Genomic DNA, 144179 nt, shown 5'->3' with positions numbered 1-144179 from the left:
TCAATTCATAATGTATAGTCCTCTAAGATTAATATTAGCCCTTTATTTTATCTCCATAAATACAAATAATGATTTCTTTCCCCTTACAAAGTACCTGTGGTTCCTTTACTAAAACCAGCAAATTAATTCTCCCATTGTATTTCTTCTTTCATCTCCTTTAGATTATAAACTCTAATGGAAAAAAGTCCCTCTTCCTTTTTACATGTAAATTCATGTTTGTTTGTTATCTGTCAATTTATATGTTACTGCTTCTTGACTGTACAACGGTGCATCATGTTAAAAGGGTTATTGATGAAGATGAAAGCTAATTGATTCATAGAAAGAACTACAATAATAAACATTAACATAATAACTAAAAATGGCCTTGTATACATATGCAATCCAGAGATATAATAGGCATAATCATACCTGATCATGGTGTTTATGGAATGATAATCCATTAATTAACCCCTTTTTAACCCCAAAGATCAAGATCTGTAAACTAAGCACACTGAGATACTGGTGTGTGCCCCCTCTGGCAGTATCCACAATTCTTTAAGTGTCCTATGCCCTTGTTTTTAAGAAAACAAGGCTTTAAAAATTATGCAAATGAGCCTGGAGGCTCCAGGCTCCATAAACATCTCCATTAACATGGAGCGCTGAGCCCCTCAGGCTCATTTGCATAATTTTTACATATTTTTTTTCAAAAAACTAAGGCATAAGAAGCTAAAAGAAAAGCAGATCCCACCAGAGGGATCACACACCAGAATCTCAGTGTGCCTGGTTTCCAATGCTTCATACTGGTGCTAGATTTCCTTTAAGAATGCAGCCATTTTTTTACTTTAGGCTCAGCCCCGTTTTTTGTAATCTGACACGCGTCTCTTTATGGTTTTAACTTTTGAACACTTTAAATTACCAAAGTGATTTTGAGATTGTTTTTGTCACATGTCGTACTTCACATTAATGGCAGATTTTGGTTGCTAAGTTTTGCATTTATATAAAAAAAAATTAAAATGTCTACATTATCTTGTTTTCAGACAGATAATAACTAATTTGAGTTTTAAAACTAACTAACATTTCGCATATGTCTGCTTTATTTTTTCTTTTTTTTTTAAAGTTTTAATATTTTATTATGATGTCACAGGGCTTACAAATCAAACATCAGTTTTCAAGGAGATTTCAAGGAGATTTCATAATTGACTTTTTTGGGGGTTATTTTTATTTTAAACAAGCTTTGAAATATATATGTAAAATGATTGTAATCCTGGAAGGAAACATGGTTTGATTTCTCATGTCCAAAGAGAAACTCTACTATGTATCTGTCACGGGTGTCCCTGTGACCCATGTCTGTGTACTATCCATGACTATGATTTTGACTGCGGACTCTGTACATCGCCTTGGCCACCACCGCAAGCAAGTCACGCCTGTGAAGCGAACTGGTAGTATCCCGGTAAAAACCGGGTGCCACTTAGACTCTTAGGTGTTGGCTTCGCTTGCGTTGGTTCAGTGGGTCCACTACCCCTGATCCTGACACTACCGTATATAATTGAGTATAAGCCAACTAGAGTATAAGTGGAGGTACCTTATTTTACCTCAAAATATGGAAAAATGTATTGACTTGAGTATAAGTCATTTGTGGGAAATGCAGCAGCATTTAATAAAATGAGTTTCCCCTCATCAATGAAATGTCCACCAGCCTCCCATTTATCAATTAAATGTCCAGCACCAACCTCCCTTAACTAATAAAATGTCCAGCAGCAGGCTCCCCTAATCAATAAAATGCCCAGAAAAGCCCCCTTTATAATTAAATGGCAAGCATGGCCCCCTTAATAAGTAAATGGCCAGCATGGCCCCCTTAAAAATAATAAACTCATATACTTACCACCAGTACACCCTGCAACTCCTTGAGGCTCCTCCAGGAAGAGGAAGAGGGCAACGCTGCCGAATCATAATGGGTGTACTGGCAGAGGTCATTGAAATGCCTTTGCCCACACTAGTGCGAGGGGAAGGAAGGAGTGCCGAAGGATAAGTACTAAATTTATCATTTATATGTACACGTGTATAAGCCAAGTGGGTTCTTTCAACACAAAAATTGTAAAGAAAAACTTGGCTTATAATCGAGTATAAACAGAAATTAGGACAGGAAATGGCACTGTATTAGAGCCAAGCAATTAAGCATAGTTCAAATTTTATGAACACATCACCCAATCTATATTTATAGCTATAAATTTGGTTCTGAATTAGGTCCCTTAAACCTATCTAAAAAAAAAATTAACAAATTTCAAGTATTCAAACTCTTTAGATGTTTTACTGCAGTTAAAGTAGAATAGGGGTGAGTTAAAATTAAAAAGAAGAGTGGAGTAGAGGGGGTTAAGACTCCCCAACCACCATTGCTCTATAGCAAGATGTCCCGAAAAGAGTTTTTTTTTAAAAGGTAGATGATTCATTCTCAAAATCATAAAAGTTAAAGCTCTACATACAAGGCTGTTTTATATTGCAGATTCCCTACCTGTAGACCATGCTAACTAAGATTGTTCTGCAGAGAAACTAGTGTTCCATAACCAAGACATATAATAAAAGGACATCCCTGACAGGTTATTCCATATTGGGAAGACACAATGGGAATTCTATAAAGGAAATATTATACCCTACATGAGGGGGTGAGCAGTTTAATGTGGTAAAATCTGGTGAATGTATCCGTTTAACTGTCAACGATTTGCCTACATTGTGGTTGTCCTAAAATGTCCAAATATTAGTGAGCAGAGCTCTCTCTCCAAACCATTGTTTTATGAGAAACCCCCTGGACTACACTGATTTGGTTTTAATCATATCATTAGGCTTCCAGCAGGTCATGCTTGATGTCAAGCTAGCTAAAAGAGGTATGGTTTTCCTTATCCCATCATAGAAAACTTATTTGCATATTTTCCCAAAACCCACGAGACTACACATTTTATGGCTACCCATTGCATAGGAAGGGCTGTCTGTTTATTAGCCTATGTTGACTCAAATCTTCTATATAGTCCTTCAGCAGATTGTCTTAATGCTTCCAATCCTCTGAGCAGTATAGTAGAAAAGTCAAATGCAAGATATTGGTGCATCATAGGTTGGGAAAATGCAGAATCCACAATTTAGGAGGCCTGAAAGTAGCATCTCAAAGATGTAATCACAGTAGTTGAAGGCTGCACTTTTGGGTCTGAACAGTCTGCCATGGAATTTATAGGAAAATCAAAGCCCAGTTATGTCAACCCTACAAATTTCCATAAGCTAGACAGAATTGTCTGGCTCTCTTGGACCTGATCTCAGTTGGGGAGGTACCAAGAGATCATGGTATAAAGAAGGCCCAAAGTTTAATTTTAAGAAAAACAAATCTTCTTATGATTTGATCTCAATGTCTGTTAGCTCATGTGACAAATGCTTGGGAAAGGCAATGGAGATACCCTTAGGTAAGAACATATATTGGCCATGGATGTGGGGAACATGTCCAGACAAGAAGTGTGTCTCCAGCAAAAAAGGAAACCAGGCCATGCAAACATTTTATTATGTTTCTTGAGGGAGGAAATGTACAAGCATTGGAGGGAAAAAAGGGGACTGAAAGGACAAAACGAGCAAAACAGTGAAAGCACTGACAAGTGAAAAACAAAACATAAGGAGCGAGAGCCCTTTGTATCTGGTCTCTTTCTGCTAAGGGAGCTTTGTCCCCTGTTGGAAGCAAGCTTTTCTCCACAAGCTTCCTACCATACCCATCCATTATTAAAATATGTAAATGACATTGCAACATTATCTCTGAAGGGGCAATAGTATCTACACTGCAACTGGGTGGGTATTGAGATGTTAGAGAATTTTATCTAGGGCTTAACCGCCTTTAGGGTACATCAAAACGCGGTATGCCCGCCGTGCGGGCATACCGCCGTGTGCTGGAGAGGAGGAGAAGGTGACCCCTCCTCCCTCCATAGAAAACATCGGCTCACGCCCGCACACACGCCGATAGATAGAGCATGCTCTATCTTTTTGTGGTGTGCGGCCCGTATCGGTGCCACAGAAGTAATAAGCCCTTACTTCAGTTGTACAGGTGACTTTCAAGTTAAATATTTCATGGCTCCTGGTACCAAGGAGGAGAGAACAAACCCAAGACACACGTCAGTCTCTTAGTGCATGTAAAGATCTTCTCCCAGTTTATTGTCTCAGCTGCATAATATCACAGACAGAAAATCATCAAAGAGGCGTGAATAGAATACTGTAATGCTATTGGCCATAATGAATTTACCAGCACATTCTGTGAAAAAAATTAACAGGCCTTGTTCCTTAGACATGTTTATCTGCAGAATATACAGAGAATGTCTCCAGAACCCAAACATTTATAATAAGAAGGAGAACATACTGAAGGTCAATCATCTCTCACATGTGCCAAAGAAAATCTTTTACAGGCAGGTTATACAAAAATGGCTGAATCATGACATTAACTGGACAGTGCTTGACCCCCGGCATGACCCCTGGCTAATACTTAAAATGGTGGACAGTAGTCAATATAGCGTCCGAAACCAGTGCAATCTCCTTAACAGAGATTAACACAGTATGATTCAAATCCTGGTGCTCCTCCCAATGGCCATGCACCCTCATGATGTTACCCCTACCTCTGTTTTCAGCATCATCAAGAAAGTCTGCCAGGAAGGCATGGGTAGATGGATTTTCTCTTGAGTGCCAATGCCACCTAAACATAAGTGAACTTCCCTAGTCCCCAAATAGCCTTGAGGTAGAGAGACCATTAAATTTACTCTCACAGGTGTACATGATGCCTTTTCCCAGCTGAGCATCGCCAGTAATACAGGCGGGTTGATGTCAGCACATACAGTGAGCTCCTCTGGAAAAGCACACGCTGGACAAGGCAAAGGAGGAGCTGGTGTTTCAGAAGTGTGTATCTCGCTTCTCGGTGAAGGGGGAGCTGCAAGCCTGCTTGGTCACTCCAAAGAGAAAGTATGCTTGCACCTTCTGTATAATCCTGTTGCTGGCGCAGGTTTTTCCCCACAAGAGGCTGGTGGGCTCACTCCCAGGGACGCCTAGTCTCAGGGGTATAGAAGAGACATGCCTGGTTCTGGATGCCCATGCTTAAATTACCACTTGTTAAGTGGGAAAGGCTCTCTTGAGAATAGGATGAATATCTGCTGCTCGTGGAAGGCTACATGAAGTTGCTCTTTTAAAAATTCTATATCAGGTTGCCCATTATAATGCACATTGATACTAGGAGCTAGGGATGTATGGGATGTAAGGGTCAGTCTCTGTAGGTCATAGGAAATATACACGGCCAGTTGAACTAAAAACACTAAAAACTTAAGGTTAAATCTATTAATTTGAATAAATAAAATAGTTTAATAAATATAATTATTAATTAAAGGCTTTAAATCATAAAACAGCAAGGAACAGAATAGGATTTATAACACTACACGATGGTTCAGTTGTTAGCATTGTTTATTTGCAGCTATGTACTTGTGTATGTAAATCTGTCCAAAAGACCAAAATTTACATGTATGTTCCCCCTGTGTTTTCTTGGGTATCCTCCAGGAAGACAAATTGATAGGCAATTTAGAATTTTAACCATTCTACAATGTATTGTGGGATGTGCAGGAGCAGTTGGCAGAGGTGGTTTTCTACAGAGAAGATAAGGAAAGGGTTCCATATGATTTCCTATAAAAGTTATATAGGGTGAGCATAAGGTGAAGATGTTCCCAGGCTTATAATTGTATGGCAGATGTTTCTGCCCCCAAACTTTCCCAGAATTCTACATTCATTATTTTCAGCTCCCAGTCCTGACTGCACAACTGAGAGGGAGGTCACAGGTTAATTCCAGAGCAGGAAAAGGATAGAGGGGGGTGACTGTTAGAGGGCAGAGGTTAGAGTACTGGAGGAGGGTGGGAGGGAATTGTGAGGGAAGAGTGGCAAACTGAAAGGTGGTATTGCTGTCCAAGCCACATTGTTTCTATAATAAAACAGCCATGGCAGAATTAGTATGATGTTTACACCATCCTCAAAGCTGTTCGGGGAAAAACATATGACGCAAGATCTGGCAGTCATCCAGTTCAGATTTCTCAGAAAGCTTTAAATGTAGTCCACGATTGTTATGATCTTCTTATCCTAGTTTTCCTAAATGAAATATAATGCTGAAATATAATATCACCCCTCATTCTTTTAAGAACATTTGTGGTCACAGTGGCCAGTGGTTCAAATATGTTTTTGTATAGGCTTCTCATTATATTTTCATCTTGCTTTGTATCTGCTCCTTTTTTTGGCTTGAACAGAATCTGAGCAAATGAAAACTGTGAGAAGAAGCATTGCATGCTGAGATGTGCTGAAGCCATTTGAAGACATTTATGTATATTCCATTATAGATAAATAGTCTACAGGCAGGTTACGTTCAAGATAGGTTCTGGAGGTTTGTTCTTAGGTTGAATTTGTTTGTAATTGTAACCGCTAGCCAAAATATTTTTGGTCTCTGTGACAATTGGAACTTAAAACTCTCGGGTATCATAAGAACCAGGATTAATAATAAATCTCAATGGCAGACAACTTTTATAACTCTTAGAGCTGATCATTGTAGCCTGTAACTAAAGTACAGTAAATTACCACATCCTGAGGGCCGTGTTGTAACCAGGGGTCGTCTGTAAGTCGGGTGTTCTTAAGGCAGGGACCACCTGTAATTTGTTTTTAACATTTATTTGCTGAAACAGGTTCACCCCTTTAAGGGGTGTTGCATTCCAACATGAATCGCAGCAGGTTAAAGCTGCTTCATAATCTGCAGGTCAGATTGCACTGTAGATTTAAGATGAAGATTTTGTGGGGCATTTATTAAGACTGGTGTTTCAAAAGGCAGATTTAAGATCTTTCTGTGCGCCAGGTCAGAACTGTTTAGACCTGGTCTGGCCTGGGGAAGAATTCCAGTATAGAAGTGGCTTTCCGCTTCTGCCCGACCACTGCCCCTCTAACATGCCCAAAGTGGTATGTGTGGGCGGAAAGGCAGAGAAACTGGCAGATATTAGGAAATTTTTATGTCTTTTTCACCAGAAAACATAAAAAATGTAAATCTTACGTTTAAAATATGGATAGATGTTGCAGTACAAATCCACGTGATATTGAACAATCCACACATGCAAAAAGCATTCATAGTTATCAAATAAAATCACCATACCAGGACCAAATATTGCAACCGTAATATTGTAATGGAGCAAACTACACTATGCAGACTTGGCATCAATGTCTGTAGGTCTCCACACGCTTGGTGGTTAAGGGTTAAAAGTCTTCACCATATCACCTAAAATGATCCACTCAGGCACTGTACCATAATTACAAACAGTTTTGTGATATGCAGATGAGTAGAAATGAGTCAACTTCTGAAGAGAAGATTCAAGTTTTCTCCCAAGCTGCCAGTGAGCAACACCTCCTTCTTTGGACTGACTGCTCTGTTTCTCTTCAAGTCTGTGTCTGAGCAGACTGGAAGTCCTCTCCCTGTCCTTACCAAAATGTTGTCCCTCTCATTGCATGGTGAATTTAGCAGTGAGCTGTGTGGAAAACAATCACAAACCGCACGTTGGCTGGGACTGTGATGGTGGGCGGAGCCATACACCAGTAGGTGGGGCCAACATAGACAAAGGCAGAAAAAGTTTGGGGAATGATTTAAGCTGGGAAGCCTGAGTTGCACTTTTTAACAAAGGCACAGGAGGGTTGAGTTATTCTGCCTGTTCTTGCTGACAGGTTCCCTTATGGGAGTATGCTTCCCTGACCTAATCTCCAGAATTTACTCCGTCTAGGAGAGCAGAGGCCATTGTAACTATTCTTCACTCCAGTGACTCCCTACTGGACAGCTGAATGCAGGGGCAGACTGGGAAAAATGGCCCCATTCTGTGGCCGAGGTCAAAACAAGTAGGCGTGGCCATGTGATGTGGGTGGAGTTGATAAACTCCATATAAACTATTTATAAATGGTATAAATCAACATGTACATCACAGAGAAAGACTCATACTGCCTCCCGTATGCAGGAATAAAGCTCTTTTTTTAAAACAACACAACTTAATACTGCCTTATATATACACTAAAAAAGACTACAATACCTTCTCGAACAAGAACTACTACAAGTCACTACAAGTCACTACAAAGTGACTACTATAATACTGCCCCTAAGTAAAATATATTGTAATACTGCATTTTATGAACAAGAATTTAACTACTATAATACTGCCCCCTATGTACAAACATATAACTACTATAATACTGCCCCCTATGTACAGGAATATAACTACTATAATACTGCCCCTATGTACAGGAATATAACTACTATAATACTGCCCCCTATGTACAAACATATAACTACTATAATACTGCCCCCTAGGTACAGGAATACAACTATTACTAGTTTCCAGCCCTTCCCCCCCCTATCAGTATATAGCCAGACAGCCCCCCTTAGTATATAGCCAGACAGCCCCCCCCCATAATATAGCCAGCCCCCCCCCCCAGAGTATTTAGCCAGCCATCCGCCCAGTATAAAGCCAGCCAGCCCCCTCCCCCAGTATATAGCCAGCCCCCCAGTATATAGCCAGCCCTGGCTGTATGTTAAAAGTTCTTTTACTGAAAATGCAGAATCTCCCAGAATACAGATGGACAACCCTCTTTACTGTGCAAGACGATAAGCTTGTGGTGGTTTGAAGGCCTTAATCCTCATGAAGGGTTCATATATTGTTCTCCTTAATTATAAAATAGAGCATACAGTCTCCCACTACCTTTGTTAGAATATATACAGCACCCCCTAAATATTATTACAAATTGCCCGAACATATTATATACAGAGCCCCCTTGAATTATTTATAATTAATTTAAGGTAAAGGGTAAGGTACAATTAACCCAATGGAATACGCTATATAATATAACTAATTTGGAAAGAACTAAATATTATATATTCAATATAGCTCCTTTATATTATATACAGTGTAAATATATACACATTGGGGGTCATTACTAAGGGCCCGATTTGCGATTTCCTGACGTGTTACCCGAGTATTTCCGATTTGCGACGATTTCCCCTGAATTGCCCTGGGATTTTGGCGCATGCGATCGGATTGTGGCGCATCGGCGCTGGAACTTCAGAGTAGCAGCGCCACCTGGTGGACGTCGGAGGAACTGCCTTAATAAATCACGGCCGGACCCGAATCCAGCGCAGAGAATGCACCGCTGGATCGCGAATGGACCGGGTAAGTAAATCTGCCCCAATATCTCCACTTCTTTAAAATCAACTATACTATATTCAATCTATATGTTACAATTAATTCAGATAGCTATATATAAATATATCTATATACAAGTAGCTAACATACACTCACTGGCCACTTTATTAGGTACACCATGCTAGTAACGGGTTGGACCCCCTTTTGCCTTCAGAACTGCCTCAATTCTTCGTGGCATAGATTCAACAAGGTGCTGGAAGCATTCCTCAGAGATTTTGGTCCATATTGACATGATGGCATCACACAGTTGCCGCAGATTTGTCGGCTGCACATCCATGATGCGAATCTCCCGTTCCACCACATCCCAAAGATGCTCTATTGGATTGAGATCTGGTGACTGTGGAGGCCATTTGAGTACAGTGAACTCATTGTCATGTTCAAGAAACCAGTCTGAGATGATTCCAGCTTTATGACATGGCGCATTATCCTGCTGAAAGTAGCCATCAGATGTTGGGTACATTGTGGTCATAAAGGGATGGACATGGTCAGCAACAATACTCAGGTAGGCTGTGGCGTTGCAACGATGCTCAATTGGTACCAAGGGGCCCAAAGAGTGCCAAGAAATTATTCCCCACACCATGACACCACCACCACCAGCCTGAACCGTTGATACAAGGCAGGATGGATCCATGCTTTCATGTTGTTGACGCCAAATTCTGACCCTACCATCTGAATGTCGCAGCAGAAATCGAGACTCATCAGACCAGGCAACGTTTTTCCAATCTTCTACTGTCCACTTTTGATGAGCTTGTGCAAATTGTAGCCTCAGATTCCTGTTCTTAGCTGAAAGGAGTGGCACCCAGTTCAACGTACTGTGCATTCAGAGATGCTCTTCTGCCTACCTTGGTTGTAACGGGTGGCGATTTGAGTCACTGTTGCCTTTCTTCACCTCGAACCAGTCTGCCCATTCTCTTCTGACCTCTGGCATCAACAAGGCATTTCCGCCCACAGAACTGCCGCTCACTGGATGTTTTTTCTTTTTCGGACCATTCTCTGTAAACCCTAGAGATGGTTGTGCGTGAAAATCCCAGTAGATTAGCAGTTTCTGAAATACTCAGACCAGCCCTTCTGGCACCAACAACCATGCCACGTTCAAAGGCACTCAAATCACCTTTCTTCCCCATACTGATGCTCGGTTTGAACTGCAGGAGATTGTCTTGACCATGTCTACATGCCTAAATGCACTGAGTTGCCGCCATGTGATTGGCTGATTAGAAATTAAGTGTTAACGAGCAGTTGGACAGGTGTACCTAATAAAGTGGCCGGTGAGTGTATATACTTGAGTATAAGCCGACCCAAGTATAAGCCGAGACACCTAATTTTACCTCCAAAAACTGGGAAAACCTATTGACTTGAGTAGTATATTGCCAGCCAGCTCCCAGTAGTATATAGCCAGTCTGCCCCCTGTAGTATACAGCTAGCCTGCCCCCTGTAGTATACAGCTAGTATATTGCCAGCCAGCTCCCAGTAGTATATAGCCAGTCTGCCCCCTGTAGTATACAGCTAGCCTGCCCCCTATGTAATAAACAGCCAGGCAGCCCCATGTAGTATACAGCCAGCCAGCCCCCTGTAGTATACAGCCAGCCCCCATGTAGTATACAGCCAGCCCCCATGTAGTATACAGCCAGCCAGCCCCCATGTAGTATACAGCCAGCCAGCCCCCATGTAGTATACAGCCAGCCAGCCCCCTGTAGTATACAGCCAGCCAGCCCCCTTGTAGTATACAGCCAGCCCCCATGTAGTATACAGTCAGCCTGCCCCCATGTAGTATACAGCCAGCCTGCCCATGTAGTATACAGCCAGCCAGCCCCCATGTAGTATACAGCCAGCTCCCATGTAGTATACAGCCAGCCAGCCCCTGTAGTATACAGCCAGCCTGATCATGTAGTATACAGCCATTCTGCCCCATGTAGTATACAGCCATCCTGCCCCCTGTAGTATACAGCCAGCCTGCCCCTTGTAGTATACTGCCACCCTGCTCTCTGTAGTATACAGCCAGCCTGTCCCCTGTATTATACAGCCAGCCTGCTCCCTGTAGTATACAGCCTTCAAGCCCCCAGTAGTATACAGCTATCGTGCCCCCTGTAGTATACAGCCAGCCTGCCCCCTGTAGTATACATCCAGCCTGCCCCCTGTAGTATACATCCAGCCTTCCCCCTGTAGTATACAGCCAGCTCCCTATAATGTACAGACTGCTATATAAAAATAAACTTATAGCCCTGATGTGGAGCGCGGCACCCCGATGTCAGTGCGGCTCCTCTTCTGTCTTCCCCGCGGCTCCTCTCCTTTTTTCGGTCTAATGTAACAGCCGGCAGAGACGCCGGCAGGCGCATACTATGATTTGGCTCCTGATGACGTCATTGTATGGCCATGTCTCTGTCGGCTGTTACAGAAGACCGAAGAAAGAAAAAGAGCCACAGCGATGACAGAAGAGGAGCCGCGCCAACATCGGGGATCTGCACTGAGCATCGGGGCCACCGGAGGGGAGTATATAAGTTTATTTTTTTTATTGACTTATGTATAAGCCGAGGTGAGGTTTTAAGCACATTTTTTGTGCTGAAAAACTTAGCTTGTACATGAATTTATACGGTACTTATGTAACTACTATTATACTGCTCCTATGTACAAGAATATGACTTCTATAATACTGCCCCTATGTACAAGAAAAATATAAGTACTATAATACTGCCCCCTATTTATACGAATACTACTACTATAATAGTGTTCTTATGTTCAAGAATATAAGTACTATAAAATCGCCCCTATGTAAAAGAATATGACTACTAAAGTAATCAGCAATGGAGGCTCTTTACAGCTTTAGTAAAGATAGGGTAAATAGACTTCTGAAATTTAGTGTAAAATGGAGCTATGCTGCAGCTTTCTGAATAAAGTACCCATTCACTTAAATAGCGCACAATAGCATATCTTTTATATTTAGCATCAATAAACAAAATAAATAAACAAAAAAGAAAAAGGTCATTCAATACAACTTAAGTGAAGCTGAAATTAGACTAAACGAGTGGCGGCATCCCGAGCTCTTTCTGTGGGCACCCGGGCCATCGCCCCAGCACACCAGACAGGACTCAAAGAATTTTCCTGCAGTTCCAAACAACTTAAAAAATGCTGCTTTCAGTGATATTTTAAAGTGATACGTACTTGGCTACATGGGACTGTAGGAAGAGGGGAATGTGTAGACGGGGCCAAATTATCTTTGGAGGACCTCCTGCTGTCCCCATGATTCTCTGTGTACAGAGGAACACTGGAAAGAAGCTACAATTATGCAAATTTTCCATTTTTTCTGCTATGTTGGTGTCCTCAGGAGGCCAGTATGATTGAACGTTGTTGAAGAGCAGGGAGCAATAAGTTACTGTTTTATTTTTGGTTGGCAACTCGCGATAAATGAGGGGGCTTTGGGGTTGCATTTTGGCCACTCTGTCCCTAAAAGGCTCGCCATCACTTGTCTAGACTCATGGTTCTTAGGATAGATCCATGTTGATACAGTACAGGCAGGAACACTAATGAGTATAAGAGCTGATCCAGCTGAAGAACAACTAAAACAAAGTAATACTAGTCTTATTCCATCTCTGGATTCAGTACAAAAGACACAATATAGTTGTAAAAAGGCACTGAGCAGTGCCCTATAACATAGGCGTAGCAACCAGGGGATAGGGGTACCTGAAATAGTGTCAACAATGGGGGAGAGAAGAGTTTATGGCAGTAGTCAGAGGTTTGGTTTGAATGCAAAGGCTAAGTAGTGGGCTAAAGATACTTTAAGAGAGTCTCAAGAATGCAGGAGATCAGCTCCAGGTCTCATAATGGGTGTTCCCCGCTTTCTGGGATTTTGTCAATAGCTCCTCCAATCTAGGCAAGATAGGAGGTGTTATTTCCCCAAACTAATCTGATATTATAGGGGCCCATGTCAACTTCGACAGCCTGGGAATGAGGATATGGGCTACCATCAGCATGAACCCCATCTGAGAGTGTTTGGCTTTGGACTCTGAAGTGGGGAGCAGGGAAAGCAAAAGGGGAACAGGATCATTCTCTATGTGATGACCTTTGAGATCAGTAATACATTTGCGCACTTGTAGCAGAGCAGTTCTAGTATTGGACAACCCCATCAAATATGGGGCATAGTGCTTGGCATGTAACATTTCCTGGGATGTACAGGATATGAACAGCTTGTAACAGTTCAAATGTGGCAGACATACACAGTGAAAGATCTGTCTAGTTCCTGTTCTGAGGCCTTAGTATAGGGAAGGTCTGTATCAATCCATTTGTCAAGAAAGAGCCCATAGACTACAGAGATGGGATGAGTTACTGGTGAGGAAGAGGAGCAAAGAGATTCAAAGGGAGTCGGTCATGGTGAATGTTGAATTGTGTCATGCAAGTGTGGTAAAAGTATAACAATTGGGTATATTCCCATTTTGGGCTGGCTCTGTGGAATCGAAGGCTACTTCATAGGGAGGTAGGTTATTATCCCAAGTAATTGATTGAAAGCACAGGAGGGAAATCGGGGTTATCACTAACTGGCATCATAGGCCCTTCAGGAATGAGCAACTTATGCAGTGTCTGTTATAATTGTGAGATGATGAAAGGGAGTTTTTGTAAGGCCGCACTAGAGGACATGAAGGAAGGTGACCACGGTAGAATTGTGATGGGGACAGGGGAGAATTGACCCTTTAGTCATACCCACAGGTTGTCCGCACTATAGTGAAACCAGTCTAGCATGCAGCGGATCTAGCAACTCTAGGGCGCGATGATAATAATAATAAAAATCTTTATTTATATAGCGCCATCATATTACGTAGCGCTTTACAAATCATAGGGGTCAAATACAAATATAATAAAACAGGACAGAACCCAAACATTCATATGGAACAAAAGGAGTGATGTCCCTGCTCGCAATAGCTTACAGTCTATGATCTAGACAGGATGCTACCAAGCTTGTTAAAGAAGAGTTTAGAGACTGCTAAAGGGATTTTCTGGAATAATTAGGGCAGTTTGGGAATTACCATAATTTTTATACATCTCGTTCTGCCCATTTACAAAATCTATTTAGTAGGGGATTGCTTGCTACTGCCATGTTAATGAGTATTGTTGATAGGTTCTGGGTGAGAACAGGGTCTAGGCCTACAATCATAGCTACACTTTAAGAGATGTTCATTTTATGGTTAATGAAATAAACAAATGTTTGTAAGGTATTCCATTATCAGGGCAGATAGCATGGGGAATAGGGGGCAGCCCTGTATGGTACCGTTAGCAATAAGTAAATAACAGTGCAGATAGGGAACCATTAATTCGGATTTAAGCCTGTTGGGCATTATAAAAAAGCCTATATGCGGGTCAACATGAGAGATCCAATACCTATCTGGGCCAGATTCACCTCAAGGTACCCCCAGCCACCCGATCAAATGCCTTCTTAGCGTCAAGGGTGAGTTAAAGAAAAGGGAGAGATGAGAGAGCGGAATGGTGTATTAACAAGAAGGTCTTTTGTTTGTTATCTATTGTTTCTCTTGAAGGAATGAAACCAACTTGATCCATGTGGACCAGGGGGTCATCAGAGGGGACTGCAATAAAATCAAATCGGAGGGAGCGAGTAATATGTGACAACAGTGCTTTGTTAAAAGCCGCGGTGTATCTGTCAGGGCCAGGGCTCTTACCCAATGGCAAGGATTTAATGACTTTGTGAAGATCCTCCGGAGGGAAAAAAGCTTTCAGGAATTCCCTTTCGTCTTCTGGGAGAGTCAGCAACTCTGTCGCATGTACATATTCGGTGAGGGTTTGTAAGAAGAGAAGAGAAGGAAAGGAGTTTTATGAATCCTCTTACCCTTTCAGTCCATAAGCGCTCAAACAAGTACCTTGCCTGGTTTATTACCCCACCGATAGAAGGAACACAAGTGTGAGAGGCGTAGCCTATGCTGTTTCGATTCTAGAAGGGCAATAATCTCATGTTGTGTGGAAGTGAGCTCAAACAGGGAGACTGTTTGTGCTGTGCCTCTAATACCTGAGCTTGGAATGTTAGTTTGGCGCTTGCTTGCTTTTTAAATGTAGAGCCATGTTTTATCGAAATTAAGAATTTTTTTAGGGTCACCCATTTTGCTATTGGGGTGAGCCGGTAAAGATAGAGCCCTTTAGTGGTCACAGCACTACTGTCAACAGAGGAGGGAGGAAGGCAGCCAGAAGGGTGCTAAAAGGTTTATATGCAATTACCCAACAGTAAACTGCAATGTTTTATCACAGTTCCACCTATTGAGGGAAAGTGGGTGCCAATCAATACCTTAAAGGGCATCTACCACCAGGATGAATGACTTTATGCAAATGAGACCCAGAGGCTCCATGCTCTATATGTGTTAATGGAGCCTGGAGTGCCTGAGGCTCATTTACATACAGTCATTCATCCTGGTGATAGATGTCCTTTAATACAAACAACTTAGTAGAAGAAATGATTCAATTGTCAGAGAAGACAAGCCTGGGTCCTAAACTGGAGCAGGCCAAAATTATCTATCTAAATATCTATGGGGCTAACTTTTTCTAACAGAAACAGATTAGGGGTGAATTCACAGGCAGAGGACACAAAGTGAGCTTGCAGACTCAGTACCTAGTTTCAGACATGAGTCCAAGTACCCAGCAATGGCTAATTGTGTGAAGGTTGGGTTTCTGCGAGGTTGCTTCTTGTTCACCAATCAACACAGAGAGAATAACATATTAGGAAGGGCTTTTAACAAAATCATAGTGATATACCACAATGTGAAGGCACATCAGTTCTCAGAGCTCTCAAAGGGCAGATTCCTGCATGCTCTCTAGCATTGCATACGAGAAAAGTCCACGGTGGCTGCCACCTCAACATTCCAGGATGTTTGGTCGTTTTGGGGAGTCCGGCACCAGGATATTCCAATCAGGAAGTGAGACGATAGGAAAAATGGCAATTTTTTATGGAGGTTGATAGTGAAGGATTTGTTTCCTGCTTAGACATGAAGGGCAAGAGGGAAACCCCATCGGTAAGGAATGTTCCTTTATTGCAGCATAGCAAGCAGTGGTCAGAGAATAGCGTCTAGCGGGAGAGGTCTGGGAAGCGAGAGACCTTTGCTCCATCCAAATCAAGTTCTCTCCTATCTCTTGCCATCTCAATGAGCTGTTCTTTTAGCATGTAGTGGTGAAATGATATGGTACAAATGATATGCTTTGGCTAGGCAGGGCCAGTGCTCTTTGCCTTTAGGGCTCTGTAAGCACAATCCAATTCAATTTGGGTTTCCACTGGACGCCCCTAGAACATATTAGAATTCCCATGAGAGTTGGGATTAGATCCATGAAAGTTATTGCTCCCAGATTTGCCCAGAAGGATGATTTAACAAGCTCCTAGCTCTGGACAGTATTAAAGCTAATCACGCCACCCTTGCGCTATTTCTTTATAGACCGTAGGATCATAATAGATAAGATTGTACAAATATTCAGGTCTCTCAAGTTCAACCTATAAGAAACCTTTCAAGAAAAGTACCCAGGCCTCTCTTTAACTTCATAACAACTTCATGTTGCAATAAACAATCCTTGCCTATGGCTATAGTATAACCACCTTACCTCTAGGTGTGGTGGAGGCCCCCTTGTCCTGAGCCAATGGCCACAGGCCTGGATATAAATACTTTTACTTACATATCTGATATTTGTACATAGTAATGAGGATTCCTCTTAGGCTGCTTTTATCCAAACTGAATAACCCCAAGTTATTTAAGTTGTCATTGTATTCTAGTCTGCCCACTACCCATTCATCCTACACGGATGCTCTGCATCTGTCTCATTTCTACTATTTCCTTTTTATACACTGGTGCCCAAAACTGTATAAAATATACAGTTTGACTAGTGATTTGTAAAAGGGCAAAACTATGTTCTTAACATGCAAATCTATGTTTCTCTTAATACTTCCAATAATTATATTTGCCTCATTAGCAGTTGCCTGGCACTGTACACTAAAAGTTTACCATCCCCAATACCCAAAGTCTTTTTCAGCTGCAGTTTTACCAAGTAATTGACTGTTTAGAACAGAGGCTGCACTAGTAACCAGGACCCTAGACATGCCAAAACCCACAGTGCAGCACAAATGCCACCCCAGAAACCACTACTCCATAATACTACATTTGTACAATAACTAATACAAACTCCAGAACAGACTGTGCACAAACTAGACAATTATAATACTGGAGACCACCCCTACAGCAGACCTATAATAAAGGAGACTTATAATTATTTTATTTTTCCTCCCTCCCTTTTTCCAACCCAACCCTCCTGAGGTTTAGAGTGTTTGTTGCCCCTATACTACCCATCTTATTGAAGGATAAGTCAAAATCAATTATATTTTTGGTAACTATTACCCAAGCGCCCCCCAAACCTTATATTTTGTCATCCTGTAATGTCTGTTGGTATTTATTATGAAAGGAGTATTGACTGTATATGGACCTCAACAAACCTCTTTGGCTGCTAGATTAAATAATGTCCATTTTTACTAAATCGATATGTTGACATCTATCTATCTAGTGTGTCCTTAAAGGGGTATTCCCGTCTGGACATTCACATTTAGTTTCATTAATCTTCCATGTATAAACATTTCTTCAATTGGATGTTATTAAAAAAAATGTTTCTGTGTGAAGATAATTTCTCATAAATGTAGCCATGTTGACCCTTAGAAACGAGATGGCTTCCTCGGTTACAACCACCTCACACTCTGGCTGCGGTGGCCAGACATGCACTATTGAGTCCTAACTGACCTCCTGGATTAAGCGATCATTACCACAGGACGGCTGTGGGACCTGCAGTAACTCCTGGACATTTCATATACAAAAACATTTTGTTTATTTGTGCCATCACTCCAGCAGAGGTGGCCGTATCCGAGGAAGCTATCTCGTTTCTAAGGGACAACATGGCTACATTTAAGGGAAATTATCTTCACACAGGAACATTTTTTTTAATAACATCTAATTGAAGAAATGTTTATATATGGCAGATTAATCAAACTGAATGTGAGTGCCCAGACGAGAATACCCTTTTAAGGCAATTCAATATCTATATTTAACCTGGGTTGTTCTTTTATCTCGTCCATATTCTCGGTCTAAAATATATACACTACCGAGGCTGGCTTCTGGCCCAATATAATCCTGTAATGGACCTGGCTTATATCCAGGGCCGATTCTAGCCTTTTTGCTGCCTGAGGCGAAATTTGAAAATGCTGCCCCCCCCCTCCCGCCGCACGCGTACGCGCGCACATGCGTGCCCCTGGTGATGCTACCTTACACACTAGTAGTCATTAGACACAGATATTAGTGACCTCTAGTACCTTACAGGTGACCATCTACACCATCCGGAAGGGTACTTCTTTATGCTTTCTTCTGGCCTTGGTTTTCCTCTGAATTCACAAAGAAATGTCTTCAACTCCATGCAGCACAACTCCCCATGGCGCCCCTAAAAATACCACAGTCACTTACAGTATAATAGATTGTGATTCCAATATATATTATCCTCACAACATGACTGAACAAACTATTCCCAACATCCTTTAGTCACCCAAATTAGAGCATATAGAGCAATTCAATTAGGTGCCCTAATTTAGGCTCCCCCTATATTGAACAGCCACCCCCCCCACCCCCCGTATACACAGCCTCGTCCCCAGCCCCCCCACCAAGTAATGTCCCTCACACACAGCCCCCCACCAAGTAATGTCCCTCACACACAGCCCCCCACCAAGTAATGTGCCTCACACACAGCCCCCCACCAAGTAATGTCCCTCACACACAGCCCCCCACCAAGTAATGTCCCTCACACACAGCCCCCCACCAAGTAATGTGCCTCACACAGCCCCCCACTAAGTAATGTGCCTCACACAGCCCCCCACCAAGTAATGTGCCTCACACACAGCCCCCCACCAAGTAATGTGCCTCACACACAGCCCCCCACTAAGTAATGTCCCTCACACACAGCCCCCCACCAAGTAATGTCCCTCACACACAGCCCCCCACCAAGTAATGTGCCTCACACAGCCCCCCACTAAGTAATGTGCCTCACACACAGCCCCCCACCAAGTAATGTGCCTCACACACAGCCCCCCACCAAGTAATGTGCCTCACACACAGCCCCCCACTAAGTAATGTGCCTCACACACAGCCCCCCACTAAGTAATGTGCCTCACACAGCCCCCCAGTAAGTAATGTGCCTCACACAGCCCCCCACTAAGTAATGTGCCTCACACAGCCCCCCAGTAAGTAATGTGCCTCACACAGCCCCCCAGTAAGTAATGTGCCTCACACAGCCCCCCAGTAAGTAATGTGCCTCACACAGCCCCCCAGTAAGTAATGTGCCTCACACACAGCCCCCCAGTAAGTAATGTGCCTCACACACAGCCCCCCAGTAAGTAATGTGCCTCACACACAGCCCCCCAGTAAGTAATGTGCCTCACACACAGCCCCCCAGTAAGTAATGTGCCTCACACACAGCCCCCCAGTAAGTAATGTGCCTCACACAGTCCCCCAGTAAGTAATGTGCCTCACACACAGCCCCCCAGTAAGTAATGTGCCTCACACACAGCCCCCCAGTAAGTAATGTGCCTCACACACAGCCCCCCACCAAGTAATGTGCCCCACACAGCCCCCACTAAGTAATGTCCCTCACACACAGCCCCCCAGTAAGTAATGCGCCTCACACAAAGCCCCCCAGTAAGTAATGTGCCTCACACACAGCCCCCCAGTAAGTAATGTGCCTCACACAGTCCCCCCAGTAAGTAATGTGCCTCACACACAGCCCCCCAGTAAGTAATGTGCCTCACACAGCCCCCCAGTAAGTAATGTGCCTCACACACAGCCCCCCAGTAAGTAATGTGCCTCACACAGCCCCCCAGTAAGTAATGTGCCTCACACACAGCCCCCCCAGTAAGTACTGTGCCTCACACACAGCCCCCCCCCAGTAAGTAATGTGCCTCACACAGCCCCCCAGTAAGTAATGTGCCTCACACAGCCCCCCCCCAGTAAGTAATGTGCCTCACACACAGCCCCCAGTAAGTAATGTGCCTCACACACAGCCCCCCCCAGTAAGTAATGTGCCTCACACACAGCCCCCCAGTAAGTAATGTGCCTCACACACAGCCCCCCCAGTAAGTAATGTGCCTCACACAGCCCCCCAGTAAGTAATGTGCCTCACACAGCCCCCCCCAGTAAGTAATGTGCCTCACACAACCCCCCCAGTAAGTAATGTGCCTCACACAACCCCCCCAGTAAGTAATGTGCCTCACACAGCCCCCCCAGTAAGTAATGTGCCTCACACAGCCCCCCCAGTAAGTAATGTGCCTCACACAGCCCCCCCAGTAAGTAATGTGCCTCACACACAGCCCCCCAGTAAGTAATGTGCCTCACACAACCCCCCCAGTAAGTAATGTGCCTCACACAGCCCCCCCAGTAAGTAATGTCCTCACACACAGCCCCCCATGTTCTCCCCCTCCTCTGTCATGTCTCCCCCCTCACCTCACAGATGCAGCTCTCGCTGTGTGGTCACTGCTTTCCCCGGCAGGTCATGTGACCATGACATCACCAAAGGTCCTTCAGCCTTCAGCCTCCGGGGGACTTATACTCCCGGAGGGTGAAGCTACTGCTGGGGAAAGCAGTGACTGTACATGGTCTCATCACGATGTGTGTCCTGAGGATACACATCGTGATGAGAGGATGTTCTAGTGATCCCCCTACTGCACTCACCATTCAGTGCTGTGCTCCCACTCAGCTGCCTCGTCTTCTCCAGCCAGCAGCCGCTCTGTGAAGGGACACGGGTCGGCACGTGGTGACGTCATCACGCCGACCTGTGTCCTGCAGAGCGGTGCGCACAGGCGGGATGTGCTGCACCGCTCTGCCTATAAATTATTGATGTAATTTATTTTACAGGTGGCACGGACCTGCCAGCCATTGGCAAGTCCGTGCTACCAGCGGCAAAATGCCGCTCTTAAATGTGGTCCGCTATCTGCCGCCTGAGGCGGGGACTTCACCCCGCCTCATGGCAGAAGCGGCCCTGCTTATATCTAATGAGAAACATACAAAGATGGCATCTATCACTGCTCATTAAAAAAAATCAATTATCTATTCAACCTACAAAAAATTGGCTTCACGCGATTATAAAAGAAGCAATTTTATTATATACATGAATTTAAAAGAGGTCCTGACGAAGCAACAGGTACAGAATACATGTCAGGGTATATACAATGGACTCCTAGGATTGTCCATCACCCCCACCCATCACAATGCTCACTGGTAAAGTTTATTTATTGTGATTACTTATATAGATAATGGAAGGAACCTCTGGTCTCTATTTTTCACTTATATTATAAACTCATATAAAATGTAACTATAATAACTTGTCTATGCCTAAACGTATTGGTAGGAGATCCATATTTATATATTTTGTCAGACGTCTAAGGGGGATTTTGTATTCTCTGTATCTTGTGAGTGGCTACTTTCAATCCTAGGCCCTCCTTTGTAAAATATTGTCCCAGTATTAAAGGAAACCTACCACTTGTAGTGGCAGGTTTCCGATGGCAATACCGGGCACCAGCTCAGGGTGAGCTGGTGCCGGAGCTTATTTTAGTTAGTGTTTTAAACCGCGGTATCGCGGTTTAAAACACTTTTTAAACTTTATAGCCGGCGCAGGCAGGTACGCGCTCGGCGCTTACCGTGCACGCGGCTACATAGGAAGTGAATGAGAGCCGCGTGCACGCCGCGTGCGCGCCGGCTATAACGTTTAAAAAGTGTTTTAAACCGCGATACCGCGGTTTAAAACACTAACTAAAATAAGCTCCGGCACCAGCTCACCCTGAGCTGGTGCCCGGTATTTCCATCGGAAACCTGCCACTACAAGTGGTAGGTTTCCTTTAATAGAAATAAGGATGTTTGTATATCTGTATATTAAATACAGTGTATATAATAAAACTGATTCTTTTATAAACTTGTGAGGCCAATGTTTAGTAGGTTTATTATATCTAACGAGAGGCTGATGGCAGGTTTAACATGCAGGCCACTATGTCTCACTTCCTGTGTCTCCCTGAACCCATGGTCCAGGGGGTCTTTAAAAAACCATAACTAGTTGACTTTGCTCTTTTCATTGAGAGCCTGTTTGAATTTATTTGCTTGTGTTATTTTTGAATGGTATGATTAAAACATTTTGTTAAGAAGACATAACTGTAATTTGTTTCTTATTGAGTAACAAATACTAAATCAGAGAAATAAAAAGAGAACCTTTTTATTCAAAAGAGGAGAGGAATAATCTTTCTTTGATGTACAAAATGATTGGAACAATCTTAGTTGTTACATAGCTTAGAAATCGGAAACTCTTGATACTGCTAGTCCATGTCATGTTCCTCTCTTCTGGTGATTCTGAATTTCTCAATGCCAACATTCTACTAATCTATCTTTTGCTCAGTGAAGCATATTCTTTTGCCCAGGACACAGGCTGAAATAACTCACAGCTTAAGTGGTTAATGTTCTGCGCCTTACCAACCTGTCTATAAGGTAAATATATTATTGTGTTATTATCCAAATTATAAAAGTCAAAGTCAACATTGATCAAATTAACAGAACGTATAATCTGTAGCTGGTTTCATGAAATTTAATATTGAGAAATATCAAAAATCAAAGTCAGAATTCTTGGCTCTATTAAAGAGCAGGCTTTTGAAGTTCTGCCCACTAGAACCGCCACTAATTATCAAAATGTTGGTCCCTTGTACCCCCAAATTAATGGAGCATTTGGTTGTGATCATATACTGAAAGTGACTAGATCTGCATTCAAAGTACTTCAGAAGAATTCCTGCATCAACGCCCTTAAAATATTTGTAATCATCTGATTTCATTGCAAATATATCGGATGATTAAATATATTACAATTGAGATGACGCAAACACAATCTTCTAAACTAAGTTTGATCTGTGCTCTGGGACTTTTTATCTGCTGCTCCTCCAACCTTAGTTGTGTGATCTTGAGGAAAAAATCTCTATTCCATTTACTAGATCTGTATGGCGCTAATCAGTTTCCCCTGTAAATTTGACCTTTGACTTAATATTAAAATATAACTTCATGTTGTGTCTCAAACGTGAAGGTGGAGGGAGGTATTCACAATAAATAAATGTGCAATAAGTGTGAAAATAAGGCTGCTACATTTACCGTATATATACTCGAGTATAAGCCAACACAAGTAAAAGCCAAGGCCCCTAATTTTACCACCATAAACTGGGAAAACCTTATTAAAGGAAACCTACCACTTTAAAATGACCCTTCTGACCCACAAATACCTTAAGCTAGCTCAGGATGAGCTGATGCCGGACCATATTTTCAATTAAACCAGAAACCGCTGTATTTGTAGAAAAATGATTTTCTTGTGGTAGTAAAATCTCTCTTCGGCGCTTCTATAAGCGTCATACAGCGCGCACCCCGGACCCTGCTCCGCGATCACGCTCTCGTCAGCGCCGCTCCCGTCACTAATTTTGCTGTGCCCGAGAGCCGGTGACGTCACCGAGCTCTCGGGCACACTAGCGCATGCGCACCACCTCCTCCTGGCGCGTCGCGGCCGGATCCCATGGGCGAAGTCCCGAAGCCTCGTAGTGGCAGTGGAGGGAGCCCCCCCTTTCGTTGGTGGGAGCGGCGAGCATAGTGTTTTTTTAATGTTCTCTCACCCCCCACGGTCTTCTCTCCGAAGCCTCGCGATACTACGAGGCTTCGGGACTTCGCGCATGCGCAATGGGATCCGGCCGCGACGCGCCGGGAGGAGGTGGTGCGCATGCGCTAGTGTGCCCGAGAGCTCGGTGACGTCACCGGCTCTCGGGCACAGCAAAATTAGTGACGGGAGCGGCGCTGACGAGATCGTGACCGCGGAGCAGGGTCCGGGGTGCGCGCCGTATCACGCTTACAGAAGCGCCGAAGAGAGATTTTACTACCACAAGAAAATCATTTTTCTACAAATACAGCGGTTTCTGGTTTAATTGAAAATATGGTCCGGCATCAGCTCATCCTGAGCTAGCTTAAGGTATTTGTGGGTCAGAAGGGTCATTTTAAAGTGGTAGGTTTCCTTTAACTCGAGTAAAATCCAAGGTTGGGAAATGCATTGGTCACAGCTCCCCCAGTATATAGCCAGGCATCCCCCAGTAGTATACAGCCAGCCGCCTGTAGGATACAGCCAGCCAGCCCCCTTTAGTATGTAGTCAGCCAGCCCCTTTTAATATACAGCCATACCCCTGTAGTAGCCAGCCAGCCAGCCCTTTTTAGTAGCCATCCAGCCCCCTTTATTAGCCAGCCAGCATCCTGACTAACACCACTACCAAATACACACAAATCATTTGGCCACAGAGACACAGAGGGAAAGTATAGCCACTAACTGGTGAAGTGGGGTTGTACAACTCTAGGGACCTCAGTAGCTTGACCCATTCTATCATAGGTCAGCATCATGGGTGGTCTAGCGTTCCTTGTGGGACGAGTGTGTACTGCAGGAGTCCCCTCCTCGACCCCCAGCTCTTGACATATTGATTCAGGTTCTGTGATGGATAATTCTTCACCTGGTGACTTTATTCCTTCTAAGTTCTCCCCCGACTGGGGACAAAAGAGGATAGCCTCTGGGCTGGGTTCATCTTGGTTGTCCACAGGAAGACACTGCTCTGGACTGTCATGAATGATAGGATATGGATCGCCTTTACATCTATAGTCTAGCCCCCACTCATCACTGAAGTCACTATCACTGTTTTCAGGGGTGACTACCTGATTGACTATTCTTCTATGACGAGGACTTCTTCTAGGACACCTTGTGACTGATGAGGAACATCTCCTTGTGACCCTTGCAATTTGATGTTTTGTCCCACAGGCAACAGATGTGATAATGATACGTCTTTATTATTCCACTTCCATTCTCAGGTTTAACTCTGTAAGATAGAACACCAGGCAGCTTCTCAACTACCACATAGGGCTCTGATCTCCAACGATCAGCAAGCTTGTGTTTTCCCGAAAGACCCAGCTGTTAAATGAGAACCCTATCTCCTGGTTGCAGAATATGTTCTCAAACCCTGAGATCATAGCGGATCTTGTTTCGTGTCCCTGCTCAACCAGAAGCTCGATCAGCCAATCCGTAAGCCCTTTTCAATTCTTCCTTTAACTGGGACACATATTTCATATAAGTCTTTCAAGATGAATGGTCAGACGACACTCCAAAGCTGATATCCACTGGTAGCCTAGCTTCTCTACCAAATATGAGGAATTAGGGGGAATACCCCGTCAACTCTTTCTTTGTACAATGGTAAGCATGGACCAACTGACTTATGTGACAGCTCCAGCGTCCCTTTTTTTTCCCATCAGCCCTCTTTTCAGCAACTCCTCCTATCAGTGTCAGTGGCACAGGAAAGCAGGGATTGCTGGGAGAAGTAGTCCAGTCTGCTCCTGAGGAGTAGGTGCTGCTAACTGCTGGTCTTAACCCCTGCTGCCCAGCAATTACATTGTCCTTTTCACTTGTTGTGCTCTTAGCAGGGGTTACATTAAAAATATGTGTGTGGCTTCTCTTCTGTCTTCTCCACAATGCTCCGGTCCTTGTGGCTCCTCTTCTGTCTGTTATAACAGCATGTATCTCTTAACAGTAAAGAGGGGATAAATGAAACATACCACTTTACGTTTTAATTATTTAAATTTGTATTTTAAATATAACAATATTTGTCCTAAACAACACATAAGATTCATTTATAATACTAACTGTTATTGACGGCCCAGTCTATCCTAGCCTGAAGACTGAAAAGGAATTGGAGTTACATGTAACAGTCAACACAATGCTACATTCCTTAGGTCTTTATATTCTACTGTTTTCTTTATGGTAATCTTCTTTAGCCATACTAAATTATGTAGTACTCTTTCATTGAGATTTTATATTACACAATAACTAATTATTCACTACACACTCTTTGTAATCCCTTTTATCACCTATTATACAGAACCAAGTATAAGAATTTAATAAAAAGGGAATAAAAGAGTTAAGGAGAGGTAAATCCAGGCATTTAAGGGAGAGGTCAAAGATCAAATAGTGTCCAGGGTATTATGATAACAAACTAGCATTTCCATTAAGGGGGATGTGAAGGAAAATGTTAGACTATATCACGTTACAAATGCAAATTGCTTATATTACACAGCAAATACAGCCCAAAAGTATGTGAAGTTTACATTTAAAAGTGTTTCCTGTTGAAAGAAAAAGTGGTTGCTTTCTATGCTTTGCTTTTTGCTGTTGTATGGTAGAGTAATGTAGATTTAAGATGAGCATTTTAACTGTGTTTTTTTACCACAAAATATATATTAACCCATTAATGACCTGGTCCATTTTTATTTTTTTATATTTCTTCACTCCCCACCATCCAAAAGCCATAACTTTCAGTTAAGCAGAAAGCTGGAACAAAAAAGTTGTATCATTTTCTTGTTGGCTTCGTATTCTTGGATTTCACTGTGTGGTCCAATTGACACCTTTGCTTTATTGTTTGGGTCACTATGATCATGTAAAAACTAAATCTATTTAGATTTTTTAATATTTCACCACCTTTATAAAAACTAAAATATTTTGAGTATTTTTTTCACACCCTTCAGACATTTTCATTGTTACTATTTTGAGGACTGTACAATGTTTTGAGTACTCAAATTGTTATGTGTTGTAAAACTGCGAAAAAAAGGCAATTCGGCCAATTGAACTTTTTTCTGTAACAGGGTCCAAAGCAGGAAATAATATTTTTCATATTTTGATAGATTGGGCATTTTGGGATGTTGCAATACCTAAAATGTTTGTGTTTGTTTTATGGAAAGGGGGCAATTCTGAACTTTATAATCTCATTGTATGTCCCCTGGGCGAATTTGTACCCGAAGGGATCTAATGGCTTACACAATTAATTATAATACTTACATTACATTATTACATTTTTATATTGCAGGATATTGAAAATTCAGTGCATCTTTATTAGGATCTGTCACTGATCTCTTCATTACACTCCAAAAGTTGTCATTCAGCTATTAAGATATTATATCAGGTCGTTATGCACAGTTCATAAAACTCATTAATTATTATGTATGTAGTCCACAAGTACATTCCAGCAGATAAATTTTCCCAGATCAAAGCTATTCTTCAGGTCAACAAAAATTTACTTTGCTTTGTTTTACAATGTCACCATGGGCAATGAACCTGATTCTTGACAATAAGAATGTGATGATTATCTTTATTATTGGTACAGCATGACCCATTCACTCTCTAATTAAATTGAAAGAAGTGCCAAATAAGAGTAAAAGTTTCAGAAATGTTCTTCTGCATGGAGTGCCCTTTGTTTAGCATTAATCAATTTAGCCATTCATCTCTTTAGCATCTCTTAGCTTCTAACCAGTGAGTTTAAGTTATAAGGTTAAATATGTGTTTTAATGAGATACCAGAAGTTCACATACCCTTTATTAAAAGACAGACACATTTCTCACTATCTGACATGCAATCAGAATAGGACTACAAAAATTATTTATATTTGCCAACTGACAGAATAATGAGAGAGAGGGGGAAATTTTAAAGGCCTTATTACTACTTTCTGCAAAGTCAAAAGTTTATGTACATTTCATTCATGTCATTGCTCTTAAGTGTGACTTAGCTCAAACGATTTGGATATCTTTCCAAAAGCTTTTCAAAATAGTTGATAGGAATTTGCAGCCATTCCTCCTGACAGAATGGAGCCATACTTTTAGGCCGCCTTGATTTCACCTGCATTTTGAGCTTTCCACATAAATTTTCAATAGGACTGAGATTTGGCCATACCAAAACAATGAGGGAGATTTATTGTGCTCTGGCGTATGATAAAGTCATGCCCCCTGCGCCCATGGTGGATATATCATGAGGCTTAGACTTCATGATGTATCTGTCAGCCATGCTGCTGCTTTAACAGCCGTTCCTGAGATTAAAGAAGACCAGAGTCATTACAAACAAGTTGTCCCAAACTTTCTCGGTACGTCTGTTGGGGGATGACCTTACTTTTTGTATCTCCAGGAATAGACAAATTAATTTAAAAAAGACTCATAAAAATAAATAAAAGATTTATAGAATAAAGAGCTATAAAAATATTCAAATGAGCAGGAGTTCATGGCAGCCTGGTCCTGCCCACCAATAATGACATTAGTGGATCATTAAGAATATCACAATGGAATATTAACAGCAAAAGGTCAAAAGGCAGGGAAAAATGTAACTTATCCATTGCAGAAAATACCACCCTCTTCCCTAATTGTTGAGTCAGCGAGCAGGCCCATATGCCTTGGAGAAAGTCAGTTCCCGGTGTCTTGCATTTCAGGGAAGCAATAATATGGGCAGAGGCATTTGGGTAGGGACCAAAATTAAACCTATATATAGCCCTGTGTATAAACCTAAAATCGCTATCCCATTGTCTTTCACACATGATTGCCTTGAGAATACATAACCAACCATCCAGTATACACGGTGAAATATCTTCCCCCTTTCACATCTCTCTCCGTAGCCCGAAAAATAGATTGTTCAAATAGGTCAGTACCTATCATGTGTAGCTTGGCATAAAAATTGAGTCCCCCATAGCTGTAGCTATTATTATAGAGTCCATGAAATTAGTAGCCAATATCAAAGTACAATCCCAGCCTAGTGGTAAAAAAATACTTAAGTTGACAATAGTCTAGATAACTACCTGAGCTAAGGTCATATTTTGTAGTGAGTTTCATGAAGGTAAGAAGTGGCCTTCCTCCAGAAGCAACTAATCCCTAACTGTTGTTATACTTCTTTCTTTCCAACGAAGAAAGGGGCTAGTCTCAGGGATGTCAGGGTGGTCCCACAGATCCTGAACAGCAGATGTCCTAAGCCCTTGTGGAATGGAAGAGAGGCAAATATGTAATACCGTAATTAGTGACAGGGGTTTGACAAACTAAGCATAATGCTAGAATTATAATATACCTCCTTGTTTCCTGCCCAATCCAGGACATGTCTTAGGATACAAGCCAATTTGGCAACTGCAACTTTTTCATCACAATTCTTTGTCTCAGACAACCAGATAAAGGTTGTAAAAGCAGAATATAGTAAATTAAAATATACATTTTTAAGTAGCCATTGCGAGCCATGAGAGATAGAGGGTCATTGAGGTTAATAGGTAAATAGATTCAGTAGTACGTCCAATCTGAATTCCCAAATATTTAATTGAGGATCTAGTGAACATGACTGGAGTTGTGATTGGGTCCCAGTTTGAGTCCCAGTTTCTAGTCAGTTGTGCTGGAGACGAGTTCACACTAACTTTAACTCCAGAAAAGCAGCCAAAATAACAAAGATGGTCAAACACTTTGGGTAAATCCCTAGCATGCTGGGACAAAAAGAGTAGTAAATCAACAGTAAACCTTGCAGAGCGCAGTTGAGAGTCGCCCACTGAAATGTGACACTGGTCACTATACTGCTAGATAGAAGAGTAAAGGAGATAGAGGACAACCCTATCACTTTTCCCTCTAAAGTGGAAAAAGTGCAGAGACAAAGCCTGGTAGACTTATTCTCTCACATGGTGTAGAATACAAGACTTTAATGTAACCTGGAATCCTAAGTGCTTCAAGACTGTGTCCATCCAACTTCAGCTACCACTATTGAAAGCTTTCTCAGCATCAATTGTCACTATAGCCATGGATGGATGGATGGATGGATGGGTGGATTGAGATGAGGTTGAGCCTTAATTGCATCTAAGGCCAAGATGACTTTCCGAATATTAGTACCCTGATAAAGATGGCCTGTGAATGATGTAAAAGGTGGGGCAGGACACCTGCTTGTTGGTCAGCAAGCAACTTGAATTTTAAGATCTACATTAATGAACAAAATGGGCCTATATGAAAAATTCCCTTGTGTAGCCATCCGGGCTGGGGGATTTAGTCCCCCAATTACTTGATGTAATTTCTGGAGAGTGACGCATTTCTGGAGAGTGAAGCATTTAGAAGCTGACGGTTTTCATCTGTTAAGGAAGGGAGATCCAGAGAGAATGGAAAGAAAGAGGAACGACTAATTTATAGCAATGGTAGCAGAATTAGAAATTCTATTTATTCCACAAAAATGACATAAAATATGACAAACATATAAAATAGATACATAGCACAAAGTGCGGTGGGTCACAGAAAGATTGCAGTCAAGAACCGGGACAGTACAGGAACATAGTAGTATAAAGTGTTAACCCCGGGCAGTGGAACGCTTAAGCCATTTTCTATCTGGTAAGGACTGTGTCTGCATTTGAGTAGACCTCCCTACTATCTATCTACTGTTTAGGCACGGTATTTATTACCAGCATTCATTTAGGAGGCTCCTTCGGGATACACATTGACCCAGTCCTGGTTAACACTTCATACTACTATGTTCCTGTACTGTCCCGGTTCTTGACTGCAATCTTTCTGTGAACCACCGCACTTTGTGCTATGTATCTATTTTATATGTTTGTCATATTTTATGTCATTTTTGTGGTAGAAATAAAATTTCTAATTCTGCTATCATTGCTATAAATTAGTCGTTCCTCTTTTCCTTCCATTCTCTCTGGGGGGGATACCATTGGTTTCATTAATTGTCCGAGGTACTAGACTTTATGCGTATACCATATGAGGGGTGCCACTTGGGCATTGAGTGGGGGATCCAGCATTATCCACTTGTAACTCATTGTCTTTCCCCCTTTCCCCTCCCCTCGATCTGTTCCTTTCTGTTTGGTTCAAAGGATTCTAGACAACCCACAGGGGTTATGGTTTCCCCATCTGGCTTAGAGTACAGCGATTCATAAAAGAATTTTCAGTATAGATGGATAATTTTGGATTTCCCCCGACTTATTTTTTAAGGCCAATACCAGGCTGGAGATCCATGGCAAAACAATCGAAGAGACATCCTGGTTTATCCCCAAAGAAAAGTAGTTTATCCTCCAACTTTGTACTGTAAAAGATTCCTTTCTCTCCAACTACTGTTCATACAAGTGCATAGATGTCAGCCACTCCTCTATAGCAGATGAGGAGGGGAAATTTGCTTGCTGTGTTTATTTCTACACCAGATCATAGCATCTACCCTGGACCAGGAGTTGTGAGCATTAGGAATGTGGGTAAACTCCCCCACCCCCATAAACCCTGAAAAAAAAAATAGCAAAAAGCATAATACAAGATGCATCGAAAGTCTACACCTATGAGAGAGTAAACAAAAAAGAAGTAAAGCTTCACAGGGTCCAATGGAATAAGGACCTCAGCAAAAAAAAAGCTAAGGGAGCTCTTCTTCCCAGGCATGGATGTAAAATCTTTGTCTCCCACACTCCTCAATTCACCATAATGACTGTAAAAGGCTAAAGCATTGGCCACAGTTTCTCCTAACATCTCCACGGCAACCTACATTCATTTTACAAATTGACTGATATGGATAGCCTATAATAGGGTACATTCACCAACAATAAACCAAGGAAACAAGGGCTTTAACCTCCATATGTACAGTACTTACAATCTGTAGGTTAGACCCTACCACATCCGTTATCCATCAATTGTCCGGTACAGACCGAGAGGCTACACCGTTGTTCCTTTGGAGGTAAGTGCTGGGATCTGCCTGGAGAATCTGATGATGGCGGTCAGGAGTCGAGAGTCTCTGACAGGGCAGTCCAAGCTTCTTCCACGATACTCCGATAGGGAACCATCCTAATGGAATATCTGTAGCATAGCTGGATACATTCATAGCAGAAATTGCTCCATACAAACACTGCTGCATGCAGTGAGAACTGAGCCAAGTTTTAGATCAGTAGCAGCTAATAAGGTTGTACAGCAGGCTTTAAAGTGCAACGAGAGTGTTGCTCCACTATCAACCTTCTGTGGTGGCACTGTATGTTCAGAAGTGGCTTGAATTCATTGTGCAATGGGTAAAGAGTAGAGAGATTGGCAGAGAGGAGAGGCAACTGAGAAACATAAAGGGGGATGGACCAAGCAGCAGAGCTAAAGCGTAACTGTAAAGTTAATGAGAAAAAATCTCTCCAGCTGTGCTAAAAATACTTTTTGACAACAATTCCAACAATACATATATCATCCTTATTCCTATCCTATCCTAGCTTATCCCTATCCTGAGATATAGCCTAGTATATCTATCATCCCTACTTATAAAATCCTATTCAGCTATTCCTGAAGTGAGCAGCACTTCCTGGTTGTGACATCAGCTAAGGACACCGGAGGCTAGAGCACTAAGGGCTTTCACACAAACCAGGATAGCATTTTTGTAATTGGACGACCTGAAGCATTTGATGAGTGATGCTTGTGACATGCCCCCAGGGTCTCTCAACAATCCTTCTCTCTTTTCCAGCTGTCCTGTACAGTTTCCCATGGTTACCAGAAAGCATAATAAAAAGTAGTGACAAAGTGAAAATTCTGCTAGCAGCTAAACACCTGCAGATAATTACAAAAGTGCTTATTATTGCTTAGTGTAGAGTTAGGCAAAAGTTTTATATAAGTTGTACTTTAACGATGGACTGAAGGGACTAAAGAGATAGGTGGGAGACCGCAGAGAAGAATGTTGTCCAAGAGAGAAATGATGAGGACATTGACCGGAAACTTTGTAAACTCAGGCTTGAGGACGCAGATATTTTTGAGGTGGAGGTGATAGTTGTAGTGTGAAGCTGGATGTGAGGTTTAAAGGGTAGCATATGTGAATACTATGCAAGCCAAGTGCAAACACATTTTATGCTCAAACTTGTTTATCACTTTTTCACATTGCACACCAATGCCAAAGAATAGAAGAGAATAAAATAGTACATCACTTTAACATCACCAATCTGACAATGTCCTCATAGGTAGCAAATACAAATTCCATACTGTCATCCACGTGTAACTGGCTCACCGAGCTGTCAAACACACTCTGCAATGTTTATGAGACTCCTCCTCCTTCTTTAGGCACGAATGGTTGCCAAGTATATGTACAAACAGACCGAATTATCTCATCAAAAGAAAAATATCCTAGTCTCAGACGATATTATGGTCTCTCAGTAATACAAAATGTAACCAATGCTACAAAGCAACATTCTATCCTATCTCAACAGCTATATAAACAATTAAAAAAAACAGATTCAAATGACATTGTTTGATTCATAATAATAATAATAATAATAATCTTTATTTATATAGCGCCATCAAATTCCGTAGCACTTTACAAATCATATTCATGTGGATATAATGTTTTAAGTACAGTCATCTCGACCAGGTGTATAAGACGAACCCCCTACTTTCCTGTTAAAATATAGAGTTTAAGATATATTCGCCGTATAAGACTACCCCTTTTCCAACGCATACAAAACACCGGTAAAATTAAAAAAAAAAAACAGATTTGAATTTAACATGGTCCTTTTTTTAATTTAAATTCTTATGACATGCAGGTATATAGGAGGAAAACTGTCGCTCATAAACATAAGGCATACAACAACAACATTACCATCGTCCATTTTACTGTAAATGTTACCATACTGTACCTTAAATTTTTATTTTATTAAATATTCCATGCCATGTACTCAGAAGCGGGAAAAAAATTCCAAAATGCCATTTTCTTGTGGGCTTGGATATTACGTCTTTCACTGAGCGCCCCAAATGACATGTCTACTTTATTCTTTGGGTCGGTACGATTAAGGGGATACCAAATTTGTATAGGTTTTAAAATGTTTTCATACATTTACAAAAATGAAAACCTCCTGTACAAAAATTATTTTTTTTGATTTTGTCAACTTCTGGCGCTAATAACTTTTTTATACTTTGGTGTATGGAGAGCGGCAATCCCATGTAAGATGGCGGTGCCCATGCGCCGCTATCTTTTTGAGCAGTGCGTAACTAGAGTCCTCTGGGCCCCAGGGCAAAATTCCCGACAGGGCCCCCCCCCCGGTATGCATAAAAACATTGAACACCATCCACCAATAGCTATAATTAATGTCCCTCCTCACCAGTAGCCATAATTAATGTCCCCCATCTACAAGTAGCCATAATTAATTTCCCCCACCCACCAGTAGCCATAATTAATGTCCCCCCCTCACCAGTATCCATAATTAATGTCCCCCCCACCAGTAGCCATGATTAATGTCCCCCGCTCATCAGTAGCCATGATTAATGCCCCCCCAACCAGTAGCCATGATTAATCTCCCCCCCTCACCAGTAGCCATGATTAATCTCCCCCCACCAGTAGCCATGATTAATCTCCCCCCCTCACCAGTAGCCATAATCAATGTCCACCCCAGCAGTAGCCATGAATAATGTCCCCCCCACCAGTAGCCATAATCAATGTCCCCCCAGCAGTAGCCGTGATTAATGTCCCCCATAGGTAATATCCCCCCCAAATAGCCATTTCCTAACTTTCACCTATGCCTCCCCCCCCCAAATAGAAACAGGGCCCCATATATTTAAGCAAAATGAAAAATAAAACTCTTACCTAGTTATTCTGCTCCTCTTTGCGCTCTCTCTCTGATGGCGCATCTGCCAGGTTAGGTGCCGGGTCATAGACCGCCGCAGACCCGGCGCAGGCAGGTGCGTCATTAAGCCTGTGTCGGCGTCGATGGATGCGGTGTGCGGGGATGACCGATGAGGTGGGTGGGAAGGTGGGCGGATCGGGGGCCCGTTCAAATTTTGAATTGTGACAGCTGCGGGCCCTCCTGATCCAGCGCACGGACCAGATGCAGAACAGTCCGTGCGCTGTAAGGGAAAGGCCCGCGGCTCTCACAATTTAAAACATCTGCCCGCTGTGCTGCGCCGAGTTATCAGCGCAGCGGTCAGGTGCAGGCCTCTGACTGGCAACGGCCCGGTCTCAGTCGCGACCCCTGCGACCGCGACCGGTACGCCACTGTTTGAGGCTGCCGGCAGTGTGTAAAGCACCGATCGGTGTGCTAGCACCGATCGCGGGTGTTACCGGTAAGCCTTTGCTGCAATATGCCCGTGAGCCCTCCCCATGCAGCGCGACCCGACCGCCGCCGTGAATACACGGCGGGCGGTCAATTACCGGCGTATAAGACGACCCCACACCAGACAGAAGATTTTTCTGTCTTATACGCCAGAATATACGGTTATTGCTGTCATTCTGTAGAAAGCTGCTATGTTTACTTCTAGTGGACAGAATTCTGTCCATGGTCAAGTGATGCAACACATTTGCACGAGCTGTTAGGTATTTTTAAATTTTATTCATGACATTTACTCTATCGGTCCAGTATTTATTTTATAATGCAGGTTGTTACGGATGTAACGATACCAAATATGTGTGGAGTGTGTGCTGACTAACTTCTTTATGTTAGATAGGATAATAATAATACCGCATATACTCGAGTATGAGCCGACCCAAATATAAGCCGAGGCCCCTAATTTTACCACAAAAACTTGGTAAAACCTAAATTTCTTTTACTCGAGTATAAGCCGAATTTGGGGTTTCAGCACTTTTGTTGTGCTGAAAAACTAGGCTTATACTCGAATATATATAATTCTTTATTTATATAGCGCACACAGATTACACAGCGCTGCACAGAGCTTGCCAAATCGGTCCCTGTCCCCAAGGGGGATCACAATCTTCTCAACCTACCAATATGTTTTTGCCAGGCGCAGGACCTAGAAGTGCCAGTGTATTGACTGACTTTTCATACAACAGCATTGCAGGGTATTATACTAAACAAGGGATCAGATGATGGCTGGAGGAAACTGGAGGACCCGGAAGAAACCCAAGCAAACACGGAGATTCACACTGAAGGTATCAAAACTATGAATTAACACATGTGGAACTATATACTTAACAAAAAAGTGTGAAACAACTGAAAATATATCTTAAAATCTAGGCTCTTTAAAGCAGCCAGCTTTGATTACTGCTTTGCACACTCTTGGCATTCTCTTGATGATTTTCGAGAGGTTGCCACCTGAACTCATCTTTCAACAGTCTTGAAAGAGATCCCAGAGATGCTTAGCACTTGTTGATCCTTTTGCCTTCCATCTCAAACTATCTCAATTGGGTTCAGGTTTGGGGACTGTGGTGGCCAGGTCATCTGGCGTAGCACCCCATCACTCTCCTTCTTGGTCAAATAGCCCTTACACAGCCTGGGGTCATTGTCCTGTTGAAAAATAAATGATGGTCCAACTAAATGCAAACTGAATGGAATAGCTTGCCGCTGCAAGATTCTGTGGTAACCATTCTGGTTCAGTATACCTTCAGTTTTGGATAAATCCCCAACAGTGTCACCAGCAAAGCACCCACACACCATCACACCTCCTCCTCCATGCTTCACGGTTGGAACCAGGCATGTAAATTCGATTAGTTCATCTTTTGCGCGCCGCACAAAGACAAGGTGGTTGGAACCAAAGATCGCAAATTTGAACTCATCAGAGCAAAGCACGGATTTCCACTGGTCTAATGTCCATTCCTTGTGTTCTTTAGCCCAAACAAGTCTCTTTTGCTTGTTGCCCGTCTTTAGCAGTGCTTTCCTAGCAGCTATTTTACCATGAAGGCCTGCAGCTCACAGTCTCTTAACAGTTGTTGTAGAGATGTGTCTGCTGCTAGAACTCTTTCAGTGACCTGGTCTCTAATCTGAGCTGTTGTTTACCTGTGATTTCTTAGGCTGGTTACTTGGATGAACTTATCCTCTGCAACAGAGGTGACTCTTGGTCTTCCTTTCCTGGGGTGGTCCTCATGTGAGCAAGTTTATTTGTAACGCTTTATGGTTTTTGCAACTGCATGTGGGGACTCTTTCAAAGTTTTCCCAATTTTTCAGACTAACGTCACCGCGCGTCTGTAGCAGGGCGCCGCCATCTTTGTTTACATCCATCCGACACCGCAATGAGGATGAGGACGGCGCGCATCGTGGGAATGATGGACGGTGAGTACAATTTTATTACTTTATGTAGGATTGTATATATTTATTAAGGGGGGGGGTGCAATAATAGGAATGTGTATATAGTTATTATGGGGGGTATATAGAAATAATAGAAATGTGTATATAGTTATTATGGGGGGGTATATAGAAATAATAGGAATGTGTATATAGTTATTATGGGGGGGTATATAGAAATAATAGGAATGTGTATATAGTTATTATGGGGGGTATATAGAAATAATAGGAATGTGTATATAGTTATTATGGGGGGAGTGTATATAGCAATAATAGGAATGTGTATATAATTATTATGGGGGGTGTATATAGAAATAATAGGAATGTGTATATAGTTATTATGGGGGGAGTGTATATAGCAATAATAGGAATGTGTATATAGTTATTATGGGGGGAGTGTATATAGCAATAATAGGAATGTGTATATATTTATTATGGGGGGTGTATATAGTTATCATGGGGGGACTGTATATAGTTATTATGGGGGTGTATATAGTTATTATGGGGGTGTATATAGTTATTATGGGGGGACTGTATAGAGTTATTATGGGGGGGGGACTGTATAGAGTTATTATAGGGGGTGTATATAGTTATTATAGGGGGACTGTATCTAGTTATTATAGGGGGACTGTATATAGTTATTATAGGGGTGTATATAGTTATTATATGGGTCTGTATATAGTGATTGCTGGGGGAGCTGTATATAGTGATTACTGGGGGAGCTGTATACAGCGGTTGCTGGGGGAGCTGTATACAGCGGTTGCTGGGGGAGCTGTATACACCGGTTGCTGGGGGAGCTGTATACACCGGTTGCTGGGGGAGCTGTATACAGCGGTTGCTGGGGGAGCTGTATACAGCGGTTGCTGGGGGAGCTGTATACAGCGGTTGCTGGGGGAGCTGTATACAGCGGTTGCTGGGGGAGCTGTATACAGCGGTTGCTGGGGGAGCTGTATACAGCGGTTGCTGGGGGAGCTGTATACAGCGGTTGCTGGGGGAGCTGTATACAGCGGTTGCTGGGGGAGCTGTATACAGCGGTTGCTGGGGGAGCTGTATACAGCGGTTGCTGGGGGAGCTGTATACAGCGGTTGCTGGGGGAGCTGTATACAGCGGTTGCTGGGGGAGCTGTATATGGTTATTGCTGGGGAGTAGTATATAGCGATTTCTGTTCCCTGTCTGGACTACGTTCAATGGGGGCCTCCACCATATTTTGCGCCCAGGGGCCCCCACCAACCTTAATCCGGCCCTGTGCACAGCTGTAGCGGAAGGTCCCGAAGAACTGTACTGCACACATTTTGTTTCATTTTTGCAGAGGGAGCTGCAAGCAGTAGGACTGGGGCCGCAACCTGAGACTCTGCAGGCCGTGGGTTGTGCACCCCTGACCTAAAGGGTTAACAAACTTCTTAAAGTTGATTTTTCATACATTGAGGGGGTAAAATGGCATAATGTATGGGGTTTTAAGGCCTTTCAAAGTTACTTAAAGCTGAGCAAGTGCCTCTAAATAAAGGTTTTTTCATAAACTTTAGAAAAACTGCCCCCAAAATTGTGAACCTCCTAACTAACTAGAAAAAAGAGAGGATGCATAAAAGGTCATGCTGATATAAAGCAACATTTAGAAAATGTGAATTATGAAGTTGTTTGGATCCAATTACTCTGCCTGATAAGCAATTTGGAACTTTGCAAATGAAGAATTTTTAGAAATTTTTACCTAATTTTAATTTTTTCATAACTAAACACAACAGATGTCATCCAAAATTTTCAACTAATTCGAAGTACAATGTGTGACAAGAAAACAATCTCAAAACGCCCTGGATAGGTTAAAGCGTTACAAAGTTATAACCACTTATAGTGACACAGGACAGATTTCAAAAATCAGACTTGGATCTAAAGCCCTAAAATAGTCCCAAAGGGGTTAATAATTAAACAATCTTTCTCCTCAGACTTTTGAAAAACACTGTATTTGTCTATATCTGAAATGTAGTGATGTATATCTAGAACAACTCTTATGCATTGAGACACCCATTTAATCCCATTCTTTACCCAGAATTCTTTATTCAAAAAATGAAAGAATTCTTTTATATTATAGGTATACCAGAGTGGTGGGAATATAGTTTCCCCATTAATGACCAATGCCACTTTAAAAGTTTACTAATGGGCCATATAATACACGGATGGTGATTCAGCTGCCCCAGCTGATACATTTTTTTTTTTTATAATCGAGCCATTCTGAGCTTCTATCACAAATTGTATCTGTGCAGAGATAAAATATCCCAATTCTTGGTATCACAGCAAACCTTAAAAAAAAGGAAAATACAATTAGTATTATATATTGCAGACAAAACCATTCTTTTCCCCTCAATTCTTGCGTATTGGAACAAAGTAAACCAAACCTGCCATACACATCGATTGATCTCATAACCAACTTGAAATAGATTTTGTGATAAACACTAACACACACTCCTCTCGAAAACGATTTGTTAAACTATGCAACATTCCCTTCTTTTTTATTGAGACAGACCGACTCTGCTGACAGGTAAACTTTCAGTAAAACAATAGCGGGCAAGTGTCTGTTAAAATAAACCATTTGCCTTTTCATGACATTCCCCAAACCTCTGACATTCCATGCCAGAACCGTATATGCCATCTAATCAAGTAAGAGAAACAAATACAAAAAAAAAACAAACAAGTCCTGATCTCTCCACCCAATCTTCCATGGACCAAAATACAAACATTCTTCCTCATAAATAACCATGATTCTCCCTCCCTTTCCCTCCCCAATTCCCATGCAAAAACATCATCACCATCTACATACGTTTTTTGAAGGTATTACAGTCCCTTTCCTCGTTACCAAGCCATAGGTTGATCCAATTTTTTTTTTTTTTTTAAAGTACTTGCTTTTGGAACTCCACCCTCTTTTTTTTCTTTAACATTACCTGGCTCCCTGCCAGCAGCATGTGCTGAGTCCCAAGGGCAGTTCATAGAGCACAATTAGTCTTCTCCTCAATGCCTCCTCCCCTCCTCCTCACTCACTGCCCTCCCCTTCCAGGAGCCTCTCCCTCCTCTGCTTGCTTAACCAGCATTACATAAGCTCACTGCCACAAGCAATTCTCATTTGAACTATCCCCCCTTTCCCGGGACTCACCACACACTACTGGCAGGGAGCCAAGTGATGTTAAAGAAACGATAAAAAAACACTGAAATTATTCAGATGCAGGACAAAGGCATTCTTTAACTCAACATGCCAGAGGCTATTGGAATGGTGGAGATGGCTAAGACAAGGTGACACCAGAGGCACCACTAAGGAGATTGGGAACATGAGACAGCTACTCCTAGGGAGACTAGAGGATACCAGTACTGAAGCCAGAGGTACAGACCACAGGACAAGATCACAGGAACAGCAGTTCACGCCCGGAGGATACGACTATACAGCAAAATGACACAAATCAGGAGAAAGGCAGCAGAGCACTTCAGGCAAAACACAAGGTACTTTGAGCCTCAAGCAGGGCCGTGTACACATCCCCCCTCCTGTATACACACTGCCCCCCTCCTCATGTATACACACTGCCCCCCTCCTCCTGTATACACACTGCCCCCCTCCTCCTGTATACACACTGCCCCCCCTTTTCCTTTATACACACTGCCCCCCACTCCTCCTGTATACACACTGCCCCCCCTCCTGTATACACACTGCCCCCCTCCTGTATACACACTGCCCCCCTCCTGTATACACACTGCCCCCGCTCCTCCTATATACACACTGCCCCCCTCCTGTATACACACTGCCCCCCCTCCTCCTGTATACACACTGCCCCCCCTTATCCTCCTGTATACACACTGCCCCCCCTCCTCCTGTATACACACTGCCCCCCCTCCTCCTGTATACACACTGCCCCCCCTCCTCCTGTATACACACTGCTCCCCCTCCTCCTGTATGCACACTGCCCCCCCTCCTCCTCCTGTATGCACACTGCCCCCCTCCTCCTCCTGTATGCACACTGCCCCCCTCCTCCTGTATACACACTGCCCCCCTCCTCCTCCTGTATACACACTGCCCCCCTCCTCCTCCTGTATACACACTGCCCCCCTTCCTCCTGTATACACACTGCCTCCCCTCCTGTATACACACTGCCCCCTCTTCCTTTATACACACTGCCCCCCTCCTGTATACACACTGCCCCCCCTCTTCCTTTATACACAGTGCCCCCCCTCTTCCTTTATACACAGTGCCCCCCCTCTTCCTCCTGTATACACACTGCCCCCCTCCTCCTCCTGTATACACACTGCCCCCCTCCTCCTCCTGTATACACACTGCCCCCCTCCTCCTCCTGTATACACACTGCCCCCCCTCCTCCTCCTGTATACACACTGCCCCCCCTCCTCCTGTATACACACTGCCCCCCTCCTCCTGTATACACACTGCCCCCTCCTCCTGTATACACTATGCCCCCCCTCCCCCTATATACACACTGCCCCCCCCCCCTCTTCCAGTATATTCCCTGGCCCCTGTAAGTCTCCTCCTCACCTCACTGATGCAGGTCTCTCTGTGTTGTCACTGCTTTCCCTGGCAGGTCATGTGACCATGATGTCATCACAGGTCCTTCAACCTCCAGCCGGGGAAAGCAGTGACTGCACAAGAGAGGGAAGGAATCTCCCGGGCAGCGGGGCAGATGTCCTGCTGACCCGGGGAGATCCGGGGACCCGAGTGGGCCCCTCCAGTACCCCGGCACTTGCCCGGGTTAGCCGGGTGCTAGCGCCGGGCCTTCCCTCAGGCACTATAGAAGAGGGCAGGATCCAATAAATACCTGCTGGAGGACCAGGATTAGTTGGCATTGCATGTCCAGGAAAACACCAATAATACAGGCAAGAAATCCAGGACTGGAGTAAGGCTTGGGAGGCACCTGGTCAACTGGTAAGCGCTGCTTCCTGCACTGCAAAGCAACAGCCCGGAGGCCAAGGTGGAGATGACCAGAAGGGGCAGCGCCCATTCCAAAACAAGATCTGGAGTGGAAGCAGTGTGTATGGGAGAAGCGGCACTCCACAGCCACCATTACAAAACCTTCCCATTGAAAGGTTTCCTTTAATGTTGGCATCAAAAATCTCTTTTTAACATCTAAAATAGAGATGTCTTTTTTATTGTTTACAATAATCAGGATAGATTGCAATTTTAAACCCATTATATATGATCCCTCCTACTTTCCTAACTGCACAGAGAGTTGCATTTCTATCACTTGAGCATAATATTTCTGCTAATATTGGCCTAGGATGGCCACTGGAGGGAGAAGGACACCCAGGGAGCCGGTATGCTCTCTTATTGCAAAATAATTTTGATATGTTCTCAGGGACCACCTGCTCTTAAAGCAACTTTTGAATAAACAGTCCCCCTCTAACCCCGCTATCATAATAATATGCAAATTATTGCGTCAAAAGCGATCCTCAATATCTACAAGTTTATTTTTTAGCATAACCATCTCTTCAGCATTTGTTTTTTCGAAACTTTGGACATTTTTTCCTTATTTCCTTTGGAAATTAAGAAGTTGACACATAATTAAAAAAAAAAAAACAATCATCTCACGTAAACAACAAGATAGCAAATAAGACTACACAACCCCCACCAAATGAACCTTAGTCTACATTCAAGTCTTCCACAAACATACCCAGGGTTGCAATCGAGCCCGCCTCGAATGAACCCAAGCCCACATTCAAGTCTTGAATTGGGACAAAATATAAAAAATGACCACCCGAAAATTCAACCAGGCACAACCCTAGGTTCTGTCCCCACAAAGTGTATTTCCCCACCCCAACTTTTATATCAACACAGGCAAAAAAAAACTACTGCCTTTTAGTGAACTGAATGAACATTTTAGTAAAAAAAATTTTGATTCCCCTAAACAAAACTTTGAATACAGAATTCACTGAACATGAAGAAATCTCTAATATATGAGACGTAAAAAAAAGAAAAAAAACAGACCGATAATTATGAATAGAAGGGTGTAAGACCACCATTAGTGTTCTACCCTGCTGAAAACCATAATCAGACCTTTTATGAACTGGTAGGAAAAGAATTACAAAACTATTCTAATATAAATAACTGCAGAATTATAAGGGGAAATAAAAATGAAAATAAAAATAAAGATAGAAAGAAAAGTAATTTAAAAAAAGCAATACTTTTTAGATGATATAAATAATGCATATAAGATATTCTTAGATGATAACTATTATACAAAATTTGACAAAGATCAATTTCCACACCAAATAGAATAACAACTTAATCAAATCTATTAACCAAAAAAACCTTTCTATTACACAACCAACAAAAGCATAATTTTATTATTTATCCAAAATACACAAACACCCACCTAATCCCCCAGGACACCCTATCATTTCCAATGTCACCAGTCTTACTAGAAACTTATCACATTACATAGATCTCTTTTACCAACCCTATCTCATCAAATTACCCAGCTACACAAGAGATTTAGGTCATCTCATAACTTTACTTCAAGAATTAAAATGCGAGAAACCATTTCCTTTTTGTAACTATAGACATGGAAGCAATAAATAGCAATATGGAACACACTATGGGTATAGCATGTATAGAATAAACACTTCTAGAAGATGACAATTTGCTAGAATAATAAAGGAACTACTTCCTAGAATACATAGCATTCATATTGGCTCACATTTACTAAGGTGCTTGCGCCAGTTTTCTGTCAAGACTTTGCCCATTCTTTACAGTGTAAACTGCTTGCACAGGTATTGAAGAAGTGTATGAGACACATTTCTCCCACACCATGCATTATACACAGGCAAACACACTTTTAGTGCAGTTTGCACTACTCTTAGTAAATGTGCCCCATTATGCAATAATTATTTCCTTAACCCCTTAACGCTCTGCGCCGTAGCTCTACGGCGCAGAGGTATAAGGGATGTATGAAGAGGGCTCAGGGGCTGAGTCCTCTTCATACAAAGGTGGGGGTTTTTGCATTTTGCAGAAAACCCCCACCGCTAATAACCGCGGTCGGTGCTTGCACCGATCGCGGCTATTAACCTTCTCAACGCCGGCGGCGTTTAAAAGACGGCGGCGCGCGGGTGCCGCCATCTTTTTTTTACGATCGCCGCGCCCCTGAACGTCATCGGGGGGCGGCGATCGGTTACCATGGTAGCCTCGAGTCTTCTTTTGACACGAGGCTACATGGCTTATGCAGGTTCGTTACAATGAGCCAGTGGCTCATTGTAATGTATGACCTGCAAAAATGCCATATATTGCAATACAGAAGTATTGCAGTACATGGTAGGAGCGATCTGACCATCTAGGGTTAATGTACCCTAGATGGACTAAAAAATAGTGGAAAAAAAAAAGTTTAAAAAATAAAAAAAATTAATAAAATATTAAAAATTCAAATCACCCCCCTTTCCCTAGAACGGATATAAAACATAATAAACAGTAAAAATCACAAACATATTAGGTATCACCGCGTCCCAAAATGCCCGATCTATCAAAATATAAAAACGGTTACGGGCGGCGGTGACTTCCGAGGCGGGAAATGGCGCCCAAATGTCCGAAATGCGACTTTTACACCTTTTTACATAACATAAAAAATGAAATTGAAAATGTCGCACAGACCTCAAAATGGTAGCAAATGGTTGAAAACGTCGCCTCATTTCACAAAAAATGACACCTCACACATCTCCGTGCGCCAAAGTATGAAAAAGTTATTAGCGTCAGAAGATGGCAAAACATTTTTTTTCTTTTTTGTACACATTGGTTTCATTTTTGAAAATGTATTAAAACACAATAAAACCTGTATAAATTTGGTATCCCCGCGATCGCACCGAACCAAAGAATAAAGTAGGCGTGTTATTTGGAGCGAAGAGTGAAAGTCGTAAAAACTGAGCCCACAATTTTTCCACATTTGGAATCTTTTTCAGCTTCGCAGTACACAGCATGTTAAAATAAATAACATTACGGGAAAGTAAAATTTGTTACGCACAAAATAAGCCCTCACACAGGTCTGTACACGGAAAATTGAAAAAGTTATGGATTTTTGAAGTTGGAGAGCGAGAAATAAGCCGAAAAACCCTGCGTCCTTAAGGGGTTAATCGAACTTCCCACTCACGTCTCCAGAACTTCTCTGCACCAATTCTCTGGAATACCCATACCTTGGTCTTTCAACTAATATCCAGTCCCAAAAGCTTCAAGCATACTCTAAAAACTGAATTATTTAGCTAGGCCTATTACACTAATTAACTGCTTGCAACTCTAACTCTATTAACCAATTCTAGGTACTCCCCCTGTCAGAAAATGCTTCTCTGCAGTCCCACTGACTTTGGACTTTGTATATAAGATGACAGCTGATGGCTGGTTCAAGTAGCAGAATTATTTTATTAATTAAATTATTTTTATTCCATTGCCTTATAAAAATGGCTGGACCATTTTACAAGTTCTTATACCTCTTTTGTCTCCCCCTCGTAGACTGTAATCTCTTGCGAGCAGGGCCCTCACTCCTATTGTTTCATATGACTGTGGTTACTCAGTAATTTCTTATTTTATTTGTATATTTATTTGTTTCCCAGAATCTGTAAAGTGCTACAGAATTTGATGGAACTATATAAATAAAGATTATTATTATATTATTTTACTCATGCTGACAATATCTATTATTGGAGAACTGCTGTGGACACAAAGGTAGCCCCAACATACAGGAATTTATTCATAGGGATGTTTGAACATAGACATATTACCCCAAAGGAAATACACAAAGCTAATCTCATAATATATTGAGGACCTCTGCTTAGTCTGGGGAGGTAAAACATTAGAAAAACATTAGAAGATTTTTTTGCAGGAAACTAACTCAAATAATTTGATTATAAACTTTACCATAGATATTCAAACAAATAAATTCCTAGACCTAATAGTAAACCACCAGGACAGCACTATAATAGCAAGAACTTATTTTAACAGCCATCATCACAAATGGCTCAAAAATATTCCCTTCTGTCAATTTCTAAAATTAAGGAAAGATTGTACTAATACTGAAATTTACAGGGAACAATAACAAATTATCGAGAATAGATTCAATGACAAAGGATATCCCCAGCAACTTGTTAAGAATGCAGCTAAACGGCATAACCAACAAAAATGGTTAGAAATAAAAGAAACACCAAAGAAAAATCCTAAACTAAACCAAATAAGATAAAGCCTTTGTTACTGCTCAAATAATTGTAAACCACACACAGCATGAAAACAATAAGTTTTCATAATTCTAATGGATGAATAACATGGTGGTGCTACCCTTTTGCTTTCTCCTAGGCTCCCTAATACCCCAAAAATAAGGAAGTGTCTTATATTAATTTTTGCTCCTTAAGAGTCACTAGGTCTTATTTTCAGGGGATGTCTTATTTCTCCATGAACAAGAATTTACCTTTATTGGTGAACATAAAATCACCTTCTCCAACATCCTTATAACTCTCCAAACCCTGAACTATTGGAATATTTGGCCACAATCTCTCATGTTTAGCAATAGCAGTTTCCTTAAATGACTACTTCATGTCCATGTAGCTGCTTGTAGCGCATTTGTCCTGCAACAGTCAGTGACTTTATTCCGCAATTCTTCCCCCGTGTCACAAACTATTGCAGCAATGACGGCCACTAGGTCTTATTTTCAGGGGAGGCCTTATATTTCTAAGATTGAACAAAATTGTACTACGTCTTATTTTCAGGGGGATGTCTTATTTTAGGGGAAACAGGGTAGTAGCATAGTAAACTGATACGACAATTTCTTTATTTTCAGTCACAGAGTAACAATCATCGGACTATTAGCCACTATAAACTGCATTATTGCCTTTTCTCTGCTTTCATTTTAGTAGCTTAGAGAGCATCTATGACAGTGGGGGCGAACCTATGGCAAGGGTGCCAGAGGTGGCACTCAGAGCCCTCTATATGGGCACCCTTGCCATCACCCCAGGGCAGGGTTCGCCAGAAAGGACTCAAGGTCTCTTGCAGCCCAGGACCCCAGAAGGAAGCTACAATGATAAGCCAAACTTCCTCTCCTTATTTCTACTGTATTGGTGTCCTCAGGTGCCTATACAATTTAAACCTGTGACAGAGTAAGGAGTAATAAGTTACTGCTTAAATTGTCGCATTGCCACTTTGCGAAAAATTTGTGGGTTTTGGTTGTAGTTTGGGCGAACGGTGTCTAAAAGGTTTGCCATCACTGATCTATGACAATTGACCCTTAGTGGCTTCTGTACATGTAGTCTTTGAGCTGTATCAGCAGTTATCATATTCGTATTCCTTCAACATTTATATCACTGTGATTTGTAATCCTTATCCACAATCACAATATCTATGACCTACACAAATATTATTGCTTCTATTTTCTGCTCAAATACACAATGGGGCTCATTTACTAAGGGTCGCACTGCTCACTTTCGTCAGACTGTTTGCCTTTTTCAGAGATTGCACGGCTTGGACAGGTATTTAACAGGGGTCTGCGCTGGAATTTTGGGGGGCGTGCCGTCGGATGATCCGACTGATTCAGACTGTTGCAAGCCCCTGCACTTACATGCACCGGGAAGAAGAAGGTGAACTCCGGCGGACCTGAGCGGGAAAGTGACACATGCTCGATACCGGGCACACAATATTAGTGAATAGCGCCCAAGTTTATCGTACCTTCGGTGAACTCCATTAGCCGGATGAGAAAATATATTGATTTTTCATATTGACCCGACAGGACTAATATACATCATATACCCAGTATATGGGAGCAAGAATAATAAATATCATATACCCACTAGGATTTGTGAAATATATACTAATATGTTTATGCTGAGTTTTTACACATCTTTCTAATTGATCAGAACTACATTTAGCTTTTATGAACGAAGGCATCGTTTTCCCATTTTTACACCATTACATGTTTAAAAGACAGACAATGCAGTTCTATTTTCCGATCCGGAATTGAAGTGCATTTTGCATTTCATGTTAAATATCCTATTATTTTATTTTGTAAAAATTTTTTTTATATAAATTAAATAATTGAGGAGTATAAAGAAATACTAGTAGTGTTCTGCGCTATACAGACTGGGAAACCATCAGGCTAGATTATCTAGCTGCACTTCTTGTTGCAGCTAGATTACAGAATACAGAATAAAATACAGAAAATAAACAACCGTATGGCAACGTATCCGTATAAAATTTGGTGGGCTGGTCAATGGGCCTCCCTGGATACTGCATGTATATACGGCTGCATATGGTGCACAAATATTTTTTATGTTCCTCCTTGGGGCATACGGATGGAAATCCTGCTCACCGTATGGTGGACAATATGGCCATGTACATGGATGGCCATATTGCCCACTGGAATGCATGGGGCCATATGCTGGACGTATATATGGACATTTTTATACGTTCGTGTACATGAAGCCTTACAGAGATTCTGTCTCACCACTCCAGACACCGTGAGAAGCTATAAAATCGTTCCCCTCTATCCTTGGCTCCTTTGTTCCAGGCCTCTCTTTAGGGACACAGCAATCCCTTAAGATTCAACAGAACCACGAGCAAACCACAATCAGGGGATTAAATGCACTGATGTACCAAGGTAGCACTTCTACCTCCATCCAGGAGGTCCTTGATAAGCCATTCCTCATAGCCTGTGAGATCTTGCAAGCAGGGCCCTCACTCATATTGTTCCATAAGACTGTTTGTACTATGTAGGGCTACATTCACACAAATGTATGGGGGACATATATTCAACCGACGTATATACAGCGTATATACATCCCCCATACAGTTCTATGGGCACACGGTGCCGTACCGTACCGCTCCGTAGCCTGTAGAAAGATAGGACATGTCCTATCTTACAACGGAATACGGCGCTGTGCGCTGTATATTCCAATGGAGAGGCGGGGTGAGCTGCACTCATCCACTGCTCCTCTCCGCAGCACTGATGTATGCCTGCTGTATTTATGGGTGACAGGTCCTCTTCTAACCACTTCCCAACCCGGGACATAACAGTACAGCAAAGGCTGAGGTAATTTCCCAACCTGATGTCGGAAGATATGGGTGCTTGCTTTTTATTACAGTGGACACCTGCTTGTAACACCCACAACCAGAGATCACTCTGTCCCGCTTACCTGGGGAAGTCTGATCCTCCAGCGGTAGCTCTGGGATCCAGACGAGTGCCCTAGGCTGCACGGTCTTCCAGCAAGTCAGGTGCTCGGTGAATGCAGTAAAAAAAAAAAAATGTCTAACTTGCCAAAATTTAACTCCTAAAACATAGGCTTCATCAGGGGTGATATTATTCAGAGAGGCTACCTTTTATGCTCATGACTGTCCTGAAAATTATCACCTCTGATGAAGCCTATGTTTTAGGAGTTACACGTCAGGTGCCTTTTTTGGACACGGTTTGGTAATGATATAGATATGTGTTAGGCAATCATTTTTTATGTTAGTGCTAATCCTTACATTTACTTGTAGATTATACTACAGTCATTGTATTATTAATTTTTCTTGTGACATCACCATAATTATATACTTTCATATATGATGTATATGATTATGTCTAAAAAAAAAAAAAAAAGTGGTATATTTTGCATACACATCCCACTTCTTTTCGGATTTTATTATTGACAATAAAAGTGCACTTTAAAAAGGTATCTGCCTTTTTTGTATATAATACAGATTTATTTTGAAAAAAAATACCTATAATTTACAATAAGAGGTTGCTGGGGGGAGGTTTGTTTAATTTTCATATCTTTGCACTGGGCCCACCTATGGGTCATTCACACATTCCGTTTTTAAGATGCAGTTTTTGATGTACAAACCAGTACTGACTCTAAGGCCCCTTCCACACTTGCGTTGCAGATTACGTCAGAGTTTAATCAGGGTGTGATCAGTGTTTGGTCAGTGAAAATGTGGAATTAGACTTACCGGTAATTCAGTTTCCATCTAGTCCTCCATGACGGCCCACTTGGAGGATGCCCCTTGACCTCTGTAGGGACAGGAAGCAGAGAGGTTAAAAGCCTCCCACCCGCATCCTCCCGCCAGTGTCTACCAAATAACTACACCGGTGGAAGGTACAACAAAATTATATTTTGTATGTTAAATATTCACATGCAATACAGAATAACCTAGGGAGGGAAAATATATAGGCCGTCATGGAGGACTAGATGGAAACTGAATTACCGGTAAGTCTAATTCCACATTTCCAATACATCCCCCATGATGGCCCACTTGGAGATCTACCAGAGAAGTAGAAACTCTAGGGTGGGATGACTGCTTGTAGAACCTTCCTGCCAAAGTAAAGATCCTGAGAACAAGGTAAGTCCAATCGGTAGTGTTTAATGAAGGTGGATGGTGAGGCCCAGGTAGCGGCCTTGCAGATCTGTTCTAGTGATGCACCTCTTTTTTCAGCCCAGGAAGTGGACATAGCTCTGGTGGAATGAGCCTTCAGATTCGTAGGAACCTCCTTCCCTTGCTTCGTACAGGGCCGGCGCTATGGGTAGGCAAAGGTGGCAATTGCCCAGGGCCCCCAGGGAGAAAGGGGAGAATCTCTTCTTTCAAATGAATCTTGAATTTTGTTTCTAGGTGCTATGGATCCAGAGATATTCAGGTTTAAAGTGAGAATATCATGTGCCATTTTTATATATAAATATCACTTCTGACGGCAGTTAACAGTTAATATCTCCGTTTTTCTACATTTTAGAAACACATATTTAGATTCATATAAAAGAGGAGACTCTCTTCTTTCATAGGAAAAAAGAAGTGAGGTTCTATGAGTCACAGAGCCAGAGATACAGCCCCCTGAAGTGTCTCCCCCATCTCCAGATTCTTAGCCATCAGGCTGCAGGGAGTATTAGCTGCACACAGGAGCTGCTGCACCTCACAGATACTGTAAATAATCACTTTATATGTTACTAGTACTACATTTTGAGAAGGGATAATATCAACTAATATTCATGTTTTTAACCCTTCTCTATGCAAATCTAAGAACACACTTTGGGCCACATGTATCAATCGTTTTTTTCTGTTGTTTTTGCGCCTTTTCATTCAGGCGCACCGTTTTTTTGCCATTTTTGCGACTAAATGCGACTAAATGCTAGCTGCGCAGCAAAAAATAACCAGCTTTCCCTCATTTATCCTAGCAATCCAGATGTTTTGATGCGCCTAATGATATTCATCACTTGTGACTTTTCATTTAGGCGCAAAAACGGGCGCAAAAACACTCCAGCCCGGAGCTGGCGTTAACTGAGAAGAAAGCACTGAGCCCCTTTGCAGAAGAGCTCATTTCTAGCAGAAAAGCTCATCGAGACACTGCAGACACTAGAACATATAATACAGACATGAGATACTCTGCAGACACTAGTACAGATAATAGATACATTATATACTCTGCAGACAGGAGCTGCAGACTCTATTTACAGTTCATCACCTTCTATTTACAAAACATTCTGCAGAATCCTGAGCTCAGAGCAAGAGAGAAGAGAACTTTGCAGAATGTTGCAGATATGACATACAAGTGTCCCCCATGTAATTCTGCACAGTATCACCAGTGTGTCTGAGGGGGATAATGTTCAGAATTACAGGGGTGCAGCAGGAGACCAGCACTGGGGGATCCCCTCCAGGAGAAGCCCCTGCTGAGGAGGTCACTGGGTGCAGGGTGTCACACACCTGGGTGCTGCTGTGAGTGTTATCTTCATTCTGGGCTGTGGGAGAAGCAGAGAGGAGCTTGTAGCAGGATCACATGTAAGTGCCTGAATCTAATATTACGCCTTAACTGCGCCAAAATTGCGCCTAAACTGTGTTAAAGTAAAGTGATTAATAAGAGGCAGGAAATTAACTTATCACAGATGGTTGTAGCTTGTGATAATTCTGGAAAACAGTGCACCAGAATTTAGGCGCAACTACTACACCTAGGCGCACAAAAGTGATAAATGTGGCCCTTTCTCTCTTATTCCCTTTTATTTTGTGATAGTTATTTTTTGTTGGGAAAATATGACTGATACGATGACTGATACGATGAACATTCAATCCTCTTTGCCTAATGTGACTACACCGCGACCAGAACATGTCCATAAAGTTAGTTACACCTATGTTATGACATTCTCACTTTCATTCTTATGAAGGGCGGAGGGATCTGTTATTTTGCAGGTTGTGACTGTCTAAAAATGTCTAGCTGAAAAGCAGATATCTAGTTATTACAGTTTTAGTGATATTATGTGGATTTATTCATGTGAACATATCAATAGGGCACATTTGTGAACTCTACAAATGTCCATGTATTACATTTAGGAGATGTGAAGGTAAACATTTTCTGTTTGGATCAAATTTTTTGCCATCAAAGTCAAATTTTAAGTATTTTTAATAAAATGTTTCAATTTAAATCAAAATTGCATGAAGGCACCTATGTCTATAAAATCTTTGATGCAATTTTCAAAATGGGGCAAGTGTCTGCTTTCAGAAAATATCGGTCCCCCTCCCCTCCTCACAGTCTAATCAACCTACCAGTAATTTTTTGGAGTGTGGGAAGAAACCGGAGGACCCGGAGGAAACCCACGCAGACACAGAGAGAACATACAAAATCTTTGCAGATGTTGACCAGCGCTGCAAGGCTGTAGTGCTAATCACGGAGCCACCATGCTGCCCATAAATCTCCCTATCATCTATCTATCTCCTATAAAATTCTCCCATATTACAGTTTGTTTTACCATACTAAAGGAGCCTCTTGCTGACTGTGACTGGTCATAAAATAGTTTTATTTTGGGGCCCCACTTTTAGTTTTGCCCAGGGCCCCACTTTGTCTAGAACCGGCCCTGGCTTCGTATAGCATGTAGAGATAGCTAATTTTAGCCATCTTGCTATGGATGCTTTCGAGGCCCTCTTCCCTTTATTTTTCCCCTGGAATTGAATAAACAAGTTATTGTCTATGTGCCAGGGTTCTGTAGCTTGTAGGTAAGCTAGCACAATTCTTCTTACATCCAGAAGATGCCACGAAGCTTCCCTACTAGAAGAGGGGTTTTCGCAGAAAGATGGAAGGGTAATCTCTTGAGACCTGTGGAATCTGGATGCCACCTTGGGAATGAAGCCTGGATCTAGAGTAAGGATTATACGATCAGACAAAACACGCATATAAGGCTCTTTGATACAAATAGCCTGAAGCTCACCCAATCTTCTGGCTGTAGTGACAGCGATAAGAAGGGTAGTTTTTAGCGTTAAGCTCCTAATGCTAGCGCTATCCAGAGGTTTAAATGGTGGTCTGAAAAGTGCGTCTAGGACTAGTTTGAGGTCCCAGGTAGGAACTCTCCTAAGAATCTGAGGTCTGATTCTGGAGGAGGCTAGGATAAACCTTTTGTCCAGTGGACAGTCGAAGAAAGCGCCAAGGGCCGAAACCTGGACCTTTAACGTACTAGTAGAGAGGCCCTGCTCCAGGCCCTTCTGTAGGAAGTCCAGAATCTGTAAGATATTGGGGTTAAGTTGAGATGGAGGATTATCCCCGCAAAATGTTACAAATTTCTTCCAAATTTTGTGATAGATTGCAAACGTAACCTTCTTCCTACTTGCCTTAAGAGTGGTTACTACAGCCCTGGAAAGACCCCGCGATGTCAGGAACTCGGACTCAGGATCCATGCTGCTAGCTGAAGCCTTCCTGGGTCTGGATGAAGAATCGGTCCTTGATGTAGAAGGTCCCTCCGTGAGGGGAGTATCACCGGTTGCTGCTGGGCCAAGGATGTCAGCAGGGGGTACCAACTCTTCTTGGGCCAATTTGGACAGATAAGTATTACCCTTGCCTGGTCTGTAAGGATCTTTCTGAGGACCCTTGCAACCAAGGGAATAGGGGGGGGAAGGCATAGGAGAGAGGTTCGGTCCACTGATGACTGAAGGCATCCAGTCGATCCTTCGGCTCCCCAGCTTCCGGAGAATAATATCGATGGCATACTGAGTTCTCCTTTGTAGCGAAGAGATCGATTTGAGGAACCCCCCAAAGGTCCGTCAAATGGAGGAAGACTTCCTGATTGATGCCCCACTCGTTGGGGGAGACTTTCCTCCTGCTGAGGTAGTCCGCCTCTTTGTTCAGAATTCCTCTTAGGTGAGTTGCAGAGAGGGAAAGTATATTTCTCTCTGCCAAGGAGAAGATGGTGCGCGTTAGGGAGGAAAGAATTGTCGATCTTGTCCCTCCTTGTCTTCTCAGGTAAGCCACCGCCGTGGTGTTGTCTGATAATATGTGGATGTGGTGATTTTTTAGAAGAGGAAAATTTAATCTTAGGGCTTCCCAGACAGCCCGTAGTTCCCGATAATTGGATGACTTCCTTGATTGGGAAGGTGTCCATGGGCCCTGGGCGTAGTGGGAAGGGAAGACTGCCCCCCAGCCCACACTGCTTGCATCGGTCGTGATTGTAAGACGCGGAAGGCAGTGCCAATGGACCCCGTTTTCCAGATTCCTCCTCTGTAACCACCACTGTAAGTCTCTTTTTACTGAGGCCGGAATGTAGACTTTTTTTGTCCAACCCCGAGGACCAAGGCTAAGGTCCAACTGAAGAATACAAGAATGATTTTGACTCCAGGCCACCGATGGGAGGCAGGCAGTAAGAAGACCTAGAACTTTCATCGCTCCTCGGATTGAGATGGAAATCTTCCTTCTGAAGGAGTGAACATGATGTCTCAGATCTTCTGCTTTTTCCTGCGGAAGAAAGGACATCAGATGAGTAGAATTTAACATTACACCAAGGAACTTCTTGTGAGTGGAGGGAGAAAGATCGGACTTCCGGGTGTTGATTAACCATCCCAGATTTTTCATGGTAAGATCTCTTGCTATAATAAGATCTGGTCTGTCTTTTCCCACAATCAGCAGGTCGTCTAAATAAGGGATGATAGATACTCCCTGTAGTCTCAGGAATGCAACCACCTCCACCATGATCTTTGTAAATACTCTCGGAGCCGAGGAGATCCCAAAAGGAAGAGCCCGAAACTGAAAGTGGAGGATAGAACCCTCTGGAGAAAAGACAGAGAATCTGAGGAATCTCTGAGATGAGGGGCGAATTGGGATGTGATAATAGGCGTCTTGCAGATCTATAGTGCACATACAATAATCGGTGTAAATGAGTTGGGTAGCAGATCTTACCGATTCCATGTGAAACCGCCTGTAGGAGATGAAGCTGTTCAAGGCCTTTAAGTTTATTATCAGTCGGTTTGACCCGTTGGTTTTTTTGACCAGGAAGAGGGGGGAATAGAAGCCCGTCTTTACTTGATATTGAGGAACCCGGATGACCACTCCCGAAAGAATGAGAGATGAAACTTCCTGCCAGATGAGATAATGGGTAGAGGAAGAAGTAATGGGTAGAGGAAGGCGGGGGGGGGGGGGGGGGCAATGAATTCTATCCTGTACCCTGAACTGATGATATTCAGGACCCAAGGGTTTGAAGTGATACGAGTCCACTGAGCGACAAACCCTAGAAGACGCCCCCCCCCCCCACTCTGGCTTCACTGCTTCTTTCCTCCGAAGTTGTCAGGGGAGTTGGAGAATAGAAACCCCCGACCTCTGCCCCCTTTAGGGTAACTACAGCGTCAGGAAAAATTTGTTACAGCCAGTATATAAATAGTCAGTCCCCTTTACCCTACTATATAGCCAGCCAAACCTTGCAAGTCCGTGGTTAAGTGTCCCAAATTGCCATTTGGTATTTTTAAGCTATCGTATTAAAAAAATATTCACATACTCCCTCATTTCCTTCGGCGCCTACATGATGCCGCAACTGAAGCCATTATAGTACACCCAGGCTTCACTGCGCAAGCTTCGTAGGTAAAATGCATGCACAGTGAAGCCAGGGCATTATACCGGCTTCACTCGCCGGATCGTGAGAGGGGTTGCCGGCATTGGATCATTTATTAAGTATTACAGTTAATTTTTTGGCACGTAGAGACTTAAGAAAGGTTGATTCGGGACTCTAAACCACAGGTCCACAAGCACCTGTAGTAGGTTTAGGATCCCAAATGAACCTGACAGGTCTTCTTTAAGTGAATTCCCGCTTACCTGCTGCTGCTCATATTGACTGGCTTTGCATGTTGTCTGTACACCCTTGTACCTAGGGTTGCCACTTGGCTCGTATTCTTCTAATATACAGGTCAGTGTTTTAGAGTACCAACCTCCTATTGTAGCTGGTAAGTAAAGAACTCTATCTTTACCCTGTACGGACGGTTACATTCTCCATTTAGCCACCATAAAACATGCGGCAGAGTGCTGAATCTTATGCCACACCACACTTGTTAGGTCTTACAGGATAGGGCCAGGGGTGGATTAAGACTGCAATGGGCCTTGGATTGTATGAATATTGGAGCCCCTAGGAGTCTGGAATTCACTTCCTATACGTGGTACTAGAATTAAGCTTCTTGGGGAATGGAGGATGTGTCCCTTCTGAATGCCTTCATTCTGTGGTTTCAGGACCTTTCAAAGGTCCTGAAATGGCTCTAATGTACATGTGTATCGAGAGCAGGAACAGATATATGAGGATTTCATGGGTGAAGGTCCTTCGCAGTATAAAATTTGGTGGATGGTCTGAATGGCAATCTAGAAGACCTGGGCCCCAGGGTACTGACCAAACTGCCTGTATTATAATCCACTACTGTATGGATCATTCTAATGTCCTTTAATTCAGATAAAGAAACGCATTAAAGAGGAAGTTTTACTGACGGTAGATGTCTTTTATTATCATTTTAAATGCCATGATTGCTGCCATATAGAGTTATAAGAATTATGTCAATTAGCCTGGGATCCTCCGGCTACATCACCTGAGCACCTCATCTGATAATTTATGTGCCAGCAACGTGACCTGCCATATGCACTGTGGAGGGGCAGTACTGCTAGCGCAATGGCGGGAGTGAAGAAATTATCGGACAAGGCGCTCTGGCTGGGTAGCCGAGCACCACAGGTTATTAGCATAATTATATATATTATATATATTGCATTACATAAAATTGTAATGAAGTCATGAATTTATTATTATTGAAATGACATTACTGCCACTATTCAAGACGACTGCACTTATATTCGCCACTACACACAATCTATATAGAAATGCAGACTCAACAGCGAAACTGTGTGAATAATATATTTCTGTGATTTCCAAAACCTGGTCTGAGCTCTGAGGTGAGAGAGCCGCGTCCACTCTTCTGAGGTGAGGGAGCGCGTTCTCAGCGTCCACTCTTCTGAGGTGAGGGAGCGCGTTCTCAGCGTCCACTCTACTGAGGTGAGGGAGCGCGTTCACAGCGTCCACTCGTTTGAGGTGAAGTAGCCGCGTACACGAGCACCTGTGCTGTTCAGACGTTCTGTGAGGTCATCGCTGCTGCTTCTCCTCCAGATGCCCGCCAGTGCTCCCTCCTCCAGACGTGGAATCCCTCCTCTGCTCAGGACCCTCCTCTCGGGTGTCACATGGTAGGAGGGGCCCGAGCTCGTAGCCCTCCCCGCTCCTATCGGCCGCACTCAGGACTGGGTACCGGGCATGGGGCGATCAGAGAGGGCATTCGCCGGGTAATTGCACCCCGCAGGGGGTCCTCACATACTCGTGATTGGGGTCGTAGAAGTCAGGCCGCCCTTGGAGACATTGACTATCTGAGGAGGCGCACGCATCTCTCCCCTCACTACAGCGATCTCCTACACTGTCCCCAAGCACATTGTAGAGGAGCGCATAGTCCGGCACATCCGGGGCATAGAGCTCCCACCCTGAGCGCGGCCACACACTACACTACGGGCACGCTAACTCACACTGCGGGGGGCTCCCAAAACTTCCACACTGTTGCCGCTGTGTATACACTAGTTACTATTCCCCACAGTGACGGTACGTAGTCTACACACTACTTGCCATAACAGTGCAGCGGCTGCTTTGTCATAGCCCTAAACATCCCTGAGGGCAGCTGTATTTCTTTCCATCCTGTTCGGTCCCACACAACCGGTCTGGCCTGTTTCTGGATCCCAGGCAGTCCAAACAAGAAGGGCAGAAATTGCTGCTACCAAAGTCCTGACCTCTAGCACCACTCCCAGCTAGCAGGCGGATGCCCTCTGCCCTACTCTCACCCTGGCATGTTGTGCAGGGCTGTACAGATGGCATGATGCCTAGCACTGGCTAGAGCTATCACCAACCTTAGTCTTCTGCTTTTTCCTGACTTCTGTTGATTTTGGTGCTGTTATGGCCATGGTGTCTGGGGGCTGGGGAGACCCCAATGGAGACACTAATGGGATGGGGAAAGGTTACCCCAGAAACTCAGAAGAGGATGAGGCCTCACCCCCTGGAGGTATGAGTGACCCAGAGCAGGGTGATGAGGAGCGACCTGGCATCCAGGTAGATTGCGTGGTGTGTGGTGACAAATCCAGTGGCAAACATTATGGCGTCTTCACCTGCGAGGGATGCAAGAGTTTCTTTAAACGAAGTATTCGCAGAAATCTTAGCTACACGTGCAGGTATGTACCTCTGCTACATGTGCCTGACAATGACCAGAAACTGCAATATTTGATAATTTAGTACAAGAAGGTGTTTTGTGTCAAAGCTGTGTATTGTTACTAAAACTTTCCAAAACTTGGTTATTTCCACTCAAAAACCACATATGACCTTGTCTCTCACCTGGACTTTGTCTATTATAAATGAGATCATCTTTGGTTTAAAATGTCTACATAGACTACCCAGTGCCTTAGTTTAGCTATGTAAACTTGCTCTTTAGCAGTCCTGGATTTGTGAAGATTCATTAACACTCCTGTCATTGTAGTTGGCTGCTTCAGAGTCACTGTATAACATCTTTATAATACCATCTGTGTCCAGTTATGGAGACATAACAATAAGAGGGCACACTAAATAAAAATGTTGATCACTGTAAAAAAAAAAAAAAGTGTAATCTGCTATGTCCAGTACTATACTATAGTACTATACCTTCCAAATCTATACTTAAACCTAGGTCTTAAGGGCAGACCTTGTTGGTATTTACAATATGTTTATTTCATAGCCTATGCCAGAGTATTGTACATCCATAGGCTTTAATGGGCTCAATGTATGCCAAGAGAGTAGACTTTTGGAGTATGTTAGAATGTTCTGCTTTTTAGTACATAGGGATTTCACACAAGTTGCAAGCACCCAGGCGATATTTAAATTGGCCTTTTTCCATTGTATGATTTTAGTTGGCTTTACTGGATTCCGTGCTTTTTCCACTGTGAAAAAGTACCGGGTACTCTAAGTACCTTCTTTAGGTTAGGTACGTCAAAGCAGTATCAAAATGTTGGTAGCATTACCACTTTATACAGAATTAAGTCTAGCTGGTACCATGCAGTGGGAAAGTAGCTATTTTTCCAGTGTTTATATGTGTATTGTGCAGACACTTTCACAACTGAGGACTGCTTGCTGAACAAACTTAGAGCATCATACTTAATAAGCTTCCCTATGTGACTAAAAAATCATGTTCCATATTAGGGACCTTAGTCCCCAATAAGCCTGCAACTTGCAAAGAGCTTTACTCAAAAGGCCAAAACCGCCTGCATTCCCTGGAAACCATGTGTATTCGACCCTTTGGGCATCTTTCTGTGTTTTTTCTTTTTTTAAGACCTTGGAAACCTTCTAAAATCTACAGTCAAATAAAAAGGGGTTCCATTCCTCATAAACTTCATTGTTTTTTCCATAAGGCTGGCAACACTCGGAGCGTTTTGAACCCGTTTTTGGGCCGTTTTTAAGCAGTCTGTTAAAAAACACCCGTTTTTTGAAAACGCATCCGTTTTTGACCAGTTTTACCAATTATCTTAATTAAAACGGGTTCAAAACGCCACGTTTCTGGACAATGGATTGGAACCTAGGTGTTAACTTTTAATAATAATGATAACTCATTATATAATGTCATAATATTCGGTGGCACTTTACAGATCAAGGGGTAAATAAAATGAGACATTACAGAACAAAAACAGTCATGTGAAACAATAAGAGCAAGGGCCCTTCTCACAAGAGCTAACAATCTATAAGAAACCTAATCTAAGACCTCATGCATATAAGCGTATGTGGTGCAGAGGAGGGGTGAGTGCTCTCTGTAACTGACTGAATACGGCTGTGTTTCCACCTGGCGTTTGCCTTGCGTTTAGAAATACAAGGCAAATCCAGAGGCCGGTGGTTGGCCCGATCGCATATGGATTGCAATGTCGCAAATATGGAAACACAAATGCAATCGGGCCGTCCACCGCCCTTGGGATTTGCCTTGTATTTTTTTTTTTTTTTTATAAATCTTTATTTGCGTGCAAATATATATTAAAAAAAATCGACATATAATACTTTTCAAAAGGACAACATCTGTCATTTCACAATAAAATTTTACATCTTATTTTACTTTATCAAGTTGTGGTATTTGTCATTATGCTGTCGTACTATATGGTTATATAGCCTGTATGTTTTCATGTTTTCATCAATCCCCTACTACCCAACCAACCCCACCCACCCCAAGCCGGAGGCAAAGCAAAACGAAAGAAAAAAAAAACGAAAAACACCTGTTGTATTTCTAAACGCAAGGCAAACGCTAGGTGAAAACACAGCCATATTCTGTCAGTTACAAAGAGCTGAAACCAGCTCACAAACCATGTGCAAATCTTTCATTTACACCTTTTGTCTCGCACGCATATGCGATCGAGCCGAGGCCCGCACCCCGTGGGCTAGCGTTGCGTTATGATACTGCTAGAGGAACGTGTGACTGTGGCCTCAGAGTGTAGTGGTTGTTAGATTGTTTTCTAATGATTTCAGTGCTGGTTCATACCTCCTTTTTTTTTTTTTTTTTTTTTTGTGCCACAGGTATTGTGAGCCCACGCCGATTGTGCAGACACTGCTAGCAGAACGTGTATTTGCATTTCAAAGCGCAATGTAAATGGTACATGTGAACGAAGTCTCTGGCCGCGTTGACTTGTTCCATTTCAAAACGCATCGCACAGACTTCCGTGTTATGCGATTACCTATTGAAGTAATATTTCCTTTACTAAACAAATGTAAATGCAATCTTACTTCAAGATTCCGTTTACATGTATGTGAATTGATGGGAAACCATTGTGGTAGTTTCCTTTTTGACGAGAGAACTGTTTAACAATAATTTACAAACACTATTTAAAGACAACTTGTCATAGAGATTTGGGGCACTAAACCAACAACAGGCCATTGAGTACCTGTGGTTGCTCAGTGTCCCAAATCTCCCAGTTTCAGCTCTCTCTGTGGTCGCATTAAAAAAAGACAAACCTATGGGGTGCATTCGAATGTGGCATTTTGGATGTGTCAAATAGCGAGCCTTTTCAAATGTTACAATGCGTTTGGCTAATCTGGAAGATTTTTTTCTTCATTGCTGTAAGTGTAAGCAGCTGTGTAAACATTTTCACATTTTGACGTATCCAAAACGCCACATGTGAACCCACCCTCAGGCTGTGGTCACATGTAACGCTGGAGCTGCCTTTACTAATGCAGCGCTATGGTACAGGGGCGGCTTCGGCCTGATTGCGTATGCGTTTCTATGGAAACAAATGCGATCGGTAACCAGAACCCAGTGTCTTGCATTAAAACAATGCAGGACACCGGGTTCTAGTTACCTATCGCATACATTTCCTTAAAAACGCATACGTGAGGGGTGGACCGCCCCTGTACCCTAGCGGTACTAGTGAGAGGTCGACGTTTTGGCCGAAGAACAAGAGCTTTCCTTCAGTGTCCCCTTCTTGTCCAGGTCGCTGCTTAGCACATTTTATCCAATGAATTCTTCAACCATGTCACAACCGCTTGCAGTATCTAAATTATCCAACACTAATGTATGGCATGGGGAGGAGCTGTAGCAATAAATGCCGCTAGGTCTAATTTTCAGGAGAGGTTTTTCTAAGCTTGAAAAAAAAAATTGCACTAAGTCTTATTTTTGGGGAAACACTGCACAGGTGCAGGTTGTACGCCTGAGTAGTGGACCTGATTTCATTGAGCTTGGGCTGTACATACTGCACATGCACAGTGAAACTAAGGTGTACTACAGAGACTTCACTGTATGGGTGTCCCAAATGACAGGTTTCCTTTAAACAGAGATTTTATGCAGCTTTGCAATGAAACACAGTCAATTATAAAATATATATTCACTTCCATTTCTATCTACACCCGATTTTGGCATTAGAAATTTAATTAGTCTGGTTTTACACACCTACCCTGTTTCCCCTAAAATAGGACATCCCCGAAAATAAGACCTAGTAGAATTTTGTTCAAGCTTAGAAATATAAGGCCTCCCCTGAAAATAAGAACCAGCTGCCGCCATTGCAGCAGCTCCTCCCACGCCATAGATTAGTATTAGGAAATCTTTTAGATACCACAAGAGGTTGTGACATGCCGGAAGAAATTGTGGGATAAAATCTCTGACTGTTGCGCTGCAAATGTGATACAAGCAGCTACCCGGACAAGAAGGGGATCATATAAGTAAAGTGCTATTGCTAAACATGAGAAATTGGGGCCTATGATTCCAATAGAAATGGAGTCACAAGAAATTCTGCATGAGATAAGTTTGGAGAGTTATAAGGATGTTAGAGAGGTTTGATTTTTTTTTTGTCCAGCAATAAATGTGGATTATTTTTCATGGCAATATAAGACATCCCCTGAAAATAAGACCTAGTGCTTGCTTAGGAGCAAAAATTAATATAAGACACTGTCTTATTTTCGGGGAAACAGGGTAGGTGGTAGTGTGGCTTTGAAGCATTCACCTCCGTATTTGGATTAAAAACACTGCAGATTGTGCTAATTATTTATTTGGACATGTGTTAGCTTTTTCTAAAAATCTTTTTGTGGCTAACATGCTTCTCCATGGTTTTTATTAGCACATGCCCATGATCTTTGGTCATTTCTAGCATCTACAGTTCTGTGAGTGCAGGTCATCATCAAACCCAAAGTTCTGATCATCCAAGGTCCACTTTCCAGTTTCAGGGTGTTGGTGTCCAAGTTATGATACATTTTTCATTTATAAATATATTTATTCCTTTTATGTGGATCATTTAAGTGCCGGGTGAAAGTTTTGTAAGAACTGGTGCAAGAAAGTGGGAAACGGTTTTCCATAAAACCAGACAAGCTGCTGCAAAACAAGAAGATGGCTGTAATCTGTTCAATTAACTTGTGCTGCTTAAAGGGATTTGCCAATATTTGCCATTCACTTCTATAGGGACTACTGGCATATCATACTAAGAGGTGAGCCATACTTTTAAAAGTGGTTGTCCTGAAAGAAAATATTACAAATGCACCTGTTCCTTGCTGAATTCTCCTGACAATATAGGAAAAAGTAGGAGAGATGGGAGAGCACTTTTGCCAGAGCATTCGGCAACCAGTAAGTGACTATTATTTAGCGGCACCCTGTAGAGCCCATTTACATGTAATTTTATCTCGTTAGAAAACCTCTTTCGCCTGTAAATCTGTAGTACCTCTCACATTCCTCACTTATTTCTCTGTTTGCTGTCAGTGAAAGGAAATATTGTTTACATGCAGAAGCTTAAAAGTTGTTATGACCTTGCCCTACTTCCATGCTGCTGCAGCTTGATTTAATGTGTCAACATATATGCAATCCTCTGAGGCTGAAATAGCAGCAGTACAGATCCCTGCTCTTACTTACTTTGATGGAGTGTAAAAAATCCCTTGTGTCTGTTAGCAGCAGTTGGTCAGGACAGGTTTTCAACCTTTGAACATAAACAGAAATATTTAGGCAGAACGGTAGCAAACTCTTCTAAATTATACAAAATTGGGGTAACTTATTACAGATCCTGCACGCATCCCCAGAATAAGGAGGTCTGCCAAATTTATCTTTTAAAATACCCATGCATTTTTTTTTTTTTTTTTGCAGTCCCGACACTGTAACAGTTGTTACAGTTCAGTGGGCCAACAGGGAGTTCTTGCGTCATGTTTCTGTAAAATACAAGGTCTCTTCCCTGTGTTTGGTCTCTGGGATGGGACCAGCACATGGGTCTGTTTTCATCGGCCAAACAAGTACACGTGCTGCCAGCCTAAGGCCCCATGCACATGACCGTATAAAGACGGCCGGAATATGGCCCCATGCATTCCAATGGGCAATAAGGCTATCCATGTACATGGCCGTTTTGTCCACCGTTCCATACCGTACTGTAAAAGATCCATATCAAAATATAGAGCATGTCCTATTTAATACTATATTTCTGTTCCATACAGCTTATAGAAGTCAATGGGAACGTATAAAATACAGGCTAAATACGTGCTCTGTGCCATATGCTACCGTATATACATGCAATATCCAGAACCAGTGGGAGGTGCATTCTGTAAGCCAGCCAATAGTCAGTCACCCATCACTTGCCAGTATTTTATACAGATACGGTACGGATACAGTGCAATACATTGCCATACTGTTGCAATATGTCCCATATTTACGGCCAGAATACAGCTGTATATACAGAATAGAAAAGACCATACGGTCATGTGCATGAGGCCTAATACAGCACTTTGATGAGTTACAAGACTTGGCTCATGGATGAAGCCCAAAGGACTAAATGTATTGACCATCATTAAGATAGTCTAAGCATCAATATTTATTGTGGCTTATTGAACTTATGACCTAAGATGCACACAAGTGGAATAGATCCCCAAATGTAAGATACATGTGACACTAAGTGGTCTGTCCATATAAAGCCTGACCTTACATGGTGAGTTCAGTTCTGGTTGCTCACTGTTCGGGCTGCACGTTCCACATGCTGTGAGTGTGATGTGTGTTAGATGCATCAAACTTGTTAGTGTATAAGGGGCCTTACTGTTTCAACCTTTTTATTGTGGAATAAACTATTGTTGCACTTCAGCATTTTGTCATTGCTCTGAGTACATACAGAGGGGGACATTCATCATACCCAATGCTCTGTGCACACAGCATATGATAAAGGCCCTGCTCACCCACCAAAGCGGATACACTGCCAGGCAATTTAGCGACCGGATCAGCGTGTTGTAGAATTGCCGAAAACACCTGTAAACTTCAGTAAAGGTTCACAGGCTATATCTAATGTGTAGACAGGGACCTGAAACGGTCCACCATGCACTGTAAATTTCCCCCATATTCTCTAAAGCACTATGGGGCACAGGTATCAAATATTTCGCTTCCTCTTTTCTATAATTTTGCGACCAGACGTAGAAATTAGCTTGGAGCTGAGTTTTGGAGACTTTTTTCAGAGTTTAGTTTTAAAAAGGTTGCAAATTCACAGAAAACCTGCTTAGATACCAGCAGAAAAGGCAATAAAAGTTCCAAAAAACAGACGGACAAAGCCAGACTTATGATACATGTGCACCTATGAATGGTTGCTTATGATAAAGTGTGAGCACAAAGGAACCACCCATATACAGAATCTAATAAATAATCCATGAAATAACTGTAGTAAAAAGACTTCTACTTTCAAGGTCCTTTCACTCTACTTGCAATAGCTTGCCTAAAGTGTCAAATGATGTTGTATTTATTACTTTGCACTAGGAGAGTGCCAGCTTCAATTGATCTATTGCTGGGGCTGGTTCATGGAATTTGATAGCAATAAGTTGAGGGCTCAATAGCTGGGATTGGTGTGAACTGAGGTGTTATATTAGGTATAGACACTTCATTGTAATGGGAAGTGGCCAAAATGAGTTGCTGCAGCTCAGTTCCGCTTTATTTCAAGTTGTCTGTAGTAATCCAGCCCAGCCATCACACACAGAACAGTTGCTATTCCAGCTCTGTTCTGGAATCAGTTGATGTGTGGGGTGTCTGGGAAACTAGTCTCCAGCCCAGAAAACCTCTTTCACACAATAGAAAGACATTTTTGACCTTTTAGCTATTCCTACAGGGAAACTTAGCTCTAGAAATATGACCGAAGATTTTTTATTGAACGTCTACAAGCAGAAAATCATGGTAATGATATTTGATGGAACTGATGTGATATAAAGATGGCAAACATGGCTACTTTCCTTCAGACATGGAAGGGCTTTATATATCAACGACTTGTGTCTAGTATTGGGGCTCAGATCCAATGACATGAAAATATTGCAAATATCCTGAGTAGCTCTTTTTTGCGGAAGAATTAACCCATACTTTTCTAATCCTGGACAATTTCTTAAATACATGCTATAAATACAGAAACTGGAGTAGATCTAAAGCTATAAAGCCATATATCTATGTGTACAATCTCTAAGTAGGCCTGGTCTCAGTAAAGAGCAGCAATATTACTCTTGACCTTTGCAGTGTTTACTTAAGAAATTGCTCCGCCCTTCCTCCTTTGTACAGCACTATTTACCTTTACCCACATGGAGGATTAACCCATTGTGCATAGAAGGACATTAAAATCCATTTACATATCTCTCCTGTGTGACGAAAAAGTAGGGTCATCCTAATTTAGATTTATTATAATCCCATAGATTTGCATTCCATTGTAAATTATATGACCATATTTTATATACCAATTCTATAAATGCAAATTGGATATCTTACAAAAAAACCTGAAGCATTTATAAATTGAAATGTGATATTTCCTTCAATGTCATTCTTACATCAGAATGACATTATACTGTTCCATTTCTTTGTTGGTCATTGATCAAAAGTGCTAGGCCAAGTAACCAGTTTTAGATTTTTGGATTGGGTTGGCCTCCAAAAGTCACCTTTTTTAAAAAGTGTTTATTTCACTAGCTAATAGTGAAAATAACTGCAAACACACACACATGTAGCAACATATTACATCCCTAACAATCATTATCAAATTTCTTGCCTTCCAAAAAGTGCACCTGGCCGGTTTTCCCCATTGTGTGCTTTCGATGAGCATAAAGACGGGAGTACTGAGTTATCCACACATAATATACACTTAAGATAAGCCTGGTGGCATAAGCCAAGCCCTCCTTTGAACTGGTGAATTATATATTTATGGTATAAAATATGTTGATCGCAGGATCAACAGTATCATAGTGATTGAAATAGAGTTTGAGCAGTTTGAGAATACTGTTTGAAATTTGCTGGGGTTTTGGGTCCAGTTCACACCTGTGTTACACATTCTGGAATGGAAAGCAAAAAGGTAAGGTGAAAGGAATGCAGGTGTGAACTTTTCCTTAGTTTAAGGTTTGGTTGAGTATAAAATTTCCGTCTGTTTCTGACCTGTTTATTTTGCATTACTGTTTCAACCCTTTTGTTTAAATTACCATATTTTAGGCAAATTTTAATGATAAATCTGGCCGTTCTCAGAGCAAGGCAGGGATCTTTTCATTGATTTGTTATTGTTTGATTAGTCCTTTTTGCATGTTAATTTCATATCCCCAATTTTTAATTCTCAGGGTGTGTGCACATGTAGTGGTAGCTTTTCAGTTAAAAATGCATCAGAACCATTCATTTTCTCCAATGTTTTCAAAGTAGATTCGGTGTCAGTACAGACACCTTTGCAGGTATAGAACATATATAGCTATTATCTATTTATTTATCTGCAGTCAAATAGGGGTTAATGCTAAGTGTGTGTGTATATAGAGAACTGGTACAAACACACTTTTGTCTAAACAAAATATAATGATTGCAATATTTAAACTAAATTAGCACCATTCATCTTTATGTTTTTATGATTGCTGCTTATTACATCATGAATATAATGACAGATTTACTATACCTAATCTGAATGAAGCCTTAGTATGCACTAGTAATGTTCTACAAAGAATCACATTTCTACAAGTGGTTAAACATGGGATTGTCTTTAGTACGGAGGGTTTTGTGTTTGTATATTTCTTTGTATGTGCGCTGGGAATATCTGACCGGTGTGAAATATGAAAATTTAATAAGCCACTTAGTAATTTATTTATCACCCAACAGCTGTGAGAAATATGCATGTTGTATTTGCATACAGTTAGATATTCGTTTATGACTTTGTTAGTTGTTTTGAAATGGTTAGTTGACACTTTATTTTGAGGGGTAAAAAAACATTGGTTCTGACCAGAAACTGTTTTTTCTTTCTACATGTCCATAGGTCAAATCGTGACTGTCAAATTGACCAACATCACCGCAACCAATGTCAGTACTGCCGGCTAAAGAAATGTTTCCGTGTGGGCATGAGGAAAGAAGGTACTGTATTTTCAGACATCCTTTAAACATAATAATGGTTCCTTTACTCTAATAGTTCTCAAAATTATCTGTTATAAGTTTTATGTTCACATCTGTGTTGGCAGCTCCATCAGGGTGCCCCAATTATAATACCATTCCAAGTATTTGAAATGGAAAAAGTCCTGAAGGATAACCCACTTTAGTCGATGGGGTCTTTTGGGCACTTTATATATTCAAAATCCGACAATTTGACCCTCATCTCCATCCTTTGTAATTAAGGCGTGTGGAGAGAGCCAACCATTGAGACTCCACTGGGGGACTCTGAGAAATATGTAAATATGTTTTTTAGAATGGGATAAGGAAAACTTCGCCTCTTGGGTAACTTGTAAGCTTTTAGAAATCCTAGTGACTTCATGCAGGATAACAGCTAAACCAGTATACCTATTCCATAACAGATTCCCAACTGCAGACAGCACCATTTCAATCGGTTTGTATGTTCTAAACGATAATTAAATGCCAGTCATACTTTTGATTCTTATTTATTCTTCTCATTCCTCAGTTCTAAGTATTTTTGTTGATATATCAACATCAATTCACAATCTGTATAGTTGGGTTTAACATTTTCTTGTTTCACAGTAAAAGAATTGCCAATGTAGATAAACTGGAAGGGTGTGTTTCTAAAGGACAGGCGACAATTGTGAACCTAATCATGTGACCACATGACCTCCCTACAGATAAAGGTCATGGCAGTGAATCAATCACCTGTGAATGCTGTGCATGTGACTGTTATTGGTAACGACATACGGAAGAACACAGCATGATTATATAATAAGAGAAATAATTTAATCATTATTTAATCCTTTATTTATATAGCGCCCACAGATTCCAAAGTGCTATTCAAATTATGGATGTCTGAGGGCTAGATAATGTGTTATATAAAGGGCCGTCGAGTTGGTGACCATTTTGGTGATGATTTAGACTGACTCGACTCATATTTTGCATATTTTGTATTTTATTTTTTCATAATACAGGCGGTCCCCTATTTAAGGACACCCGGCTTACAGACAACCTATAGTTACAGACAGACCCCTCTGACCTCTGGTGAAGCTTCCTGAATGCTTTACTATAGTCCCAGATTGCAATAATCAGCTGTAAGGTGTCTGTAATGAAGCTTTATTGATAATCCTTGGACCCATTAGAGCAAAAAATGTTTAAACTCCAACTTATACAACTTAAAAACAAACCTCCGGACCCTATCTTGTACTTAACCCGGGTACTGTCTGTAATTAGGGAAAATTATGAAGTGTTGTTTTAAGTGTTCATTCTTGATCTAAGGGTTTAGGGCAAGAGTGAACAATTTTATTGGCTGCATTGTCATACTGCTCAACTTTTAGGGGCTAGACTAGACCCTAGATGGACTAACAATCTACACACAACTACAATACAGCAATAAATACCACCCCAGCAACAAAATACTGCATTCAGTGCAGATAATAATAATAGAGACCCCAGAGCAGACAATAATAATAATATTAGAGAGCCAACAAAGAATATGCTCTCCTTTACTGGCTCTTCTTCTCCTCCCTGCGCCATGCTTCAGTTTCTTCACTATTCCATGTGCCACTCCACTCTGTGTGCCACACTGTTTGTATGTGTCGGCATTATGACCCAGGGCAGAGCTGTATCAGGAGCAGGAGAGGACCTATGTACAGTACAGCTGACAAGTTCTCACCACACCCAGGTCCTCTCCTGCTCCATGGGGAGCTCTGCTTTGGGTCCTGGTGCCGGTCCCAAAAATCAGAGTCAGGATGAAGAGCAGCAGGAGGGAACCCAGGAGCGATGAGGACATCTCGGCTGCATCCACCGCTACTCCACCTCCTGCGCCAATGAGTTCTTCCATCAGCACTTGAGTCTTGGTGGATCACCTGTGGCCTGTCAGCCTTGCACACCTCTTTTAGACTTTTAGTTGAGTGTACAGTGCTGTACATGCTCAGTAGTGAAGCTCCTGTGCTGCAGTTCAGAGAAAAAGGCATTCGGAAAAAATACCTGCACTCAGCTAAGAACTGATGGATCAAGCAGGAAAACAGGGCTATGGAGTCGGTGATCATTTTGATAGTCCGAGTTATTGAAATTGATTGGTCTGTGTTGGACTTCTGACTTGCAGTCCCCACAACAGTGATTACATAGGATTATCTTTGTCCATTTCATACACCAAATGTGTCCCTAGTGTCCCTTTGATGCTACATGTAACAAAGTGGTATCATATGTTTATTTTAATAAAGTAACTATTATTTTATACAGAGGCTTCCAGACATAGGTTTTTATATAACACTCTTATGCTTATACCATGAGGCCTTCAACTGGAGGTATATGTTGGGCTATGGTGTTCACATGATGAAAATATCCCAACCTCTGTTTGTTTCCTTAACCATTGTCTCCATTCTCATTTGAATTGTGTTTACTACACTATTGTGACTTCTTTCAGCTTAGCCCTGCACCAGTCTTCCAACATTTTAGCTTTCTTTCTTTTCTGCTCATCAGTTTGCTCTCATTAACCCAAGTCTCTATCTCCTCAGTTTCCTTCATTGTGCCCTTCTTTTGATGAGCTTGAAGCTCTGTGCCCTTTTCCTGCTTGAGTGAATCCTAAGCGCCCATTCAGGCATCAGAAAGTAAATAAAAGCTCTTTCTTTCCCCTTCACCTCCCTCATTCCGCTGCCACTTCCTCACTTCAGCACATTCCTCACAGGGCTCAGCAAACATGGAGTGAACCAAGTACAGAGCTGGGGGGAGGCACTAATGACCTGAATATGCAGCAACACAGCTATGTTCAAATGTGTATAAAGGGCAAGATGCACAGATTCTTCCCGAAGACCTAAAGCACAGATGTTACAGAGATTAATAAACAAACATATCTTGTACCCACGTCTCATAATGTATTTTCATGTTGAGGGCATTGGCTAGCCATATTAGAATTGCAATAATATTCCAGGAATAGGATTGAAGGGATATTTATTCGTGTCTGTATTTTAATATGTGTTTATGTTTTCATATACAAATGGATGACGGCTAGCCTCAGCTAGATTATTGAATATATGGCTTGTTTTAGATGTTCTGTTCATGTATTGAGTACAGATGGAAATGACACACATCCTTATTCAGAATAGGTGCTGTGAGGGTCACTGCATGTCTCTGCAGGCAACATGATGGTTCCCACTGCAGACTGTGGAATTGCTAGAGGCTGATACTGTGCATCTGTGCAGCCAGTGAAAGAGGTCAGGGCTGCTTTTATCAGCACAGAGGAGTATGTAAGGGGTCAGCACTGTTTGTGTAGGGGTGGGGGATAAGCGCTGCCTGTGTGTGTGTGCAGAGGGGAGTGGTCAGTACTGCTTAACTCTGCATAGAATGGAAAAAAAAGCCTCCACACCGCCTGCATGTGTTTATGGAAGAGGCCTCATTGTATCTATTCAGGGATGAGCTCCATAACTGTATGGAGACTGTTGGCTTTTATGCTGCACATAATATGGTGGGAAAGGACGACTTCTGTAACCATGGGAAGGAGTGGGAGTTGTTTGCATCTACTCAGAGACAAGAAGGTGGAAGGTCATCTCAGAGAACAGTAGATTAGAGGGGGTGAAGGCCACAGCTGCTCCTATAATGGTCTTCCCTCTGAAAGTAAATATAAAGTGCAAGTTATTGTCCTGTTTTAGAGCAAGTCTACAATAACATAATTTATAGAAATGCTTTGGTTGTGTTCCACAAATACTGATTATCTTATTGATTAAAGAAAATTCTTAAAAGTGATAATTTGAGGCCAAGATTCAAATACTTTATCTTGTACTCAGTTGTTGTTTTTTTTTTTGTTTTTTTGGGGGGATTTAAAATATTATTTTTATTGAAGGAAAAAATATAGTAAACTTTACAACCAATTACACAAGCAGGGGGTTGTGGAATGAAAAAAGGAAAATTTTAATAATCTGTATAACTAACTACTGGTATCAATCTCAATAAGGAGGATACGCAAACAGGGAGAAGGAAATAGGTAGGTAAATCAACAGTCAAGATAAGTAGCAAGAAAGAAAAAAGGTCAAAAATCTTCAGACCCAATCAAGGGGAGAGCTGCAATGCTCTACTTCAAATTTGGGACGCCTTATAAGAAATCCAGGGTTGCCAGATGTCATTGAAATTTCTTATTTCTAGCTGTTCTTGTGGCCTCAAAGCACTCCTATAAATTAATGAAATCAAGGTGATTGGTAACTGCTGAAATATGAAGGGAGGTAGAAATCCCTATATCCTGTTGTTGATTCTAGTCGGCTTGTCGACTAATAGCAATACCGATGGAGAAATGAGTATATGGGGCACGTGTATCCTTTGTTTTCTTTTGCCTCTTTTTAAAGTTGGCTGAAGTCTGCATACTTTAGCTGTGATGTGTATCTTTCTAAATTTGCTATTGTGATACATGTCTGTTTATTTTTAGGTGCATGTATGGTACTAAGCATGGGGTCGGTTGTACTTAGTTTTGCACCTAAAAAGTCTCTAATTTGCTCTACAAACAAAAAAAAGTATGTCTTGGAAAGATACATTTTGGAACAACGTAACATACACACCCATCAGCTAACTTCTTAAGACCCTGGCATAGTCGCAAAAATGCACCTAGAAAAGACATAGTCCACTATTCCACCAACACTAGACCACAATTCTGGAACAATGGGGCAAGTCATTAGACATGAAGTTACCCGTAGGGCACACACACACACGATACGCATCATACTTGGATTCTCTGTGAAAAATAAATTCAACATAATGTCTGAAACCCATGGCTGAGGTCAGTCCGTGAATCACGGACTGCAGTGTCCTATTCCACAGACCATGTCATGGATAGGGCTCCATGCATCATAGCTATATACATGCAGCAAACTCCCGGTTTGTATGGAGATGGCTCCTGTAATAGAAGTTTGACGTACTAATATGTTGCATGTTGGTAAGGGGTTAATATTCAAAAATATGATTATATACATCATCTAACATATTTATGTTGAATTAGAAATGTAATGGTTATTTGCTCTTCTATAAGCCCATTGGTGAAAGTGGAAAAAATGCTTGCTAAGGCAGGAAGATAAACACTCCAGTAATGAAGTGGTTAAATAAACTTCTTTAAATATTATATAATTTGAACAAGTTCTATTGTTGCATATTACTTACCTATGCAAAAGTACTTCTCATAGATTTCAACTTTCCCGGACAGCTGTTATTGTTTGTTACCATAATCCTCTTACATCCATCAAAATCCTTCTGCCAATCTTATTCATTGGTAATAATCTTCTCACAATGTAAAAGTTTCCTTCTGTTTTTGGTGTCATTGATGTGTGAAATAACATTAATGGGAACATGGGGTTGTTCATTTAGATCAGGATCATGTTAAAAAAAAAAGCAAATGCAAACCACAGTTTCTTTTCTACTTTGTAGAACTTTACATAAAAGGCTATTTTAACCCTTTTAATTAATGCCATTAATGCAAGAAAGCCTTTTTTATCTTATTTAATTCTTCTTTTATGCCATTGTTGTGAAACCTCTTTGGCATGTTTTTCCTCCTTATTTGTCTATCCACTTTGAAACCAATCTCCAGTTTAGCAAATTATGTTCATTCATTGGACCATTGTGCAATTTCTAGAATTTTTGTATTCTTTACTTTTAGTCAGGATAGCATTGCGTAATTTTACAGAAAAATATAGTTTAAATACCTGTTGCCCCCCCTCTTGATTCCTCTAAAATCGCCACTAGCTTCTTTGCACAAACAAGGCTTGAATTCTACCATACAGAGTGTTCTAAGATTTGCAAGTTACTATTGTTACAAACTATTAACGGCTTAGTTTTTTTTTTTCGCAGCCCACTTTCATCATATTTAGGCCCCATTCACATGGCTGGTATTGTGGATGTGATCTGAACACACAAATTGCAGCCAGATCATAGCCACAATAGCAGTCTCACCGCACAGTTGTTGAGCTGAGCTGCAAGCTGCACTTGGCTTTCAATGGAGAGGGGAGGCGTGAGGAGCACTTATCATCTCCAAACCTGCTCCTAACTTATGGCTACCTACCCATAGTCAACCTGTAGGAATACTGTATGGGCCTTATATGTAGTACAATATTTAGTCCATAGTTAACAAATTTGCTAATAATATTTTTAAAAAACCCATCAAAATGGTTAAAAATATTATGTATTTAGACGACCATTGCTGCGTTTTTTGTGTATCTTCCTTTGTTCACACTATTTGTTCTAGCGGATCGCTGGAAGAAATTCACATGCAGATAGCGTAGTACATTCTTGGCACTCAGGATTTATTCAATAAAAATTATACTCACAAACGATCATTAAAAATGTGCATATAAAATCTTAACATAGGATGCTAGCTTTTGCCGACCCCGGGTTTCGCCAAAACGGCTTCTTCTGGGGCGTATTTGGTAGGGGCGTATTTTATTAAAAGGGCGTATTTTCGCAGTTTTGGCGAAACCCAGGGTCGGGCGGTAACGAGAAGCTAGTGTCCCATGTGGAGAATTTATATGCACATTTTTAATATTTGATAGTTTGTGAGTATAATTTTTATTGAATAAATCCTGAGTGCCAAGAATGAACTACGCTATCTGCGTGTGAATTTCTTCCACCAATCCACTAGAACAGATAGTGTGAACGAAGGAAGATGCACAAAAAAAACGCAGCAGTGGTCGTCTGTATGGCGGTTTATTCTAATTGGAACATTTGGGGATTTGTCCTGGAGGAGAAATGTCAACTATTTTATTAGAATCGATTGACCATGAGGAAATTGAATCTGGACTTCATTTTGTATGTTTTAACTGTTGGACTTATGTTGGATCGGTCCTTTGACTGTATGTAGCTCCTGGGGATAAATCTGCAACACGTAGTTAGTTTTATTGCATTATGTATTTCATTTTAAATATGATAAAATATCAATTATATTATACATTTTATAAATATCATTTTAAAATGTAAAATTAGGCACCACAGCAGAAGTATTTATTCCAGGCCTCCATCTCTGAAACCTTTCCTGTGTTTTTCACATTACTCTGGAGTGCTGCCCAGTTTTGAATTTTCATGTGACATGGAGTTTTTGCCATACTTTTTTTTTTATATGCATCAGGAAGTTCAGCTCTGGATTCATTGTAAATATACATGTAAATATTTTACAAACCTATAAATTATTTTTGAATTGAAACAATAAAAAGATTTGTTTTACAGACCACCTCAGATATTTTCTTCTATATTTTTGTTTCTAGCTGTCCAGCGTGGACGGATTCCTCCTTCTCATTCCAGTGCAAGCCCTACTGCAGCACCTGGTGGGGCAGAATATTTTAATGGACAACCAGTATCTGAACTCATCTCTCAGCTTCTTCGTGCAGAGCCTTACCCAGCATCACGCTATGGTTCACAGTACGCTCAGCAGGGCAGCGTTATGGGCATTGACAATATCTGTGAGCTTGCTGCCAGGCTACTTTTCAGCACAGTGGAATGGTCTCGAAATATCCCGTACTTTCCAGAGCTTGCCATGGCAGACCAAGTTTCCCTGCTGAGACTGAGTTGGAGTGAATTGTTTGTGCTAAATGCAGCCCAGTCGGCTCTTCCACTACACATGGCACCACTTCTGGCTGCTGCTGGATTCCATGCTTCTCCTATGTCTGCTGACAGGGTGGTCTCATTTATGGACCAGATACGTGTTTTCCAGGACCAGGTGGAAAAGCTTAATCGCCTCCAAGTAGACTCTGCAGAATATGCCTGTCTGAAAGCCATTGCACTCTTCACTTCTGGTAATGTAGTAAAGTGAAATTCTTAATTTTAATATCTCTTCTGTTTTTTTTTGCATGACTTTTACCAAGTTTTCCGTTATTTAAATTTGTTTGTATTTTGTATTGGCAGAGATATTAGCGTTTTCTGATTCGTTTTCCTTTTTATCTAGATGCCTGTGGTCTGACAGATCCAGCTCATGTGGAGAGCTTACAAGAAAAAGCGCAAGTGGCTCTTACAGAATATGTCCGTGCTCAGTACCCATCTCAACCTCAGCGTTTTGGAAGGCTTTTGCTGCGCTTGCCTGCCCTCAGAGCTGTACCTGCATCCCTCATTTCCCAGCTGTTTTTTATGAGGCTTGTTGGCAAAACTCCCATAGAGACTCTTATTCGGGACATGCTTCTTTCTGGAAGCAGTTTCAATTGGCCCTACTCCTCTGGTCAGTAGGCATTAAGCCGCTTCTGAAGGTGGTTGAATCTTACACTACACGGAGGGACTGCTTACTACACTTTTCTCTGTGTGCGCTTGTTCTGCAGATTACAAAGGCACTTCCAGAAATAATGGAGAAATGGTTTTACAGTTTCCCCAGGAATATTTCTTACTATTGATATATACTTGTATATGAGCTGTTGGTTACTACAATGTCTGTGGAACCATTTTGTAAGCCATTGTGTAGGCTGGTTGATTTTGATAAAAGCACTAAATAGGCCAATGGCAATTGCAAGTGGTGCTATAAAAAACGTACTCAATTAACCATTTCATTGAACACCTTAGGAGTTTTATTTACGTTTGAGTATAGCTCAGTCTGCATCCTCTCTACCTCCTGAATGTCTTCATTTATTGTCTAAGAAGGTGGCCATGGATGAAAAATTGCCACTTTAAATATTTGTCAAAGGCATCTTATTGGAACCTATTATTTAACAAGGACTAGACTAAATCCCTGTCTTTTCAGGGTAGGACTGTATATTTCTGATGTAATACAGTTTGATTATATGTTTAATTTTCCCTTGGTTGTATCACTTTGTGGGGGGGTTCTTAATTTTTTTCCCTTAATAATCTTTTTTTTTTTTTTGTTACAATGTGTATGTGACTAAACAAACACCTCAAACAAAAACTCCAGTCATAGTTATCAATGAAGTAATTAGATATTTACAAAGTACCTCAAAAGTTTTATAAGATTGAGTCATTTTTAGTTACATTTTTCTACATTTTAAGAATATTTAGGTTAAAAAAAGAAAACTAAGCCTTGATTTCATAATCACGATGGTTGTATGATTTATTTTCTCTACGGTCCTATACAGATTGATTATTACTTCCAAGACGCGTGTCCTGCTAGACTATACCCATTTTTAAATGCGGTTCTGTGTTTTTGCCACAAATTTGGGTAGTAAAGTATAGTTCTATCTACCCCCCTGCTTAACCATGCTATAGATCCATTTGCTGATTGTCACCATATGTTGTTTTTCCTCTTCAGAAAGTTATGCCATAGCACTGTTACGATCTTGGAGATTCAACTTCAGAGTTTCACAGTACCAAAATGTTTGTAAAGGACAGCACCACTTTTATCTTAATGCTTTGTAGGATTTACAGCACACTGCCATTCTTAATTTAGGATGGGTTACAGTTGTAAGCAATGGTCAGAAGCAAAAGCTGTTCAGACAAGAAGCTTTATGGGTCACGGCATGTGCTCATGGAGGTCCAGTTGTTAGTCTGTTTACTATTTGCTGGGATGCGCTATAATGTGCTGTTATGGAAAAATCCCTTTTTCACATATGTTAGGGGAAATTCACATGGCAATCATGAGTAAAAAAAATAATCAGATAATGAACATAGGTTCCACTATCCAACTGCCGCATTTTCTCAAACCCTTTATTTAGAACAAGGAGATGGAGAATTCCACTTCATGATTCACAAGTCAGAACATAGCATACAAAAATGCTGTGTAAAAATTGCTTCGGGTGTTTAGAATTTATATAATGGGCTTTGGAAGTCGTCCATACATTTGCATTATACAAACTAAAGTCCGAAAGTAACCCTGCTATTGTAGTCCATGGTAACCAAACAGAACTCTGCTCCCTTGTCATAAACTCATCTGAAATAAATGAAGGCTTTCTAGGGATTTGTTTTACCGTCGACTTTGGTAAAATGTTTATTTCCTACGTACCAGGAATAACAAGTAAATATAGTGATATATTTCATCAGAGTAAGTACTGTACGGATTTGTCCACTTACATTAGTTTTATTATTCTCCTTCCTTCCTTTCTTCCTTACATGCTTTTCAATTTGAAATCTTTGCAAACTTGAGATTGAGACTATAGCGAGGAAGGTTGTTATTAAACTAAAGGTACATGTTAAACTAAAATTAAGGCTTGCTAGATGGGTGCATCCTTAGTATGTCATGTTGGCTTTCTTAAAGTAGGTATTTCCTCTTTTAAATCCTTGTGTATTTCATTGGAAATATCACATTCTTTAAAATTTTACAGAAAAGACAATAAAGAAAATTTTCATTAGAGAAATAAAGCTGCTATGAAAAGTTAGAAATGGACCCAAAACACAACTTTTTAAAATGCTCTTCACCAAATGCTCTTACTGGTACTCCTGATGCATGCTGTCTTAAATGACCACTATTGCTTGTTTTGAATGTGTTAGGACAGTTTTGTTTTTTTATTCATTTATAACCATTTACTTTGTATATTTTGAAAATACGGTTTTGTCTTGTGCATTATTTGTATACCAAGCCCTCATGCACATGAACGTTGTTTTTGTCTTTGTGCGATCTGTTGATTCAAGCACATGGACTTATTAATTTTCATGGCCTCATGCACATGGCGTGGTGAGCTGAACCCCTCAGCTGCAAAACTATGGAGCAAGTCCTTTTGCTGCCTGTGTTTATTACGGGCCGTTGAAATGCACACATTCATGTACAGGGAGTCCCTTGAGTTGGCCATTTTGGCACCAAAGAGTACAATTCAATAAATGTTTTGTTTGGCTTTTTCTAACAAAAGGCAAAGAGGTTATTGTGTATGCCTATGTTCAATGTGTGTTCTGACTCTTAAATTTGTGTGTATTAACATTCTACTAATGCCAAAAATGGGTGTAAGGGAATATTGCCAAAGAAGGAATGTCAGATTGAAAATGAATAATAAACAAAATTGTACGCGTAAGTGTGTTAATGATTCATTTACTTTATTTGTGCATAGATTTTTAAATCTATTTTATAGTCTGCATACATGCCACATTTTTTCTTCTACAAGACTACTACTTTACACAACGATTTTCAATGCATTTTGGGTTGGTTTCTTGAAGTTATAAAAAATATGTCCAAAGCATTATTGCTCCTCAAGCAATGCAGTCAGGTATGTAACATTATCTTTATATTTAAGCCCATATGTATCTTTTACACACAAATGTATGCAACGCCCGGTCCAAAAACATATAGCTGACTGGTGTGAGTGCTCTTCACCTCTCCACAGGGAACCATGCAGCCAGGCTGTACGAACAATGAAAGATCATGCTCTCTTTTTTTCAGGCGACTCCAAAGTACGGTGATCTTCTTTTGGCGGGTGTATGCTAGCCGTTGTTCGTCTGGCTAGTATACAGTCACCATATGTGTTTATGTTCATGGGGCCTCAGTCCAGTGGTGGCATTTTGTTTTTTTACACCACTATGTCTAATGCTTAGTGCATGATAAACTAGGGACACTTACAGACCCAGGCACTGTGACTGTTATAATATTCTTATATTTATTATCCATGGCCTCCTTCCTTCTAAAATCAACTTTTCAAATGCTGGTAATGAGCCAAACGGGATCCTGTGGGTGCAACCATGCTGCAGCTTCATAGGAGTGCAAGAAGAACTTCCCTCTCCTGCTGAAAATTCCCCTGCTGCAGTAAGATTATATCAGGCAGAGAATAGGGGAAGTGCAGAGGGGTAGGGTGAGCCAGTGAAACAACCTGTGAAGCTGTAGCACGGAGGAGCTCTGGTAATGCCCCTCAAAGCCCTTCTGGCTTATCGCCATAATTTTAGAAGAACGGAGGTCCTGGATAACAAATATAAGAAGATTAACACAGTCACTGTACCGGAGTCTATGAGTAAAGGTCCCTGGTGTATAATGATGGATTTGATGGTAAATTTCCTTTTAAATGCAACTGCTTTGTTCTAATGTTAACGGGGATTACCCAAGAAAGAAAATTCTCAAATTTCAATCCCCTACTGAAGTTTACTCAATAGAGATAATTGTAACCCTTTACTTTACAATTTTTTACTCTGTTTTATTGCTAGAGTTTTAGAGTGTTGGGGGGGGGGGGGCTCTCTAAGCAGACACCTTATGATCCCTCTTGTTCTGATTAGATTATATTATCAGGGTACAGGTTTATATACACTTTTATTCACCTTCTGAACATACTAGTATCTTAGCCCCCGCACCCCTGATGTGGCGAAACATGGGGGTGGCTGTAGTGTTTAGTCAGTTTTTAGTTAGCAATCAGAGGACCATATAATATTAATGTAGATAGGGTAAGATAGTGGCAGAAGTATAAATGAGTATACACCCAATCCTCCTATTGAGGACACAACTAAACATCTAATAGGGCTTTAATATTACCTATTACCAACGCAATTGAAAGAGAGTAACATTGTATCAAACCTATAAGATACATTTATTCAATAGGGACTTAACACTGACATCTAGTGTTCCAATGGAACAATTCATTTGTTTGCAATCTGGTGATAACTCTCTCTATACCCAGTGACCAATAAAAGGTTGATACTGATACTATTTTAGTAGTCCTTATGGTTGTAGATTTTTAATCTTCAGTTTTTTGTAGTGTTACTTACATTGTATTTTTCATGAGAATAAGTAAAGGTTTGTTTTAGTACACACGAAATACTGTTATTTGACAAACTCAGAAACGCATGTCGACCCAGTCAAAATAGATCCACACTTCTTTTTGGTAGTTGTACTATTATCTGACACATAGAGGGATGAGACGGATGGGAGATGAGATGATGAGTTCCATGAGATCATGACTTATTACACATGAAATTTTCCCCTCTATCACAGCCATTACAAACTGTCAGCTCTACTATTTAACTCCCTCCCTCTCCACTGGATAAAGATCTTATCTGCCTGTAGCTTTTAGCTTTACTTTCCTCACTATTTGATGTGTTGCTTGCCGACAGGAAGTCTGTGTGAGCTCTCCCCGGAATGCAAGACAGAGATGAGCTCAGCACAGCGTCAGACAGAAAAACAATGGGGCACATTTACTAAGGGCTGTGTGCTAGTTTTCCGGCAGACTTTGCACATTTTTTTTTAGGTACAAACTGCTTGCACTGGTATTTAAAGGAAACCTACCACCACAAATCTACCTATAAAGGTAGATTGGGTGGTAGGTGGATCAATGGGACGTGAGGATAGCCCTTTTAAGGGCTAATCCTCATGTCCCCACACTTTTTTGATAACTTTTATTACACATATATTCAAATTTACTTATGTGGCTACTGGGGCGTGGAGTAGCCGCATCTGAGGTTACACGAGGCGGCTACTCCACGCCCCGGTAGCCATTTTACCCCTCCTACTCACCCATCTTCAGCGCGCAGCTCCGCGTAGCTGCGCGCCCTCGTCCGGCGATCCTGCCGTCTGCGCATGCGCCCTTAAAAGGGCTATCCTCACGTCCCATTGATCCACCTACCACCCAATCTACCTTTATAGGTAGATTTGTGGTGGTAGGTGCCCTTTAAGAGGTTCCTGGACCACAATTGTGTCACACGTGACCCTTTTGTGGTAACACAAATTTATCATGCAAAGTCAGACAGAAGTGTGTTGCACGGCCTAAAGATGGTGCACTCTGTCGGGGCAGTGCAGGGGGTGCCAGAAATCCTGAATCCGGCACACCCTGCACTATACACAAATAATAGTGTCCTGTTAATCTTTGCACTGTTAACCAGTGAGCGCTGGTTATTGCATCTGGATGTAACCTGTATTAAAAAAAAAAAAAAAAATCAGAGCCTGACTCTAAGCCCATCAGCAGGGCATAATGGTAATGTTTCCAAATAGTAATCAAAATTACAGAGAAAATGGAAACATTTAAAAGTTAACTTTTATTATTTCCCTCTAAAAAAAGACATACGGTTTATAATCATAGAAAGAGGTGTACAACGTAGTGTCCTAGTATTTCTTTGAGGCCTCCCAACAAAATACACTACCTACTCCAAAACAAACACAACATATAATACTCACACAAATATTGCTACCTTTTGTTCATCAATTTCAAAAGGACCCACCAGCCCTACACATTTTGCCTGTTTACATAGTGGTCTCACTGTGGGAGAAATAGGACTAACAAATGTCCACATAATAGATATTCATGAATTGATACAGCTACTGATTTCATATCACATTGCACATGCCTAAAATAGCAAAATAAAGACAAAAGAAAATGCAAGTGCATATTAGTGAAACCAGTTTACTGCTATGTAATCCAAAACTGGTGTATAAGAATGCATATATCCCTTAGGCCATGAACTGTGGCAACAGAACACTATATAGCTATTGATTCCATATCATATTGATCATGCCCATAATATAAATGTAAAAAAGAAAGAAAAGTGCAACTGCCTAATACTGAAATCAGTCTAACACCAATGTAGTCCAGGGATTTTCCATATGTATATACATACCTTGTCAGATATAATATTTTATGTGCACACTAGATGTACAGCCGAACTGTCAGTCTCGATAACAAATGTACTTTGCACAATGTATGACAGGAGGAGTCCATTGGGATGTCAGGATGATGGTAACATGGACATTAATGTAACCTGTATTAGGTAGTAGCATGCCTGCATCCAGGGCTGCGACTAGGAATTTCTGGACCCCTGCGGGCAAATTTTGTGGGCCTTCCCCAGGCACATTAGTTTTCCATGCTCAAACTCAAAATTTGTGCCGCCCCTCCCAAAGTTAATTTGAAAGTTGCGCAGGACCTAATAATACACATTTTAGCTGCAGCAAAACCTCATAGTTCATAACTCATCTGCTGCAGATCCTTAATATATACACCTCAGCTGCTGCTGAACATCACAATACACATCTCAGCTGTAGATTTATCACACATTTCACCATTATAAATGCTGTAAAATGCTGCTGATTTTAGTCCAGTATGGATAGAAGTTTTTTGCAGCCATGTCAGATCCTGACCAGTCATAAAGTGCCAGTTCACAACTTTTATACCTCCTATATTGCCACAATCACAATGTATAGAGTTATAAAAAAAAGTTTTGAGGAGCATAGTTCCTCAGGAACAGCTTAGTAAGACACGTGTACAGATGTCCTTTAAAATAGCAGTGAGCACGGCATGTCCTGGGCTTCATCAGACTGCAGGAGGAGGCCTTAAAGGGAACCTGTCACCAGGTTCTATCCAACTAACCTTCTAGCCCCTTTCCAGATTTCTCTCTTTTATGTGAAATCTCAGTGTTTACTTATTTTAAAAAAAATCTGTCAAATATGACACTTCTCACCTGATTTCTCATGAGATGGGTCAACTTTAGTGGTTGCAGGGGTATTGCCAGTTTACAAGCCGCTATCTGCTGTTCTGTAGAACTCAGAAAAATGCTACTGGTGTCATTTTAAAGTTGTGGATTGCTTCATTCAGCCAAAGGTTTATGGCTTTGTGATCTACAGAACCAGAGAGAGGAAATGCAAGTTACAGATAATGATCCCGTTCCAAACTATTTTGAACTGCCTGGTTTTCCAGTTCTGTAGCTCACAGTACCATAAACTAATATGAGCTGAAAGATGAGATCAGTACCTTTTATTATGCCAAAAAAGTCCCCCCCCCTTCAACACCCTTCATGCTTCCCAGCTTTTTTTTTTTTTTTTTAAACATTATTTGTTTTATAGAAGACTTACAAAATTTAAAGAAAATAGTGGATAAACAACTTTTTCCTTTCTTCTTCCTGGGATCACCTGTGCTGCCATCAGTATCTCCCTATTGAGCAATTCAAGGGTGTGACTTGTGAAAAAATGAATAGGAAGGCTATAATGCTTTGTAATACTAACTTCAAGTTCCCTATAGAAATGTTAAAGTAAAATAAAGTACTGTGCAATCTCTTTCAGCACTACACTATGTTTTGCACAGAAAATTGGTCTTTTAAAGGGGTGGTCTGGTCATGAAGGGGTGGGGGGAGCTACTATAGAGTTTAAGTCACTACTTAAGCATGGGGGGAAATTGTACACAAGACACTATCAAAATTACCATGATTTACAGATTAAGGCCTCTTGAACCTGGCTGTGTGCACACCCGGGCTGTACTGGGGTATTGCATATGTCCTGTTCCCTTTCCCCTCAATATGGTGGGAAATACATCCATTCAAAGTGATTGTGGCTGTGTGCTACCCGTATAAAAACGGTACAGGTAGCACACAGCCAGAAAAAAAACATTTTGTGTGAAAGGGGCCTGAAGCTGATGTTCTTTTAAGCTATTCGCCCCTTTAAAATTATTAAGTAAATCAAATGCGTCAACAAAAGAGCCAAAATGTAAAAACAACTAAGCCCATACAGTCTGAACCAATCACCCTTTTATTGATATATATTTAAACGTACAGATTCAAACAATCATATTTTGTTATTTTATGTAAGAAGAGGAATGTATTATGGTTGGATTAATTTTGGAACAAAAGCCTTAAAGTGTTTAGCATAAAAAATCACAAGGTCATGATCAGGTCACAATAGGTTTTCTATTCTTCGGTGTAATGACCAGACAATAATACATTTTTTTACATATTCTTTCATAGGTTTCCTGTAAATAAGAGAATTGTATGCATAGTAAAATAATTAACACCTGACTAGTATATTCATATTTTTTTTTCCAACACCAGACATCATATGTATTGTAAATGTACTTTGCAGAAACCAGTATTCCAGTGTGTGTTCATAAAGAATTAAACTATATCTGGAAATAATCATGAAAAAATACACACAAAATCAAGTATGATAAACCAAGGACACTAAGGCCTCTTGCACACTAGCGTTGCGTTTCACGTGCGTGTGCAATGCGTGAAAAACTGACGTTTTTGCTGCGTTTTTGTTGCATTTTTCCTTGGAGTAATTTGCGTTTTTTTTGCGTTTTCGGCGCATTTTTGACGCGCGATTCAATGGGAGACTCGAGCATATTTCAAAGGGACCATGGTTTGGGATTAAAATGTGTTATTTAATTGAAAAATAATGTCTTCTGATAATTTGCAAACATCGGCGATCTATTCTTCACTGTTCCGCGCGTATATTATCTCCCGACAATTTAGCAGATGTGAAGAACAGTGAAGAATAGAATAAAAACATTGTACACAGTGAACACAGTGACCACAGGATCATTTAAGATAAAAACACAGTGCAGAACACAGTGCAGAATAGATTACAGATGTTCGGCACATCTGCTTACTTGCCGGGAGATAGGCGCGGAACGGCGCGAACAAAATAGCATGTGAAGAACAATATATATGTGTGTGAAGAACAAATTGCAGATGTTTAAATACATCTGCAATGTGTTCTACACACATATATATTGTTCTTCACATGCTATTTTGTTCGCGCCGTTCCGCGCGTATCTCCCGACAAGTAAGCAGATGTGCCGAACATCTGTAATCTATTCTGCACTGTGTTCTGCACTGTGTTTTTATCTTAAATGATCCTGTGGTCACTGTGTTCACTGTGTACAATGATTTTATTCTATTCTTCACTGTTCTTCATTGTGTTTTTTTAATTAAATGCTCGATCGCGAGCAGGGGAAATAATGTTATTCTGGTCACCTAGCAACCCTTACGTTTAAAACGCATTGCACTCGCATTGTACTTGCAATGATTGCGAGTGCAATGCGTTCTTGATGCATCTCCATAGACTTGAATGGGGCGTGAAAAACGCGCGTGACCCGCAAAAATAGAGCATGCTGCGATTTTGACGCGCGTGCAAACGAACGCAAGCACGCGCGTTAAAAACCACGCTAATGGAGAAAGACCCATTGAATACAATGGGACAGAGTGCAATGCGAGTTCTGAGCGTCAAATGCACGCGCAGAACTCGCGCGTGAAAAACGCCAGTGGAGAAGGGGCCTTACTTGTGCTAATCTTCTTGTTATCCATGGCCTTCTTCCTTTTTAAATCACCTAATTATAAGTATTCTCACGTGTTTCCAGAGCCCTTCAGTGATGTGATGTGAAGTGTCCCTGGTTTATCATTCTTGATTTTAATGGTAGATTTTTTATCTTTAAGCTTTTTTTATCTGAATGATCTGTGAATTTGAAATCCTACTGGCTCGCCCCCTCCAGCAGAAGCCACTGTCCGGAACTCTCCCTGGCTGCGTCAGGAATTCTAGTGCCTCCGCGTTCAGCATCTTTAGTAACATGCGCACAGACACGTGCAGACGAAGCGGTGTCGGGCGCAAGATCCCTGCATTAATCTGCCCATGTGCCACACTACGCTGCCAAGTCAGAGTAGCTTCATAGTTTGTGTAGCTCCAGGCGCCTCACTATCTAGGCTCCCTGTTCCCTGGCCGCTACCGTGCGAGCGTTACAAAAGATGCTGAGAATGCGGCCTGCGAGAGTTCTGGACAGCAGGCTGAACATGGATTGGTGACATCTGCTGGGAGGACTAGCCAGGGGGCGTGAAAATGGGCAGGTGAGGCAGGTATTATTCTTTTGAAAATCACAGATGGAGGAGCAGTTTTCCAAGGGTGGGAAACTACTCCTCTTCAGCCCCGCCCAGGGGGCGACCTGACTAGTCACAGAGCACATAGTTAATATAGAACTTATTTTTTATTCTGTAAAACCGTTTTTAACATACAGAAGATGTTTAGCTGTGTATGTATAATGCTCTATGCGTAATGGGGGGGGGGGGGGTGCCAAAAAGTGGCCTCCTGGTGATAGGTTCCCGTTTAAGTTTAGTTACCATTTAAGGAATATCAATGGTTCATAAAATAATGAATTCCATTGACTGGGTATATTGGATAACAGTATTACATTTTCTAGTATGATATACTGGGAGTATTTGCATATTTACAGAAAATGTGCTTGTAACTATATATTTCTCTTAATCTATTAAACAAATATGATTTATATTTACAGTATAAAACATACACACATGAAAGCACCCCTAACAATATGTTTTTTGAAAAACATGGCTAATAAGTTTCAAGAGAATGTATCTACATGTATATTCAGCCTCTTTCACAAATAAGAATTAAATCAATGAAATGCTTTGCTCCTTCATCCTTCTGTAATCCAATACGGAGGAGGAAAAAGTAAATGCTGATACAAGTAATGGTTACCATGAGTGACAACATACAATTCTGTAAATATCTTTGATGACGTGACTATAAGGTCACTGGGTTTCTCTGTCGCCACTTCTCAGCACAGCGCCAATCCCGCTTTTACCTAGAATATGGTTAACAAAGACTGGTTGCTACTAATACAATCAGTCATTCCAATGGTGTTGCCAGGCAGCTGCTTCTTAGCAACCATGCTTAGTTAAAAGTAAGTGCTGAGAAGGAGGAAAGAGGAAGCACAGATACACACAAAGGGGGAGATTTATCAGCAGCGGTGTATGGCTGCGGTCACGCCCCCAACCCCCTTGTTGCGGCGGATACATCGCAAAACTATGCTATGTCCGACCTGGCACTGTTTTGCATAAAAAAACAGCGCAAACACAGGGTGGGAATGTCCCGTGCCCGCCCCCTCCACCAGCCGCCGCGCCCCTCTACGGCGCCTCCACGCCCACATGGCTATTTTAATTGCACAGCGATTATTTCACTGCTTCTACACCATAAAACTGGCATAGAAGCAGTGATACATCTCCCCAAAAAGTATACTTTCACCCGGATATACCAAATTTTTTACAGACCTCGACATGGATTGCTAGTTTGAATGAACCAATGCATTTGTCCATGACTATACTTTCAGTAAGGGCAGACATTCTGCTTTCGTGGTTACAGTATTTAAAGGACACCTGTCATCAGGTCTGTGTCACTTGTCCTATCACTACTACCTGTTGGAGCAGCTCACAAGGATCCCATCCCAGCCTTTATCTAGTCATTTCATACATTAATCATTATAAAATCATCTATTCTTTATCATGTAAATGAGGCTGGTCACATGGTCAGAGGCAGTGATGTCACCCCTGTTCCCCCTCCCCTCTCCTCCCCCTGCTCATGTCTGTGTGTAATGTATAGTAAAGTATTGCTGGTATCAGTGCTGCATCTGCTGACATGCTGCATCCTCCTAATATACAGGTGAGAGACACAGACATCAGCTACACATGAATCTGACATGTTCTGCTGTAACATGGCTACAGCCTGGAGCTGCTGTATCTCTCCTAAACACACACACACATGCACACACAGGCTGCTGGGGGCGTGGCCACCAGCACCAGGAAGCACAGCATTATACAGGCTCACACCATTATACAAGCTGTCAGTCATGCACTGGGGGTGTGGCTGTGCCTCCCACTCATGAATAGAGTGGACAGCTTGAATATGCTAATGCTTCATTGGACATTTCACAGGTCATTTGCATACAGCTTTAGGACCTCATTGCTTAGGTTTACAGGCATGTAGAGGGACAATGAAGGGATAGAGGCAATGCTCTCTAATGGCAGTTTATGAAAATATATTTAGTTTAGGGGGGTTATTTTGCATGACGGGTTCTCTTTAAAGCCAAAACCAGGTGTAAATCACACAGGATAGGAACATAAATTGACAGCTGAGTTGGTTCTTTTATCTTTCATTTTTCTTCAATCCACTTCTGGTTTTCAGCTAAAATCTCCATCAATAAAACATGTGTTCTTGCTATCATCATAGTTTCAGGTAATGCTAGATATTTTGTAAAGTTATTTCACATTTTTCCCAACAAGAGATGCTAGTCATCTTTTCTAAAAAAAAATGCAGCTTTTAAATATATACAGGTACATGAATCTCAGCTTAAAAAAATACAAAAGTTCCCGTGTCTTAAATATGTGCTCACACATCATCAATAAATCATCATTGCTATATGAAAAGTAAAAGTTGGACATTATGTTTCCACTGAAGGAATTTAAAATAAAATAGGAAATGGAGTGTAGTTTGGGTAGATAAGTAGTAAATTATGCAATAAGGCATTGCAAAAGGCACCTCAAAGTAATATACCATTCTATGACCATTAAATAGAATGAGATGTAGCCAGTCTCCACTTTTCCACATTTTTAGAAATGACAAATGAAACATAGATTAATGGCTACAATCTTTAAAGGTGCAAATCTTTCATTAAATCGCAAGCATTATTTAAATTGTCAGTGTTGGCTTCCCTCTAGTGGACATATCTGGCATTGCGTTTTTGTTGTGGATCAATCTCTTCCTTTGTCGTAATTGTTCACCATCCTTTTGATATGAAACAGTTTGTTCCTTAGTTGCTTGGTTTCTATCTTCTTTGTTTGGTAATCAGGAGTCTAAGAAAAGCAAAGAAAAAAAGGAAATTGATCATAGGGTAGTTTCAAATGGCCTTGAAAGGAAAAGTTTCTAACCACAAGTTCATGACCATGACTCCATATTTACTTATCTAATTTTAATAGGCCCCTTCCACACTTGCTTTGTTCACGCGAGTGTTTTGTACGTGCTTTTGATGCACAGAGCTTGCATTGCACTCTGACCCATTGTAATCAATGGGTTTTTCAGATTCGCTTTCTTTTTCACGCACACACGCAGATTTTTTTAAACACATGTTTAAATCAGCATGCTCTACTTTTGCAAGTCACATGTGTAAAAAACGCACTATACAAGTCTATGGAGATGCATCATAAACGCATTGCACTTGCATTGGACTTGCATGTGTCTCAGAGTGCAATGCGTTTTTGATGCATCTCCATAGACTTGTATGGTGCATTTTTCACACATGTGACTTGCAAAAGTAGAGCATTGTAGATATAATTTGTTACGTCCATGAGAGCCTGTAACGGGAGTCAGACCTTTGAGTTCTAATTTGGCTGACTGTCCCATTACATAAAATGTATGACCCAGTTGACTGCATCCACTTAAAATGTATAATCCACTTTAAATGTATAATGACACTGTCATTCAGAATATCTGTGGGCCACATTTAAAGGGGTTTTCCCATGAAAGAAAATTCTCAAATTTCAATCCCCCTAGTGATGTTAACACAATAAAGATAATTTTGAACCCTTTACTTTACAATTTTACTTATTGCTGTTTTAGCTCCAATTACTCAGTGATGGTCAGTGTAAAATTCCAGAGTGTGGGCGGGGACTCTCTAAGCAGTCACATGATCCATTTAGTTCTGTGAGCCGACAATGTGGTTAGATTATCAGGGTACAGGTTTATATACACTTTCATTTACCTTCTGAACATTCACTAGTATCTGACACAGAGAAATGATGAGATCCATGGGATGGATACTTTGAAAGCCTGAACTGGTAGTACAGAATGGCTTCTACAGACATCGGGCAGGGAATCCTTTTCAGAGAAGTGTCGGGCTTAGCGGAGAGCAGGGACCACGTCATCAGGTTCAGATTCTCCTAGGGTTCCCCAGAGCAGATATCGGGCAGGGAATCCTTTTCAGAGAAGTTTCGGCTTAGCCGGAGAGCAGGGACCATGTCATCAGCTTCAGATCAGTATCTGTCCATATATGGGTCTCCAGGGCTTCCCCAGACACAAGCTCTTTTTGTAATTAAATTAAATAAAGTTTTGCCGAGGCTGAGATTCGAACCTGGGACCCTCTGCACTGCAGACAGGAGCCTTAAAGAGGACCTATCACCACCCCAGACTTCCCAAACTAAACATACCGGCATGTAGGCGCTAGTATCATGATTCTGGGGCACTTGGAATTTTCGTTCTAGCCCCCTCCGTTCCGGAGATATGCCCCCCATGATCTGACGATTCCGGGGGTCTGTATCGTCAGAAAGGAGGAGCTGCAGCACGGGTGGGGGTGTGTGAGTATGCTAAAATATTCTGACACCATCCAATCAGCGTCGGATGGTGTCAGCTAAGAGACTCAGCTAAGGGTGAGGGCGCGCTGAGCAGCGGCTGCACGCTCCCGGCATCATGTGTCTGCAGTGCCGAGTGCGCGCAGCCGCTTGTACCTGGCAGCACACGGAATACAGCGTGATCTTGCGAGGAGGAGGATGTTGGAGGAGAAGGAGGCTGGAGGAAAGGAGGAGGATAGAGGACGGGGGCTGGAGAACAGGAGGAAGCTGCTGTGGGACAGGAGGAAGATAGAGAAGAGGAGGAGGATAGAGGACAGGAGGTGGATAGAGGACAGGGGGGCTGGAGGACAGGAGGAGGCTGGTGGACAGGAGGCTGAAGGACAGGAGGATGCTGAAGGAGGCTGGGAGACTGGAGGAGGCTGGAGGACAGGAGGAGGCTTGAGGACAGGAGGAGAGGGCTGAGGACAATAGGCTAAACAACAGTAAGATGCTGGAGCAGGCTGGGAGACATGAGGTGGATGCTGGAGGACAGGTGAAGGCTAGGGACAGGAAGAGGATGCTGGAGGAGGAGACTGGGGGACAGGAGGAAGATGCTGAAGGAGGTAGCTGGGGGACAGGTGCAGGACAGGAGGAGGATAGAGGACAGGGGGCTGGAGGACAGGAGGAGGCTGGGGGACAGGAGCAGAAGGCTGGAAGATGCTGGAGGAGGATGGAGGACAGGAGGATGCTGGGGGACAGGAGGATGCTGGGGTACAGGAGGAGAATGTTGGAGGAGGGAGAGGCTGGATGACAGGGGGATGCTGGTGCAGGCTGGGGGGCAGGAGGAGGAGGTTGGAGGACAGGAGACGACTGAATGAGGAGGCTGGAGGACAGGAGTCCACAGGATTAGGAGGCTGGATGTCAAGGGGTACAGGAGGGTCTGGAGGAGGTTGGAGGCTAGGGTGCTACAGGAGGAGGCTGGAGGACAATAGGCCACAGAATGAGGCTTGAGGACAAGAGGAGGCTGAAGGACTGGAGGCTACAGAAGGAGGCTGGAGGACAGGAGGATGCTGGAGGACAGGAGGCTACTGGAGGTGAATGGAGGACAATAGACCACAGGATGAGGCTGAAGGACAGGGGGATACAGGAGTAGGATGGAGAACAGGAGGCCACAGAATAAAATGGACCAAATGTAAATTGAGGATAAAATTAAAGAGGGGTTTTATATGTTTCAGAGTTGCATTAGGGTGTATTATACGGATCCATGGGGGGGGGGGCAAAAGTAAGGGGCATTGTACCAAGGGGGGACCTTCAAAGTCGATATTATACTATGTGTGTGGGTGGGACCGTGGGCATGGTTTAGAAAAAGGGTAAGGGCGTTTTCGCTCTTGCCCAAAAGTTGGGAGGTAAATTTAGAAGACCCAGAGTCATGTCCAGGAGAAAATTAATACTGTAGTGTATAATGTAGTGTATACTGGTAGAGACTAGTTGGACTTTTTTGTTAATAACAGTGAATTAGAAAATGTGTCATTTTTTTATACTGAGTACATATAAGAAACTTGTCTTTGTGGGAATACCCCTTTAAGGGACATTAAGGGTAGAGGCTACATTAAATACATTACAGGTGCGGATCCCTCTGGGCCATTTCTAAAACAGTGGACTGCTAACGCCCTTTGCGCAGTCGGGCAAATAAAGAGTCAATTTGCTCGGCTATTTTGATAACTCTATAGACTTGAATGGAGAGAGACCATGCAGGAATGTAAAACTCGGCAATCTGCCCAGCTGTGTGAAGGGGGTCAACTGCCCCTTGTTTTTGAGATTGATGTAGGAATCAAAGGGGGAACCCAGCCTATTATATATTTATGACATATTTTATGGATATATTATAAATACTATTCATGATGATACCACTTTAAGTGTGATAGCCACAATGACCTCAATATCACTAGATGTAATAGGCAAAGACCTGTACTGTTTTTTTTATGTAGCTGTATGTGATAAGCACTGTTGTTTTTTAGCGATAGCATATGTGGGTGGGAGGTATGTGCAGTTGACGTTACTCCATACATATACATTGGAGCCTGTGGCCCAAATTGTTTCGATCATAGCAATGCCCCTGCTGCAGTACTGTATATACTCGAGTATAAGCCGACCTGAGTATAAGCCGAGACCCCTAATTTTACCACCAAAAACTCTCTTTTCTTTCTTCACTAGCCAGCAGTCGCGTCCACGCGATCATCAGCGGCGACACCGCCGCATCATAGTGTGCGCCCGCCGTCAGATCGCATTGGACGCGACTGCCAGCTAGTGAAGAAAGCAGAGAGAAGCGGACTCGCCAATGAGGATGGGGGAGACGGAAGATGAGTATTAATTTTTTTTTTAGCACATTTTTCAGCACATTTTTTGTGCTGAAAAACTCTGCTTATACACGAGTATATAAGGTAATTTTTTAAGCAATAAATCAGCTTTTTATTCGAAATTTGCTCAAGGTGATGACATACCATTGCCAGCTTTTCTTCCTTTCTTTCTCTATTTCCCTACCAATTTCATTTAGACTGGGCATTTAGGACTTCCTGTCTAACATGATTTTGAATTTCACCTAAAATGAATGTATAAATGAAGGGGTTCCTTGGTCCTCAGTGGCCCACATTTATCAAAAACAGTGTGCAGGGTGCAACAGATTCAGGAATTGTGGTGCATATTCTTCATGAATCTGGAACTCCCTGCACTGCTCCAACAGAATGCACCAACTTTTTTTGGTGCATCTTTAAAATGGAGCACGTTCCGACTGTGCACCAGAATGCCCCTTTCACTGCAGAAATTTGTGTTGCCCCTGCTATAGTGCAGCCGTGACACAAATCAGTTGCGTGCAACACATATGTCTTAAATACATGTCCAAGCAGTTTGCATATAAAAGAACAGGCAAAGTCCAACAGAAAACTTGTGCAGGGCCAGTTTGTAGTAATAGAAGTTAATTTCTGGATTATTGATAGTTCTTAAGGTAGGTTATCAATATCAGATAACTGGTGTCTTATCCTCGTACCCCCAGACATCAGATATCAACTGGTTGGCCTTGGCCCCGTGGATGGATCTAGGCTACAAATCCAGTAGATGGCACTGAGGGCAAAGCTGTGCTTCTGATTTTATTTTGGAGGAAGACGTAGTGTTTTTTCTTTATTTGGTTAGCATGAATGGGATTGTGGTTAATACTGATAACCATGAAGATTAGCAATATTCAGTAACTGGAGTAGTAGGGAAATTACAGAGCAAACTTTGCTCCTGATTTTGAGGTTCAAATAAACTAGTATGTCATATTGTGGACATAAGCCACAGCTTGAGTTCAGCTCATTCACATTATTATTTTTTTTAAATAAAATTATAAGATACTTTTTAGTCAAGCGTTGCCAAACATAAACTACACTATAGAAAGACATCCTTAGATACACCTGCCACAAAAATCCTTCACCCCCACCTGAAAATGATTGCGCTTGAACAAAACCTGGTTCTAATATATGTACAGTTAAAGTCACCCTCAAAAATCTCACTAGGAGCTGCTTACTAAAGCAAGCAGCTCCTAGTACTTAAACAGTCGCAGCAGTACTACACTGCTAGCGTTATCGGAAACACTTCTGCGCTGTACACTAGAAATGCCGTGCCGCTTTTAAAGCGGTCCAGCGTATTCATGAGGGGGCGGTATTAGGGGCAGTGACTGCCGCAACGATGCGCGGCAGTCACCACTGGCTTATGGAGTGGGCGGGGCGCTCTGGGGAAGAGGCAGCGCCTCAGACCGGCCCCTCATGAATACGCCAGAGAACTTTGAGAGCGGTCCAGCGTTTCTAGTGTACAGCGCAGCAGTGTTTGTTAGCCTTATTGGAGGTTTCCGATATCCCTAGTAGTGTAACACTGGTGCGTCTGTTTTAGTACTAGGAGCTGCTTACTTTAGTAGGCAGCTCTTAGTGCCGTTTTTAAGGTACGTTCTTTAAAGTAATTTTCATTACAGACATTTAACTTGTATCAATAGAATACATAATAAATGTTTTATATATGCAGGTCCTGTCTGAAGTACATAAACCTATCTCCAGATGTCTTGGTTGACCTGCACCTTTCAGTATAGCGCTTACTGTAGAAATTATATTTGTAACAGGAATAACCCTTTAGACTGGTTGCACACAAACGAGTTTGTTTCAACAAAACTCACAAGTGTCTTAGAGCAAAAGTGTTCTAGTTGCCCGTGGCAATCAATCAGAGCTCTCATTTCATTTTCCCACAGTTCTTCATTTAATGAAAGCTGAGCTCTGATTGGTTTCCATCGGCAGCTCGAACAGTTCTGCTCCCAGACAATTCTGAGAAAACCCCCTCACTGTATGTCTGCTAGATATACCGACCCAACACAGAGCAGCTGAAATGAACCGCAGATATGTCACAGCAGATTAACTTGTGTGCGACTAGCCTTAAACTAATATGTAAAAGTTACATGTAAATACCTAAATTAAAAAATGCAGGTCAAGTAAAATAGTGCTATTATATAAAGAAACACTTACTCTTTTAATATCCTTCAATCTATTGTACTCCTCTGCTACTCCCTGCAACCATAAAGAGGAAATATAGTAAGTTGTTTGGATGTTATTGAAAAGAGTTCAGGGTTAATCCTGGATATTGTGCCGTACCTGGTACTGGGTGGTGCCCTCAGTTAGTCCGTCTAGTTGCTTGTTCAGCTTCTGCAGCTGGGTGTTAATGTCATCCATTTCTGCACACATTTTCTTGTATCGCTTCAGGTCAGAATCAAACTCTCGCTTGTAATCCTGCCGTTGGGAATCGTTTGTAATTGGTGGATACAAGCTGGAAAGGGAAAATACAATATCACATTTATTTTACAATTGTTACTGACATTTCCCTTATACTCCATTCTAGCAATTCAGGGACAATTATACTGGCTCCATTGCTTGCAAATATATACAGTAATTCATGGAAAGAGGCCTATGCTAGAAAAATGCACAAACAAAAAATTCAGTGGGACAACAAGTGCAATGCACACCAACATGTAATATTCACAATACACAGTCTTTATTAACCCCTTTAGGGGTTTATAGCTTAATTAAGTCTCAGCCCCATTTTTTGTAGTCTGACATGTGTTGCTTTATATAGTTATAACTTTTGAACACTTTAACTTATCAAAGTGGTCTTGAGATAGCTTTTTGTCACATATTGTACCCCATGTTAGTGGTAAATTCTGGCTGATAAGAATTGTTTTAATTGGGTTTCTCTGTAAATATATATTTTTTTAAATGGCAAATTTAAAAAAAAAATTGTTGTTTCTAAAATTCTAAATTATCTCGTTTCCAACTGATGGTTTTACCAACCAAGTTAGTTACTAATCTATAACTTTTCTCATATGTCTGCTTTATTTTTTCAGAATTTTTAAATGTTTGTATATTTTTTTTTGAGGTCATATGGCTTACAAATCAAACATCAGTTTTCCGTATTTTCAAGGAGACTTCAGAATTTACTTTTTTAAGGATCATTATTGTTTTTAATGAGATTTGAAATATATTATATTAGAAACCCCCTATATGTCACTCTATTTTCAAATCTGCAAAAAATATAACTTTTAGTAAGTTTGGTAACTGTTTGAGATCTTCAAAAACAAAAAAGAGAAAACCGATCATAAAATATGTTATGCAATTTCCAAATCCGGGGTCAGCAACAGGAGGTCCAGGCAGATGGGAACAGGAAAATTTTTTTACATTTTTGCATTACCATTTTCCAAGTGGCATAACTCGTTTAATTTTTGGTCTATAGAGCTGGTTAAGAGTCTGTTTTACAACAGTACCACTTTCATATAGATATGTGGGACAAGATAGGTAAAATCATAATTTTTAGAGGGTTTTTCAATTGTTTTTTACATTGTTCATCATGCGAGTTTAATAATGACATGGCAATATGTAAGGTTTTGTATGGTGATTTTCTCCATTTTTTGTTTTATATGTAATTGTTATATGTAGCAGGGCTTTGGGGGCTTTAAAAAACTTTTTTATACTTTTTGTTTTTACTTTTTTACTTATTTAAATTTTTTACTTGTCCCACTTTGTGATATGAACATTTAAAGGGCACCTACCACCATGATTCTACCTATAAAGGTAGATCGGGTGGTAGGTGGATGTAAGGGACGTGAGGATAGCTCTTTTTAGAGCTAATCCTCACGTCCCCGCTAACTTTTGGCAAACTTTATTGAACTAATATGTAAATTTAGTTATGCGGCTACTGCGGCGTGGAGTAGCCGGGCACGAGGCTACACAGCGCGGCTACTCCACGCCCCAGTAGCCACATTACTCCTCCTACCCTGTTGTGTGCGGCGCACAGCGCAGAACGCCATCATGACGGACGAGGGCGCGCAGCTACGAGGAGCTGCGCGCCGCACACAACAGGGTAGGAGGAGTAATGGGGCTACTGGGGCGTGGAGTAGCCGCGCCATGTAGCCTCGTGCCCGGCTACTCCACGCCCCAGTAGCCGCATAACTCAATTTACATATTAGTTCAATAAAGTTTGCCAAAAGTTAGCGGGGACATGAGGATTAGCTCTAAAAAAGGGCTATCCTCATGTCCCTTACATCCACCTACCACCTGATCTACCTTTATAGGTAGAATCGTGGTGGTAGGTTCCCTTTAACATCCACATTCATGGCTTGTAGCAAGAGGCATTAATTTGCTGTATTGGCTGTTCGGCCACAAATCTGGCAATACGTGCTAGCTGCGTGTCTGAACCCGAACTGAAACTATGGGTCTTCTCATCTCTAGTGCTGAACCAATGTGAGGCCAGAATGGCACAAGGCTGTTAATGTGAAACCATCCATCAGCTCTGCTGTAAGAAGGTGAAGGATCCACACAGATTAACTAGCATTTTACTCTGTGGACTTATCTGCGGTGGGGTGTGCTGCTGCTCTGACATCAAAGCTTGAGAGACATACAGCTGTTGTGCCAACCCCCACTTTGGATTAAAACAGTCACTCAAATAGTAATTGTGGTTCAAATAGGGACAATAAAGTGAAACTACTTCAGCATTCCACAGATGCATTAGGGTCACTTAGGATTCTTGGGCCTACTTTACTGGACTCCTAAATAGATCTTTGGGTTCAAGCTTATGTGCAATTTCAGTGGTTTTGTCATTCATTTACCTATCCCACTCCTCTAGATCTCTTTCATCTCCCGATTCAACTGCTGTTGTGTAATCTGTTTCATACTGGGATTCATCAAGTTCTGGATTTCTTCTCCATCGTCGCCCCCTGCGGATTGGAGGCCTTCCTCTGCTCTGTTCCTGGTACTCTCTCACTGATACAGGTGGGCTGCTCCAACAGAATATTATAATATTATTATACATGTGGAAAACAAACATCTCAAAACTTTAAAACATCATAGAAGACTTGTCGCTAAGTAAAAAATGCTAAATGACATGCCTCATTTCATTGCTCTTGTGCTCCTGATCAATGTGCTTGCTTTTTTAAAAAAAAAAAACATCTGTCCATCTTTTTAAACACAATGGGGCACATTTACTAAGGGTCCGCAGCCTCGAATCCGTCAGGTTTTTCCCGAATATTTCCGCTTTGCGCTGTATTTCACGGGATTGTGACGCACACGATCGATTTTTGGCGCAATCGCGCCGACTTTCGCGCGACAGAAATCGGGGGCGTGGCCACCGGACAACCCAAAGGATTCGGAAAAACCGCAGAATTTAAAAAACCATTTGTGTCGCAAGATCAAGCACTCACATACACCAGAAAAAAGCAGGTGAACTTCGGCGGACCTCGGCGCAGCAGCGACACCTGGTGAATATCGGCGCACGGACCTTAGTGAATCCCGGCAGAACCCGAATCAGCGTCGGAGAACCCGCCGCTGGATCGCGACTGGACCGGGTAAGTAAATGTGCCCCACTGACCGCAGAAGTGAATAAGCTCCTACTGGCCAATGCATTACTTGCCTTTTATTTTTTCTAAGATATGTCTCAGTGTCCTTTGCTAAAATAAATGGGTGCCATGCTTTTGATTATATCAGCGTTGGTGCACATGAATGTCCGTTGCACCATTCATCTTCATGGGTTTTCGTATGTTCACCATAAGGTAGCGTCAAAGAAGGGAATAAATCACTGGTCAATTTGGAATGGCATTTCATTCATAAGGAATAGATTTCCTTCATGGGACACCCGATAATTCATTAAGACTTATTGGTCTTCTGTAGTATCATAGTATCATAGTATATAAGGCTGGAAGGAGACGCAAGTCCATCAAGTCCAACCTTTAAGAATTAAATAAATGTTTTATCCCCATAACCCATGATATTTTTTCTCTCCAGAAAGTCATCCAGGCCTCTCTTGAACATGTACATAGAGTCCGCCATAACAACCTCCTGCGGCAGAGAGTTCCACAGTCTCACTGCTCTTACAGTAAAGTACCTTTGTCTATGTTGATGGTAGAATCGCCTCTCCTCTAGGCGTAGAGGATGCCCCCTTGTCCTGGTCACAGGCCGAGGTATAAAAAGATCTTTGGAGAGATCCTTGTACTGTCCGTTCAGGTATTTGTACATTGTAATGAGGTCTCCCCTCAGTCGTCTTTTTTCTAAACTGAATAATCCCATATTTTTTAATCTGTCAGTGTATTCTAGTTCCCCCATTCCCCTAATAATCCTGGTTGCTCTCCTCTGCACCCGTTCCAGCTCTACTATATCCTTTTTATACACTGGTGCCCAAAACTGTACACAATATTCCATGTGTGGTCTGACCAGGGATTTGTATAAGGGCAAAACTATGTCTTTATCATGAGAATCTATTCCTCTCTTGATACATCCCATTATTTTATTTGCTTTAGCAGCAGCCGCCTGGCTCTGGTCACTAAAATTAAGTTTACCATCCACCAATACCCCCAAGTCCTTATTAGCTTCAGTTTTACTAAGTAATTGACCGTTTAGAACATAATTATACTTTTTGTTTCCATGGCCCAAGTGCATAACTTTACATTTATCTACATTAAACCTCATCAACCATTTCTCTGCCCATCCCTCAAGCTTCCACAAATCCCTCTGTAATGCTAAACTATCAACCTCAGTATTTATTACTTTGCACAGCTTAGTATCATCTGCAAATATTGAAACTTGACTGTGTAAACCCACTACAAGGTCATTAATAAAAATATTAAAAAGAAGTGGCCCCAATACTGACCCCTGTGGCACTCCACTGGTAACATCAACCCAATCTGAGAATGTGCCATTAATGACCACCCTCTGTTTTCTATCACTAAGCCAATTACTTACCCAAATACACAGATTTTCTCCAGCAGTCTCATTTTATATACCAACCTTTTATGTGGCACGGTGTCAAATGCCTTTGAGAAGTCCAGATATACAACATCCACAGCGTCCCCCAGATCCAGTCTTGAACTTACCTCCTCGTAGAAACCAATCAGATTAGTCTGACAGGACCGATCTCTCATAAACCCATGCTGACGCTGGGTTATAAGGTTGTGCACAGTTAGATACTCCAGGATAGCATCTCTAATAAACCCCTCAAATATTTTCCCCACCACAGCAGTTAGACTCACGGGTCTGTAGTTTGCAGGATCGCTATTTGATCCTTTTTTGTATATTGGTACCACATTTGCTATGCGCCATTCCTGTGGAACATAACCAGTCCTCAGTGAATCTTCAAATATTAAAAATAACGGTCTGTCTATCACCGTACATAATTCATGCAGAACCCGGGGGTGTATGCCATCTGGCCCAGGTGATTTATCTATCTTAGTGGTTGCGAGGCGGCGCCGTACCTCTTCCTGGGTTAAACTGTTGACATTATAAAAAGAATTAACATTATTCCTCATTGTGTCTTCCACCAGGGGATTTTCCTGGGTAAAGACAGTTGAGATGGCGACATTCAGTAGATTGCCCTTTCCTCATCTCCTTCCACCATGACCCCCATGTTATTTCTAAGGGGACCCACACTCTCTGTTTTTAGTTTCTTATCATTTATATACTTGAAAAATAATTTGGGATTATTTTTGCTCTCCCTGGCAATATTTCTCTCAGTCTCTATTTTTGCGGCCTTTATCTGCTTTTTACAGGATTTATTTTTCTCTCTATAATCCTGTAATGCCTCATCACTACCTTCACGTTTTAGCACCTTAAACGCTTTATCTTTCTCGCTTATTGCTTTCCTTACAAGACTAGTTAGCCACATAGGGTTTTTCTTGTTCCTTTTATGCTTTTTCCCATAAGGTATGTGTTTCTCACAGGACTTTTTCAGAATATATGAGAAAAAGTCCCATTTTTGGGGGGGGCTTTTGTCTTTGAGAACATTATCCCAGTCTATGCCTTTAAGGTCTTCCCTTAGTTGCTGAAAATTTGCCCTCCTGAAGTTTAGAGTGTTGGTTGCCCCTTCACTAACGCTCTTAGTAAAGCGTAATACAAAATCAATGATATTATGATCACTATTCCCCAGGTTCCCCCCAACCTGTAGTTTTGATATCCTATTAGGTCTGTTGGTAAGGATAAGGTCCAGCAGTGCCCCCCTCTTGTTGGCTCCAGGACTAGTTGCGACAGGTAATTGTCTTTTGTTGTTGACAAGAACCTGCTGCCTTTGAAGGACCTGCAGGTTTCTGACCCCCAGTCAATATCTGGGTAATTGAAGTCCCCCATGATAAGTACTTCACCTTGCTTTGAAGCCGCATCCATTTCACTTATCAGCATTTCCTCTGCTGCCTCCATTATATTTGGAGCCTTATAACAAACCCCTAGTAATATTTTATTATTCTTTTTCCCTCCTCTTATCTCAACCCATAGGGACTCCACATTTGCGTTACTGATGTCATCTTGCAGGACGGGCTTGAGGCAAGAATTCACATATAAACAAACCCCTCCACCTTTTTTATTTATACGATCCTTTCTAAAAAGACTATAACCATCTATAGTAACAGCCCAGTCGTAGCTACTGTCCAGCCATGTCTCGCTGATACCCACTATATCATATTTCCGCTCCAACATCAAGAGTTCCAGTTCCTCCATTTTGTTTGTGAGGCTTCTGGCATTTGTGTACATACACTTTATATGGTTTTCCCTGTCCGTATTCCTTTTGTCCTTATTCCCCAATCTCATTCCAGCCCCCCTTCCTCCCGTATGGACTATGACTCTTCCCAGCTCTCTATGTACACTGTCTATTTGCCCTGCACAAGTGTAGTTGCCCTCCCCCCAGGTCTCTAGTTTAAACACTCCTCCAACCTTCTAGCCATTTTTTCCCCTAAAACAGCGCCCCCCTCAGGTGGAACAGAATACAAACAGCGAAGCATGCTTAAAAGTACACCTGTCACTAGGAATGTCCTTTTTAGCACTTGACAGATTCCAATGGACTATTTGGTACGGATTTTAAAAATGCCTGTGTCAGCATTCTGTATAATTTCAGTACTTTTTCATAGTTTCATTTACATTATCTGACTCCCTTCCAGCAGTGAGTGGTAAGTCCCTGGGGGAAGGTAGGGGGGGTTTGCCATAGACTGTGTGTGTCAGTCTCCTCTTCTCCACTCTAATGCAGGTCCCTCATCCCTCTCCACTTCCTATTTTGTGCAATGAGCAGGCAGAGGAGGGTGGGGGTGGGGAGATGGAGGAGAGGAAGAATGTATGAGGATACACAGGCACACACAGCCTTCAGCTTCCCCTCCCCTTGGACTCACCACATGCTGCTGGCAGGAAGACAGGTAATGTGAATTAAATTTATATAAAGCACTTAAATGATTCAGAATGCTGACAAAGGCATTTTTAAAATCAACATAGCAAAACCTGCCACAATTACTTATCAGTTTAAAAGGAAAATTAATCTGGAATAGCAGAAATTGGTCTAGAGGGAGTCTGCCAGCAGTTTTGACTGTAGTCAACTGCATATAAGTTTCTGTAGGAGCTGTTTAATCATATGTTCAGGCATGTTTTGAGTTGCAACATGACTGTGAAAAAATTTTAGTAAAGGATTTATGTTTCTCAAACACACTGCTATTTTCTGTTCATGGAGCTGCTATCCAAATTTTACTGCTTTGAGTGACAGCTGAAGTATCCAAACTGCTACAGATTTTGCTCAGAGGCTCGAAGCAAGGAGCTAACAGCACAGCAGTGTAAAGACATTGGCCCAAATTTATCAAAAACACTGCAGTCTGTACTATGTGCATTTTACCTGTGTAGTGTGCAGAGGCACCAGATTCATGAATTGTGGTGCATGTTTTTTATGAATCTGGCGCCCCTGCACTAGTCCAACGGAGTCCATTAACTTTTGTTTTGGTGCATCTTAAACATAAATCATGCACCACACTTCTTCAGACTTGCCCCGGGTAACAGTGCTGCTCACTTTGTCTCCTGACTGACTGAACTGAGAGAGACTCTCTGCTCTGACAGACCTGACACACCAGGTGCTCTCACCCAGCAGGAGTTTATATACTCCCCCTGGTCAGTTGGTAGCACCTCTCCAATCACCTTCCAGCTTTCATAACAGACACATCATTGGATAATTACATACACCAGTTAACTGTTGCCTTGCCAGGCAGAATCTTAAACTTCAACCTTCCAAGAGAGGTGATCAGTCTCCCTAACAGCACCTGACCTGGAGAGGGCACTATTCGCAACTACCAGCCTGTCTATGCATTGGCAGGGGTGTTGCACATTATTTGTGGATTATGAATGGAAAAAAACATGATAAGCCTATTGTGAGCAGAATACTATTGGTAATAACTGACATGTTATAATGTGATTATGGAACACACATATATATCTGTGTAAAACAGGGAAGTAAATTCTACATGTCAAGCATATGTCTGGTGGTGTATGCTGTGTGACCTAATCCATGTTTAATTTTTTACCTACCTGCTGGATAGGGGACTGTTAACTCTCTGATCAAACTCTTCTCTGGGTGGTTTGTATATGCTGTTATTACTCAGTGCCTTCATAGGGCTCTGTGATTTCTCAGAGTAAATAATGGTGGCAGTTTCATCAGGAGGTCCACCTGGAACACTTTTTACCTGTACAGATATGGAATAATCCAAAGACAAGGTATTTTATTAAGCAGGAATACCAAGAGTTAATCAAGAAAGATTATTTGCTCTTTATTTGCTCCTTAGCCTATGTCCCATTAGGATATAAAACACTTCTATATTGGACTAGATGTGCTTGTGTTACTCAATTTCTTAGCAACAACAAAAGGGCCCAATAGGGCATTGTGACCCAATTACCACTAAAACTTTACTTTTATTTGAAGGCATTAAAAATACACTGCTATTATAATTATAATTATAATTATAAGAGTGAAGCTCAAATTGCTGTGTGTCCCTATATAGTTAGTCCTAAAGTGGATTTCTAAGTGTATATCTCAGTGTACTCTATAAATACTATAGTTGCCTTGGTATTTGTAAGTGTATCTGTGCCCAACATGTGACATATTCTTCATTCCCAGAAAGACAGAAAGAAGCGTAGTTCCAGACTATTGGCTACCCCCAGTATATTGTAGGGTTAGCAACCACTAGTGGGCTAAATGTATATTATTATTATTATTATTATTATTATTATATATCCTAATAGGATTCTACCTGTTTGTTAAACTACCTGATATAAATTGACCACTTGTAACTATACACTAGACACTTCTTTCATTCATATAGGGCAGTGGTGGCGAACCTATGGCACGGGTGCCAGAGGTGGCACTCAAAGCCCTCTCTGTGGGCACCCAAACCATTTACCCAGCACAGAGTTAACCAAACAAACTCAAAGAATCTTCCTGCAGTCCCAGTAGACTCAAGCTGCTCTCAGCACTACACATAATTACTTGGGACTGCAGGAAGAGTGAGAGTTGTCTAAAGGGCTGCATTATTTTTGGAGTTCCTCATGCTGGCCCCACATTTCTTCCTTGTACAGGGGGACCCTAAAGAGAAGCTACAATGTTAGACCAAATTTGCCTTTCTTCTTTCAACTGTATTGGTGCCGTCAAGAGGCTGAAACGATTGAAAGTTGTGGCAGAACAGTTAGTAATAACTTACTACTCAGACTGGTTTGATGGCACTTTGTGATAAATCATTGGGTTTTTGGTTGAAATTTGGGCACTTGGTCTCTAAAAGGTTCGCCATCACTGATATAGGGGATATCTGTGGGGTCTCCTCTAGGTATCCATGTGCCTTAGTATTTACAGTTGCAATCCACTAACTAGACCTAACTATAGGACTTAGTTTGTTCATTTGATTATGGCTGCAATTTAAAAGAAAATTCATTTTCTTGAATTATGGCTGAATTTTAAGAACTTCTGTAGTTTCTTTTACTAAACTTAAAATTATATTCAAATATATTTTCTGTAGTCTAGCTTCTTATTATGTGATAAGCCACTCAGCAAAAGAAAATTAATCTGTCCCCCAGAAAAATTAAGATACAATGGGGCTGATAAATTAATGCGTTGGTCTTTAGACCGGTGCTGAGTAGAACTAGGCAGTTTTATCACTGTATCTGATACTGGATGATTTATCTGGTGCAGCATAACACTGGAAAGTCATACTTTGCACCTCCTATTAGTTGGTGTAGTTTGTTGCACCGCAATATTGAGTTCTGGCATACAGGCTATTTTCTGTCTGGTCGCCCCCTACGCCTCCCAGTTACCGAGGACATGCCCCTTTTTCGGAGGGATTGGAAAACAGCCCAAAAATGCCACAGTGCCACAGTTAATGTGGCACAATACATTTCAGGTGCAAATTACTCCAGTCTGGCCAGTGTGCACAACATAAAATAAAAAAATACTACGCCAGAATAGTTTCCTTTTTGTTCATCCCACCTCTTAAAAATTGTCCTTTACAAAGCTTTGTACGATACAAAACTTGCTTTCAAATAACAGTGACTCAAAAACTAATTTTAAAATCACCCTTCAAAATACATGCCCTCTAAGTGTTATGTGGATAGAAAAAAAGGTGATGGCTTTTCGATTTAAAGATGAAAAAAAAACACTGGGATGTTTACAATATTACAGAGTTAAATGCAGCAGTATATTTGTTTTTTCTCTAGCAGTAGGGAGTTTTCCCCCACCCTGATCTAAGGTGTGAGTTTTGTATGGTGTGCTAGCGGGTGTTAATGAGTCACTAGACAGAAACTGGTACTATCAATGAGTAAATATGCATTAAGAAAGGGACTGGCAGTTCCACATGGCTCACAACAACTGACATTGTGCTTCACACCTTTATGAAATTACCACATGCTGTTACTGTTGAAAACTAATATGCCAGTTTTTTGTTGGTGGTTTACATATACATTTTTAAACCATAAAAAATCTAAATATATATGCAAAGATATAGTGCAATGTTAGACAAACAGCCTTATGACCACCACTTTTATCAATAAGCATAACTCATAGTCAAACGGGTGTTTAAAATATAAGCCATTATGTAATTAGTTTTGTAAAATTTTGCTGCCCTTTGCAGAAAAATGGTGTTGACCTACACTATAATGAATAGTTAAAATGCTAATTGCCATTTAATCAGTCCATTGATTTTGTTCTTGTGGAGAAGACACAAAAGATGGCTGCTGGTCACATGTCTACATTACATGTCTTGCACTTGCCTAGGCTGGTCATGTGATCATCGCTATTTTTGGCTGTAATCAGTTGCTTGCAGTGCATCCTGTATGGCCAGTGTTGTGGTGAGACATCACCTTATTGGGGAAATGTGCATTGATTGCAGTGACAGCAAGACAGCCTGTTAGGGTGGAGGTATTATTGAGAACTGAGGGAGTTGTGGTTGTAGATGGATGCCATCTTGGAAATAACTACACTTACTTTTCAAAGCCCATGAAATTTTGTGAATCATTTAAGTTCCGTTTTGTGATTGATGACATTGAGTTTTGTTGTATTCATTTATCTATTGCATTGTGGGGTTTTGTTTCAGATGTTCATATTCCTGGAGTATCCCTTTAATCATAAATATGTAAGGATTTTCTATTCTAACTTTGCAACTCCTATTAATTTACTCCAGAAAATGTAATCATTTTTGTTGCATGTCCCTTTCACTGTGAAGCCATGGGCCTGTTGTGTTGAACCTTCTTAAAAAGTATTGAAAACCCTTCATAAATGTGATGAAAGGCATGTTAGACGTGCCACACATTAAGGCAAAGTGGAGCATTTATTCATTTGGGCAGGGTGGAGCAGGAAACGTGATTTAGCAAACTAACAAAAAGGATTAGAACAGTCTCCCCATTCATGAAGGTGGAATAGAACTCCATACACCAGCTCTTAGCTGCTCTAAATGTACGCCAAAAATTGTGCAAAAAAGGAGTCTGAAAACTAGAAGCTAGAACTAGAAAAGTATCAAATTTACAAGCAGTGCCACAATTTTCCACCCAAAGAAGAACAAGTTGTGAGTGTCAAAAAACCACCAAAAATAGTGGTGCCATCACTTCATAAATAAGGTGCATGAGGCCCAGTAAGGGAAAAAAAATTCTGCCAGTTTTCTATTTGAAAGGCAATAATAATTGCCCTCTAAGGTAACTAAATATATCCCAGCTTGCAGTAATCTTGATTCTGTTACTGTATCCTTGTTGTAAGCTTGGTATCTACATATTCAACTTTGTTCTTAAAGAGTATCTATTTAGTAATTTTGAATTTGTTTCAGTATTAATTTTGTAAGGTTGGTCCAGGGGCTTGCATGTGTAATGAGTTTGGTTATTTTACAATACCTATGAGGTTTCTGTTATTGTATCTATGTGGTACTGTTATTAAACCTAAGTAATGCTCATGGTTCTGTTACTCTAGCTATGAAGTAAGCCCTGTTCTATATTGTATATATAGTAAACTTGTTTCTGATGTAAGTTTGGTTCTGATATTGTATATGTGTAGTAAGCTTAGCACTGACACTTTATCTGTGTAGTAAGCATGATCCTGGTATCAAATAAAGGATTACAATGGGAAATGAAAAAGGGGAAAAGTAATCAAAATATTAAAGGAAACCTACCACTTAGTATGGCAGGGGTAAGCTGTAAGTACCGAGCACCAGCTCAGGGTGAGCTGGTGCCGGTACTTACTTTCGTTAGTGTTAAAACCGCGGTATCGCGGTTTTAACACTTTTTAAACTTTAGGGCAGAAGACACTTCGGCGCTGCGTGCGCACGATCGTGCGCGCGCCTCCATAGGAAATAGCGGAGATGTTGTGCGCGCACGGTCGCGCGCAGCGCCGAATCCCCTTCTGCCCTAAAGTTTAAAAAGTGTTAAAACCGCGATACCGCGGTTTTAACACTAACGAAAGTAAGTACCGGCACCAGCTCACCCTGAGCTGGTGCTCGGTACTTACAGCTTACCCCTGCCATACTAAGTGGTAGGTTTCCTTTAAGCCATGGAAAGTCATGACACCAGTTGAAATATACCAGTATTTAGAAAGCAGTAATGCAACTTAAATAATATCAGTTGGTTCAGCTGATGGCCTATAAAATGTGTCTCATTACATAGGCTACATACAAGAAACATCTTATGATGGGTAAGACCTGTGAGCTGTCTTAATAGCTGGATTTATAAGGATTGATAAACTGCTAAAGTGAACACTATGGGGGCCATATTCTGTAAGTTGGATGAACCACATTGGAGAACTCAATAGATGAACACAAAGTATGTTCAACAACATTTAGAAAAGCCTGTGAAATACTAGAACAATTTGTTCTGCTCAGAGACAAAACATTTCAACTTTGAAAATGTTGAGGTCTTTGGATGCCATAATACACACCATGTTTGGAGGTCAAAATGAAATATCACCCCAAAAACACCATACCTACAGTGAATTTTGGAAATGGGAATATCATGGTGTGGGTTTGTTTTCAGCATATTGTTCAACCCTAAGAAGTATGGCTCAACCCGAAATCAGGGAATAAGAAGCTAAAAGAAAGGCAGATCATGCCAGAGAGGGCACATACCAGTATGTCAGTGTGCTTGGTTGACCATCCTTCATCCTGTTGGTTGTCCTTAAAGGCATTTTGTATAAACATTGTCTGCCATCTACCAGGATCATTAAGATGACATGAGGGTGGGCATTTCAGCAAGATAATGGAGCACATTTACTTACCTGGTCCCTGCGCGATCCCCGAGGTGCGATCTGCCGCGATTCATGAAGATCGTGTGCCCAAGTTCCTGCATCTGTTGCTTCCCCAACATCTTCCTCCTGGTGCATGTAAATGCGTGGCTTGCGACACAAATTGCTTTGTTGAATCCTGCGCGTAGTCCGAATCCGTCAGATCGTCCAATGGCTCGCACCCCGATTTGTGTCACGTGAAAGCTGGCGCCAATTCTAAATGCGGCGCACAATGGAAATCGGTGGGTATTCTGACGATAGTGTGGACCACGGACCCTTAGTAAATGAGCCCCAAAATAATGGGAAATAATCACACATGATCTCAAATGCCCAATGTATGGGAATAGTTTTTACATAACCTAAGTGTTTTTGAGATTTCAAATCCAACAAAAGCTTTTTTCAAAGTATTAAATACATTTTTGTAAGCATGTTCGATACTTTTCTCTGTCAAAAGCACCAGTAAAATTAAATTTACTTAGAAAATGGATGCCATTTTCAATACTTATTTCACTTGCTGTATAAAGCTTTACTTTTGTAAAGCATCTATGTAGTAATTGTGGTTCTGGTAATATAGGTGGTTTGGGCGGTACCCCGGGGCTCAAGCCTTCTAGAGTGTCCACCAAATTTTATACTGAAAAGGACCCTTACCCATAAAATCCTTGTACATCTGCTATCAAAGCTCATGTCCATTTCGGGACCTTTGGAGGCCCTCCAAAGGCCCAGAAAGAGCAGATTGAAAGCAGGCAGAAGGGACACATATTCCATTCCCCAAAAAGCTGATTCTAGTATCATACGTAGGGTGTGGCTCCAGACTGGTAGGGACTATAATATACAGAGCCCATGGCACTGTATCTATATATCAGGTTTAATTTGTTTCTGCATCTATGTAATTTATGTAGAATTAGTCCCAGTGCCATATGTATGTAGTAAATGTTGCAACATTTAACTTTAGCCTGACTGGGATCCAAAATGTTACATATAGCCCATGACACATGATAGCCTTAATTTGTTACTGCATTTTTTAGACTATTCACATCTGGGTCCCTAGCCCGCATAGCTAAAAAAAGAAAAAAAATCAGTTTTTCAGCTCAAATTTTAAAATGCTAACTACTTGCAAATTATAGCAATTAAACACATTAGAAAGGATAGGATTAGTAGTACTGTGTTGTACCCATATATACAGGATAGGAGTAGTAGTACTGTGCTGTGCCCATATATTCAGGATAGGAGTAGTAGCAATGTGCTGTACCCATATATACTGAATAGGAGTATTTATTAGGACTTTTATAAAAAATATTTAATAAGATGAGCAGTAAATATAAGAAGAATAATTAAGGAGAGCATTATATAAAACATAATTAATAAGTAGGAGCACTGTAAGACTGTATAGATGAAATGATGAATTGGAAATGATATATTATGAAGTTAAAGGAAATGATGTCCAATTTAATTTATTAGGTGTATCATATTATTTACTCAGGGGTGTGTATTGCAATATACTGAGGAGTCACAATGTAATATTTGATTTATGGAGAGGGCATGGTATGGTTTTTGTTATGGGGGTATATTTGATATTTGTGAGGGGCTCAGTGTGGTGTGTTGTGTTGTGGTAAATATTATTTAGGAGCACAGTGTGGGACGTTATCCAGGTGACAATATTATTATACGGTGATATTTTTAGTTGCACAGTGTGGAGATTAAGGTATCTGGTGAAAAATTCTCCAGTGATAACAAAACAAGGGAGAAGTCGTCCTGCAGTTCAGTACCTAAAGGAGAAGACGTGTGACATGTGAGGTACTGAATCCCACTTCTGAGTCTGATAACTGTAATTAATAACTGAGTAACTATCTAGACTATTACTATAATGTCAGCGCCAAGTCTTCTTATGTGGTGCAGAGAACATAGTTATTGTTATTTTTAGTTATTCTTATTGGTAATTTAGTGCTGCACAATACTGCCACTGTGAACTGTGAAATAACAAATATTTCTATGTAGCAGTATGGTGGGCCCCCAGAATGAATTTTTCTGGTGGGCCCTAGGCACCCCAGTCCGACCCTGCCACTGACTGTTGGTTCTGTTACGTAAAACACATTACCGATCATTCTAAGGTCTTGTATTCTAAATAAGCAGAGCAATGGGCTTATGCTTTAATAGGATATGGTAAATATTACTAGGGCTACCATGTGCATTCTTGGACTGCAAACATTGCAAACACACCCCAATGATTGAAGAAAAGAATGACTGACAGTCGGGTCATACACAGGGCCATGGAAACCACAGACTTGTTTGTAAGCCCATTGAAATACATGGGGACATGCTCTGGCCATTGAAACAATGGCTAGCACACGTCCAAAAACAAAGTGCATGAGCTCTAAATACTTGTATTCCTCATTAAATAACTGTGGAACATTGTTTTGTAACTCTATGTTATCCCTTTCCTTTATCATTTCTTCTTACCTTTTTTAGGTAAATAATACTGGATGTTACCAGTTTATGTTTTTTCCATACCATCTATTAATGAAGGGAGAAAATCCCTCAATAGAAAAGTTGTCAAATTTTCTCATACATTTCTAGGAGGATTAACAAAGACACTGAATGACATAAGAAGTACAAGATGACCCAGAATTATTTAAGTGGTATAAATATATAAAGGCTGCATTCACATGAATGTATTCTCGCTCAATTGTAGCAAGACGAGCATACGGCAGCTGCTCACCCCTCCCCTCTCAATAGGAAACAGCGCAGCACAGCCGGACGAACACACGGGGAAAGATAGAGCGTGATCTATCTTTTTCCCATGTACAGTGCAGTAAGGACCCACACGCTATAGCCATCCATGGGGATGTATATATCTGGGCACATATTTGCAGCCGGATATACATCCCAATGACGGTCGTGTGAATGGGGCCTAACTAAATCAAACATCTTCCTATTTCTCATTTTTAACCTTTCTTTTCCTATTTTAAACTGAATTTGAATAGGTAATAGAACAGGCTTTCTGATCTGTAAACCTTTTGTTATAGAGAAGAAAGAGCCGAGCAAGACAAATTGGGAGTCATGAGATGTTTTTGCTCATCGAGTTCTTAGGTGTCCACTGGAAGGTCCTACTTTATGATTGCCAGATGGTGGCACTCAAAGCCATCTTTGTGGGCACCCACACAATGGTTCCCTTGCTCTGACATAGACTAATTTAGGGCACATCGGCGGGATTCGGAGCCAAATACACTGTTGCCGATTTGCCCACATTTGGTGGGGGCCCCTTTAAGGGCAAGTGTTGGGGGGGCCCCGGGGTGCGTGTGCCGTGAGCCCCCCTATAATCTGGCCCTGCTGAACACAGAGAAAAATTTAAAAAATGGTAAAAACAACAAAGACAAACTGGGACACATTTACTAAGGGCTATGCACCGCACTTTTGTCGGACTGTGCACATTCTTCTAGGCTAAAACTGCTTGCACAGGTATTTAAGAAGTGTCTTCGCTGATGCTATGTCGCATGCGACCCTTTTGTGGCGCAGCTGCGCTGGCTTCCATGCAACACAAGTTAGGGGGCGTGCCGTCGGTTGATCCAACGGAATTGGACCTAGTACCGTATTTAACTTGCAAATTGTGTTGCACACCCTATGAGTTGCACGCCACAAAAAAGATGGTGAACTCTGTCGGGCCATTGCAGGGAAGCGCCAGATTAGTGATTTCTGGCTCAAGCTCTTAGTGAATCGCTGCACATAGCATATAAATATATAAAAATATATATTACTACATATTATAAAAATATAAATTATATTATTACGATGTGTTACATTGTTCTTAAAGGTAACCAGTTACAAAAAGCACGGAAGAAAGTAAATCAAGCACAACCAACCCAAACAACAGTAAACTGCAATTACATTAGAGAATAAACTTTTAAGACATTAAACTCTGACAGCAGAGTATCCATTTGTACATGAATTGTGACTTTAGGAATGTATTCATTCCAGATAGAACCAAAAATAAATTATAATAAAAGACAAATTATTCTTACCCACTCCTCAACATTTGGACCTTCTTGATATGCTTCAAAAGGCTTATCCCAGTAAATGTTTGGCTCCCCATAGCGCCAGATCTTGCTTCTTGTCTTTTGGGCAAAGAAAGATATGACACACAGCAGGATAAATACGATAAAACCACAGACTATAGCAATGGCCTGAGGAAGAAAAATAACATTTTTGATATTGTTAGCTGCAAAAAGTTCCTAAAAATATTTTCTTCCTAACCTTTAATATTATCTTACCTCCTGTGGATCCACCATGCAGTAATGGTACAGGTACTGATTATAATAGCCTGCCCCAGATGACACTGGACTGTAGATCTGGTTACACACTGTTAACATTTGTGTGTAGTATAGGCTGCCACCCATCTGTGATCTTGGATTCACCCCAACAATATAGACAATGGAGGCAATAAGGTCCAATGTAGCTAGAATAGCACTCAGCACTACTACAATCAAAAAGAATTTACGGGACCGGGTTCCACCGGCTTTAGTTACGCTTGCAATAAAGAGACCTAGCATGGCTATAAAAGTTAAGATGCTCATTGCCATCATAAAACCACTTGCTGCTTGGGGATTGGTCATCCCGTAACCATAGCCATATCCATATCCATAACCATAATTGCCATATCCACCCATTGTACCCATTCCACCCATTCCACCCATTCCACCCATGTAGCCAAGTCCTCCATAATTATATTGCCATGCTAAAGTTGAGGCCACACAGGCAAAGATTGCCAAACACAAAAAAACAACAATGGCCTGTAGGATCCGGACAATTCCAGGAGGAGACTTCCACTTGTAGAAATTTTGCGGTGGAACATCTTCCATATAGAAGGAGTCAGGATTGACTGAGTTCTTGTGGAAAGCATATGATCCAGGACCATGGCTATTCTGATGAATGTAAGTTGGTGGGCTGTAGTCTGGGGGGCTGTCATAGCGTTTTTGGCTATACATTTTGAGGCTGGCTTCCTGTGTGGAAAAAAAAAAGAGTTGAAGCCTGAACCCCTGTTTGAATTCTTTCATAGTTCTTACTAGTTTCTCTGTCACATTCTCTTCTTATCTTAGTCTTATGCGTTACTTCATTTTTCTGTTTCTGTCACACCCATTCTATTTGCTCTTTTTCATATCTTTCTCTCTCTAATTTCACTTATCTTTCTTTTAACATTGGTCTGTTGTCACACCTTGAGACAAGCCTGCCCTTCTTCTATTGTATTATACATGGGATATTGCCAAATAGTTATATATAAGGTGTATATATATATTAGTATATATGATGTATATATATATTGGCATATTGGCTGTAGCGTCTGGTATTACCCAGGATAACTAATAACTGCTCTTAGTTTTAACCAAATTGAATGGGTTAACAAGAAAAATGTTTGAACATAAAGATCACAAATCAAAGCCAGACATTTTATTATGAAAAATCAAAAAATAATAGGAGCACTTCAAATCTTATATTAAACTCCACCGATATAACACTGACTAACTAAATAATTATCAAGCTAATGTAATGTACTTTACATGCAGCTCTGGATGTGACTGGAGTATCAAATATGATGTGAGCGGCGCAATTGAAAACTTATTGCCTCACACATAAGCTGCCTTATACTAAGAACGATAATGGCAGATAAATCCTCTAGTCACAGCCAGATCTGTAGGCATCTGACATGATCTAACAGTAGATAGATGATTGCAGCTCTGGGCTTGACTGGAGTATCACAGATGATATAAAGAATGGCTCCTGTAGATAGTGCTAATAAGTGTATTTTGGAAGTGCAGATTCCTTTATTGGACAAACATATAAACACATACACTCATGAGCACTTCAGTTTCTGTGCCCCCACTCATTTTGCTACACCATCCCATGCAACTCAGCTTCAGATGTGCCTTTTCCTCCCACTTGATATTACCTTCTCCTTAGGGAACTGAAGGAAGCCCACACCCATGCATGCACGGTACAACAGAGAGAGTAGGAAGTGGGGTGCGACAGTGTAACAGCCTGTAAAGCCAGATCACAGAGTGGCAAGGGTAACCCCTCAGGCTCATTAGGATACACTTAGAAGTTGATTTTAGAAGGGGGAACGCCATGGATAATAAATATAAGAAGATTACCAAAGTTACAGTGCCTGGATTTATGAGGAAATTCCCCTGGTTTATCATGTTTGATAAACCATGCATGGTAGTTTACCATTCATAAAAAAGAGGTATGTTTTACTAAAGCAGGACATCCCCTAGATAGATGTGTTAGAAGTCCAAAAATCCTTGCTGGGGATCTGGGATGCAGGAATAGTTACATATTACCAGTACCCCTCCATAGAGATGCACGGTGTAAGGCCGTGCACACGGGGAAAGATATGTCCTATCTTTTCCCTATGTATGGAGCGGTACGGAGCCACACATGCGTGGCACCTTTTTGCACCTTGCGATCAATGTTGTCTATGGGGGACAGCCATTCGTACATCCCCATACATTTGTGTGAATTCAGCCTTATCCAGTTTTCATTTGTCTTATGATGCTGTCAATATTTACTATTTCTTAGTTATGGATTTCATTAGATCAGGCAATAACCTTTTGGCCAATGCATATGGTGCATGTACATTACCAGGGGGTTATAGGGAACCTGTCGATTCCGGACACTTTTCACAGTGCTTCAATGAAACCAGCATAAAACTGCAGTTCCACAGCGTATGTACCACACATACAGCACATGCACAGTGAAGCTGGAGTGTACTATGCCAGTTAGACACATGCTGAGAGCTCTGGAACATATATAAACATTTTATTTTTATGGGGTCACTGACAGGAATAATTTAGGCTGATTTGGGACAGAAAACCACTGGTCCATAAGAACTTGTAGGTTGTTTAATGTCCCAAATTTACCTGACATGTTCCCTTTAAGACAGAATGGAGAAAGATCACAGACTAAAACCTCTCTTTGCAGGATAGGTGTCTGCGTGTTCAAATTGCAGCAGTTACGGGAACCTATGAAAAAATTTTAATAATTATCCCATATACTGTAATGAAAAATCATTCAATGTCTAAAGCAACTTTTTAACCATTTTGCCACCAATAAAAATGCTATCAATAGAATTATCAGCTTGTTCTGCCATACACTGCTCCGTACACGAAGTATAAAAAAGTTCCTACTTTCAGAGTACATGTACATTTTTTTCAGACACAAGAAAAGTATATAAATTTGGTATTTCCCTGGTCAAACTGACCTAAAAATTTAGGGATGTGTTAATGGGACTAAAGAGTGAAAACTGTAGATGGCACAACTGTATTTTTTGTCAGCTCCACATCTTTATTAAACAAATTAAAAGTGCTACCTCCTGAAAGGGTTTACATACAATGTTATGGACTGTAGAAAGTGGGTTTAGGATGAAAGTGGACCACAATGTTTTGTCTGCCCTTGAACTTTACATGTTTTCAATTATTGTTTGGCAAACATTACAGTATGGCAAAATGCGTTTAAGGGCTAGGCTTTATTAATATACTTACAGCACTTTTCTGTTGATGAGTATAATGAGTTTTACTTAGACCATATTTCACAATTTTGCATTTGTCCACTTTTTAATATACATTAGGAAAGTGGTTCAATATTGGCAATTAATGCTGTACTATGTATAAGCCCCTTTGTTTGGATGTTCTGAGAGGACTGTATGAAATTGAAACACTAGCTGTCAAGTACTTTTTAGCTAGTAAAAGTGCCCTATTTGTCTGGCATTAGCCAGTTGCCACAGCGTTTTAACCAGTGAAAGATTAGCTATTAGTTTGGGGAAATTAATGTTACATTTTCTTTACACTTTGGCCCACAATTTTTGAGTGTTTGAGCCAGTTTTCTGTCTGACTTTGCACTGAAAAGAACATATAAACTGCTTGTACAGATATTTAGGCCCCTTCTACACTTGCGTTTTTCACGTGCGTGTTCTGCGTGCAGAACTTGCATTGCACTCTGACCCATTGTAATCAATGGGCTTTGTCAGACTTTCATTTTTTTTTCACGCACGTTTAAATCTCAGCATGCTCTACTTTTGCAAGTTACGCATGTGAAAAACGCACCATACAAGTCTATGGAGAAGCATCAAAAACGCATTGCACTCTGAGACACATGCAAGTGCAATGCGTTTTTCATGCATCATTTGCCATAGAAAAGATAGAGATCAGTCCTGAGTCCTATTCACGCAAGTTATCTGCCCGTGAAAAACGCATTGAAATGGCATTGAAAATGCATTGAAAACGCATATGAAAAACTGAGACACTGAACAAACCATGTCTGAAAACTGATTGAACTCTGATGCAAAATGTCAGTTTTTCACTGACCAAACCCTGATCGCACCCTGATCAGACTATGACGTGATCTGCAAAGCAAGTGTGGAAGGTGCCTTAGTGTATGTGCCAGTATTGTGTCACAGCTGCACTGTGTCCTCTGCGCCACAAAATTCTGCACCTAAAGGGACGTTCTGGTGCTGATTCGGACCGTGTGCCACATTTATTATAGTGACTCCAAAGAATTGTGTTGCATGCTATATGTTAAAGGTGCACACTTCCCGAGCGCCATATTAATGGAGACTGTGCACACTCTGCATGTAAGTGAGACAAGCTGCACATACTTTTGATAAATGTGGGCTATAGTGTTGTTGTATATGAACCAACTGACCACTGCATGATTCTATAACTCTACACCTTGTGTATCATGTAAACCTATGATCGATTCTTGGTACACTGAGCTCGAACCAGAGCATATACATATTGTTTATATTAAGAATATTTTATGTGATCACTTTTCTGAAACAAGGAAAACCACAGCACATTGTGGAGTACTATGATGGGTTGTGAAATAATGTGATTTTCTATAGTATACTATTCTACATTTTTGGCCAAATATATGTCAAACCAATATAAAAAAATTGTAATGTGAACCCTATAGCACATTTGGTAAATTATTATAAAATGTGTTCTCCCTCTCTCTTTGCTATCTTGAAAATCCTCTTTCTATCCATCAGACCATGTATGCCTTTTTCTTATTAAACACATCTAAGCCTCACATGCACATAAACCTTGACAACCTGTTTCTATTTGTCCTTACCTGTTCTAAAGGTTTTTTTGCTGTCCAGTTCTTGTGGTATTAAGCATGCCTTTAGTTTCTTTGTTTCCACTTGCGCTTCCGAGCTTCTCACATCACATGTCTCCTTCCATGATCATGCTCTGATATTGCACAGGGTATCTGGTTTCTGTAGGTTTCCTGTATCCCCTTACTCACACTAGACAACACTCTGAGCCCTGGTAATGGCGTTCCTGGATTAATGATTAGAATTCAGCTCTGCCCACATTCAGAATGAGAAATCCTCCCCTCAGGGCCGGTCAGCACTTGGAAAACTTTATCATTCCCAGAGAACAAGTGCATGGGCAGGTCTGGCCCTCACATACCTTTAACCTGTTACATTCCTTGTGCAGTACAGGCAGTAGCATAGCTATAGGAACTTCATAGGTTACTGTAACACCCTGGCCCTGGAGGCTGGGGAAGGGCCCAGAGGCCACATAACAGAAGAGGAATAAGATAAATTAAAAGGGAAGTGTGATAGTATCGCATAATAGATTCACTATGATGAAGTTACATCACATGTTCATGATAATTCATTATATTGTATATGTTACCCATAATTAAATGTATTATACATATGCTCCTATAACGAATTAATAATGTTTTATTAATTGTCCATTTGAAATAGATTATACATATTTACCCATAACTATTTACCATAAATAATATTGTATATCCCCCCCTTATAATTGAATATATGATATATATTATAAAGAATTCTATAATGCTGTATAAGACTCCCTACCTTTCTCATAATGAGAATTATTAAGTTGACTTACCAGTCAGCTCCCCCTTATGCTCTGTCTCTGATTTCTGCTGTATGATGCAGGCAGTGTGATGATGTCATTGTACTACCTGTGTTGGTGAGAGTTGTGCATGAATCTGGCATAATCAAATGTGCCAAAAGAGTCTGATGAGGCAAATCGGACTCACACCTGAGTGCTGGTACTTCCTCTCTCATTGCCTCGATGAAGCAGTTAAAACACTTCATCTTCATTGTGCATGTGCCATATGGTACTTGCGCAGTGAAACAGGGTTGTTCTATGCCAACTTCACTTCTGACAATGGTCCAAGAGCTCCAAATCAAGGTATAAATGTTTGTTTTTTTATGTGCCCACAGAGAAAACCCATACAGGGGTGATTTGGGATACTAAACCACCAATCCATAAGGATCTGTGGGTGGTTTAGGGTCCTAAATCGCTCTGACAGGTACCCTTTAAGAGTCCATCTGGCCAAGCTTAGCTGAAACTGGGTCACTTGTCAGAACAATGATCCCAGGAAGGGTGGGCCAAAATTCTCCCAATTCCAATGTAAGAGAGTGATAAAGTCATACAGAAACCGATAACTTCCAGTTGTTGCTATTAAAGGTAGTTTCTATGAGCTATTGATTCAGTGGCTTTTTCCACACAGCTTTTCCACACCACTTTTTCCACACAGCTTTTCTATTTTGGCTTCATTTTTGTTAAATAAATAATGCTATGGTGTAATGTGTGCATCTGAAGTTGGGTGAGGGTCCACTTAATTTTTCTCATGGCTGCGGATTCACTGATTGTATCCCCATAAGATCACATGCTGCTTCTATACTATGACTGTTTAATTTTTTAGAAGGTCTCTGGGCTTTATAGATAGTAGTCATATATTAAATTATAATTTTCAATTCTTGTTCCCAAATTAGTATAAGTAACAGCATTTTTGTGGTACATTTATGTAGTGCAATTACTACATATGTGGGTCTGAAACAAAGAGCAGTGATAGAAAGCAGAAATCATAACAATTTTGCCTTGTTTTTTCATGACATGTGAAACTTGGATAGTTATATCATTTAAAGGGTATTTCTATAAATATCATATTCTTACATAACATAATTAGCAAATAACTAACAATGTAAAAAATATGCTTTTTTTTCCAATAATCGTTTTTAATTTTAAAAATGTACATAAATTTACATCAAAATATGTTAAAAATATGAAAGGTGTCAATCCACCACCCTTCCCCATGTACATGGGGGAAATAAACTTCAAATGGTTATATCTTCTGTACTGTGGCACCTAGAAACACATTAAGGGTGTAATGTTAAATATGTGATTCTACTCTTTGATTTGACAACAGAACTGTGTTTCTAGGTACTACTAATCACCTATTTGACACCCCTGCTTTAGAAAATGAGCCACATATCAGATAAAGCTCTCATAAAAGTAATATGGTTAATTCACTACTGACAATCACTGGTGCACACCCTCTGTAAAACGACTATTGATCTATCCTATGGGTATGTCTGTAGGATTATAGAAGCCTAGAATCCCTTTAACAATAAATACAGAAAAAAGATAAACTTGAAGGGATTTTCCAGGTTAATAATAATAATGACCTATCCATGGCACTAGGAATACTAGAAATTAGTATAATTGGCCTTTTTGGGCTATTTAAGTATAAATGTTTGATTTTTCTGTGACCTCTAACAGTTACTAGTGAATAAGGAACTGTGGATGGTTTAGTGTCCCAAAAGCCAGGGTTCTTTCTTTAAAGGGAACCTACCACCACGAATCTACCTATAAAGGTAGATCGGGTGGTAGGTGGATGTAAGGGACGTGAGGAGAGCTCTTTTTAGAGCTAATCCTCACGTCCCCGCTAAGTTTTGGGAAACTTTATTAACCTAATATGTAAATTTAGTTATGCGGCTACTGGGGCGTGGAGTAGCCGGCACGAGGTTACACAGCGTGGCTACTCCACACCCCGGTAGCCACATTACTCCTCCTACCCTGATGTGTCCGGCGCGCAGCTCCTCGTAGCTGGGCGCCCTCGTCTGACAAGCCGGCTACTGCGCATGCGCAGTAGCTCCGGCCTCGGAGCTGGGACTGCTCAGCCGGCGTTCTGCGCATGCATATCGGACGAGGGCGCGCAGCTACGAGGAGCTGTGCGCCGGACACAACAGGGTAGGAGGAGTAATGTGGCTACTGGGGCGTGGAGTAGCCGCACTGTGTAGCCTCGTGCCGGCTACTCCACGCCCCAGTAGCCGCATAACTAAATTTACATATTAGGTTAAAAAGTTTCCCAAAACTTAGCGGGGACGTGAGGATTAGCTCTAAAAAGGGCTATCCTCACGTCCCTTACATCCACCTACCACCCGATCTACCTTTATAGGTAGATTCGTGGTGGTAGGTTCTCTTTAAGTGTAACTCCAAACCACCTGTATAGGAATAACTCTGAAGTCTGAAACATTTCTCATCATCATTGTTTTCATTATCATTTTTAAGCAAGAAAAAAAAACTATTGAAGTTAGTGGTCACCATAAGAGCCAGTTAGCCAGCCATTTTATGTTACAGGTTAAATTTTTTAGTAAAAAAGTAATTAGGAGGCAATTTTTTTTAAAAAAGATCTTCCGGCTGAGGGTATCAGTTAATCAATTGATGCCCCTCAACGACAAGCTGTAGACTGTTTGTAAATGTTGTGATGACAAATGCATTATGCACTGTCCCCACAGGAAAAAGTAAAATTAATTTACTTTTGTGCATGTTGATGTGAGGTCACATGTTGCATTAAATGGGTATTCCAGAAAGACAAGTTTCTTAAATGTACTTAGGTTAACAAAATAATACATTCTCTAATTCACTGTTATTAACTAAAAAATACAGCATTTCACAGGTATTATTCCAACCTGTCTCTATCAGTCCTGGTGTACACAATTTCAGTTGCCTCTGGTTCCCAACCCTCTATCTTCTGACTTTAGGGTCAGAAGCCATTTTGGTTATCTGTCTGACAGCTGTGGAGCTGAGCTGCTCTCTGCCTCTAGCCCCCACCCCCCTGCATTTCAGGAGAGAGCTCTGACTGATACACAGACACTGAGTTCCTGCCGGCAGCAGCCTGAGGAGCATTACAGGTTACAGACAGATAAGTTCTTTATCTGGGGTGGGGTAGTAAGGCACAGCAGATCTAGCAGTGTGTTGTGGAATAGTAGAGTTGTAGGAGAGCTGACTGTGTCATTGTGTGTAAAAGGCAACTTATGGATCTCATCATCTCTGATCCGACTCATCTCTCTTTCTATGTGTCAGCTACAATGTTCAGAAGCTAAATGAAAGTGTATATAAACCTTGTACCCTGGTAATCTAACCACACTGTCAGCTCACAGAACTAGATGGATCATGAAGTGTCTGTTTAGACAGTCCCCACCCACTCTCTGGAATTTTGCACTGACCAGCCTAGGAAGTGATAGGAGCTAAAACAGCAATAAAACTGAATAAAATTGTAAAGTAATATCTTTATTGTGTTAATATCACTAGAGGATTGAAATTGAGAATTTAAGAAACCTAAAACCACCTCAAAACTGATTACAAAGCAAAAGAGATGCCATTTTAAATGCAACATGATAAATAAAGGAATTATTATTATTATTAATGTGTGAATGCACCCTTAGGTTTTCTAGATTGAAGGTTGTAAATGACATGGAACTGGACAGGGGTCCTTTAATGCCTTCTTTTTGAGCTGATGTATGTGTATCCAGATTTATAATGTAGCCAATTTTATAAGAGTACCTGAAGCTCCCATATACTACCTTACTCAACTAAGATACACTAAGTTTTCTCATTTGTCTTATTGGATTTTAGCAGAGCTGGCTGGTGCCAATGGGGAGTTAATGGAGCTGGTCAGTTTATCCTAGCTGGACATGAACATATGTCCATGAACATAGAAAGAAATCAGAGAAAGAATACTGTAGTTTATTATGGGTTAATTGTTTGGATTTATAGAGATGTATTGATGTTCAATTCAGATATACAACTTTGTTCATTAGCAATCTATAAACTGCAGGACCTTAAATATAAAAGACTTACTTTCACAATTACTTTCACAAGTAGTATAAAAGTATGCCAAATGTTGAATCCTAGACAACTGGTAATGGCCAATAATCACAAGGTTACCTTCAAATTTGTACCGTAACCGGCTTCACCAGAAGCTCACAGTAGACTGTAGTGTGTGACTGTACAATTATGGTGAAAGTAAGTAGGCACTCCAGCGAGGGTAAAAAATGGAAATTTCAAAAAATATTTGGGAAAAACATATTAAAACCTAACTTTTAATAGTTTGATTAAAAAGCCATGTGCACATGGAATGGGGAAAGCCATTGACGCATTTCGGAAGTTACTCCTTAGTCGTAGTCCACTCCATTTTTTACCCTCGCTGGAGTGCCTACTTACTTTTTCTATACTGACTCGGAGCGGCCCAACTTCCCTACTCCGTGTGACTGGTGCGATACGGCAGCCTCTTCAATGTTTGGTGAGCATAAAAAATAGCTTTTTCTTTTTGTTACAATTATGGTGCCCTAATGGGGTTTTACTAGATACTACTATATACAGCTGCCATTTGTGGTATTGCATTATGAAGACAAGACATCAATATATAGAGATTTATTAGCTACAAGTAATTAAAACGTGTTAATAATCAAGCAGATAAGTAAAAGTCATTTTGTTACAAGCAGATCTAAATAAATGATGCTGTTTTACAAGCTGGCTGCCAAAAATGTGCATATATACATCAATATATAGAAATCATTTTTTATACATCATAACTTAATAATGTCATCATCACTCATATGTTTGTATTCCATCACCCTATACATTGTAAAGTGAATCCTTGGCTCTGCTATGCATGGAATGGTTACATATGCATTGTTATGTTTAGAAGAAAACGGATCCCTCATTCGTGTCGTATACTTGAATCTGCTTCTTGATGTGGCTCAGTTTCCCCTTTAAGTAGATGCACCGTTCCTGTTTTTCTTTAAATGCTGGATCCTAGGGAAGCATTTTAGTATAATTATTTCATATAACAAAGCCTTATGACTTGCTAACTATTATATACATTTGTTCATCTAATTTCCAGCAGGGGCTGTTCCTGTAGTCAGATGACTTAACACTCCTAGGAATGTATGACTACACCAGAGTTCAGAGTTCAATCCTCAGATCATTCTAGCATCAATAATAAGACTAGAGCTTCCTACAAAGTTTATTGTGTATAAATATAAGTTGATCAGGATATATTAAGCTTCCCCGCATAAAGGACTACATTGTGATAATTTCTGATGTTGCTTTCAGTAAAGTAACTTTGAAATGGTATTATATTTCAAAGAAATTGCAGCCTCCTAACTGGGTCTAAGCTGACTTAATTACACAAGGTCTGCATGTATTGATATACAGTATATGTATATTCCCTAATTGTAACCAAAACACGTGGATGGAGCAGCACAGAAGTTACTATCGGTCTATGAAGTTCACCTGACTCACAGGCAAAACAATTGGTCTGTTGAAGAAAAGGTGTTTATTCATCCAAAGTGCAAGTCCGGCGTTTAAAGGAAGCCTACCACTTAAAAGTGGTAGTTTTTACACACATATACATGGCACCAGCTCAGGGTGAGCTGGTGCCAGAGCATATTTTTATTAGTAGAATAAAGGCCCTATCGACGATTTATAAGTTATAAGGCGCGTGTGTGCCGGAGAGCTTGGTGACGTCACCGGCTCTCCAGCACTTCAGAATCCGGCGCACGCACGCATGGTGTGCCGTGCCCTAGTGCGGTGCACCGAGATATAAGTTAATATAACTTATAAATCGGAGATAGGGGCTTTATTCTACTAATAAAAATATGCTCCGGCACCAGCTCACCCTGAGCTGGTGCCATGTATATGTGTGTAAAAACTACCACTTTTAAGTGGTAGGTTTCCTTTAAGCCCCTCAATGGAGTTATTTTCAAGCTTGAAAATAGCTCAATTGAGGGGCTGAAATGTTGTACCTGCACTTTGGGAGAATAAACCCCTTTTCTTTTGTGCTTGATTTCCCTTTCATCACAGTCATAAATAATAAATATATTTATTATATATACTATAAAAATACATCTTTATTTATGTACAGTGGCATTTACAAATTAAATAAGTTGATGAACATCCTGGAGTACATACACATACTTACATTTTTTTTCTTTTCATACTTTTCAGTGATTGTTTTGATCCTATCTGAAGCCTGTAATCATTAAACATAGTATTAAATATTGCCTTTGTAATCTCATCTGTAATTCTCGATTAAAGGGATTTTCCAACTCATAAAATGAAGGTATATTACTTAAAATCGGTAAAAGCGGTCATGCTCCACCTTCTGATGATAAACTGTGTTCAATGCCTTTCTTTGCACTGTAGAGTGGTGGGGCATATCGAGCAGGCAAAAGCAGAGGAAGGAGGCACAGTGATTCATCAGAGCTTCTATAGACATCTACTGAAGGTTTATAGGCTTCTTTTGAGTGGTAACAAGCAAACTTCTATATGAGCAATATTAAGTAAGAAGTATTGGCCCACATTTACTAAGGACTGTGCAAACTACTCTATTGGGGCATATTTATCAGGGCCTGAAATAATCACAAATGCTTGCTTATAGTCACCTTCAGTCGGGCGTGAAGGGGGGTGCAGCCGGCTGAGAGTGGGCCGGTCCGGGGTGTTACTGTGGCGTAAAATAAATGCTGCACCGCACCCTGCCCTATACATAATTCACCGGTGCACAAGTATAAGGCAAGTTTTTCAGCAAAAAAAAATGTTCAGAAAAACCCCACCTCGGCTTATACATGAGTCTATAAAAAATAAACTTACCTACTCACCTTCCAGCGCTCCGGATGCTGTGTGCGGCTCCCCTGCTTTTCTTTTTTCTTCTCTCTGCATGTAACAGTGGGTGCTCTGCCAGCTGGCGCGCACCATGATGTGGTGGTGTTGCCGCTGATGACATCATAATGTGTGCTGGCTGGCAAAGCGCATGGACGCACCTCTGCGGCTTTTATGCACAGAGAGAAGAAAGAAGAGGAGCCAGAGAGCACCGTGGAGCAATGCGAGTGCTGGAAGGTGAGTATGTAAGTTTATTTTTTATATGCCGTGGGGCTGCAGGGGGCATTTCATCAGTAGAGGGAGGGTGGCATTTCACAAATGGGCTTCATGGGGCATTTTACCATCAGTGGGGGGGGGCTGGCTCCATGGGGCACTTCATAACTGGGGGACTCTCTGCATGGGGCATTTCCTCACTAGGGGGGTGGCTGGCTGCATGCATGGGGCATTTCATAACAGGGCTCTGGCTCCATGGGGCATTTCATAACAGGGGACTGGCTGTATGGTGCATTTCATTACTGGGGACCTGGCTGCATGGGTCATTTTATCAGTAGGGGGATGGCTGCCTGCATGGGGCATTTCATTCCTGGAGTAGGCAGTGACCAATGCGTTTCCCACCTTAGACAGCATATTATATAAGCCCTATGTTCAATAGTCAAATTGATAATGCAAAATATGTATTAATTGCTTTTAGCTTTTGTTTCCTGCTCATAAAAAATTCAGAAATGAAGTATATGGGGATACTGTACAACAGAAAAAAAAGTTAAAACTTTAGTAAGATGACAAAAAACAACAAAATGAAGGCCTTGGTCATTAAGGTCCACATAGACCTGGCCCTAAAGGATTAATGTTTGATACTTAACAACACAGCTTGTTTATTTTTTAAGTTTCTTGTTTTGAATTATTTGCTGTTATTGGCTTGGTTGACTTGGCTTTTCTGCAATGAATTAGATGGAATGTTTTTTCTTTATTTTTAACATATTCACCATAAATAATTGACTAATTTTGCCACAGGGCCTATTAACGTTGCTATGCTTTTTAAGCATATATTTTAAAACTTTTTTTTTAAATAAAAAACTTGGTGATTTAAATATTAGGTTTTTTTTTTCCATTTTTGTACTATATATTTTAGTGAGTTAATTTAGTGAAAGAGTTAATTACAGGATATTACAGGAATTACAGGATATTATTCATTTACGAATATACTGTGTATACTCGAGTATAAGCTGACCCAAATATGAGCTGAGGCCCCTAATTTTAGCACAAAAATCTGGAAAAACCTAGTGACTTAATTATAAGCCTAGGTTGGGAAATGCATTGGTCACAGCCTTCCCAGTATATAGCTAGTCATCCTGCCCATTCCCCCAGTATATACCCAACCAGCCATCTGCCCCCCTGTATATAGCCTCATTACAAAGCCAGGCAGCCCACTATCTCCAGCAAATAGCCAGCCCCAAGTATACAGCCAGCCTGTACCCCAAGTATACAGCCAGCCTGTGCCCCAGTATACAGCCAGCCCCTGCCCCAGTATAAAGCCACCCCATGCTCCTGTATATAGCCAGCCAGCCCCCAGTATATAGCCTGCCAGCCTCCAATATATAGCCAGCCAGACCCCTGCCTCTTTATATATTTCAGCCTGCCCCCACTCCTTGGTATATAGCCAGCTCCCTGTCTCCAGTATATAGCCAGCACCCAGTATAAATCCAGCCCCTGCACCAGTATATAGCCAGCCACTGCACCAGTATATAGCCAGCCCATGCTCCAGTATATAGCCAGCCAGCCCCCAGTACACAACCAGCCAGCCACCAGTATATAGCCAGACACCAGTATATAGCCTGCCACCAGTATATAGCCAGCCAGCTCCAGTATATAGCCAGTGTATAGCCAGTATATAGCTTGCCAGTCCCCAGTGTACAGCCTGCTGCCCCCAGTGTACAGTCAGCCATCCCCCCAGTACACAGTCAGCCAGCCCCAGTATACAGCACATAAAAATAATAAACTCTGTACTTACAGACCTAGTGCTGCAGGTACTTATTCAGCCATGAATAAGGGTAGTGTACCTACCCGAAACACGTAGGCGACTTTTCATTGATTCATACTATGACTCCATGCGTTTTTATCCCATGTATTGGATTTGGAAAATAAAGATTAAGTGTTTTTTCAAAAAAAACGAAAGTGGACCTGTGTTTGTGAAGCTGGACAAGACGTTTTGCAGTTCTCAGCAATCTTATGGAAGCGGGATAAGGGTCCGTGCTCCACAGTCCCACAAGGGTATATAATCAACGATCCAGGTGAGCTGACACTTTCTTTGCCATTGACTCTAGTGCTGCAGGTAGGTAGGGATCAAGAGGAGGACATGCTAGGGGTCGTCGGAAAGGTGTATATACGGTACATCTAGTAATAGTCATGTATCTTATTATTTGAAAATTAAAGCCTCCTGTCTTTTACCTCATCAGCTAGACATTCCTGACCATAATATGGCCACAAATGGAGAGTCATGTGATCTCTATCTGTCCATGAACAATCGCCCTGCCTTGATCTTATTTTTAACACTGTCATAAGGTCCTGGCAGAGTTATTTTACTGCTCATCTATTACAGACTGTTAAATGTAGGCAATCCAAGCCAAGTTGGCAGCATACATGGGACACTGTCATTTAAAGGTTAATATACATGATCGGTGCATTATGCAGAAAACACCTGGTATATGTCCCTAACGACGCTTTGATTTGGTCTAAATTTGATTTAAATTTTTCATTTTTTTCTACATTATATTTTTGTCTCTTTAGGGGACTTTAATTACTAATTTCTTGATTTTTGTTGGGGCCACAGTAGGAGGAGAGTGTTGAATGGGGCAAAATATGAGGTGAGATTAGGGGGTTGACAATAACAGGGGAGGTAAAAGGGCCACGATGAGAGAGGGCTCACAATAAGTGGGGGAGATGAGGGGGGCTCAAAATAAGAGGGAGGAATGGGAAGCACAATAAATGTGGGCCTATGTGTCTGCATTATGTTTATAAACAATTGTAAACACAAAGGGTAAAAAACTGAAAACAGACCTGTGTTTTTACCATCATTTATAGTGATGCGTTTGCAATGTGTTTCAAAACACAATGCATTGTTTCAGTGTGTACTAAAGATGTACAATTAATATTCCAATGTAGTAGTAAGTGGTCCTCCAGAATCAATTTCACTGGTGGGCCCCAGGCACCTCAGTCCAAATCTGGTGGATTTGCACCAAAAAAGCTGTCTAAAACGTCTTCAGACTCTTATCTTCTAGCTTTAATGCCATTTTTTTGTCACTTTTCTGACTTGTCCAACAAAGGGGTGTGGCCTCAGGAAAAGGGACATGCATTGTCAGGCTATGCGACACATTAATGAATTCCCCCCAGCGTACTTGTGAGCCCTTACTTTTCAAAATACATTAAATAAGGAAAATCAACCAGTCCCTTTTTTCTAAAGTATAAAAACGGTTATTTGTCTGGACTTACCTTCTGACTTTGTGATCCTCCATTTAATTTTTCCATCATGTTATCCAACTCTTTGAACTTTTGTAAGGCACTTCTAACTTCTGAATACAGCTCTTTATACTCAGCATACTGGTCATTAAATACAGCTTTATAATTCTCCCGTTCCTCTGCACTTTTAATCTCTGGATACTTGCTGCAAAATGGACAAGATTATACACAATTATCCCAGATAACATAGTAGAAATTACTAATATGCAAAAGTCCTAAATTGCTAATTGGATACACATGTATCCAGTGGGACTCTGATTTCCTTCTCTCTCGTGCACTAAGGTGAGTAACCTACATAATAAGTTTAAAGTTTCTTTCGGGAATTTAAGAAATCAAATGAAAGAGAACATGCAATCATATTCTTACATTGTAAAGCCACTATTTTCTTTTATAAATGTTTTTAAAATTCATATTATTTAGCAAAGACACCACTACCATGTGATAAAGGAAGCCAAAACAGTTCACATGCTAAGTGCTCGTGCTCACAAGCATATTATGGATCCATATTATGCTAACCTACTGGCATTGGATGTTTCCACTTGCAGCATGTAGGTCCAATAATTACATCAGGTGGTATCCATGATTGTTCTTTTATTATGCAGAGCACTGAATTAAAGAGAATATGTCAGGAAGATTTTGGCATCAAACCAGCTACTGGTCCTTGTGAACATACGGTTTAGTGTCCCAAATCACAACTATCCTTTTAGTCTCATAAGGCACATCGGACACCCCAGTTTCACTGAGCATGTGACATATCTACAACACATGTGCAGTGTAGCTGTGGAGCACTACAGTGGTTTCATTACATTAGTATGCAGGCACCAAGAGCGCTGGGCCCATGCGCTGGCGTATGATAGCTCTGCCACCTCTCTGGCGCAGCTGGATACATCAGCCTACTGCATCTCCTGGCGTGGAGGTGGCAAAAAAGGGAAAATAATTGCAAGTGCTAGCTATACGCTAGCATTTGCGATTATTTCAGTCCTGATAAATACCTTCCAATATCTAAAATAATGTTGTTTAATTGATTTAGATGCTTACACAAGATAATCTGGTACCACATAAGGTTTTGGTCTGTGCCCAGTGGGTATGGATCGACTCCAAGCTCCAGTGTCACTCCCTTTCTCTGAAAAGTGGATGGTCTTGGTGACCTTCCCTTTCACATCACCTAATTGTTGAACTTCATCTTCAAAAACTATCCTCTTTGGCTTGATGTATCTCTGTGCAGTTGTAAAAAGAAAAAAATATACAAAATTATAACTCTGAGCAAATTAACGTTGGTTATTATTGATGGAAATGCATATGTATTACAGTATGGAATCTGAACTTATTAGCAAGGATTATAATTCAGCATTTTGACACCGGATGCACTTTCCATAAATTAATGCACAACAAGTGGTACAAAATAGTTTTTTTCATTAATACATTACTTTACTACCCAATAAGTCCGGTCTAGCTTCTGCCACTGTGATGGTGCAGCCACACGTTGGCATTAAAACTGCATCATTATCAATTTTGAGGTGGTTTTAGGTGCAGCTTTGTTATTGTAATAAGTGAAAGACATTACTAAACAAATGAATGACATTTGTTGAACAGGTTTTCCCTTCAAATTCAGCTGTTCAGTTCATGTCTTTCGCCTGTTAAATTAGCAAAACTAAACCTAAAACTACCTCAAAACTGATAATGATGCAGTTTTAACTGAAACGTGTACTGTGGTTGCACCAATATTTTTCCTATTAATAGTTTGGTGATTTACAAAGCACTGGCTACAATAAAAAAGGAAACCCCCCAATATCAGTGTTTGTACTGAGGCCAATAATTTGCGAGTGTGGGTGGCCGAGGAGCATACAAGGTGTCTGAGGCTTTGGGTGGAAAAGCCAAGGCAGCCAGAGAAAGCACAAGATGGCAGCCGTTTTTTTTTGGGAACGAGAGAGTTCTCTGAGTGAACTGTAGACAGGAAGCAACATACTCGCAAGTTGCTGAAATGGTAAGAAGAGAGACAAAACGGACCCAGGGGACTAGGGTTCATGATGTCAGGGAAGACAAAATGGCATAGGAATTGGAGATCATGGTGGAAACTTAATAAGAAAATGGCAGCAGGTTGCAAGTGAAGGAGAACTGAGGGGGATCCCATGTACTATAATTTATGCTGGGAAGGAGAATTAAAGTAGTGGGGTTGGATAGGAAGTGAAGTGACGGTCAAGGTTAATCAGGTTATATATATGCTGCAGCATCTCTACTTTTTCTTCCCAGGCTGAATTCATGTTGGTTTAAGGTGGAAGAAGGAAGGGAACAGTGACAGATGCCACTATAAGCTGCAATATTCTAAAGGTATTACCGAATATATTGACACATGGCTGATTTTAAAAATTGTGCTTGGTCCTGAAGTTCTAAAATGACTTAGTCCCAAAGGAGTTCATTACTTGACAGTTTTTGGTTAGCATATGGTTTGAAGCCTTGAGTCCAGAATAGTCTTAGGCCATCTAATATGTAATGGACTATAATGCTGAAGGAACCTTGCAAGAGGTATAATGAGCCTTTATCCATGAAATGGTGCAATTTGAAAATTTTATTTTTTTCATAAATATGCATTCCAGTGCACATTTACTAAGAACAATGCAAACTACACTATGTTCAGTTTGCCTGTGAAGTGTGCAGGGTGCGCCAGATTCAGGATTTCTGGCACACGCTCTTCATTAATTTGGCGCCCTCTGTACAGCTCCGACGGATTGCACCACTTGTTTTTTGGCACACCTTTAACATAGGGTGTGCAACACAATTCTGTCAGACTTTGCAAGTTAAATGTGGGGTGCGGTCCGATTGAGCACTGGAACAACGATTTCAGTGCAGAAATTTGCGTTGCATGAAGAATAGTACAGCTGCGACACAAAAGGGTCGCATTTGACACAAATGTGGTGCATGCACTTTTTAAATATTATATTTAATTTAAAGGGACCACAATATACATTAAAATGCATACAGGATGGCACTGTAAATATTATAACTAACTAAAGGAGATGGCACATATATGTTATAATTAATTTAGAGGGGAGACGCTGTATATATTTAATTTCATAAAAATGTAATTTCATAAAACATTTTTTTTTACAAATGCAGCTAAAGTGTTAAAGTGCATCTCGCTGAACTCAAGTGTGACATATCTGAAGGGGGAAGAATGAGAGAAGATGCTGGGTAGTGGAAATGTAGCAGAGGATGTTGTTTGTGCGTTTGGACCTGACTTCTGAGGTGCTCTGCTAATGCCCCACCAAAACCAACAAAGGTATCAGTAGCTGATGTGGTTATAGCCCCACATAGCATAGCAGTTAGTTTTGGTAGGTAAATCAAGCGGCTTGTCCAGGGGCTCATCCGGCTCTTGCCATCTAATACTCCTCATGCCATATGCCTCCTTACTGGTCACAGTTCATGTCATGTGACCAGAGTGACATCATCTCAGTTACTTCAGCCTCCTAATAATAGCAAACTGTATCCCATGCATCTATCGGACCATATGAAGTCACAGCAGCCTCCATGGACTTCTTTCTACACCTCTCCATCCTCCATGGAGGCTGCTGTGATTTCATGTAATCACATACATGGTGTACAGTTTGCTAATATTAGAAGGCTTAGAGATCTGCGATGATGTCACTGGTCACATGTCATAAATGTAACACAAGGCACTGTGTAAAATTGACACAATATTTCCCATCTGTACAAAGAGCTTTATGTGTCTGTAGTTGAATATTAGCAGACAGTCCATAAGTACAAGGAGGCAGGGTAGTGATTTGAAGAGACACAGAGCTGTCAGTCAGAATAACAAGCATGGTTCACTGGTATTTCTGACTCTTCTCCTCTCTCAGACTGCCAGAGATGAGTCAGAAAAGCTCATTTGCATATCAGAAAAATGTCTGTAATTAAGGTACAGGGCCCCACTGAGAGCTAATTTTAGGTGATAGTGGGAGAACTTGTGACCTTTTATCAGCATGCATTGTTAGTCAGGGGGGTGGCGGGCAAAATCTGGTGACAGGTCCTCTTTAAGCCCTAGGTTTTAGTCAAGGGGTTATGAAGTTAAGTTCTGTAGTGAAATTGGTATTAATCAAATCTGTTTGGTCTGTGGGAATTCCTCAAATCATTAGTCTTAAAGGCAGTTTGGGAAATGCTTTTTTTATCCTCCAAAGTTAATAACTTCAACGATAATAGGTTTTTTGTTAACTGTTTTGAGAAGAACTAAATTTATTATAGCTGCAAAGGTTGCAAAATTGAAAGCGATGGTGGGCTGTTTTGTATTGTGGGAAACCATCAGACTTATAATGGATACTGTATAATTCAAACGTGCAACCTACCCTTCTGCAAAGTGGAAACAAGTTATTTATCCAACATATAATGAATGATAACCAAACACACAATAAATACAATGTTTACAGACAGGAATATGAAAAAGCAAAGTAGAGCAGATGTATTTACAGAGGAAATAAAGCGGATGAAATATAGACATTCATCATCATATGGGGAAGAATGAGTGAGATTTCATCATGTGAAACCCCCTCACCTGAATATTTCCAGCCTGCCTGCGATTTTCTTCATGCCGCCACATTTTTAGACACACCAAAGAAGTGGCTAAGTACAAGACCATGTTGAAGAAGAGAAAGGCTATGGCTGCCACCTGTCCTCCTTCTACCCTACAGAATGCAACAATCAGTGGATTTACAGCAAAAATAGAGTAGCATAGACCACCACGGTTTATATCGTTGACATAAGCAATTCCTGCTGCCATGTATAAAAGGCACATGACAATATTAATGGCAAACTCTGTGAGAGGCCACCAGTTGGAGTCAAGGAGAATGGTCCGATAGTATAGAGTGAGCCCTAATCCCAAAAGGATTAAAGTGACAAACCAAACCAAGCTGGCAACAATAATCACAAATGGAGTCATTGGGCCATAATAACTGTAGCCATCTGGCAATGTTCTCTGTAGTTCCGTTCCAAAAAGATTATACCACTGGTAATCCTTCTGTATGTAGGCACAGGTACAGGCAAACACCATACCACCAAAAATCAACTGTATTCCAGCCATGATCCTTAGCAATCCAGGCCAGGACTTCATGTAGGAATATTTTAATTTGTATGCTTCTACCTTTTCTCCATAATTGGTGCGCACCTGACTTGTTTCAACAGAATTTGGAGTTTTCTTTGGCTTGATCTCATGAGCAACACTGATACTGGTTGAAGATGACTGATTAAAATCATGACTCTTGTCATCAAGACTAGATTCCCTGCTAACATCTCCGAGCGATGAAATTGAAGGTAAATTATGGGCATCTTCTAAGTTTTTCAAGGTGAAACATTCTCCTTTTGTCTTGCCTTTCTTAAAGAAACGTTTCCAGGAGTCAGGGATAAAATGCCGGACAGGCTTCAATCCATTGTTTTCCATAAACACAGAATCAAGGTGTTTAGATAAGGTCCCATCTTCTTTATGTGTACCATGGTGATAGTAATCAAATGAGAAGCTTGGGGCATCCCCCCACTTTGGGGTTTCTGCCTGCCACACCACTGGTTTTCTGCTCCTATTTTTCTCAGCTGGTAAAGAGAAGGAAGACATTGCAGTTCTTCAGTGTGACTCCATGTGAGATGCTGCTGAAAATATATCTGAAGGCATCAGTTTTTTTCTCATGTCCCAAAGGAGAGCATGCTCTAGTTTATGAACCACGTGGTTTGTCACTTTTCTGTACATAGGAAGTCTGAAAAAAATAGAAAAATTCCTTAGAACTGGTCAAATATGTTTGATTGATGAGAATCTGACTGTTGTTATAAGGGGCTGCAGCACATTGAGTGCTGTTTTCCCTCCATGCACAACTCCGTATTTTTATTAATGGTTGAGTCTGGTTATTAGTTAAGTGGTTGGCATGACCCTCCTAGCAGCCAATGCCAACATTGGAACCACTGTATACCTTATATTAATACTCTAGCCAAAGAATACCTAACTAATGTTAACTTACTAGTTAATCCTTTTTGGTGCAAAACTCAATTTGTCCTATTATTATTTTTTTGCCAAAACTTTACCATCAAAATCAACCATGATAAACCAGGGACCCATATAGATCCAGGCACTTTGTTGACTTAGGTAATTGTCTTATATTTGTTATCCATAGCCTCCTTCCTTCTAAAATAAAGTTTTTTAATTATGCTAATGAGTCATAAGGGCTTTGAGGGGCGTTACCTCAGCCCCTCCATGTTGTAACACCATGCAGGAACTCTCCCATTACAGTAGGCAGAGGGTGGGGGGAAAGTGCAGAGGGAACAGAGGAGGAGGGGTGACCTGCACGGGTGACCTGCACTTGCACAGTATAAGAGCATGTGAAGCTACAGTATGGAGGAGCTCTAGTAATGCCCCCAGAATAATTTTTAAAACATTAGCATCATTTTAAAAGTTTATTTTAGAAGGAAAGAGACCATGGTAACAAATATAAGCATCTATGAGTGCCCCAGGTTTATCATACTAGATTTTGATGGTAGATTTCCGTTTCGCGGAGAATAGACCCTTCTCCTTTTATACTACACAATATACATATATGTTTATATGACAATAAACCTCACAATTGTGTACCTCTGTTCTGTAAGCTGTTTTGTTTGGGCTTAACCCCTTAACGCTCTGCGCCGTAGCTCTACGGCGCAGAGGTATAGGGAATGTATGAAGAGCTGAGGCTGAGTCCCCTTCATACAAGGGTGGGGGTTGTTGCATATTGCAGCAAACCCCCATGGCTAATAACTGCGGTCGGTGCTTGCACCGATCGGGCTATTAACCCTTTCATTGCCGCCGGCAAAGTCGCCGGCGGCATTTAAAGGACGGCGGCGCGCGGGCGCCGCCATCTTTGTTCCGATCGCCGCGCCCCCGAACGTCATCGGGGGGCGGCGATCGGTTGCCATGGTCTTCGTTTGACCCGAGGCTATCTGGCATCTGCAGATTCGTTACAATGAGCCAGTGGCTCATTGTAATGAATGAGCTGCAAAAATGCCATATATTGCAATACAGAAGTATTGCAGTATATGGTAGGAGAGATCTGACCATCTAGGGTTAATGTACCGTCTAAGAATTAGTGGGAAAAAAAAGAAAAAAAAAAGTTTAAAAAATAAAAAAATTACTAAAATATTAAAAATTCAAATCACCCCCCTTTCGCTAGAACTGATATAAAACATAATAAACAGTAAAAATCACAGACACATTAGGTATTGCCGCGTCCCAATATGCCCAATCTATCAAAATATAAAAACGGTTACGGCCGGCGGTGACCTCTGAGGCGGGAAATGGCGCCCAAATGTCCGAAATGCGACTTTTACACCTTTTTACATCACATAAAAAATTGAATAAAAAATGATCAAAATGTCGCACAGACCTAAAAATGGTAGCAATGTAAAGGTCGGCTCATTTCGCAAAAAATGACTCCTCACACAGCTCCGTGCGCCAAAGTATGAAAAAGTTATTAGCTTCAGAAGATGGCAAATTTTTTTTTTCTTTTTTGTACACATTTGTTTAATTTTTGAAAATGTCTTAAAACACAATAAAACCTATATAAATTTGGTATCACCGCGATCGCACCGAACCAAAGAATAAAGCTGAGGTGTTATTTGGAGCGCACAATCAAAGTCGTAAAAACTGAGCCCACAAGAACGTGACGTTTTTTTTTCAATTTTTCCACATTTGGAATTTTTTTTCAGCTTCGCAGTACACGGCATGTTAAAATAAATAACATGACGGGAAAGTAAAATTTGTTACGCACAAAATAAGCCCTCACACAGGTCTGTACACGTAAAAATGAAAAAGTTATGGATTTTTGAAGGTGGAGAGCGAGAAATGAGCAAAAAAACCCTGCGTCCTTAAGGGGTTAATATAGAGAATATGCTTTTTGCTGAAAGTGAGCCACGCAGCACACTGTTGTCAGGGTGGATTCACGCATAATATCTGAGTTTCAGTCACCTGAACAAAGTAGTTGCGACACATTGTGCCCTGTATGAATCTACTCTTAGGCTGAACAGGCACACTACAGCAATGTACAGTTAGAGCACACTGCATGGGATTTACACAAATCTCATTCACATGCTAATATGGAAAACACCCCGAGAAATCATCCACATGACAGAAATCTACTCCGTACCTAGTACTTGCTAATGCTACAGTGTTTACTGGTGGAGGGCTGTGTTACAAAGCACTTAAAAGTCAAGCTAGCAAGAAAAATGGTAGAAAAACCCTGCCTCATACATTACCATGGTGCGTTTTCTGTTTTCTGGTAATTGGGGTTTATCGCCACACAGCAATCATTTCCACAAACTCTCCACTCATATTTTGAGAGACGGAAATCACAGTCTTCTGTACTGTTATCTGCATGCACTACGTAATATTCAGTTATTCATTAACTATAGCACAGGGAGCAGCAAAGGAGGGTGTGCTGGAAGATCAAGTTAAAGCCTATCCAGAGATTATTAGACTAAATTCACACTACTTTTCCTTCCCTCCGTTAAAAAAGCAAAGAATGGAGGTTTAACGTATCAGTTCAAAATCCCATTGACATCAATGTAAATTATATGTCATCCGTTATGGCCAGTTTTGTCATGGATCCGTTATCCATGTGTGTGCTTTTTTATTTTTTAGAACGGAGTAAGTACTGCAGCCTCTGTTATTTTTTTCCATGCAAAAAACCCATAGATAACGGATCTCTGCCTAAACATAATGGATGCCATAAGATTTACATTGATTTCAATGGGATTTTTAAGTGATACGTTAAACCTCTGTTAAACCTCCATTCTTTTTTAATGGATTTAAGGACCAGAGGGGAGGAATGCTAGTGTGAAATGAGATTTTGTGGTAATAATAAAATGGATATTACTGACTAATGTAATAGAATTCATTGAAGAGAAGAAAGTCAATAGAAATAATCTTGACTGCTTGATGACCAACCTGTCTTATTCCGTAATGACTAGAGATGAGCGAACAAACTCGTCCGAGCTTGATGCTCGATCGAGCATTAGCGTACTCGTAACTGCTCGTTGCTCGGACGAGTATTTCGCCCGCTCGAGAAAATGGCAGCTCCCGCCGTTTTGCTTTTTGGCGGCCAGAAACAGAGCCAATCACAAGCCAGGAGACTCTGCACTCCACCCAGCATGACGTGGTACCCTTACACGTCGATAGCAGTGGTTGGCTGGCCAGATCAGGTGACCCTGGGATAGACTAGCCGCTGCCCGCGCTGCTCGGATCATTCTCTGTCTGGATGCCGCTAGGGAGAGAGCTGCTGCTGGTCAGGGAAAGCGTTAGGGTGTTCTATTAGCTTACTGTTAGGCAGGAGTGATTCTACAACAACCCAACAGCCCTTCTTAGGGCTACAATAACGTTATACTTTTTTTTTTATTTGCTTGTGGCTGGGCTTGCTGGCACTAGTAGTGCAGCTAGTACCATATTGTGAGGAATTAGCAGGGGGACTTGCTACCGTTGTGTTTAGCTCTTAGTGACACACATATCCACCTCAAACACCAAAGTGGGAAAATTTATTAGGGGTTTGATTTCAATTAGGCACAGTCTGCCAGTTTCTTTTTATTTTACGTTTATTTTTTTAATAACTCAGTGTCATCTCATCTTGCATAGTAGTGTGCTTTAATACTTGGCTAGAAAATAGCCATAGGAGAATCCAAACGGCTTACTTACGCCTACAGTAGCGTTATATATATTTGATTTCTGGTTGATCTGCTGGTGGCTGTAGTTGCTGCAGTGCATCTACTAGCAAATTGTGAGCAATTTGGAGTGAGACTTGCGACCACTGTGTTTTGCGCTTAGTGACGCACATATCCATCGCAAAGACCGAAGTGGGAAAATTTATTAGGGTCCGGGGTTGGATTTCAATTAGGCACAGTCTGCCATTTCCTTTTTTATTTTACGTTTATTTTTTTCATAACTCAGCGTCATCTCATCTGGCATAGTAGTGTGCTTTAATACTTGGCTAGAAAATAGCCATAGGAGAATCCAAACGGCTTACTTACGCCTACAGTAGCGTTATATATATTTGATTTCTGGTTGATCTGCTGGTGGCTGTAGTTGCTGCAGTGCATCTACTAGCAAATTGTGAGCAATTTGGAGTGAGACTTGCGACCACTGTGTTTTGCGCTTAGTGACGCACATATCCATCGCAAAGACCGAAGTGGGAAAATTTATTAGGGCCCGGGGTTGGATTTCAATTAGGCACAGTCTGCCATTTCCTTTTTTATTTTACGTTTATTTTTTTCATAACTCAGCGTCATCTCATCTGGCATAGTAGTGTGCTTTAATACTTGGCTAGAAAATAGCCATAGGAGAATCCAAACGGCTTACTTACGCCTACAGTAGCGTTATATATATTTGATTTCTGGTTGATCTGCTGGTGGCTGTAGTTGCTGCAGTGCATCTACTAGCAAATTGTGAGCAATTTGGAGTGAGACTTGCGACCACTGTGTTTTGCGCTTAGTGACGCACATATCCATCGCAAAGACCGAAGTGGGAAAATTTATTAGGGTCCGGGGTTGGATTTCAATTAGGCACAGTCTGCCATTTCCTTTTTATTTTACGTTTATTTTTTTAATAACTCAGTGTCATCTCATCTTGCATAGTAGTGTGCTTTAATACTTGGCTAGAAAATAGCCATAGGAGAATCCAAACGGCTTACTTACGCCTACAGTAGCGTTATATATATTTGATTTCTGGTTGATCTGCTGGTGGCTGTAGTTGCTGCAGTGCATCTACTAGCAAATTGTGAGCAATTAGGAGTGAGACTTGCGACCACTGTGTTTTGCGCTTAGTGACGCACATATCCATCGCAAAGACCGAAGTGGGAAAATTTATTAGGGTCCGGGGTTGGATTTCAATTAGGCACAGTCTGCCATTTCCTTTTTTATTTTACGTTTATTTTTTTCATAACTCAGCGTCATCTCATCTGGCATAGTAGTGTGCTTTAATACTTGGCTAGAAAATAGCCATAGGAGAATCCAAACGGCTTACTTACGCCTACAGTAGCGTTATATATATTTGATTTCTGGTTGATCTGCTGGTGGCTGTAGTTGCTGCAGTGCATCTACTAGCAAATTGTCAGCAATTTGGAGTGAGACTTGCGACCACTGTGTTTTGCGCTTAGTGACGCACATATCCATCGCAAAGACCGAAGTGGGAAAATTTATTAGGGCCCGGGGTTGGATTTCAATTAGGCACAGTCTGCCATTTCCTTTTTTATTTTACGTTTATTTTTTTCATAACTCAGCGTCATCTCATCTGGCATAGTAGTGTGCTTTAATACTTGGCTAGAAAATAGCCATAGGAGAATCCAAACGGCTTACTTACGCCTACAGTAGCGTTATATATATTTGATTTCTGGTTGATCTGCTGGTGGCTGTAGTTGCTGCAGTGCATCTACTAGCAAATTGTGAGCAATTTGGAGTGAGACTTGCGACCACTGTGTTTTGCGCTTAGTGACGCACATATCCATCGCAAAGACCGAAGTGGGAAAATTTATTAGGGCCCGGGGTTGGATTTCAATTAGGCACAGTCTGCCATTTCCTTTTTTATTTTACGTTTATTTTTTTCATAACTCAGCGTCATCTCATCTGGCATAGTAGTGTGCTTTAATACTTGGCTAGAAAATAGCCATAGGAGAATCCAAACGGCTTACTTACGCCTACAGTAGCGTTATATATATTTGATTTCTGGTTGATCTGCTGGTGGCTGTAGTTGCTGCAGTGCATCTACTAGCAAATTGTCAGCAATTTGGAGTGAGACTTGCGACCACTGTGTTTTGCGCTTAGTGACGCACATATCCATCGCAAAGACCGAAGTGGGAAAATTTATTAGGGCCCGGGGTTGGATTTCAATTAGGCACAGTCTGCCATTTCCTTTTTTATTTTACGTTTATTTTTTTCATAACTCAGCGTCATCTCATCTGGCATAGTAGTGTGCTTTAATACTTGGCTAGAAAATAGCCATAGGAGAATCCAAACGGCTTACTTACGCCTACAGTAGCGTTATATATATTTGATTTCTGGTTGATCTGCTGGTGGCTGTAGTTGCTGCAGTGCATCTACTAGCAAATTGTCAGCAATTTGGAGTGAGACTTGCGACCACTGTGTTTTGCGCTTAGTGACGCACATATCCATCGCAAAGACCGAAGTGGGAAAATTTATTAGGGCCCGGGGTTGGATTTCAATTAGGCACAGTCTGCCATTTCCTTTTTTATTTTACGTTTATTTTTTTCATAACTCAGCGTCATCTCATCTGGCATAGTAGTGTGCTTTAATACTTGGCTAGAAAATAGCCATAGGAGAATCCAAACGGCTTACTTACGCCTACAGTAGCGTTATATATATTTGATTTCTGGTTGATCTGCTGGTGGCTGTAGTTGCTGCAGTGCATCTACTAGCAAACTGTCAGCAATTTGGAGTGAGACTTGCGACCACTGTGTTTTGCGCTTAGTGACGCACATATCCATCGCAAAGACCGAAGTGGGAAAATTTATTAGGGCCCGGGGTTGGATTTCAATTAGGCACAGTCTGCCATTTCCTTTTTTATTTTACGTTTATTTTTTTCATAACTCAGCGTCATCTCATCTGGCATAGTAGTGTGCTTTAATACTTGGCTAGAAAATAGCCATAGGAGAATCCAAACGGCTTACTTACGCCTACAGTAGCGTTATGTATATTTGATTTCTGGTTGATCTGCTGGTGGCTGTAGTTGCTGCAGTGAATCTACTAGCAAATTGTCAGCAATTTGGAGTGAGACTTGCGACCACTGTGTTTTGCGCTTAGTGACGCACATATCCATCGCAAAGACCGAAGTGGGAAAATTTATTAGGGCCCGGGGTTGGATTTCAATTAGGCACAGTCTGCCATTTCCTTTTTTATTTTACGTTTATTTTTTTCATAACTCAGCGTCATCTCATCTGGCATAGTAGTGTGCTTTAATACTTGGCTAGAAAATAGCCATAGGAGAATCCAAACGGCTTACTTACGCCTACAGTAGCGTTATATATATTTGATTTCTGGTTGATCTGCTGGTGGCTGTAGTTGCTGCAGTGCATCTACTAGCAAATTGTCAGCAATTTGGAGTGAGACTTGCGACCACTGTGTTTTGCGCTTAGTGACGCACATATCCATCGCAAAGACCGAAGTGGGAAAATTTATTAGGGCCCGGGGTTGGATTTCAATTAGGCACAGTCTGCCATTTCCTTTTTTATTTTACGTTTATTTTTTTCATAACTCAGCGTCATCTCATCTGGCATAGTAGTGTGCTTTAATACTTGGCTAGAAAATAGCCATAGGAGAATCCAAACGGCTTACTTACGCCTACAGTAGCGTTATATATATTTGATTTCTGGTTGATCTGCTGGTGGCTGTAGTTGCTGCAGTGCATCTACTAGCAAATTGTGAGCAATTTGGAGTGAGACTTGCGACCACTGTGTTTTGCGCTTAGTGACGCACATATCCATCGCAAAGACCGAAGTGGGAAAATTTATTAGGGCCCGGGGTTGGATTTCAATTAGGCACAGTCTGCCATTTCCTTTTTTATTTTACGTTTATTTTTTTCATAACTCAGCGTCATCTCATCTGGCATAGTAGTGTGCTTTAATACTTGGCTACAAAAAATAGCCATAGCAATAGGATAGCATCGTTTGGTTTTAAAAACTAAAAAACACACAAAAAAAAAAAAAACACAAAAAAAAGTAAAAAAAAAAAATTAAAGTTATAACTCTCATTTTCAAAATGTTTAACCCGAGGGCTAGGGGTAGAGGACGAGGGCGGGGACGTGGGCGTCCAACTACTGCAGGGGTCAGAGGCCGTGGTCCTGGGCGGGGTGAGACACCACCTGCTTATGAGGGAGCAGGGGAACGCCGCAGAGCTACACTCCCTAGGTTCATGTCTGAAGTTACTGGGACTCGTGGTAGAGCACTGTTGAGGCCAGAACAGTGCGAACAGGTGATGTCGTGGATTGCCGACAATGCTTCGAGCAATTTGTCCACCAGTCAGTCTTCCACGCAGTCCACCCATGTCACCGAAATCGGCACTCCTCCAGCTCCTGCACCTCAGCCTCCTCCCCCCCAGTCTGCCCCCTCCCAGCAAAATTTGCCATTTGAACCGGCATACTCTGAGGAACTGTTTTCTGGACCCTTCCCACAGTCACAAACCACTTGTCCGGTTGCTGATGAGCAATTTTCCGATGCCCAGGTTTTCCACCAGTCGCAGTCTGTGGGTGATGATGAACTTGTTGACGTACTGGAAGAAGTGTGTAAAGAGGTGTCCGACGATGAGGAGACACGGTTGTCAGACAGTGGGGAAGTTGTTGTCAGGGCAGGAAGTCCGGGGGGGAGCAGACTGAGGGATCGGAGGATGATGAGGTGACAGACCCAAGCTGGGTTGAGAGGCCGGGTGAACACAGTGCTTCTGAGACGGAGGAGAGTCCTCGACCAGAACAGGTTGGAAGAGGCAGTGGTGGGGCCAGACGGAGAGGCAGGGCCAGAGCTGGTGCATCAGCGCCAAATGTGTCAACTAGTGAAGCTCCCGTGGCGAGGGCTCCTGCGGCGAGGGCTAGATTTTCAGAAGTCTGGAGGTTCTTTAAGGAAACACCGGATGACCGACGGACTGTGGTGTGCCACATTTGCCAAACCAGGATCAGCAGGGGTTCCACCACTAATAGCTTAACTACCACCAGTATGCGCAGGCATATGAATGCTAAACACCCCACTCAGTGGCAACAAGCGCGTTCACCTCCGGCCGTGCACACCACTGCTCCTTCCCCTGTGTCAGCTGATAGTCAGCCCCCTGCCCAGGACCCTGCCACAAAAACCCCATCGTCGCCTCCACGATCCTCCACAGCATCCACCAGCGTTCAGCTCTCCATACCCCAGACGCTGGAGCGGAAACGCAAATATAGTGCAACCCACCCGCACGCCCAA

General features: G+C 41.3%; 3 protein-coding genes and 1 long non-coding RNA gene across 7 annotated transcripts; 1 reads left to right on the top strand and 3 right to left on the bottom strand.

The window, feature by feature from the left end:
* Positions 1-57348: 57348 nt before the first annotated feature.
* Positions 57349-79104, top strand: NR2F6 (nuclear receptor subfamily 2 group F member 6). The gene is made up of 4 exons (XM_072110297.1): positions 57349-58550; positions 68073-68167; positions 75436-75963; positions 76113-79104. Exons 1-4 carry the CDS (start codon positions 58279-58281, stop codon positions 76385-76387), a joined length of 1170 nt encoding a protein of 389 aa, XP_071966398.1. The 5' UTR covers positions 57349-58278; the 3' UTR covers positions 76388-79104.
* On the bottom strand, positions 69911-87920 carry LOC140063972 (uncharacterized). The gene is made up of 3 exons (XR_011847671.1): positions 87272-87920; positions 83456-83612; positions 69911-71812 (listed from the first exon to the last, which is right to left on the bottom strand). It is a non-coding gene; the product is annotated as an uncharacterized lncRNA (long non-coding RNA).
* Positions 87921-88636: 716 nt separating this feature from the next.
* Positions 88637-118319, bottom strand: LOC140063952 (occludin-like). 2 transcript variants are annotated; one of them, XM_072110277.1, is made up of 8 exons: positions 118079-118319; positions 113227-113955; positions 112978-113139; positions 103750-103904; positions 98046-98216; positions 95542-95713; positions 95416-95457; positions 88637-89404 (listed from the first exon to the last, which is right to left on the bottom strand). In XM_072110277.1, exons 2-8 carry the CDS (start codon positions 113938-113940, stop codon positions 89303-89305), a joined length of 1518 nt encoding a protein of 505 aa, XP_071966378.1. In that variant the 5' UTR covers positions 113941-113955; positions 118079-118319; the 3' UTR covers positions 88637-89302. The 2 variants fall into 2 exon arrangements, with proteins under 2 accessions (XP_071966378.1, XP_071966386.1); XM_072110285.1 differs by having other exon boundaries at positions 98046-98213; positions 118079-118316.
* Positions 118320-122432: 4113 nt separating this feature from the next.
* On the bottom strand, positions 122433-137594 carry OCEL1 (occludin/ELL domain containing 1). Of its 3 annotated transcripts, none has more exons than XM_072110244.1 (6): positions 137488-137594; positions 133778-134966; positions 130273-130451; positions 129208-129379; positions 125045-125095; positions 122433-123876 (listed from the first exon to the last, which is right to left on the bottom strand). In XM_072110244.1, the coding sequence occupies exons 2-6, from the start codon at positions 134825-134827 to the stop codon at positions 123763-123765; spliced, it is 1566 nt and encodes a 521-aa protein (XP_071966345.1). In that variant the 5' UTR covers positions 134828-134966; positions 137488-137594; the 3' UTR covers positions 122433-123762. The 3 variants fall into 3 exon arrangements, with proteins under 3 accessions (XP_071966345.1, XP_071966355.1, XP_071966365.1); XM_072110254.1 differs by having other exon boundaries at positions 134363-134966; XM_072110264.1 differs by having other exon boundaries at positions 134387-134966.
* Positions 137595-144179: the final 6585 nt, after the last annotated feature.

The sequence above is a fragment of the Engystomops pustulosus genome, chromosome 1 (genome assembly GCF_040894005.1).
Source record: "Engystomops pustulosus chromosome 1, aEngPut4.maternal, whole genome shotgun sequence".
NCBI classification, from domain to species: domain Eukaryota; kingdom Metazoa; phylum Chordata; class Amphibia; order Anura; family Leptodactylidae; genus Engystomops; species Engystomops pustulosus.
Note: the sequence above shows the minus strand (reverse complement) of the source record. Positions and strands in the feature narration are given on the sequence as shown.

Excerpts from the sequence above, each read along its gene's own strand:
- NR2F6 (XM_072110297.1), top strand. The coding sequence starts at position 58,279 with ATGGCCATGGTGTCTGGGGGCTGGGGAGACCCCAATGGAGACACTAAT. Across the intron at positions 68,168-75,435 it reads TGTGGGCATGAGGAAAGAAG|CTGTCCAGCGTGGACGGATT; the intron begins GTACTGTATTTT and ends TTTTGTTTCTAG. Across the intron at positions 75,964-76,112 it reads CATTGCACTCTTCACTTCTG|ATGCCTGTGGTCTGACAGAT; the intron begins GTAATGTAGTAA and ends CTTTTTATCTAG.
- LOC140063952 (XM_072110277.1), bottom strand. The coding sequence starts at position 113,940 with ATGTATAGCCAAAAACGCTATGACAGCCCCCCAGACTACAGCCCACCA. Across the intron at positions 113,140-113,226 it reads GCATGGTGGATCCACAGGAG|GCCATTGCTATAGTCTGTGG; the intron begins GTAAGATAATAT and ends TTTCTTCCTCAG. Across the intron at positions 98,217-103,749 it reads AACAGTCCCCTATCCAGCAG|CAGCCCACCTGTATCAGTGA; the intron begins GTAGGTAAAAAA and ends ATTCTGTTGGAG.
- OCEL1 (XM_072110244.1), bottom strand. The coding sequence starts at position 134,827 with ATGTCTTCCTTCTCTTTACCAGCTGAGAAAAATAGGAGCAGAAAACCA. Across the intron at positions 130,452-133,777 it reads GGCAGGCTGGAAATATTCAG|AGATACATCAAGCCAAAGAG; the intron begins GTGAGGGGGTTT and ends ACAACTGCACAG. Across the intron at positions 125,096-129,207 it reads GAGGATCACAAAGTCAGAAG|GCTTCAGATAGGATCAAAAC; the intron begins GTAAGTCCAGAC and ends TAATGATTACAG.